The sequence below is a fragment of the Brienomyrus brachyistius genome, chromosome 4 (genome assembly GCF_023856365.1).
Source record: "Brienomyrus brachyistius isolate T26 chromosome 4, BBRACH_0.4, whole genome shotgun sequence".
In the NCBI taxonomy this organism is placed as follows: domain Eukaryota; kingdom Metazoa; phylum Chordata; class Actinopteri; order Osteoglossiformes; family Mormyridae; genus Brienomyrus; species Brienomyrus brachyistius.
In genome coordinates, this window is record NC_064536.1 from 2,845,940 (window position 1) to 2,990,118 (window position 144,179).

Below are 144,179 nucleotides of genomic sequence, written 5' to 3' on the forward strand. Positions count from 1 at the left end.
CTTTGTAGCAAAACTAGGCAGCATAGAACTTTGATATTTCTTTACGAAATCTTTGCCTACATGATAACCAAACTGGATCTCTGGACATACAGTATTATAGCACTCTGAAATGCAAGAAAATTCAGACACCATCCTGAAATATCTGTCGTTTCTGGTTGCAGTACATTTGCTGGCTTCCTTATAGATTCACAATTACAGCTAACTTATTATTCTGAATGAAATTTTAGCCGTGAATGATGTGTAATATCTGGATTTGCAATGGCAAAAATTTGGATGTGTAATCCTCATCACATATTATGTACGCCGGTGAGTCAAAACATTATTCATGAAGTGAATAACCTAGACTATGTCATAAAACATGGTGCCTGTCAAAGTCTGAGGCATAACAAGAAATAAGCCAACATTCTGTACCTGTAGTCGACGTGTTGAATGCAGAAGAAATGGCCCGAATGAGCTTTGACAAGGGCCAAATCTTTATGGCCAACTGACTGGGTCAGAACAGGCTTAGGGGGTGCTCAAGGTCAGCCGTGTCGAATACCTACTGAGAGAAGTGCGAGGAGGATTTACCGCCTAAACCATCAAAGACATTCAGAATATTGCCTTTTATAGAAATGAGTGTCCTTGCTCAAACAATGCATGTATCTACAGCAGTTTAAATCACATCCCTCAGAGAAACAGCGAAGTTAAAGAAATGTATGCCTCCCAGCTACTATATGATCTGTCACATGTCAGGAAATGAAAGGCAAAAACTGCAACAGTTCTAGTTTCATCATACAGAGAGAGCAGGTTTGATCGACGAACGTGAAGATTGCTTAAGATCCTCACATAAATATCTCAACAAGGCAACTTTGCGCAGGGGTGTAACCGGGGGCAACTCCATGTCACGGATAGACTCCAGCGGAAGAGAATCCATGTTCGTCTTTGATTTTTGTTTCAATATTTAGCTTTAAAGCTAGTTAATAAGTTACAACTGATGTGAGTCCCACCGAACAAAGAATCGTGGGAGAGGAATTTCAGCCTTTTAGTTATCAGCGTGAAAGCCAGTGAAAGAGGGCCAAAGAGTTCAATAATAAAGGCGGATTTGAAATTAACTGCACAGGCTTGAGGCAACATCTGACCCATTTTCTAAACAGTGTGATTATGTAAATAAAAGTACATCAGTCAAATGGTGTTTAGCAAGTAGCCAAATCTATAATATTGCTATACCGCAGAATGAAATTGTTGTCCATCTTCTGTTAATTGTGTTGGACCGAAGATTTCTTATAGCTTTCCACTACATAAAATAAAATAAAATTAAATTAAATATTAAAACAAATAGGATAATAATACCAATATACGCAGTAAAGGGTTTTTTCTTTAAATCTTGCACAGTATGTAAAAAGTTCCTTAGGAATTGTTAAATAAACAAGAATATTGTACGATCACTGTCACTCATGCTGGGTAATACAGTCTTATGTTTTAAAGCTTTTTCAGTCACAAAGTGCAGTTTTGAGCGATCCTTCAGTTTTACACATTCTTTGTGACCAGAAGCAACGAGAGAAGAAAACCTGGTAATACTTGGTAGTTACTTAGTGACTGCTGAAGTACAAATGATGAAGAAATTTAGCACCTACTTATGATAAAAGTTGCATCGTGATTAACTGAGTATGAGCACTTGTGTTATTCATTACCTGCTCCTTCAGTAGTTCCTTCAGTATCTCACAAAGGTTTACAGAATTAACAGGTATAGTAACAAATATAGTAACTGTTTGAGATGCATCACGTTTCATTAATGAACTGAGATAGGTATCATCTAAGACTTAGTCTGTGGTTAATTAATACATAAATAATAGCATAATATTACATTATTTGTGCGCCCTCAAGAGCTCTTACCATTAACATCTTCAAATCACCCATAATACCCTGTAATGGACTGACATCACTTCCTCATGCCCTGTGTTTCCTGAGATAGGCTGTAGGCTCACTATGTCCCTGTTCTGAGAAAGGGGCTGGAAGATTGATGGATAGATTTTATGTCAACGGCAATTTCACCCTCAGTATTTCAACCCTTTACTTTGTGGTTACAAGTATGGTTTCCAGTCTCCCATGTCAATAACATGACAGCTAGTGTTACTCTATTCCTGATTATAACCACTGTGACATTTGGCTTTATCTAGTCATCAGACTCCACTCCCGATAATAGACAAGTGTATGGGTCGTAAAACAGGTTTACACACATTTTTGGTACTGTACCTTTTTATATTCCTGGAATTTTGCAAACAGAGTTGATAGTTCATAAAAGCAGGAGTCATATTCAATGAGTTATGTAAGCTGTTTAAAACTAAACAATAGGTTACATAACACAAATGTTTCTTATTGAATATTTAACCCTGCTTATACGAAGAGAGCAAAATGGCACAAAGCGCTCTATAATGAGGAAAGGCTGTGTTCAGAGGGTGATGTTAGATTACCGATGCAGAGAACAAAGCAGGCTGGGAATCCATGGTTTTGCAAACTTTCATAAGCAGGACTTTACATAAGCCAAACAAATATTGTCACTTTTAGACGACATCGTGCAGTAAATTACAAAAATATTCATCTACACTAATACGTAGAAGCCATACCAGCCCACATCTTATCACTGATTTGGCTAACAGTTTATTTTGGAGCCTTAAGGTAATTAATGCTTAAATAACGTTATTGTTACCAGCAAAGTCATGAACATCATAACATTGGGGATATAAAAATAATTAACACCAAGATACAGGACAATCTGAGGGGGCGCTGGGAGAAGGACTGCTGGAATTGCGAGTGTGGAGGATTTTCCGCAGCCTGAAACACGGCTTCAGAAAGATGCCTGATTTGTTGTCTTACACCAAGCGAAGGTGAAACAAGTCCAGGCCCGATCCGGTCCCTAATCCACGGCCTCCCCCTCGTCAGAAACAAAGAGGCTGCAGTGTCACGTTCAGGGGAAATTCGAGAGCGGTCCACAGCTGCATTGGTAGCGTTTGGTACAAAGAGTCTCCGGACCAACATAAAGCAAGACAGTCACAGGTCGTGCTACAAGCTAATTCCAAATCGTGGATGCAGGGAGTCATTTCTCTACTGACAATTCCGCTGTATTTGAAATGAATAACACCAAGAGGGAGTAGTATTGGGCTCTGAGTGATATTACACTATTAGGCAAAGCAGTAGAGGAAGAGAAAAGAAAAAATTCTGACAGGAGATAACTTACTACTAAATTAGCAATGCACCTTTTATATAAGCATGAGACACCCACCAAGGAAATGACAAATATCAGTCTTGGCTTAGCAACTGCTGCGAATAAATCAGTTTAGCACCCAGTAATGAGGCAATAAATAGGCCGTTTAATATATAATAATACCAAGCAGCAAGCAATATCTGGAAGCCGCTGGATTTCCGAGCTTCTCAGTTTCTGGTATTAATATACATATACATCATCTACCAAGGAAAGTAAACCTTAAAGGAAGGGAGTGCTATGCATCTATGGAGATACATCTGTGTCGAAGATAGAACAAAGAAATAGACGCGAATAGATCTATAACCTGGGAGCCCTTCTGGGTCTGAAAAATTTCTGCATATTTCCAGGGTGTGTAGCTGCCTCTCCACAAGGATAGAAGCACCCAAAAAGCAGCTCCTGAGAGGAAATCCCCCCAAAAAGTGTGTTTTTTTCCCAACTATTCCTGGTATCGACTTTCATACGTCTTGCTGATGTGCCGTAACAAGTCTTACTGCTTTAGACTGAGCGTGTTCAGTGTGGAGATGGAACAATGATAGCTAAACAAACGTGTGTGTGTGTGTCTGTGTGTGCATGTTGAGAGATAGTGGAGATCCAACAGATAACCAGTGATTGAAAACACATACATAAAACATCAACAGTCAATGCCTTGATCTGGACAGGCTGACAGGTACTGCTGCAGGACAGATAGAGCGGTATAGCTCACGACAGGTAGAACATTGCTGATATACGACAGTCCTAAGGCGCTCCATGGCAGATATGAGACTCGAAAATTCTGATTGGTATGAGACTAATGTAAGACATGACTGGACAGGCTAAGCTACTTTGAGAGGTGGACTAGTATATGATAGACAAGATGCCTCTGCTAGTAGTTAGCGTATGAGAACATTCTGGAGATGCTGGCCTGAGCAGGGAAATTTCATGCATTACAAGGTCAATTTGAGCAGCCGTGACTGAGACATGGGCACTTTCTATGCTGGCATAGAGGATTCCAAATGGAACAGACTGTTTCTGGCGGTTGCAGTATCTCAGCAGAACTTGCTCTCCAAAACTCCTGGACCCTCGAGACGTTTGTTCACCTTCCACAGTGTGGGCCTGTGTGAAAAGGTCATCAAACTGTGTTTCTTTGCAACTGTCTAGTAGCTAATCTATACTCTGAGCTAGTTTATACCCAGAGTTAGTCTATAGCCTCAGCTACTCTGTATCCTAAACGAGTCTATTCCCTGAGCTCATCTGTATCCTGAGCTAGTTTACACCATGAGCTAGTCTATATTCTAAGCTAATCTATTCCCTGAGATAGTCTTTACCCTGAGCTAGTTTATACCCTGAATTTGTATACACCCTGAGCTAGTCTATACTCTGAGGTTCTGCCTTCATCCGGCAAAAAATTCTAATACATCTGTGTTTCCTCAAACAATATATTTTGTAAGTGGACCTTATCTCTGGAAAACATTTTCACTTCAAAAACTTTTTCCAAGTGGTGTATTTACATATTATTTATGTAACACAAGAATAAATACTGCCCTGCGATGGGCTGCCCCCCCGTCCTGGGTCGTTCCCTGCCTCGTGCCCATTGCTTCCGGGATAGGCTCCGGACCCCCCGCGACCCAGTAGGATAAGCGGTTTGGAAAATGGATGGATGGATGGAAGAATAAATACTACACAGATTCTAAGGTGTGCTTCAGTTCTCAAAGACTATGTAGAGCTGATACCTGGACTTGGCATTCTAATAATTCATTTGAAAATACTACACAGCATGTGCAGCCTCCGGTGGACTGGGGCACCTTCCTAAGCATTCCGTAATACGTGCCCAGTGTCTCCTCAGAAGGCTCCAGCCTCAATAGAACCCTGCATTAAATAAGTGGAAGGATGGGTGAATGGATGGATGGATCGATGGACGAATGCTTGCCAAATGTTTAGCGATTTTTCTTAATACACTTCATATATCTTACATATTTATCTGTCAATCATACTTCTAACTTCTTATCCTGCTCATGGGTTTTAAATATTTCTACAGATAATTATTCCAGAAAAAATCTCCAAAGAACTACTTTGTTGAAGTATATAGCGGCATTCTGCTGTCTGGGGTGAGCTTTTTTCATCCCTTAATTGCCCACAGGGCCCGAAATGCCGTAGGAAAAAGGACACAGTCCAAGCCGAGATTCTGAGGGCAGGCCTCATAATAGGCCGCGTTACTGCGGCAACGTCAGCAGCACTCCGGCCCGATGTTGGCGACGGTGAGATCCTGGTGGACCGCGGCCATGGGTCGGCTCTGGATGAAAAGGCATCACAATCACAGAAAATCAGCCAACAGAACAGGAGATGCATTCTTCAATCACTGAATGCACCAGAAATGTATTTCAATTAAAAAACAAAACAAAACGCAGTGGAGGAACATTGTTGCTGACTGTGGGCAGAAGCTGGCTGTCTCGCAATAAAAGGAGAAGCTAAGGCGTCATTTCATACATGCATGTTTGCAGGGATGCCTGGCAGCTTAATAATATGATTCCCAGATGCAGCAGAGAAAAAAGACTAGTTGTTTATGCTAATATGATGCTGCTGATTCGGACAGTGTGACCTAACCCATGCTCTAATCTGCGATTCCCCATATAAATGACAAAGGAAGGGCCTGGGCTTCTAGAATATTCCAGAGCCTGGTTACCAGACCCATGTGGTTGCGACTGCGGAATTCAAGCGTGGGATGTCACAGTTTGCTTCTCGCCGAGCCGCGAACCCCCACTGAGATGCTGCTCTCATCAGGCATCTTACGCGACGACTGACGCACTGACGACTCCCTCCTGTTCGCTGGAAGCCTCGCAAAGGAAATATTTACATGTCAGGTTTCACTCGCATTCCTCGGGGGGGGGGGGAGGCATGCCAAGGACTGTTTGACGGCCACGTGACCGTCATGTGACATCCTCCATGCGTCCTGTTGTCGTAACTTCCCAGACGTAGGCGGCTGAAGGATAAGTAAAAGCGTGAGGGTGATGACCCCCCCCACCCACCCTGCCCCAAAAACACCCATTTCAACTCCTCGCCATATAACTGCATCTCCTCCCCAACCACAAGAATAACGATCCCTGGGGAGGGGGACTTAAATGTGAATCCCACCTCCATAGCAACGCAATTCCTCTGCCCTTTCATCATTGCAAATTCGCTTGTCGGCCGTGGGAGCGGCCGTGTAATAACAGCGTGCAATAACCCTTTGATACTGCAAAACATGCATGTGGGTGTTTCATTTCAAATAATTATTAAATTGTTTCTATTTAGCGCAAATAATTCCGCGGGAATGCTGCTTCACACTGGCATATAAACAAGCTGTTTATGAGAAACCAACAAGATGTCTTTCTCTCGCCGGTCACCGGCAGCTCAGCATTTCAAGCAGCCGCTAGTGGCTTTCGTACATTACAGATGTCATTATATGATAAAGCGATGGTAATATTGCAAGTTAACCCAATGGGGGAGGCTATTTAATAGCCCACTGCCTGTCACATGAGGAAAATGAGAAAACCAGGTAGTTTCCCATTCAACGTTATTTTTTATTTCTTTTTTATTTGCTAATGTTTCTAGGCAAGGGATATTTTTTTTCCAATGGACTGTACAATATGTCGACATACTTAGAAGGCTGATAAAAGACTTCAATTTAGAGTACACTGTCTATAATGCAAGGATGGAAAGTTGACGAGCAGTTGTCACAGCATAAAGGCAGTAATTTATGTGCCGACACATGCTGCAGTTTGCGCAAACTGCTCCTTTCTTCTTCACCATCAACAGTCAAATTTTACACTATTGTATCCCTGAGCATTTGCCTACCAGGGAACAGGATAAACTCCTCAGCACTCAGAGAACATCCGAGGAATTACATTTTTTTATTTTTTTGCATAGCAAGAGATAATTTCTTTGCCGGAAATTACAAAAAGTCAACACTTTCAAACTCTTGATTGTACTTCCCATCACATCCCAGGGAATTATGGGGTGTAGTAATTTCAGAACTGCTGAGGAACTTGGGAATTACATGGCAGCCTAAAATGAAACAGTTAGCAATCATGCTAATTACTGTAAACACTCTGGGGAGGGAAGCCATGAAACATGAATGTAATTTAAAGAATTGCAAGAATATAGTAACTTTCAGGCAGAGGCAGCCGGTCTATACAGTTAGAGGAGACAGTATGACCCGTAGTTTTAAATTTTGCATTTTTAAATAACTTGGAAAAATCTGCTACTATAATATTGTAACATGTATTACCTTCCCGATATTTTTGCCGCCATCCACCGAAATACATTTTCACTGTATTTCTTCGACAGCCTTGTTTTAACACCAGTTATGAAAGCGAGCAGTTACTGTTGTGTCTAGGAAGACTAGCGCTGAGCGGTAAGGGCCGCTAATGAGGTCGAGGCAGAGAGGCCCTGCGGGCGGAAACACCCGAGGCGACTTTCCAGCTCACGCCTCACCACAGATGCACTTTCATGTGACAGTCGGGCCGCCACGGCACTCCGACGGGCACCGACACTGCCAGAGACACACCTGAAAATTCAGGGGCGTCTACAAAGCCGAAGGGAAGGACTCGGTAGTCAAAACTGCCCCTGAATGACAGCTGGCTCATTAATGTTCAAACGGTTGCTGTCCCACGGTGGATTGGCTTAAATGCTTAAATTGTGTTATTATGGGCTGTGATGGATGGAAACACAGCTATTTTACTATGTAATGTGTTTACTTAACATCATTAATCAATAATAAAGAGACACTGACTGTCTCAGATTTAGAGTATAAATTGTACTGGGAGGAGTGTGCTGTTTGAGCCCATTATGATTATGAGACCATCAAGGCAGAACCAGTGCCAGCTGTAAACAAAGAGGTCAAGCACATGCACTGAAGTGGACAAGAGTGGAACAAGATTACTGCTCTCATTTTATTTTAGTCTATGTACAAGACCAGAATATGAAACAACACAGATTACTGCTGACAAAGAGAAGCTGTACTTGACTGCCAGAGATACCGCAAGGAGGGGGAAACGTCAGGATGATTTCCAGGGCCCCAAAGTGACAGAAACCATAAAAAAATTGTAACATAGACTGGTCTGAGTTGGGGGGCCAATATGATATGTTTTCTTGGGCCACAAAATTTCCAGCGGCGCTCTTGTTGACTGGATAGAAGTCCTTCCCTCAACCCCAGCTAGGGCAGAGGGACATTGAATTCTCTAGAAGTGCTTCTTCAGCGTGATAACAGAACATGGAAATGAGAGTCCCTGTACTTGGTGTCTGCGTTCTCAACACAGCACCTGCATCTTCCTGGTGCAGAGGAGGGCTACAGAAGGGCCACAGGGTGCCGTTTCAAAAGGTATAAATCTATTACACTGCAAATTGGATTTATTCAAAATCACACAAAAAAAACCCCATCCATGAACGTGTTATGTACTTCAATTTCCCCCCTGCATCTATTACTTTTCAAAGACCAGACAGCAATTACAAGGGAGGGGGGGGTGGCATATTTTTTACATGAAATGCTTTTATGAAATTCAGGAGTAAATTCAGGACTCCCAGCCTTTCTAAAATCACAAAGAGTAACAAAGCAATATGAAATATAGGAGGTTTCCTAATCATTTTACTACTTTATGAAGGCTGACGTTTCATACTCTTTTTCAACTGCTATCTTTACTCCACATGTGGCATAAATTTGTATCAATCTTTTCCTCTATCCTACCAACTGGGGCTGGATGAGTGGGAGTGAAGAACAGTTGGGGCAGATCACTGGAGCCAGGTGAAAATATCTCATGGCATCTGTGTTTTGGAGACAACATCTTCTGAATGGTCATCCTGGCCACAGTGGTGGGGCCTGGATCATATCACAGGCAGCACAGGGCACTAAGCAGGGGTACAGCCTGGCCAATCCATCAGAGGGCACATACAGATGGTATGGGGCGAGGGGGGGGGTGCTATGCTAGGGACAGCAGTGCACACATCCGCATGATGATGACACCAGCGTGACACAGGAAGAACATGCGAGCGCCACACACACGTCAGATATAGGATCCAAACCCCAAATCGTGTGAGGCAGCCGTCCTTCCCACTGAGCCTCCCTGCCACCCAGAATTCAGATCAGCAGCAAGTAAATAAATAAACAAATAACCCACGTGTCTCCATTGTTAAAATATCCATTATAGGCAGGGAAATTATTAAATGAATGCATTGTGCGAAATGCTACACAAATGAACGTTTTCATTGCCAGCAAGGCCTTCATTTATTTAGACAATGCCCATTTATACTCCTCTGGGAAGGCCTGATGTGCTTTAATATAAAACAACCATGTACAATAAATATGATGATTTTCACTACAATTGCCGGATTCTGTTATTTACTTGTTTATTTTTGGCGCTCAGCTGCACAATGTGGGAGATGGATTCCCGCTGTTTATGAAAAAAACTGCGAGTTTATTAAATGTTTGTGATTTGCTTGTCATTTACCCACCTGAATAATGAAGTTTTGATAAGTAGTGCACCGTGTTACAGTCCATCAAAATGAATGAAAACCAGGCATGGGTGTTTGAGTTGGGGGGGGGGAGTTACTTTTTTCTTTCTTTATTCCATGCGAAACGTGCATTAGATGAGACCTAAATTGCTCATCATTATTCAGCTTGTTGCGAGGATTTTAAGGGAATTTAAATCAGTTTGCGGTTAATTATGCTATCGGGGAAAAAAAATCATTTCTTTTTTCAGGTGTGTATTTTAACAATGTTGTTAAATGAGAAATACCCACATTTTGTTCAACTGTGCTGCAGTCTGCATCACTTATTGCTGTTCAAAAAATTCCGGCTACCCATCAATTGACGATGCCTCATCAATGTAGCAGGTTTTTCAAATGCCATTTATATGTTTCTTTTATCGTATTCCTAACAGAGCTGAATCGGGATACTGGGATGGCATCATGGCAGGAATACATCCCCCATGAAAAACAATTGGAAACACCCAGCTCGTTTCGCTCAGAGGTGATTGGTCAGTCCCCAACCAGTGGCCTGCTTCGGCCCATCGTCCGTCCCTGATAACCCCGTACAGGACAAGCGACAGCGGGCAGCCCCTTGAGTGCACATCCCTGAAAGCCTGCCTTCCAGTTAATGACGGTTAGTAAGCTGGGTCCTGCGTCACTTATATCCAGAGACCATTTGAATTGCCATTCTGCCACTGCGCTGTTGTCAGATCACAGGGGACGGGGGGGGTCACTGGCAGCTGTCAGGCCAGTAATAGCGGCTCGCACTGCGAATCGCCTGGCTTCGCTTCAGCCACCATGACATGTCATTTGTTCCGTAAACAAAAGAGACTTTACTCTGACCCCAGTGCTGTTAAGGTTTAAAGCTTCTGTAATCTCCCTCTATGCAGGACTCATACAGCAGCCAACGCTGAACCATGCACCCCATATTACTTTAGATGTCTTAAAATTAAGTATTACAATTCCTCTTTAAAGTCATGATATTTTATATGGAAGTTTAATTTAAATTGATTAATATTTATAAACTCATTTATCATAGTAGCTTGACTATTAAATGTGATTTATCAGCATAATAATACCTTATCGAGCTTTATTTTATTTCGTTTAAGAATGATTACTACCCAGGAAGACCCTAACAGCTGTTAGGTGGCTCTGTGGGATAGGGCTAGGTGATTGGAAGGTTGTCGGTTCAAGTCCCGATAATATCGTCATTGGGCACTTGGGTGAGGCCCTGTAGAGTCGACTCCAAAATTGGGACCTATTTGGAATAGAGTATAATTATAATCATATTAACATTACTGTGCTACTATAACAAGGAGAAAGAGCCATATAACCATGTCAGAAAAAAACGCTCAAAATTTGAGTAATGAAAAAGCATTTGTTACATAGGGACATCTGTAATCTGTATTGTGTGCATAAATTATGGCTGTTTTTTTGTTGGGGGTGGAGCTGGGCGCTGTGTCAGTCGGCCGTGTTTTGCTGCCGCTCCTGCCAAGTCCTCCCACTGGAAGGCGACATAACTGCGCAGCGGAAGGGTCGAACGTGGAAGATGCGACATGCTTGGAGACAAGTTGGGTTGCCAAGTGTGGGTTGCTCACCTGCAGCCGCTCTCTGTCAGCTGGCCTTCACTTGGGATATTTATGCTTGTCGTCTTAAAGGCGCCTCCACACTGGCATAATGCAATAAAAAGGACAGACCCCTCAAATTCAAAGTCAACTTTATTGTTATTCTGCACATGGCCGACAAAATGAGGCAGCAGGCTGTCCTGGTGCAAGTATCACACATAGCAATAGTAACTAAATTATTGCAGCAGAATGGAATAAATAAGATTACATTAAAAAAATGTCGTGTATGGTGTAAGACTGAGGAATGTCGAGTGCATTCTGACAGCAATGATAAATTGTATCACAATCATACATATTTCTCATTGTTCTTGAAGAGACATGTAGAGCGAATCATAAAAACGATGAACACAGACAAAGAGTCACAGTTGGCATGGTTTAGCCGTGTTCTGTCCAACTAAATCCAACCCGTCTCGTGCAATCTGGTCGATTCCGCTTACCAATCCTCCAGCCTCAAGCCCAATTTCAGCAACCGAGAAGAATTAGCATGCGGATCGCTGTCAGATGGCTGACGAACAAAAACTACTAATCCAGGAGAGGTTGACACGTTTAGGCTTCTGAAAGCGACTTACAGGATACGGAGAATGTTGTTCCTTTGCCAAGATAGTTTCTTTGTCCTTCTTAAAAGATTTAGGAAGTTTTTGAGAGTTTCTGTTCGGATTCTTTTCTACCTTTTTGTGTGTTTATGGAATGCTACCAGAGGACAGTTTTTGAGACAAGGACAAGGTAAATCTGAGATATCCCATCAGCCACTAGGCTGGCCCAGATTCCACGCCAAGCTGAGGTTTCTGCTATTGAGTGGATGGTTCTAAGCTTGAAAGCTTCATCCCAGCACTCCATCTTTTGAAATCAGCGACCCTCCTGTCAGTTCTTGACTTACTACCCCTTTCTTCCGATTTGTCTCTCCCTTGCTTCCCTCATTTTCTCCCTCCTCTTCATCTCACCAGCCCGCTTCCATTTAACCGCGCTAACGTGCTCGTCTGTTGTTTCTTCTGACAACAGAGGGACAAGAGGGAACGGCGGCAGAAAATTCCTACGGAGATGCTATCGAGGAGGCGGCCTGGCGTGGAGAAGATAACGGCGGACTGAAGAAGAACGACGCTGGAAGCTGATGAGGAACCGGCCACCCCATGAATTCCTCAGTCTGCTATCACTGATTCATTTGCCACCCAAAGGCTAAGCAAGCTAGTTTCAGTGCTGGCAGCATTTCCTTAAAATAACCTCTCTGATGTCCTGGATGTGTTTGTTCGCAAGGGAGTTTGTCTGATTCTTCTGTGCAGTCGGGATGCTAATGTGCGATGAAAGTGCTCTTTATTCTTTCTGGAGGGTTCTCAGCACGCTGCCACTGACACACAGATGAAAGACTTTTCTCTTTAATGGCTACCGTGAGTGCTCACGCAGGGCATGTTTTTCGAATAGACCATCCATGATACGTCTCTGTATTTTCGTCAGGTCTTCTGGATGGTTGACCGGAGCGGTCTGGCATGTGCCCGTCATCTTAAAGAATGATTTATAAAGACGCAGCTGCATATGTAAATATAGTGTAATAGTGTAAACATAGTCCGGCAGTGCCTTAACGAAACATATTATTAATAGTTCAAATGCACTACCTATCACAAGGCCAATAGGCAAAAAACTGACATTAATCCATCTATCCATCCATCCATCCATTATCTTTCGCGGGGACAGCAGTCTAAGCAGGGGAGCCCAGACTTCCCTCTCCCCGGCCACTTCATCCAGCTCCTCCGGGGGAATCTCGAGACGTTCCCAGGCCAGCCAAGAGACATAGTCTCTCCCGAATGACCGAGCTCCTCACCCTATCTCTAAGGGAGAGCCCAGCCACCCTGCGGAGGAAACTCATTTTGGCCACTCGTACTCGCGATCTTATTCTTTCAGTCACTACCCATAGCTCATGACCATAGGTGAGGGTAGGAACGTAGATCGACTGGTAAATCGAGAGCTTTGCCTTTTGGCTCAGCTCCTTCTTCACCATGACAGACCGATGCAGCGCCCGCATCACTGCTGACGCCGCACCGATCCGCCTGTCGATCTCCCGCTCCATCCTTCCCTCACTTCCCCCCTGAAATACTTAAACTTCTCCACTTGGGGAAGGACCCCATCCCCGACCCAGAGAGAGCATTCTACCCTTTTCCGGCTGAGGACCATGGTCTCGGATTTGGAGGTGCTGATTCTCATCCCAGCCGCTTCACATTCAGCTGCAAACTGCTCCAGTGAGAGCCGAAGGTCATGGTCCGATGAGGCCAACAGAAACACATCATCTGCAAAAACCAGAGACCCAATCCTGAGGTCACCAAACCGGACACCCTCAACGCCCTGGCTGCACCTAGAAATTCTGTCCATAAAAGTTGTGAACAGAATCGGTGACAAAGGGCAGCCCTGGCGGAGTCCAACCCTCACTGGAAACGAGTCTGACTTACTGCCGGCAATGCGGACCACCGGACTGACATTAAGAAGTCACATAAAATTGAAATAAACTGAGTTGACATTCAGAAGCCAGTGCACGCACAGAGTTTATAACTTCAGTCAGTTCTACTCATTTCAGAACCAGGAATACAGATTTGCAGAGGAATGCAGAATATCTCGCCCTATCATCGTTCTGTAAGGTTAGAGCTTATCGTGTCTCGTGAAAGCCAGGATCTATAAATCTGTAAATTCTGATATTTACTCTGGCTCCAACATATTGAATCTGTGTCCAGGTAAATGTAAGAATGAGTTAAGGAGAATGAAAAGCACTTTAATCAGACTCTCTCTTACTCAGAACTGGCTCTCTCTCTGTTTTGATGTCTCGGAGGTTTTCGCTTTCTGTCATACAGTGCTCTTCTTCTGATCTTCTCTTATTTGCACCTTCTGATGGTCTATTACCCTCAATCATTGTATACCCATACAGGCCAGCTTAAGAAGTAGGTCCATATCCCAGAACTGTTTTTCTGACGGCTATCTCCCTTGAAAACTCGATGTCAAGGGAAGAAATGAGTGAGTGAGTGAGTGAGTGAGTGAGTGAGGAAAGTAGCGAATAAAAAGTGGTATCGGGACACACCTGCACCCTAAATGACTTACCATGTTTTGTCGGTATGTATGAAGTCATCACAGAAGAAGAAGCTTTTATGCTAAGTCGTATGTGGGTGTCACCAATTTCTCTCTCGCAGAGGGTACTCTCGCTACACTTCCACACGCCCCTGGCGAAGTGATTTGAGCAAAAGTCGGTCCTTGAAGATGCGATCCCTAAGGTATCGAGACAGCACTTTAACATCTGGAATATGGAAACACTTCTGGGGCGAAGAAAAGTCAGCGAGGGAAGATGGCGCCAATAAGGGTTTTGGGATGTAGCCTAGGGCTTTAAGTGTGCCAGAGCTATGAAGAAGAGCATGATATTTTATACTTGGCATTTTATTAAAGACTCGTACTTGCTGTATTAGTGACATATCTGTCTTGTGTTCTCGGGTTTTTTTGGTGATGAGGCTGTTTATGTTGCTAATTTGATCCAATCTGTGGATTTTGGAGCCTCATCTGCCGCCGGTTTCTATGAACTCGAGATCTTCTCTTTAGCCTCCTAAGCCTACATCTCTGTTCGGGGTGCACTTTTGCGGCGGGGCCTCTGAGATATACGTCGCGCCCCAAAGGGGGAATTATTCTGGTGTTACAAGCAAACCCAAGCAAACCAGGGACAGGGACAGAAGCAGCACGAAACATCGCTATATCTCATAATTATAGAGACAGTTGCATTTTTGCATATTTTATAGGTGTGTATAGAATAGGGGGGAAAAAATCACCGTGACTCGAAGTGACAACCCTTGAGAGAGCAAAGTAATTCCTCATGACAGCTGGAGTCAGCATGGGGATGTCAGGTGTCGACTCGTTCTCGGTTTGATGATGCAGCAATCGAAAAAGAGTCGGCATTTTGGGCACCCCTGCCGGGAAAGACAGCTGATCCCTTCTGCTGTCTTTTCCAACGAAGACCCACAATTAATCGGAGTGTGATGCAGAGAAAAAAAATCTATTTATATATCTTCTTACTCTGTCTTACTTGGCATAACATAGAAGTCATGGGTTGAAGCAATAATAGTAAATATGACGAAAACATTCTGTATATTTATTACATCTGTCATGGTAAATTAATAAGATCAGCTTGCCTAACTTCAGTGGGTTTAGTAAGAAAATGCCTGAAGAATGCTATCCTATTCATAACCGGCTAGGTGTAAATGTGGCGGCTGTCCTTACCGACTGACAAAAATACTTCAATTAAAACATTTCATAGAAAATCTGACAGCTCTACAAATAACTCTGACACCTTCAAAATGCCGCATAATCACGGGTCTGGTGCCTGAAAACTGAACTGGGCTGCATGAGTACTTGGAGTATAAAATTAGCAATTATTGGTCAGGTATATTTTTTATTTGGTGGAAAGAACATCCAGTAATAAAGTGACTGCCAGTGTGTTCAGCTTAAAGATCAACAGCGGTTTGTTTCTCTGCGCTCAGCGGGAAGCCACAAGTGTTTAGTGGCTAATATCAGCCACAGTGACAAAAAAAGACAGAAAATCGTGTAGTCTGTAATCCTAGCCCTGCTCAAACTGGACTCATGACTCACTTATGGATCATCCAGCTGAATGCAAACCAAAGGGCAAAGGTCCAAATAGCTTCTAGCGCACCCAAGCTGGCCAGGAACCCTTACAGTAAGGACTACGGAATATCTTGGAATAGGAAATCTCCGGAATACTGCAGGGTTAAAATGTACAAAGAGCCGAAAACCCATATTTACAAATCCTCGTGTTAATTTTCCATGTCATGTGTTGGCTTTTGGTCAGAATATAAACTCCAGAAATCACACTTCACAACATTCTTAATGCATAATGTGTTTGCCTGACATCATACTGAAATCCCCGCAGAAAGGATTTGACAATGATGAAATTCATTCATTTCGCCGCACTTGTTACGGGTCCTGGTTTAGTTGGGCGTGCTAAGAGTCTGGATGCTTCATTATGCCGAAGAGCTTGACGATAATTTGAAATTGTTTTGATGTCTAGCAGATGCTTTTCGTAGACACTTAATTCCAGTCGAAGGTCACGATGCATAACGTCAAGCAGAAAAGATGGTGAAGGATGCACAAATATTCTTTCCGCATTAGCGGAACGTGGCCTATCTGTTGCAAATTCCCAGCAGACCTTCATATTAAAAACAGGATGAACATCTCTGCAAGATGACATTTCCCTCCGTCTGCGTGAGACATGGTCCCTCGGGACCCCAGTCGCGGAAAGATCATTCGTCAGAGATGAAGGAAAGGCAGTGTCCCCTTCTCTTGGGAATACTCTAGATGCAGAGCTACAAAACAAGGGGCTGTTTGCCTTTCCTTGTTTTCCACCGGGCTTGTTCCAGGCTCACGTCGCATAAGCGAGAAACGCGTATGACCATTCGGGGATGCAGTGCTGTTATACGGCAGGTCCTCCCCTGGGTCTCAGGTGCAAGCTAAAGATAAGGGGATGTGAGAGCGACAGACAAGGCAGAAATGTGGCCGCAGTGCTAAAGCCAGTACAAAAAGCCAGACTGCATTGACCCTTCTCGGAATCTTCACAGTGGTTTTCTTTTTTTTAACACACATGTGACCAGGATAGTGAAACTGCGATGTTAATGAGGTCAGAGCAGGGTCATGGTGGTCTGACTATCCTCCTGAGGAAATATCAGCAGACATAATCTGAGATGGGAGACCGTTATGTTCAGTAACTATTATCGAAGAGCTTTTGAAGAGCTGCCTGTCTAATACTGACCTACGACTGTACTGAGAGGCAACATTCATCCAAATCATCTCAGATTGAATCGCACACTTTCAAGCTGGTAACGCAGTGATTAAGGACACTAGCGTGTGAGCGAACTTGAGCTGAACCCAAGGCACTGGTCATTTTTACCCCAAAAACAATCATCTGTCTTCTTTAATGACACTTAACCAGTATCATTGAATGCATGAAGCCAGTCCCGTTGGGGGTGAGCATGCAAAAAGGGGGAGAGCATGCAAACTCCACACACATAGAGTGCGGGTCCAAGAAGCCCACAACTGTCATGTCAAAAGGAAAAGAATCAAAAATGTATTAATTGTGAGCAGGGCACATGGTCCCAGGCCAAAGGGCACAGTGTGAAACACACATGAGGCCAGGTCTTCTGCCTGTCAGGTCTTCTGCCTGCCAGTTCTTTGCTTTCCAGCAGACAAGCCTCTGGGAATTCAGTGATGACAGGGCTTGGGCCGCTGACTGTGAGAACCAAGTTTTCACCAAGCATGGAATCTCAATGGAGGTGCTACCAAGGCTGGGTTAACTGGAACCTAGCAGAGCCAGAATGCGAAACGACTGCGAATTCAGCAGTGATCAAACAATTCCAAATTACCAAACCAAACAAAGCCAGAGATCAGCGAAAAAAATAACAAAACACACAAGTTGCCAGCCCACAAAGACTTATCGATGAGAGAGAATAAGCTCAAACGCATGACTGCAGGTGTGACTGATTGTTCATCAGGATCATTTGGAAGTGGGCGTGGTCGCAGGGAATGGCCACGCCTTTCACAGGTGACAAGTGAACTGGAGTCAGGATACAGTCCCAATCGCAGTGCCACCTTGCAGTCCAAAGCAAAAATAATCGACTAAATAATTGCTGAAAAAAGATAGTACAGAGCTACAGAAATTCAGCTTGACGTCCTACAGTACTGATCCCATTGCTTGTCTCCATGACCCACTGTATGCAGGGTTTTGGAGCAGCTGAGCTCTTAATTAATTCGGCTTGATTAATTTGCTGATTAATGCATTTCACGATTTGAATCGCATAACAGAATATGTTACTTGAGGACATGCAATAAATTCTAATCTTGTTAACCACACAAGAAAAAAACGTTACATGCATTTCTGCTAATAAAATGTTCCTGTTTTTCAATCATTGCTCTAACAAGAAAGTCTTTACTAATTTATTTAATCAGTGCCTTGGTTAATTGTTCAAGGGCTTCAAATATGTAGCCTTTATTTATTTGAAATTTGATTAACAATGAACACTATGAAAACCCAATATATAGAAACATGCCGTGATTTTTTAAAAATATATTTGTCCCACATAATTTCATTTTCCGCAATTAGAAAATTATACCAGAAGAGTCCTCTGTTGATAAATCGAGCCGATCGAGATTAATACAAGGTGGATCGTTAGGGCAAGGGTTGTAAAACAGCATATTAGAGGATGAATGGTGCTCTTCTCATGGAAGTTGGTCTCTCACTACTCACCGCTTATTAAGCACCATAATTAGAGGCAGTCACCCAATTGGAGGGCAACTCTGTGAGTCTGCCTCCTCATCACATGTAAGGGCCTTTCCCAAAGCGTGCCAGACTGCCTCTCTTTTTCTCAGTGGCAACCCACATCTACCAGTGAGCTGAGGAAGCCGATAGCTAAGAAGAACTGCATGCATCTTAGGCTTTTCCAAACATTTTACCTGAAAAATCTGCATACAAACTATGGGCAAGTTTGACACACCAGGCTCACCAGGAGAAAGCCCAAATAAAATAAAAAAATCTGGAGATAAAAAAGGTTGGGCACCCCTGCTCTGAATGAACGTTTTAATGGGAGGATTAATAGCCTAGAGGCACCAGCACTGCACTAGCTGTAGTTGGTGTCACTGGAACTGTTCCTGTTTGCTGGGGAACAATGCCAGTCACTTTTACAGGACTGTGCAAGAGGCAGTCAAGAGAAATGATGTTTAAATGATCTTTATGTGCGTGTAAAACTATGATATTATGTCAGTCAAAGTGTGTTAACTGAAATTGAAAACCTCTTCTAAAGTCACCCCAGTATTAGAGACAAGTATCATGTCCTGTCCTGTCCTGTATTCATCTTAGTCAAGGTGGTCTTCATCTACCTATCCAGCAAGATATCAGTAAAAGCAGCAGAACAGAAGAGATTCTTCATAGTTTTTATTGTATCACTGTTAAGTTACATACAGGTATATCCTAATGTTAAATTGTGTGCTTTATTCTGAGAAAATAAAGACTTAAATACAACTATTGTTTTCTTGGACTTTTGCACAGTACTGTAAATGAATGAAAAGTTAGCTCTGTGTCAGTCTGTTGTATTTAAGTACCTCTTTGGTTTGTCATCCTCACTCTTCTCTTTAACACTGAATGTTCCTGTTGCTTGTGCCATCCCTGGTTCCTGTCCTCCTGTTTCGGTCCCTCACAACCCTGTTGATTTCCAGTCTCTGTTCATTGAGTTCATCCATTCATTTTCCAAACCGTTTATGCCGGAAGCAATGGACACAAGGCAGGGAACAACCCAGGATGGGGGGCCAGCCCATCGCAGGGCACACTCACACACCATTCACTCACACATGCACACCTATGGGCAATTTAGTAACACCAATTAGCCTCAGCATGTTTTTGGACTGTGGGGGGAAACCGGAGTACTCAGAGGAAACCCCACGACGACATGGGGAGAACATGCAAACTCCACACACATGTAACCCAGGCAGAGACTCGAACCCGGGTCCCAGAGGTGTGAGGCAACAGTGCTAACCACTGCACCACCATGCCGCCCCTCATTGAGTTCAATAAACCACCTTTTAATTTCGCCACGACGCCCTCAAGTCCTTCATCTCGTCTGGCATGACAGATCCAACCAGCCAGGATCAGAGTCAGCGGACACTGTGTGTTGAGATAATAACCCTGCAATCTTGTCCGTCTGACCCCAGGCAAGTTTCAGCATCATTATCCGATTGTTAGAGGAGGCAGAGTCGCATCGACTGGGTGCACATAAAGAATGAGCAGGATTATGGCAGCGCCAGGTCTAACACTCAAAGGAAAAAACTCAACCAGCTGGAAATCTTACACTATGATGAGGAACAAGGCTGCCAAAACCAAATATGAGCTTCCAGCATACTAGCGATGGCCAGGTTTTTGGTTGTTTGAAAGGCAACATTGGTGTTTAGTTTGAAGTCTACTTTGTTAGGATCTATCTTCTAAATATCAATGCTTCAAATTGATGTTTTTGTACAGTAAGAACATGCAGAGTTTCTAGGTATTTGGAAAAGGCACAAACTCTTGCACCTTCAGCGTAATTTGCGAAAATGATAATAATAATGATGCAGGTGATTGACATCCTCCCCAGGGTTTCTCCTGCTGTGCTTCCCGAAATACGCTCCAAGCTCGCCATGAACTCGTGAGGAATTTGAAAGATGGATGGATCATGGATAAAACTAATTATGCAAAGCATCTTGACCCGACCGGTAGAAGTAACATCTGTAGTAATTATGCCACACTGAGCAGTGTGAGCGAAGCGAAGGCTGGTAGCTTATTCTCAGGAGCTTGGTGCACTGATGACACTGGAAGTTTAAATCACTGGAAGTGAGCAGACCTCTTTGCAGAAAATTTACTGGATCAAGGACAGTGAGGATGCTGTTTTGGGTTAAAGACTTGCGCATAATAAAAAGCCTTTTTTTTATAGGTTTAAAACAGACATGGAGAGAAGTGCAAAGCCAATCATAATCAATTTTACAGATTTAAACGCAAAATGCATGTGACTGTTGACCCCAACATTTCACATTCGGGTTAAATGGGCCATTTCACTCGTTCTGTTTCTTTTCTGCTTTGAATGTAGCATCAATGAGAATAATCATCCAATGTAAAGTATATATATGTGTGTGTGTCTGTGTGTGTGGTTTTGTGTGGACGTTTTGCGAGCTCTGCTTGGCAGCTCTGTCCAATCAAATCCCCCATGTAGATCCTTCGGTTTCCTTGGTGATCCTTGGGCCTAGTCGCCATGATAAGCTTGCGTTGAGAGCGATGACCAAAGCATCACTAATACTTTAAAATGCACAGTCTGCCAAAGAGATGAGGCCCTTCCGTCTTCAGCTGAGCCAGTCAATATGTGTCAGCCATTTTCACTTCTTTTCCCTCACAGTAACATTTCATAAGCATTCATTTTAAAGAAGTGACACTTTCACTCCATTTATCTGCTGTATTACCCTTGCTTCGCAATAAATCTAAGCCCTTTAAAAAGAAAAGCACCTTTCTGAAACTTAAAATGGAGCTATGATGTCTACATGACTTTTTAAAAGTTATTAGCTATCAATCACTAAAGCAAAGGCGTAGCTATTTACACATGAAATGCATTCAAAACCACTTGAACTTCTTGATGATGTTCATATAATGGCAAGTCTGTGATGTAATTCGGTCATGTGATTCTGAAGCGACCAATTAGAAAGGGTTTTTTCCAGTCTGTCATATTGTTTCACAAGCTGGTTCAAAACAGGTGTTTAACATTCCAGTTGGTGGCTAAGGATCGAAAAAAGCCGTACCCTGACACGTTAATTTTAACCTAACATATAATTTATGCACAGTCCTCACAGTCAGCAGCAACATAATCGGACAGGTTGTATGAACATTACGTTTTACTGAAAGCCATCATTTTTTTTCTGAAATGGAACGTATTTTATGTTGGCAGACTGAGAAATGCTGTAATAAGTGTCCGAGCCAGACATAAATGGGCAGGGTTTGGGGCAGGAGGTGTTGTGGTAATTGTAAAATATTATATTAGCACTGTATTAGCACACTATATGAAAGGGGGTGCATTGTTTTGGGCTGTGCTATAGATGTCAGTAAATTGTGTGACGGATGTCATTGGCGTTTGTAGGAAACGTGTCCTGTGTAAGAAAACATGGCTTTGACCCATAACTCATTATACCTACGCAAATACTGGGATATTGGTATGGGCCCCCTGCTTTCATGGAGATTCCTCTGGGCAAGAGCCAGAGTTTTGGGGTGTCAGGAGGTGGATGGTCAAAGGCAGAGTTATCTATCTCACTGTCCGAGAACAACCCGTCCCTGGCGAGGGAAAACCTGACTGGCCGCCACAGTGCTGGGTTCCACAGTGGATTATGGGAAAAGAAGTGTTTATGATTTTTTTTTTTATTTGAGTAGTACAGCACGAGCATTGTGGCCTGTTATTTGAGGAGCAGGACTTTTTGAGTCGGAACAATGAGGACAGCATTGAAAAGCCTGTGGAAGTGGCCTGGAGACAGTAGATCTTGGAGAAATGTTTGCAGGCTCACCTGCAGTCGGCACGGAGTACGAGGCACGGACTACCAGTCCTCTGCAGATCCTTTCAGACGGTGTCAAAATCACTCTTTTTTCAAACCCAACCATTATACCTGGCTGTACAATGACTGTAACTGTTAATTTGGCTTCTAAGTTTTTTTCTTTTTTTCCTGAAAAGAATAATGTTTTATAACAGCATCGGAACACAGTGTAATGAATGCGAAATAAATCTTTTCATAACGTTCTTCGGTGTGTGTTTGAGTGGAGGCACGGGAGAAACTGACAAAATGCAAAGAAAATAAGGGTCTGGAATAAGACATTGAAGAATATACAACCCGCCCCCCCAATCCACTATGCGTTTTGGAGTGACGGAATTTATGTGTGTTTTGAAAGCTGAGTGATTAATAAGTGTGCTGCTGTGACTGGAATCCACACTTTTGAGTCATTACTGAATATATATGTGAATTATATATATATAACTTTCAAATAGTTTGCTATATTAGGTGCGGAGTACTTATTGCTAATATGACATTGGTGAATATAAAAAATGCAGATAGGTGACATTCTGTATATAAATGTACTGAATAAGGAAGCTGGAAGATTGATGTGTGTGTGTGTGTGTGTGTGTGTGTGTGTAGTGTGCTCATTCAGAAATAACACACATGCACACACATTTTATATATAAATAGCATAGCCTTTAAAAGTGATGATGCAGTCTCTGTAATGCTAGTTGTGTGAGTGATAATCTTGCAGAGTGTGATTCTCGACCTACAGACTGAGCTTTAACTATCAGTGTGGCGAAAAATTTGATATATGAATTCCAAACATTGTTTTCCATTATCCAGGATGCCAAAAATGGACAGGGGTGTTTCATTTGCACTGATGTGAAATACGATTGAACAGCCATATTCAACGGAGGATGGAGTTTAAAGTAAAATGAATAATCAACCCCCAATGTGACATTTTTAGTCCTCATGATAAATCTACATAAAAGAAATGATCTCGCCCCACATTGCACCACGCCCTCCCCCATCATCCGGCGCTGCTCCCCTGGTCCCACCATCTCTCAAGGTGCAAGGAAGACATGCATCCAGGCTCTTATCTGTTTTGGCACTCATGTGGATGTCCGAACAGCTGAGTCACTGGGTGCCTTCAAACAATGACTAAGAATCTACCACTTTCGGAAGTACTTGGATTAGCGCTTCCAGGATTACACTTTTTTAACAATTCTGGATTGACAGTCTTTGACCTGTCTGCTAATTGGACTGCTCTAGTTTTAAATGGCCCAGCCTCTAGACCATGGAAACATAGAAATTTAGAATGCAAACATAATGCAAACCTACTTCTTGTTATTTATCTCTAACTCATCTATATATCTCGCTCTTTCTTTGGCTTGTATTCCAGCCTTGTTGACCTGCTTTGTCGTTTTCTCAGTCATGGCTGATCCTATGTGTCAGAATCGCTGGGTAGAAGGGCAGGCAGGTGGCGGGTTAGGACGAGTCTGGCAGGTAAGGGTGCAGGATATGGGGTTTTATTGAAGGGAACGGGGAAGACAGGGCAGACGGCGACGAACTAACATTAATGACAAGCTGGGGAATGCGGACTGAGATGCGGACTAAATACACAGACAGCTGGGCACAAATGGGGAAGCACACCTGGATGATCAGGGGGCGTGGCTTACACACGAGGACTGGACATGACACTATGACATCACATCCTGTTTATCTGTCTTCCATTAATCGCCGCTTCGTTGTCATCCTGACGATGACGAGGTGTCTGTTCCTTTCCGCGTCTGTCTGTGCCACATGATTCAAGATGCTGGCGAGATGCCGCTGCTCGTCTTCTGTCCGAGAGCAACCGAGCGCTGTCTGTTCCCCGACTCCGGCGCCTCTCAGGCCGTTCCTGAGATTGGGTGGTACTCATGCTGGATTCTTACTTTGACAGAGCTGATAGTGGAAACCGCACAGCATTGGCGACAGGAACCCCACCCCCTCTCCAGCCGCCGTCTCTGTGACTCTGCGACTAAGTGATCTGGAAGTTGGCGTTTTATGAAATAACGCAGCGTCAGCCGATCCGCAGACTGCTGTGACTGATCGTCCCGCCTGCGGTGAAACAGGGACGAGATGTTCCACCGATAAACAAGAAAATCGACCGTGATTTGGGCACTCATTGCCACGGTGCGGCTCCCCTCTGATTCATCGCCGAACAGACAGGGAGCGTTCTCACCATTCAGCAGGCCCGGCGAATTGAAATCAGAGCTGTTTTCCATCTGAGGGAACATCTAACAATGGCTAAGAACTGACCAAACGAGGTCACTTATGGAGCTTATGTGATGTTTGTACCCCTACTGCAATATGAGGTATTTTTCAGGACTGTTCTTGGGCTGAACTCCCTTCCCGTTGCCACGATGGAGCAGAGACCCGGGCAGTCACCTCTCAGTCACGTCCCTCACTGGTGGCTGGAAAGATGTGAGGAGAGGATGCTGATGTCATTGGCAGTGCCTGATTACGGCTTGTACCTCTGCTTCTCGTGTCACCTCCCCCCTCCCACCCCCCAGTACAGACCACTTAGTATTGGCATGCAAATAATAAGCGCAATTGAAGAAACCACGACAGAGTAAATGGAGGGGGGGAGGGTGTCATATCTCACTTTATGATCAGACAGACCTAACAGCCAAAGTGTGTGAGGCAGAGAAATCTATGCTCATTTATAGGATTTTGTCATGTGTCTTCAGTGGAGTGTTATTCTGACAAAAACAAGAGAGAATGTTTCCCACCTGCTCTTACAGATGGCATATACAGTACTGTAATCGGGGGCGTCAAAGGGCATGGATACCAGGCAGAATCGGGGGCAGAGTACGTAAAATTATATGCGAAACTGGGTGGAGAGAGCAAGTCGATTTTTTGGCCTAATCCCAAACTCTAACATCGACACTCTGCCGTCATTCTGAGTTACCATGATTTAATGAGGTGCTATGACTTAAAACTGAGGAAAAGTTCCACTAAAAAGATTTGTGATGGACTCACTCTCGCCTCGCCAGTCATGTCAGTGTTTTATGTTGTGAAGCGACAAAATGGCTCCTTCACAAACCCTGTCGCTGTTTCTTTAATAACGTACGAGTTTTTAAGAAAATCGAAAAGTTTATCCACCACAATGGTGTCATCTCGCTGACTGACCGATTTTAGTTTGAGTTCATTATATATCATACAATCTGGGGTATGCTGAGAGCAGTGTGATGCATCCTTTTCTGATTAAAACTGTACAACTGAATAAAAATAGACAAATATTGCTGTCATGCTTATTCAGCTCATGAAAACGAACTGTCTTCAAAAATGTTCAGTAACGTATGTGTGTGTTTAACCATTTCATTGCATTAAGTTTAGATTAACTCGGGAATGCACAAACTAAGGTGGAGCAGTGAGGTGGAGAGTGCGGGGACCAGTTTGGGATTGGGCCTTTGTCAGGGAGCCTGGAAGTTCTAGCTACATCTGTGATTTTAATAGTTTATAATAGCATTTCCCTCCCAGCATGCCTGAACCAAACAATCAAGAATGAATCAAGCAATGAAGAACCCCGAATACCTGCTACAGGTGTGCTAGTAACTGGGGGGGGGGGGGGGGGGGGGACAGGAACGTGGACTGTCTGTGGGTCGCCAGGGACCAGGCTGGCAGACACTGGCTCATGACAACACTTGAACAATGAACTCTACAAGGTCTACGATAGTTGTAGCTTTCAAAGGGTGGAGCCGCACTGGACACAAAAGGCCAGGCGGAGATAATTGGCTCGACCTGATTACTTTTGAAGGTTCGGAGCAGGCTTATGGCACAGCGGAAACAGGAAGGGGGGGGGGGGTGTGCTTTGAGCTGAAGGTTGCAGCCTTGGAGCATCGGGAGAGTTTCGGGTAACGCGCAGAGAGCTGGGGCGGGAGGCGGGATAATGAGTGCTCTCCGCCAAGAGGAGGGAGGTGTATCATTTCTGTTTATAAATAGCTATTGATTGAGCCATTGATCTGTAACTTGACATGCGGCGAGCTTTAAGCGCGTAACGCTGCTCTGAGCCCGACGCTCTGCACGTGTCACGGAAGACTTATTACTTCCCGGCATCCTCGAAGGCATATGGAAATCCGGGTGCCAACGCGAGCCCACCGCAGACCTGGGTGAAGGTACCGTCTAATTAAAACAGGCGGCGCTGTGCCTTCAGTCTCGATTTGGGGCCTCGTTCCTCTTATTCTACAGCAGCCAGGAGACCTGCCGGGTTCTGAGAGCGAGAGGCTCAGATATGCCTCGTCAGCGGAACCACGCGACCCAACGTGGGAGATCAGGCAAGGAGACGCTGGTGTTTTCTCTGGATTTTCACATTCGGGGGGGATATTTAATTTCGACCTGTATGGGGGCAGGAGGGCGCCAAGAACATCCTTGGCTCATCATTACACCATTAAAAGCCCAGAACGGGACTCAAACAGATCCAGTTAACAGAATTACCTGAATCAAATGATTCAGCGCTCAAGCAGAACAAAAAGGACTTTTGGACCCAGTCCTCACAAACCACAGATTTTTCCTTCCTGTTTTCGTATCACTGAAAGATTATTTACGAAATCAATTATGGCTCTAATTCATGATCATGTCACCAGTTACGATTTTCAGATAGTCACTGTTTCAGTATTAGGCATGCGTTGCCATCACAGTTAATTTTAACATTCACGTATTTCGTATATAGAACAAACAAGACTTATGGAGAGTTACATTAAATATGGCTGTTTAGATGATCAGATATGATGACTCAGTAGCAGCCCAGAGATTCTACTCCACTAGGGATGAGTCTTCAGATCCTACTCCCTGGCTCTGTGTGTGTGGAGTGTGCATGTCCTCCCTGTGTGTGTGAGGGTTTCCTCCACGAGCTCCGGCTCATTGTGTGTGTGACTGACTGTGAGTATGCATCCCCCAGCCTTGAGCCCCAAAAGCCCTGGTTGGCCTGGGATGGATGGATGCAGTTATTTTGGGAGTATTTTAAGGTCCCTTCGATGGTGTGCTGCTTACACAACCCTCCTGGGGTCATCTTTAGTGGAACCAATGCATTCTGAGACGCTTGTACCAAGTACAGTAAAGTGGTGGTAAATGTGACTCTTTGGTTAGCAAACATTCTGCTCGCGGGCAGCGTTGTTTTATTTGATGACTTTAATGGAGAGAGCGGAGCCAGCAGACGGCCTTAATCTGGCGGGTGGACAAGGGATTCGTCTGTGTGTGATTTCTCACGCTCAGTCTAACAAGGTACAGTTACAGCACCAGCCAATATTAACATTTCATGCACCCGGAGCTGGAGAAACGGCTGCTCAGAGCAGAGCGTAAAACTAAATTCCTCGCTAAGACGTCGGTTATCTTTGAAGAGTGACACGGAACGCCGAGGGCTACCTTTGTTTTATCGAGCCGCACCTCAGTGATTTATTGCGAACTTTCCTAAGGATGTTTTATTTCAAAATATATTTATATGAAGATCAGAAGCTCCCACAATTTGAGATGCGACAGATGTAATGAGCCATAGCTAGCAAACAGCGAAGCCTTGTTTGGGAAAAAGCTTATGGAAGGTTCGCTACATTATTGGCTTACTAATGAGGTCTGCGTCACATGCTTACGTCCGAGGAACTCTCGCCAACGCCTGATCATCTCTCTTATAAGGTTTCACCTTCTCTAACGTCTGCCACCTCCATGTTAGTCCCAAATGGGATGCGAGGCAGCCACATGCTAGAAGTGAATAATTCATGCTGGCAGTCTCGGTGGGCCGCGGCGGTCGTGGGGGTCGGGGGGGGTTAAAGACGCGCATTCGATGCAGAGTGCGGTTTCGGTTAGCGTCTTCACTTCTGGCCGCAGTGAGCCCCCAATTAGGGACGGAGCCACCCATCTCTGTCCGACACGGGAGACGGAGCAAGTCAGGTGACCGGTCCCCTGGTAGCCGCTATGATGAAAAAAAAGCGCTTGGTGATGTAAGATGAAGATGCAGAGGCGAGGCGGGAAAAGATCGATGAAGATGGGTCTGTCTGACAGGTCTGGGTCTGAGCCGTTCCTGATGTACGTGCCTGTCTCTGCTCCGCATCCCATATCTACTCGCCCTCCCTCTCCTCTGTGTCCTCCGTCTGTCCTCCTCTGCTGCTCTGTGCCTGCGATCAGAAGGTCGCTGGTTCAAATCCTGCCATTATGTCACTTGGGCGCCTTAGCCAGGTGCTTAACATCTCAAAAATGTTTCCTGGAGTGTCAAATATATATAAAGAGAGCATGATGGGATATGGGGCGGCATGGTGGTGCAGTGGTTAGCACTGTTGCCTCACACCTCTGGGACCCGGGTTCGAGTCTCCACCTGGGTCACATGTGTGTGGGGTTTCCTCCGGGTGCTCCGGTTTCCCCCCACAGTCCAAAGACATGGTGAGGCTAATTGGACTTGCTAAATTGCCCATAGGTGTGCATGTGTGAGTGCATGGTGTGTGAGTGTGCCCTGCGATGGGCTGGCCCCCCATTCTGGGTTGTTCCCTGCCTCGTGCCCATTTCTTCCGGGATAGGCTCCGGATGAGCGGATAGCTCCGGATAGGCTACCCAGTAGGATAAGCGGTTTGGAAAATGGATGATGGGATATGCGACAAGAAGCGTTCCAATGTACCTCTACTCATACTTATGCAAATGTAAAATAAAGCTTCATTTCATTGGCTGACTGCGTTGTCAGTGCCTGGTTCGCAGGCTGGTTCGCAGGCTTGTCTGTACCTCTTTGTAGGCTTGATCCTCCGAACCGTACTTCAGTCCAATGCGAGCGCCATTCTCCATCCCAGCTAGAGGGCCACGGTATGGGCCAGAAGTGAAGCCAAACCAATCTTTTCTAGAAACTACCCTGCCAACAAGTCAATCTCAATCTCCGGCTGCGGAGAAAGATTTGGCACAGTACACCAGACTGGGAGGCAATCAACAGACGCAAGAAAACAGGAAATTATTACACAGGGGACTAGCACAAATAAGCACTACGCACATTACCTATACTGACTTCCGTTTCAGAAATCGGAAGCTTAATCACCTTAATCACTCTTGCCTACGTGGCATTAATAGATCTACTACTCAGATTCTTTACTTTACACTGAATCACACAAGGACCTGAGGAGATTTGACCACCCTGTCGGAAACGACTGCGCAAGTGGTAAATGTTTAAAGACAGCTGCCAGAGCCAGTAAAAAAGAAAACACTTCACAATCTCGTCCTGGGTTCCAAATGGCGAAAGCAACAGGCCAAGTGCAGACAAAGTGCCGCATTTCCGAAACTGGCTCTGTGAGATGGAAAATGCAAATAAGCGAACAGCTGTATTACTGAGAATTAGGGAGAGGTGAAATCTCACTTTTGATTAAAAGCCAAGGGAAGACTCGTATGCACCTCTCACAGAGTTACCTAAGTGCACCTATTCCCGTACGTTCCGCAGGAAGAAATTCAATCTAGATCCAGCCTCACACTTTCAATAAAAATACCCAAGGAAGCTGCTTCTGTTAAATTTAACTTTAATAGCCAAATGGGGGATGTTCCCTCACAGACGGACCTGCCTTGTCAGCTGTCTTTGTTTGCGACTCGACGTGGTGAACAAATCAAAGTGTGAGAAACTTACAGAGCATTAGTGGAGGTTGCTGGGATTCTGCTTTGACCAGTAACTCTCGGCTTAGAAATGCCCTTAACCACGCTGCCTACCTGCTACCTTACTGACAGCCATGGGTATCTTCCCCTCACACCCCCCACCTGAGCCGGAGTAATGGAGTACAGGTTAAGGAGCATTGCTTGTTCATTGCCTCCTCCCTTCATTGTTATCTCCCTTTGTACACCCCTGTCAGGCCCCACCACCTCCCCCTGTACCCCACTGCCTGGGGCTTGCCACCTCCCTCTATACCCCACTGCCTGTGTTCTGTCGCCTCCCTCTGTACCCCACTGCCTGGACCCTGTCGCCTCCCTCTGTACCCCATTGCCTGGGCCCTGCCAACTCCCTCTGTACCCCACTGCTTGAGTCCTGTCGCCTCCCTCTGTACCACACTGCCTGTGTCCTCTTGCCTCCCTCTGTACCCCACTGCTTGAGTCCAGTCGCCTCCCTCTGTACCCCACTGCCTGGGTCCTGTCGCCTCCTTCTGTACCCCACTGCCTGGGCCCTGTCACCTTCCTCTGTACCCCACTGCCTGGGCCCTGTCGCCTCCCTCTGTACCCCACTGCCTGGGTCCTGTGACCTCCCTCTGTACCCCACTGCCTGGGTCCTGTCGCCTCCCTCTGTATCCCACTGCCTGGGCCCTGTCGCCTCCCTCTGTACTCCACTGCCTGGGCCCTGTCGCCTCCCTCTGTACCCCACTGCCTTGGCCCTGTCGCCTCCCTCTGTACCCCACTGCCTTGGCCCTGTTGCCTCCCTCTGTACCCCACTGCCTTGGTCCTGTCGCCTCCCTCTGTACCCCACTGCCTGGGTCCTGTCACCTCCCTCTGTACCCCACTGCCTTGGTCCTGTCGCCTCCCTCTGTACCCCTCTGCCTGGGTCCTGTCGCCTCCCTCTGTACCCCACTGCCTGGGCCCTGTCGCCTCCCTCTGTACCCCACTGCCTTGGTCCTGTTGCCTCCCTCTGTACCCCTCTGCCTGGGTCCTGTCGCCTCCCTCTGTACCCCACTGCCTGGGTCCTGTCGCCTCCCTCTGTACCCCACTGCCTGGGCCCTGTCGCCTCCCTCTGTACCCCACTGCCTGGGTCCTGTCGCCTCCCTCTGTACCCCACTGCCTTGGCCCTGTCGCCTCCCTCTGTACCCCACTGCCTGGGCCCTGTCGCCTCCCTCTGTACCCCACTGCCTGGGTCCTGTCGCCTCCCTCTGTACCCCACTGCCTGGGCCCTGTCGCCTCCCTCTGTACCCCACTGCCTGGGCCCGGTCGCCTCCCTCTGTACCCCACTGCCTGGGCCCGGTCAAATCCCTCTGTACCCCACTGCCTTGGCCCTGTCACCTCCCTCTGTACCCCACTGCCTGGGTCCTGTCGCCTCCCTCTGTACCCCACTGCCTGGGTCCTGTCGCCTCCCTCTGTACCCCACTGCCTGGGCCCTGTCGCCTCCCTCTGTACCCCACTGTCTGGGCCCCGTCACCTCCCACAGTATTTCAGTTTCAAAGTCTAAATTTGTATTTATGTATTTAAAAAACTTAATAAACTGGTGATGCATATTTTTTACATGGTTCTGTTTTTTTGACGTATATCTAAAAAACAGTTTCTTCTTTGACTTTGCACATGTACGCCACCCTACTGTAAGGCAGTATTCACAAATTGTGATAATTAAATTAAGACAGTGTTGCGTGCCTCCTTGTGCATGCTCCGGCACCCCTGTCAGCCACCTCCACAAATTCTGTGGGAAGCACTGAGTATTAATTAAGGGTGCAAGGGTTCTGAAACCACTATACAAATGTTCAAAATCTCATATCACGGTTCTGTGTGAGGTACTGCCTGTCAAGCCTTCATTAAGTTACTAATGTCTCAACAGTTATCTTTAAATTAACAATTAACAGTATATCACACGCATATCACAAAAGTATTATTTGATTTAAAGTTACATCAAGCTGTATATTTTACAAATATTACACATTAGCAGGACTGTAACGTTACATGTATTTGTTACACTTGATGAGCAAGTATGTGCGATTTGTAACAAGGTTTGATGTATCTGTGCTCACCTCCGGCCTCACATAGATCCGCAGTGAATGTTTCAGGTAAATTATGGTAAGTAATGTAGAAGTCGGTGATTTTCACTCTGTGTCCGTCACTCTCCCGCCCGACGCTGGGCTTTGGAGGTGAGACCCTGATCTGCCGGATCGATAAAACATCCAATCAGCTCAAACCAATGCCTTTCACTGATAAGGAATGTAAACGAGTGAATCTAGTTGATAGTAACAGGCCACATTCCCCGCGGGTTATAATTTCCGACGCTTTCAGACTGACGTCAATTAGTGCCGGTGATTAGAGCTCCACCCAAGCCCCCCCAACGCGAGCATCCCAAACCTTCACACCCCCGCCCCAGCCGCACACCCCCATGCCCCCCGCCCTCAACGAGCTCAAAAAAATACCTCTAGATGGTAAACTGATCCTTGCCGTGTGACTTCTCTTTCACGGCGCTGCTGACTGCGTCCAGATCTATTTAAAAAGCGGATTCCGCCTGTCACTCCTACCGGTCACTAAGAAACGAAAGAAAAAAACACAAAACAAGAAGCTTCACTTGGGCCGAACTTGATTTTTAATGCCGCTTCCCATGTTTCCACTTTCCTCTTAAAATCGGCGTCTTTTTTTCTAGTGTGCTTGCAAATTTTGCTTTTGGTCAAACGAAAAAAACTATTCGATGGACGGTGTAATGGGAAGGTGAGATTTAAGATATAATTATCTATTTAATTGTTTTGCTTAGCAGGACATCAGGACATTGCAAAGTATCCCGATTAAGAGCACAGGGGGATCTATTTCCTGAAGTCTTTCAGTCACTGATTCAAATGTATAGATCTGTTAAGGACGTCTTAAAGGCATTTATTTAAAGGGATTTTATTTTCTGACCCTGTCTGAGAAAAAAAAACACACACTGGAGGCATCTCTGCTTCCCGCTGGACGTCTGCCAGGTTCCCACAGGTGTTCGGCGTTCGCAGGCTGCGTGCCGGCCTCCTCTCCCACCAATCTCAGGCTGCTCTGTAACCCATACACCACAGGAGCCGGCCTGATGAAGCGCCAGGCTTTGCGTTCAGTGACACTCTATCATGGCTTTCCTCGTTTTGACCTTTGGATTGCCGGGGGGGGGGGGGGGGGGGTTACATCTCCCTCCCCACTCAACCACCCCCAGCCCCCCAAAACTCCTTGACCTCGGCAAAGCAGACATGCCTTCAGCATTAACAGAGCATTAGCACTCAACATTTCATTCATATATATTTTTCATTTATTATGCTTTGAAGAATCTATTTTCACGTCCACAGATGCTTCCCAGGAACCCAGGAACAATAAACATTTTAATAAACCTTCTTACCACTTCCCCAGTACCTTGCAGAGGCCCTGTCATTCACATGGAGCCAGTAAGCTTAGATAAAAGGCTGGCTGAATTATTTTCATCCATTTAATTTCAGTTTTTGCATTTTATTTATTTATTTACTTTTTTTTTTTAAGAAAGTGGGGGCCAATGGTCTCTGCAGATGGGGTTTAAGGGCCTCGCTTAATGGCCTAATGGTAAAATCTTTGTGCTGATGATGGGATTTGATCCAACAACCTTCTGACCATAACAACCGCATCGTAACCTGCTGAGCCACACACCGCTGTTGCGGTTCCTCACCACAGACTGAGGGTGGACTCCCCCTTACCCCGATCATGAGGCGCATCTTTTCTCCGTCCCGCTTTTGCTCTTGACCTGCACACTGGCCACGTGATGCCTGTCAGCTCACTGTTTGCCGTAATTATTCACGCGTGCTGCTGCCTGCGGCTCAGCTCCCCGGGGAACCTCAACGTGCTCAGATCCAGCTCCATCCTCTCAGGCACATTGGTCATCAGACTCCTCAGCAGCCGCGGTTTCATTCTGGTTGACACTTTGTACATGTGCCAGTCTGGATCGATAAAACAATTGCTGAAGAACTGATCAAAACAACTAATTATCTGACCTAACCTGGCATAAAAGGACCCTAACCCTCTGCGCGCAGTTTTTTTATCGAACAACTGATGCAGGATTTGATAACAAGCTGTACATCAGTGCTGTGATAATTTGGACATTTCAAATCGAAGTTTATGTATCAAATGCACAACAGCACAGCATCCGGCAGAAACACTTTGATTAGAAACATCCAAATTATCACAGCACTGATGTGCTGCTGTGAAACTCGCTGTCACAGAATCAAAGAACTTACATTATGAAAAGCCCTAAACCATTGTTAATATAAGCAAAAAAAAGCACATCTACAGTAGATCCTGGAGTCTCTCAGCTACACTTTCCTTCATCTGAAGATTTCAGGAACATAGTCTCTGACATTCAAACTAACAGTATTTAAATTTCATTTAGAATGACGTTCACATTTTGGCAATGACCCAAATGTAGTCAAATTACACACAGAGTGCTTTAAGCTCACAGAATTCTCACCAGATTCTTTCACGCTTTATTTTTTTCGAAATCTTTTGTCTGCCACTTTTAAAATCTAACACCACGACTCCAGAACAGGAATGGGGAGATAATTAAGTCTGATGGTGGCTTTTTATTGCCTAATTAAAACCAAAAGACTTTTCTTAACACCTAATTCAAGATTAATCCGGTATCTCATTTGCATGTCTATCTTTGGGTTAATTTTAATGTAATGAGGGGGAGGATTAAGCCATTATTGACATTGCTCTCCCTGGTCTGTTTATGGTTGGGTCAAGGTATTTCAGCTGGGATCACCTTCATTTGTGTCCCTTTATTTAAACTGCTGAGTTTCAATCTTTTGGCATATGTCTTCTCAGGTACGGAGGTCGGCCATTTTTATCTGGGACCGGTTCGATCGGGTGAGTGACTCGTCAGTGCTCCAGTGTTGGTGATTCTCAAACGTCGCTCATCCATAGCGCTGGAAGATGGTTGGCTGAGTGATTCAGGCAGCCCCATTTGTGGCCTTCCATGTCAATAAAATCCAAGATTAAAAATTGAGATGAGATGTTTCATTGTATGGGAAATAACATGTTTCAAAATAAAAGTCCCCAAATTGTTCATTAATTGTTATTTTGCAGGGGGATGCTGGTTGTCATTGTTTAACTCAGCTAAGTGGCTTTCCGTGTCACAAAATTAATTATGTATGTACTGACTTAGCTAATGCTTCAGTTAATAAAGTAAAGAGTCCTCAAATCAGAATTACCCTGTAAGCAGCTCCTTACCCCATCTCATCTGGACACTGAAATCTTCCGGGCTCCTCCCAGGGCTTTTAGGTTTTGCCGTTGCCCTGGAAACCACAGAATGGGAGCGTAAATAAGGCATGCATGGCTTTTGGGGGGGGAGGGGGGGGCGGCATGATGAGGAGCGGAATGCGGGAGATCAAGAGTAATGCCTCCTCAAGAGGACGTGAGAGGCCAGCCTTTCCTTTAAGGAGCTCGAAACGGAAACAGTGGAGTACCATCGTCTTGTAAGGCATTTTGGTAATGTGCGATCAATGGCCGGGGAAACCCTATTACCTCGCATGTCATCCACGCATATTCATCAGCGACGCATTTCCGTTACTTGGTCCGCGATGCCACCGGTGGTCCGTGGCTGTAAGTAACCAGATGTTAGATCTGCGGATAAGGGGTCCATTCTACCGATCATAAAGTCAGCAGCCTACCCAAGGCCCGACAAGAAACCTGGGCCTGGTTTCAGACAGATGGATATCGAAAGCCCTGCTTTTAACATGATGGACAGGCCCGCGTGATGCAACGCGATCCCTCCCGAACAGGAAGCCCCGCAACTCGGCGCCAGCAACCTGAGTACAGCCTGTGAAATTGAGTTAAATGGGAGCGTTCAGGTGCGTGATGGACACGCGGTGCGTAAATCAGAAGAACTGAGAGCCTGATACTGTAACACCTTGAAAAGCAGCGTAAATAACATGTGAAGCTCATCTTAAAATAGATTTATTTTTTTCCAATATATTCTGAAAGCTGAGGTACAGCAGCATATTGCTGCCACTACGACAAAAATAAAATAACAACATAACATACCTATTACATTATAATGAGAAACGCTCGTCGTTTTAACGAAATCATTTAGATTCACACTTTAACGAGATATATGAGTATTATGCCGTAACCCGAAACCTTTCTCATTTTAATGAGATAATTTCGTATGTCGTTATAACGTGACACCTTTCTCATTTTAACAAGTCAATTTTGTATTTTTCTATAACGTGAAAATTCTTTAACGTTATAAAGAGAAACTGGGCAAATTAAAAAAAATTTTGTCATGGTAGCAGCAAAACGCTGCCGAACTTAAGAATCAAAGTATAATCAACTTAAAAAAATTTAAGAATATCTAATTGTTGGAAATCATGACCCCAGGTGTCTCTCAACACAATCAACAACAGAGCCTCTTACTGCATTTATAATTTGCCAAGTGGGATCAGGTTTCCATGGCGACCAGGTAGAGTCCCAAGAGCTTTGTCTGTATTTGAATATCACTCATTATTATTATATTATGTATAACTGGGCAGGACTAGGAACAGCTGTGCCCTTTTGACCTACACCCTAGGGTCTGTTAAATCACCATTTTCGAGTGGATGAGACTCATCCCAGGGTTGCCAGCTCTCACGCATCCGGCGTGACACTCACGCTCACGTAAAAACTCTTACGGCAAAAATATGTTTTTCCATTATAAACCTAAACCTAGCTACATAGAAAGCACTGGGGTAGTTTGCGAACCCTACGTACTATTTACAAGGTAATAAAACTGCTACTTACATGTACATGCTTTTGCATGTGTGTGCGGATTTGTCTCGAATTGAAAATCTGGCGCCAGCCAGCTGACCACTGTTAGCAACCCAGTCATCCAGAGCATAGACTGTGCAGTGGTGCACGCTGAACCAGACAGACAGAGATCCGATAAAGTCTCTGACACACACTGATCTTATACGGTGTCTAAGATGTTCCTGTGAGAGATTACTAGGTAACTTTCTATTTGCCTCAATATTTAGAAGAAATTAGTTGTCTCCTGGGGGCGGCATGTGGGTGCAGTGATTAGCACTGTTGTCTCACACCTCTGGGACCCGGGTTCGAGTCTCCGCCTGGGTCACATGTGTGTGGAGTTTGCATGTTCTCCCCGTGTCGTCGTGGGGTTTCCTCCGGGTACTCCGGTTTCCCCCCACAGTCCAAAGACATGCTGAGGCTAATTGGAGTTGCTAAATTGCCCGTAGGAGTGCATGTGTGAGTGAATGGTGTGTGAGTGTGCCCTGCGGTGGGCTGGCCCCCCATCCTGGGTTGTTCCCTGCCTCGTGCCCATTGCTTCCGGGATAGGCTCCGGACCCCCCCGCAACCCAGTATGGATGGATAGTTGTCTCCTCCTTCTAACCGTCCATTACTGGGACTTAGGAGACCAGGGGTGGATTATGGGTTGTGTGGCCCCCTGGGCAAAACGTTCGCGAGGGCCCCCCCCCACCACCACCACCAGCGCCACCACCACAATTCAAGGGCCCTTGGCAGTCAAACGCCCTCCCTATAGGGTCAGGGGCCCTTGTAGGCAGAGGATCAAAGAATGTAGGCCCTCTAAAATAGACAAACGAAAATACATTGTTGATAAGCGTTGCAAATTGTTTTGGGCTAGGGGCCCCACGGGCCCCCTGCACCCCAAGGGCCCCTGGGCAGCGGCCCAGTCCGTAATCCGTCCCTGTAGGAGACCTGTAGTCTGGCCCAAGTGCGCCAGAGGTGAAGGCTGGGGTGTGGAATGGTGGGTCATGGTCCACATACTCAGCTACAAGCACAGACTTTAGGGCCATTTAGAGACGCCAATCATGTACTTTTGGAATAAACTCATGAAACAATCAAACGCAATACAAAGTCCATATAATTTAGCCAGTTTGTGCTAAATGAATGTTGCGCAGAATTTGAGGGGAGATGTTTCGTAGAGATATATTCAGTCTGGCATGCAATTCTAAATGATAAAGTTTTAAAATGGGACAATGTAGCTAAAAATAACAAAACATGGTTTTGTAAGTGTTTTGGGTTATATGTAAATGGGGATAATATGACCCCATTACTGGGATGAATTAAGAGATTTTCAGTTTGCTTTTAAACACCGCGGATCACGCCCACCTCGATGCAGCCAATTAAACGACCCGCGGGCTTTGGCTGTTCTGCATTCTCGAAAGGACATATTTCATGTTAACTTCCCAATAAAAATGAGGGGGAGGTGGGGGGGTAGAGCTGGTCTGAGCTAGGCTTCGAAATTTCCCTCAGAGAGGCTGTTGCTAGGCAACGGCGTAGAGGGAGAGGTTGACAAAAAAAAAATTGGTAGATCAACCAGAAGGTCATTGGCTCCAACCTCAACCACCATCCTGTAGTACCATCCTTACACACTGGCCGGCGTTTAAATCAGATACTGTTTGCATAAATGGTTTGCTTAATTTATTAAGCTTTTGGGTTAAAGTGATTATTTTGGATTTAAAATTTAATGGCAAAAATCCTATTAGAATAACAGGAAAATAGTATTGTTATATGTTTATTACTATTATTATAATCATAAGCTGTATTGGTATTCCTTCTGATTATTGTGGCTATTGTTGTGAAGAGAAGTTTAGCTTCTGTTTTCAATCTTGTTCTGGATGAAGAGATTGCTTTGCCTTAGGGTAAAAAATAAAATTGGGAAAATGTGATGACTATTTATGGTAAGGCTAGTAAGGTCCCCTTTTGCAGTGGTTCTAGAACCTTCTGAGCCATTGGCCACCAATAATAATGAACTCCGATCACCAGCCCTTTGAAAAAAAGCCTCCAGCCTGCAGCTGGGCTGAAATGCAACATTACTGACGTGGGCTTGGTACTGAGTCAGCATTCTCTCTGACACAAAACAATGCAAAACTATATGATAATAAATGTGACAAAAGTAAAAACCTAAATGCCTTCATTCTGTATGATTGTGTAAACATTTGTCTACTGAGTGCTGCCTGCTACAGAATTAGTCTTGGACTTCAGGCTGGTCTGTTTCCCCAATCAGAACGGTTCATACTAAAAATGATAACAATAATAATGCCCCATTCCACCAATCAGAGCGCTCCTTGCTAAAAATCAATAACGTCCATTCAATCAGAGGGGGTGCGTATCACAACTGGAACATCCAGTATTCATTGTTTTATTTTAGAGAGACAGAGAATCGCCAGACTGAAAAAAGAACTGGATGCTGGATCTTAAAATGCAGTTGCAGGTTTTATTCTTCACTTAGGTAAACTCAAGACTACATTCTTGCTCAGAAATGGTTTAATCTCTGTCGTCTGCTGGTCACACATACCCACATATCATCTGCCATGACAGCAATGCGACAAGCCTAATTCCACTATTGCATTGTCTTGTTCATGCATCATTCCACAGGGAATGACGAAAGAAAACAGTCTCACATGACTCAACAAAGGTCTGTTTCTTTATATCTCACAGTATGTATTTCTGTTATAGGATGGAGTTCCAGATCAGCATAGATACGTATGTTGGCTTCTCTTGCAAGAACTAGGCTTTTCACTTTTTTTTGCTGCCGTCAGTGTAAGATATAACCTATTGATCTGAATATTCGGCTTCTGGAAGTAACGCTGGTCTTTATGGCACGCGCACCTCAGTCAAGGAGAGCTCCGTGAGGAGCATAAACGAAAACTGCACATGCAATCAGGGAATTCGCCCAATAAAACCCATTAATGGGCCCGAGCCGAATGGCTAACGCTCTCCTGAACAGAGACGTGGCACCGCAGCCGTGTTTAATGGGCTGCGGGATGCTGGAAGCGATCGGCCCGCATACATAAAACGCACTAATTTACTTAAGTGCACCAAAATGAGCCGGAGGCACGAGCGCTTCGCTGAGAGCGTAGCCACGACGACGGCCGCTCCATTGTCTCTGACTGGCAGGTTGCCTGGCAACTGGGCGTGGCGGCATGGAATGCGTAACTGTGTTCCTATCAGCTCGAAGGCCTACCGAGGGCAATGAATTAGTGACCTACCTTGAAATGTTAGTGTAAGAATGATATGATTATATCTTATTGAGGGGTGGGGAAGATGATGGCGGGGGGAGGAAGCAGCAGGAGTGGGACATTTTACAATCAGGAGAGCAGAGCCAGTGGGACGGTTTCCCTTTGTGGTTTGTAGACCTTCAGAACCTCTGGGTTCTGGACGGACTTTACACAAGCGCAGGTCTGACAGATGTTCCCCAGCTTCATGCCCTATGCTGTCTAACGGGGATGATTCTAGGCTTTGACCGACAGTGGGGGCTCAGTAGGGTCCAGCATGATAAAATTTCTTAAGGTGGGGGGGGGGTTCCTGAGTATCAGATTTGTATGAAATTTTTACAAGAATACGGGACAAATTGCTATATGGATATCTTCAGATAATTTTGTAAGGGGGTTGAGACAAAAAAAAATATGGTGACTAAAGCCCCCCCCCCTTCCTGAATAGGGTCTACAATCACCTATGGGGTCTCGGATAGCCCCCACCCGCCCACGCTGCTAAGGTTAAATTGTTGGAAGATTGATGGCTGGATTAGGTGTTGCCCACTTAAAATTATTGCCTATTTGTTTCTCAGATGTCGTTTCCTTTGTAGAATAATCACAAATATCGGACAATATCAGATAATTTTTATACTCCACGTACATTAATAAATGCACTTTCACAATGCAATAAATTTAACAGCATGCGTCACACTAACACGCTATATTACGGCGCGCGATGCTTCCGGCTGCACAGGTGACAGCTGACCTGACCTTGACCCCTGCCGACTGACATCATCAATCCTTCGCACGCCAGCAGTGGAGCAACAGGAACGTTGATTGAAGCACCCCCCCGCCCCCCCCCCCCCCCCCGCCCCCCCGACTTGGCCACCTGTGCTCCTGCCCTCCAGATCCGGGGACCCTCTGATTTATGGTGTTGAGGGGAGGGGGAATCCAGGAATGCCTCTATACATTACACCCATCCAGCTACTGTGTCTGAAGCCTATGTCCTTTATTTATACAGACATATACATATATATATATAGAGAGAGAGAGGGAGAGAGAGATAGACATACGAGATTCAATGTACACACACAAGACTGAGCCAAATGACCCTTGAATGAACAGTGATTGATGGTATTTTGCAAAGCCGGTTTAGCCACATTTTGTATGTGTAAATGTAAACACTGTGTTTGTATTCCAGCAATATTACTCACAAATCACATTTTATATTTTAAGCTTAACACATCCTCTGCCTGGTTATCATATGTAAAATAACCCTGTGTGTGGTATCCGAGCTGGTGGCTGTTCCGCAGTAATATTCTCTGCCCCTTAAAGACAATGGAGCTAGACAAGGACAGAAATCGAAGCTCAATCTGTGAGGGCGTGTGTTTGCCTGACGGGTTGGGGGGGGGGGGGTATGGGCTCCCCAAGGATTTACCCGTTTTTTAATTGTTCCATCGATTGTCTGAGCCAGCCAGCCAGCCAGCCCAAGGCCTGAAACCAGTTAATCACTTCAGTTGATGCCACACACCCCAAACACTCTTCGCATGCTGGGGGGGGGGGGTCACCTCAGCTGGTGGGGAATTAGATGTAGGGCTCACATCTTTGTTTGCGTCTGTCTCCGGTCTTTTCATTGTTAGCGTTAGCCTCCACCCCCCAGCCTGCCACATTGCCCTCACTCATCTTCACGGCACAGTCTGGTGGTTAGCCTGCTGTGATGCCGTATGCCAGTGGAAGGGACCACCTGTGTTTTGGGGCAGCTGAATGCCTGGGGCCTGGGTCATCACGGCACCTACGGTGGTCCTGCTGAGGGGGGACGAAGGCGTCCAGCAGGGTTTTTGTTCCAGGTAGACCTTGTGCTCTATATCGCCGCCTGAAGGTCCAGGAGAAACCTTATCCCAAGAGTGGCCTTCAAGGAGTCCAGGTGGGGACCGCTTACCACACTGTGGTCATGCATCTAAGCCCCTGGCGTCGGTCTCAGTGTGTCACCTGTATGATGGAAGCAGCCCCTCCTATCTCCCGGAGAGCAAACATAGTGGTCATTCCACTGCTCCGAAGGAGAAACTCACTTTGACAAATCGAGCCGCTCCCTACATGCCTCATACTGTCGGCACCCGTGATCGGCTCTCTGTCTCTGACCGCGGATCCCTGGGGGGGGTTTTACTCAGCAGAAGCGTTACCTTGTGAAGGGAAACTGCCGACTCCTCGTGTAAAAGGGATGTGAACATCCGCAGGGGCAGGACATTAACTGGAGCATAGTTCCTTATACCCACCTTAAACCTGCTTGGAAGGTCTGAACGGGTGCATTTCCTGCTGTTGGTAAAACGTTTTGGGGAACAGAGCATGATGCATGTCATTGCATTAGCCTCATGTTGCTCCAGGTTGCTAACACAGTGGGTGCTTCCTCCACATAAGCAATAAACCTGGAGTAGTGTGCTGCTTTTCCCGCGGTTACCCAATTACCCGCCACTCAGGAATCAGGACTACAACCTTTCGGTCTTTATTCCAGACCCTCACCTAATAACCCACCCGATACTCTTTCGATCTGTAGGTAGATCTACGCAGTTTACTTATAGGTGCTCTTTCGATCTGTAGCTAGATCAGTGCAGTTTACTTATTGGTGCTGTTTCGATCGTTAGCTAGATCTGCGCAGTTTACTTATAGACGCTCTTTCGATCTATACCTAGATCTGCGCAGTTTACGTACAGGTGCTCTATCCATTTGTAGCTCGATCTGCGCAGTTTACTTATAGGTGCTCTTTCAATGACAGCTGTGTTCCTAGACACACCAGGTGTAAATAAATCTGCAGCGCTTTCGATGGTGAAGATGAAATGAGGGGAGAGGGTGATATATCTGTGTTTCCACAACCTGATTCCTGGAAGTAGTAATTGGATGGAAGGGTGCTATATAAAAATAAATGGGACTGAATCAGACCCTGGCAATGGGAAAATGAAGATGGACCGGCTCAGAAGGCCCAGATCCGTCCAATTGCTAAGACTGTCCCGCCACGGACAGAGCGGAGAAACGTGCAATAATAGAGGGTAAATTGTATGGCTCTCCGCCGTTATTTGAGGGAAAATGCAGTCAGCTATTGAGTTAGGACGTCCCACACTACTCCCCAACCATGACTGAGCCAACGCAAAGTCCAGAGCACTGGTTTCTGCCTACCACGGCTGCCATGGCGACGGCTAAGCAAATCAGACAGCCCTGCCGCATCGCAGCTCCTGTCGCGGGGCGAAGATAAACAACATCAAACTCGTGCCAGTCAATGCAGAGACATTATTTTCCTCCTCATTTTGCCCCCAATGCGGGAACAAAATCAATAACCGACTCTCCTCGTCTTCCATGTTACGATCCCACATTCGCTGTTTGCGCTTCTTACTAAATGTTCCCTAGAATAATCCATCCATCCATCCATCCATTTTCCAAACCGCTTATCCTACTGGGTCCCGGGGGGGTCCGGAGCCTATCCCGGAAGCAACCAAGAATATCAAAAGCAGGCGGCCCCCATAATAAGAAACTGAATTCTTAGGCTCAATCTGCAGTGAAAGCGATGAATGTTTGGAGGAGGTAATGAGTTGCGTCCCTGGACTGCTCCGAGGACACGACGCCCTGTGTTTGAGGGCCACCACACCTGCCGGCAAGTTCTTGTTATGCCGCCAGCTAGGCTTTGGTTTACCTGCTGTTTGCACCTCCACGCACTGAGAAATGGGTGCGGGGGGATGAGTGGGGGCTTGCAAAGGGGCTGGGCACACACATTTCTGAGGGGGCTCATTACCACCACGTGTGGCAACCACCTGTGCGGAGGGCTGTGTGGAGATTTTGGTTTTTCACGAGCAGACATGTCTTGAGGTGGGGGTCATTAAGGTAAGACATGCTGTAATAAAATGAATAATGCTGCCTGTAAGCCCCCCCCCCCGAAGATTCCCCTCGCTCGGTATCAAACATCCCCACACACCAGCTAGCTGCCGGCCACACGTGATACTTCCATGTGCCGTATCGCGTGTACGTTTCCTGCAGGTTGCTTATCGGCTTCCTATGCCATTGAGATACACTCATAGCAGCAGGCTGTTGCATGAGAGGTAACCGTCTACCTTTACACACTCTTGGCAGGGAGATATACATGCGTAACAGCTGGTACAGTAAGTCTTTCTAACCGACGGCTATAGGCTAGTTCACTGTCGAGAATGATATGTCCAGCCAGCTCAGAATCCCAATGGAATGCCATGGGAGTTCTAAAGGAATTCATGCTGAGATTCCATGACGGAATACAAGCAGACTCATCTGTGATCCAGTGTCCCAGTCTCAGGTACTGAGCTTCCTGGGATTGGCTCCGGTCTTGCCGCATTCCCGCATTGGATAAATGCTGCCGGAAGCGGATGGATAGATATAGATACAGTGTAAATCTCAGGCTGACATGAAAGTTGTAAAAGATTCAGGCTGCACTCGCAACATGGTTGTAGAGGTGTGCTGTGTGGTGAACAGCTGGCCAACCATATCTGCAACTGAATCAAATCAGTTTATATACCAATAATCAATCTATCAGGCAAGAAATGTAGTATGCTAATTTTATGAATTTTATGGCTGTAGCGGCCACTTAACTAGCAAGAGCCTATTTGGGGGAGGTTCCGCCCATCGTCGTCTCACATCCCCTGAAAAACAACTATTGTAAAATCATTAGCAATCTGTCCAGTAATTTTGTATACATCTCCTCCCCCAGTAAATTTAATTGTGACAAATCTTAGAATCTCCCAGATCAAAGTTTTCCTCGTTTGATATGTAATTAAAAGTAATTACTTCCACTGTTTTTTTTTTTTTTTTTAAAAATCCAAATTAAATATCTGTAATATTTGCTACAGCTGTGAAGGACAGCAGAGAGACATAAAATGGGAAAATGAGAGGAAGGGGGGGGAGAAGGGAGATGGGTGTAGCGTAAGTGACAGGATGAACAAAAACAACAGACTTCTCTTGGTGTAAGCAGTGGAAAAACAGACTAAGACATAAAAAATGAAAGGGCCGGCCGCTGGGTCACGGGGGGGGGCGACTGGTGCGGGCTGGTGTGGACCTCAGGGTCTTGTAGTGTTTACAGTAGAGGGGGCGACAGACAGCACTGAATGCAATAATTAGGAACCGACAAACTTTGCCCTGCTACAGGATGTCAACCATCCTCCTACCCTCATGTCTCAAAATATCATGTCAGATTCCATCCATCCATTCATCTTACAGCCAATTATCTAGTACAGGGGTTCCTATCCCAGGAAGCACACAGCAGAAGGTAGGGTACAGCCTGCATCAGATGGCAGTTAATGTCACTTTCACGACGTCAACGGAAGGTCATTCCAGACGTAACTCTGCAGCGAACATTTGCTATGCTTTGATTTTGAAGACTCAAGTCGCCGCTGCCCCTGTGCATTCATTACTTACATGGTTTACATACAGCAGTATTTCCCATTCCGGTCCTACATGTTTTTGCTCTTTCCCAGCTCCCTGCCAGATCCAGTCCACATTTCTGCTCCCTACCAGGAGCTTGGAGGGAGCAAAAATGTTTCTGTCTTTCGGTCCCCAAAGAGCAAACTAAGAAAACACTGGTGTTCAGTACGTGTTTACAAGGTGGCCAAATTTAGCCGGAATGTTAAAAAAAATAAAATTAGAATAATAAAGGGTTTTTAAAAAGGAGCAGGTACACAGGAGCATAAACAGTATAATTGGGGATAAAATAATCAGCTAAAAGTACAGCTACCTGACTTTACAGGTAGTTATGAAGCATGAGCCTGTCCGTTAATTAGAACATTTCACTAGCGCGCCAGGCCATAAATGATGGGACGCTGCATCCAAAGTGGCAATTACTACATTAAGGAGGTCCTGCACTCCATGAATTAGCGTGTTATAGCCAGCAGAGGAGACCACTTAACAGATAAGTCGCTTATCTCGAGAGTCTCGTCAGCAGAAGTTCGAGTTATGGGGCCTCCAGGTACGGACCGAGGAGGGGGCTAATCATGCGACTTGGGAAGGTGGTGAGAGGCTCCTGTATTTCAGGAAGGGGGGCGGGGCGGTTTGGCTGTGTTTCCATTTGGAGACCAGAGATAGGAGATGCTGTCGGCACTCTGGGGAGAAGCTGGGCTGGAGAAACTTCAGAGGGCTGTGAGATACTGCCTTCCTGGATGAGTTCTGTTTCTTACAGTATTCTATGCTATTTAGCTGCAAGAACTCTGATCCAGAATAGCATGGAGGTTCAGTGTGTAGCTTTCTACTCAAGGTTGGAGGCTTAGATCAAACTGGAATCCCATCTAGGCTTGTTGCAATCCTGTCCTGGAAAACCAGAAGGAATGATGGCTGAATGGTCTTCATCTAATGATATGATAAATTGGTGATAATATAAGACTCAAAGCATTTACAATTCACGTGGATAATTAGTTGAAGAAGTTTGGCTCACACACCTTTTCTGTGTTACGACAGATGAATTAGCGGAACTGGAACATGTGACCATTTGATTACGTCTCCAGCGCATTGGTTCCGAACGTAAACCATAACGATAAACCATGACTGAAGTTTCCAGACGTCATGGCGTAGAGTCGCGTAGAGAGCCAGGCAGAGTGTGAGACACATACAGTACTAGGATCCCAAGGACACCCTAGTGGGCGTGAATTTCAAATGAGCAGATGGATGGGGGAACATTGTCCTCTAAAGTCATCTCAAGTTATCCAAGCAGGAGCGGCAGCGACCAGCCAAAGGAAAGGACGTCCTCGCTCACCCTTTGGGCGTCCATTTTCCGAGGCCCATCTCATTGACATTTGCAAGGTTTATCATATCACCGCCGTTATTCCCCATCCATTAAATTACAGATCCTTAATCATCTGCGCTCCTGACATTTATTGGCCCTGGACAGTGCAATAAGAGGAAAAAGGGCTCGTACTGTTTCTCGTTCGTCTTGCTGTGTACCAAAATACATCACTCGCCATGCGGTAATTACATAAGTGAAAGGGATCCCCCTTCAACTCCAGGCAATATTCAGTGAAATTCATTTTATATAGCCGGTTTGGGTTGTTTGATAAGCCTCCATCCATCTGGCTTGTAACATTTATTCATTAGATCTTATTTTAGCTGCTAAGATATATGTATTACATCATATTTTAACTTGTTGGCTAGATTTAATATATTTTATTTTCTGCTGTAAAATTCATCAAATTCTTTCGTCCACAGCATTTCTGGCACCTTGAGTCACTGGCAGCATCTCGCTAATGCTCACCACCATGAAACAGGGAGCCGTTTGATCTGTCAGCTCAGCCCGAACACAAGCTAAAGTCGAAACAGGAAGACGTCAGGTGAATTTTTTTCCCAGCATCACCTGCATGCGTGATTCCACGGGCGAATCTGCCACTTTGGAGTCGCATTGTACCGGCTTCCCTCTGCCGCTTGGAGTCGGACCATGGAGGGACACCCTGCTCTTGTTAGGCTGATTGCTTGTCACCTTGTCTGGCTTCTGTCTCGGTGCCAGCATCTGATTATCAAACCGCCACGCCTCACCTATCGCCCCAGTAGAAAGAACGATAATGTTTGCCTTGTAAAATATGTTCAACACAACATTTCGTGTACTATCAGTTTGTAGAATTTGCTTTATCTTGCCTAGAACAACATCCATCCATCCCATCCATTTTCCAAACCGCTTATCCAAACTGGGTTCGCGGGGGGTCCGGAGCCTATCCCGGAAGCAATGGGCACGAGGCAGGGAACAACCCAGGATGGGGGGCCAGCCCATCGCAGGGCACACTCACACACCATTCACCCACACATGCACACCTACAGGCAATTTAGCAACTCCAATTAGCCTCAGTATGTTTTTGGACTGTGGGGGGAAACCGGAGTACCCGGAGGAAACCCCACGACGACATGGGGAGAACATGCAAACTCCACACACATGTGACCCAGGCGGAGACCCGAACCCGGGTCCCAGAGGTGTGAGGCAACAGTGCAACCACCATGCCGCCTCCCCTAGAGCAACATGACTCATTTTATTCATTTTACTTGCTAACTATATCATTAACTAAGCTACCTTCCTTACAGACCATCTCACTGTCAATGAGAACCTTTCCACCTTGTATGCGCCAGACACAGTCACTTTTTTGCAGCTGTCTACATAGATTTTGGCCGAACGCAAACCCCAAATACATAAATGTTAAAGTTCTAGGCCAATATCTATGCTAACACGCCATGCCAGCCCAGAGCTCAGCTCACATTATCTGAGGATTGAGGACGAGGCTAACCTTTGAAACGGGCCTTTCAATCACCCTTTGAGCTCCGTTTCGCTGCATAGCTAGAGCCCGTATCGCGAGGCTCCCAGCTGGCCCTTTTGAGGAGACCACTCTAGCATCACCCTGCGCGCATTTCACACATGTGAAAGGAAATTCGGGGACAAGGAGGCGGGAATTGGAGCGCAGGGATGCATTGAGCAACGACAGGGAGCTGTCAGGAAAATTAGAGCGAGGCAGATTGCAGCACGTTGAAGGTCCTTTAAGAGGGCATGAAGGCCAATGGCACGGAACAGCGGTGAAAGCGCCAATCACAGCAGGTCAGACGCTTCACTTCCTCATCTCAAAGGGGCCGTCTTTGAACTCTGCTGGGCAGCAGACCTCAGAAGCATATCAATAATATCAAGGCCCCGGAGAAAAATTCCCAGATGACCCAGCCCTCAGAAGCCTTCCCATCAAAGCGCTGTGACAGCACCCCAGTCGAATGCTTGACAGTGTTCATGGACGCAACCCGATGTTTGAAAACATTAGACTCCCATATTATTCCAGGCCCGGGATGGATTCTCATTAAAGCAAATGTTTTAATTGTGAAATTCTGCTCCACAACAGCTGTGAAGGTTTTTTTGCAAAATCTAATGCTTCGTTCAAAGAGCTTTTTGTGCTTCTTCAACAGAATCTGCAGTCCAACACATCACCGGCAGCCCAGACCTGGAAATATGACGTCAGAGAAACCTCCTGATTGGCAATCAGCTGCAGCCCAATTAGTTGTCTCCGGAGATGTCTATAGATTTATTCAAAGGTTTGTGGTCTGCCATGGGTGATTTAGCTCTGAACAGGGGTGATTCTGAGTTAAATTTTTACGGTGAGAGTTATAAGAGGGGCTATAATTTATACAGAGAGACCCTCCTTATCATTAGCCAATGATACGTTTTGATTTGGTGAGTGACAGGGGAGGGAACATTCCAGGGGCCAATCAACTTTCAGCTTTCAGCTAGGGATGTTGCCTCCTGGGACCCCACCTCTGTATACACCCCTGACTCTGGGTGAATAAAGTGCAGGTCCAATGGTGGGTGCGAGGACCACTGCACAGCCCCAGGACACCCCAGGAGAGATCTGATCACCACAAAACCAATTCACAATGCACCTCCAAATGAACTCCATCACTCTACACAGTGTCACAGCATTGAGTCTGGTTTATTATCAAAGCATTGTATCTGTGTATGTCTATAGTACTATACTTTAAAGGAGCCATGTAGGTGGATTTCAGGCTTTGATGGTTTTAAAAATAAAATCCCAGAGCTGGGATCCGCAGCCAGCCCATTGGTGGAGTTTCATGAGCTCTTGGATAAAGTCTCGCATACAGTCCACAATGACAGGGTGCTAACTGCAGTTATTTTGGTCAATTCCTTTAAAGCTTGCAGTCAATACACAAACTGCAGCAGGCCGTCAGGTCAAACTCTCTCCTTTTCATTCATTTGTCCGTGCCACAAAAAAATCCAGAATTGCATTAATCTTCGTCATGTTTGCAGAAATGTGATATTTAAATTGAGAACACTAAGAGTGATGTACATCTGGTTTACCAGCATTGCCAAATTATGGGTCCAATGCGTCTAAATATAAATGACAAGTTACTTCCTGAATTTAAGTAGATGATTCCCTAATGGATCTATTCTGTGTGCTGTTGGTTCGGTCTGAAGTTCTTCAGTCGCATAATTCCCAAGAAGTCTTCAAGGCAACAGTACTACTAGCCAAGAGGTAGCTCTGTAGCATCTGAGACTGCACACATTTTTTACGATTGGAATCACTCCCCCTGAAGAGGAACTGCTGAAGTTGCTGATTAGTACTCACATCTACTGGACGAAATGCTCCCCTGCCGGAGGTGAACTTCTCCTGAACCGAAGCACTGGGAGCCCAAGTGACGAAACGGATCCCGCGGCGGCCCGAGCGGGACCTTTCCAGGAATGACATCACCGAGGCCCACCAGGGTACTTCCCTGAGGGTCAAGCCGGGACACAGGGAGTACCGACTTCACCTGACAAAACTAGTTAGCGAGGAAGCGGGAGCATGCTGGCAAAGGCAGAAAGGGGTGAGTCTGTGAGGAAAAGTGCTCTTCAAGTAAACGAATCATTTGCATTATGGCGATCTTACTGTCCGGCAAGTCCTTACCGTAGATGCTTTCAAATCAGGTAGGCATGGGTACCTTGAAGATTATCACTTAATCATCCCATCCAGAATGTACCCCAAGGTGTGCTGCCAGAGAGGTTACATGTATCCCACGACCCTGACCAGGATAAGATGCTGGAAGATAGAATGGATGGACAGATGGATAGATGGATGAATGGATGGATGATCGCTCAACAAATATTGATGATCTAAATGATAAATCCTTTTTCGCCATTTGCAGAAGTATGAGTACAGGTACATTGGAAGTCTTCTCTTCGCAGTGTTGGGCATATAGGTCCAGACGCAGACCAAGATTTTGTTGCTACCAACCAGTTGAGCATAAAGAGTCACAGCGACTGAGTACTCAGCTGGATTGGTAGAAAGATTGGCTGGATTTGTAACTTCTGGACCTGAAATGCTCAACACTACTCATCTCGCTCTCCATAGCTTGGGGGTCAGAGTGCAGGGTCAGCCAGCGTGTGACGCCCCTGGAGCTCAGGGTTATGGGCCTCGCTCAAGAGCCCTCAGACATGTGACTGTTCTGCTGAGGCCGGACTCGAACCAGCGATCGTCCAGTATCAGGCACAGGGATTTATCTACTGTAACAGACATCTATTCCCTACTGTAAGCTTGTTGTATTTATTAACAGTATTTATTGCTTTTTATTTTGCCTTAGTAATTCTGTGCAGACCCATGGCCCTCTGTAGAACAAGCAGTACAGAAAATGAATGAATGAAAGAATTCTGTGCAGAATCAATAATGAACAATGAGTAAATATCTAGGTCCATCGCTGGCTGTCGTATAAGGTACAAGACAGTTGGTGTGTATCTGCAGGCTGCTGGTGACGGAGAGCAGCCAATTCGCAAGCAAAATTGCGGGACACTCAAGCGTAGCGATGCAGTGAGGCTCGCATTTGTATCAGGCACTGTCCACAAAGACTTAAGCATTAATAGAACTCCGGAACGATACGGTCCGTTCAACTGAAAAAGCATCCAACTGTTTGTGGTTTTCATTGCCAGCGGCAGAGCAAATCAAATCTGATGGGGGGGGAGGGGCACAAGGGTGGGAGGGGGCAGGGGTAATACTTGTTGTGGGGGGGGGGGGTTGACAGTCTGTCACCACACCCCTAGGAGAGACCAGGCATATTTGTTTTAGGATGTTTAAGTAAAAAGTTAAATAAAAATAAAATAGGGGGGGCATAATGACTCATTTGGTGGGGTATACCCCCCCATGCCATCGACTCTGTGTCTTCTGCCTCATTCCTGTATGAGCAATCTACTTTAAAATAACGAAATAGTCCAGCATTTAAAGAATTAGGGTTCGACATCTTGAAATATTAGCTATACTCATTTCGCGAAGTGGTTTCTCCATTGCTGAGCCGTTCAGAAATGTATCGAGAGAGAAGCTGTTTTTCCACTACCAGCTTTCAGAGCGACGATGAGTGACGTTTTGGCCAGGAGGAAACAAGAGCAGAGATTACTTCTGTCAGTGTCGTTCGCTGATTACTCAAAGTGCGTCTTTTAAAGGAATGTTGGCCGTAGAGTTATTTATAAAGTGCCCTCATCTCACCAGCTAAATGGATATGCAAATAAACAAATCGTCTTTGTTCTGTCTTCCTACCTAGCTTTTAAAGGACTGCTTCACTCCTAATTAATGACGACCGGCTGCCTCTTATCAGAGCTTAATTCTCTTGGATGGCATTTCAGTTAGCTGGACCGTAGAAGGGAGCGAGGCAGCTTCAGGAATCTGGCTTTCTCCAGAGCCTTGCCGTTAAATACTGCAGTAATGATTTGAGTAATACGCATCTCCTGTTTATATTCCTTAATCTGGGGGGGGGTTCTTTTTTCCAGACCTGTTGTTCAGAGTCTTTGTCTTTCCAGCAAGGTGGATGGTGACCCCAGATTCGCCAGAGATCAAGCCTTTGTTTATGGACTCTGATGGCACTTGGAGGCTCAGTGCTGCCCTCGTCACCCGAGATGTTGCCCCCGCTTCATTGCGGGGGCCCCGCTGATGATTGCACACTCTTTTGTCAGCAGAATATAAATAAAGGTCACAGTCAATGTAGGACTGAAAGCACCTGTCATTCGGCAGGCTTGGGGGTCTGCACTCCACCATGATGGCATCCAATGAGAGGAATGTCTACATTTAAACACCAAATTTTAAAAAGTGACAGTTCTCTGTTATTCGGGGGTGTATACAGGGGTGGGGGCCACAGGGCCCACCGGTTTCAGCTGATCTCCCTGTCACTCACCGATTCAAAACATATATCATTGGCTAATGATAAGGTTGACCCCTCTATATGAATTTTGCCCCCTCTTATGCCCCCTATCATCCCATAATGATAAATCTTATGTTCCTATTGGAGCAGGGGATTGTGGGGGGAGGGGCCAGCTGAAACCTAATTTGCCCCAGAATTCCCCTGTGTTAGTCACTAATTCAAAACATATCATTAGCCAATGATGAGATTGGCTCTTCTGTACGAATTTTGACCACTGTTATGAGACCCCCCTCCACCTAAAAAATATTAAATAAAAGCTGTTGCTCCCACCCAACTTCCCATAAAATACAAACTGTCTGTTGGTCCCAAACGGACCGAATTAGGGACGATACTGTTAAGGTTCAATGACCAGCGAGTAGCTACTGAGGGTAAGACCTGGGAAAGTGTTTCAGGATGAACGGCTAGTGTGGCACGTGTTCAATGGCCCACCACAGCGAACATGGCTATCGCATCCGCAAGTGGACATGTCAGTCAGCGTCCCCGTGGACGTCCCTGTATGGTGACGAGTGGCGGAAGTCCAACTTAATCCGCACTGGGACTCGGTGACTTGGTTTGACGCACCCACACAGACTGACAGCACGGTGTCTGAATGGGACGTCGTCCTGTTAAGCTCGACGGTCCCTCTGATGGCAGAAGCACCTGCTGGGTGGCCACCCCCCCCTCCCCCCACCCAGCTGTCACTCCCTAGGCCAGACTGTTTCCTGAAAATGGCAGGCATTTGTGTCAGCCGCCGCCAGCTTCCCGCCTTGTCGGCTCATTCGCGTAATCCGCGGCGGCGTAAACATTTACCGGCGCCACCCGCCGCGACCGCCACACACGTAAACGTCACGCCTCCCACATAAGCGTCTCTACCACACACGGAACCTAAAGTGTAAGAAAATAACAAGCTGTAACGGCTGACGACGCCGCCGTTGGCTTGGTAGTGTGTGGCGGGGAAGCCCAGACGTCAAGTTGGAATGGTGGTAAATTGCTGAGGACTCATCGTATCGCTACCAGGTGCCACACCCATTAAGGACGGCAACCTAATGGGTTACAAGGCTGACTCCCAGCATGCACTGCTGCCACTAGGAGTGAAGTCTGACGTTAAAGCAGGTAGCAGCAAAATTGTCTGACACTGGGTGGACTGCTGTGGCTGTAGCCCCGCCCTATGGGAGGGTCCAGTGTGCTTACCCCTCCCCAGGTCCACCACCACTATGGTCCAGTGGATGACAGACCTCCGCACCTTGTTCTTGCAAGCGGACCTCACCTGGGTCCACCTCCTACTTCTTCATATTGGGATTCATGCTGTCCGGCATCCCGGCTCCAAGATGGTAGGGTTCATGTGCCGTCCCACAATCCCACGGGAGAGTTAGGAATAATGGACTCCAGGTGACACCTTACCCTAGAAGAGCCCGTCTCAGAAAAAAACCCATGAAAAAAATGTCTGGAGAAACACAGAATGGAGCTTAAACGTTTCAGCGGCATCATTAATTCTGTAGGCCTCGATTTGCCAGGACGGGAGCTTTTATTAAAATTTCAAAGGCTATTTCTCTGCTTATGAGATTTCACACCTTCATTCAATCCCCCTTGGAGTTTCCAGTTTTACTTATTAGACTGTAAATATCTCATGGAAAATAGGGGTCCGTAAATCCGTAAATCATGCACATAACATAGACACATGCAGGATTTAATTCAAGTGAAAGCAGACAGTGACTGAAGTTTAATTTTCGCTCTCACTGCCGCAGAGATAAATGCTTCTGTTCCCACAATCAGCAATTCGATTCCGGCAGAAACCAAGACTGGCTGGGCGTTGAGACTTAGGACCAAGTTTGTGCCGCCGTACTATCACAAAACTCAAAGCAATGACAAAGAGCCTTCCTCCGGCATTACCTGTGGATACTGGCTGTATGCCTTCTAGGGAGCAAAATATAGTAGAAATCAGTTTTTCTTTCATACTCAATTCAGGTCTGATTATCTTCAAAGATTAATATACCCCCGTCTTGCTATCTATGAACCGAACACAGTCAAATTTGTAACAGTGAAATCTCCTACCTTTTGAAAATTCTGAATAGTGGAATTTATTAAAATCTTGTTTTTTATCCAGAGAAATAAATCTGTATATGTAATGGCCCTTTGTCTCCATAGAAATGCTTTTATATTTAAAGGAATCAATGCATGTTCCTTAATTGCACTTAAAAGGAGCTGACAGATACTGTTTTTTGACTTCTGCTTTTGTTCTCTTTACCCCACAGGCATCCGGTCACATAGAACATTACTGGATTGAAGACCTCCCTCCGAAATTTGAGAAATTTTCTGCACCCACCCCCAAATTGCTATACATTGCTTCCCCACCCCCCATCCCAGCAGGTTGTGGGTTCAAAGCCTATGGTTGGTAATGATAAGATTGTTGGGCCTTTTATCAAGGCCCTTAATACCTTACCCTAACCCTCACTCGTATTTTCCTTTGGACAAATGCCTAAACATGCTTAATAAACGCGATTAAATATGCATATCGACTGCACTTCCTTTCCCGGGCGAGAAAAAAAATCATCACACCAGTCATGGTTCTGTCGTTTAGTGATTTTATTTGCTAGTATTTCAGTGTCAATGTCATAACACAACACGAGTGAGAGCAGTCGCAAAACCCCTTTACAATTTAACTCCACGTTAATGCTTTTCAATGAACAAAACAAATGTAAAACAGCCCAAAGATATATATCTATATATATATACCTTTAAACATGCCACATACTAATGCTGGTAGGTGAGTTTAATTTTGGGGGACATTTCAATACATATTTTTCCAACCCTGTCCAGGATATGTAGTTGGAAGATGGATCAATTGACAAAATTTACATTTGTTTAGAAAAATGAAACAAAGAAAGCGATAAAATCATGCACAATCTCATTCTGTCTAATGCTAATCTAACCATCATAGATTTTCTGGGAATAACTTGGCAGCTATTATATAACTACAGTACAATACAATTAACATGTCTTAATTCTTCAGAAGACTTTTCAAAGCTTACAGGACGAAGTTGGGCACAGAGCATATCCTGCTTCTCCATGAGCAGAATCATCTTAATGTTTATGTTAAATTTCAGCGTACTCCTCAGAGACCAGCTGAGTAAGTCCATATACCTCCTCCGTTCATATTAGCCAAATTCGTAATAATGACCACTGTCCGCAATACGATTAACTTTCTAGGTTTACCCAAGCCTGTCCATCAGTCAACCTGCTCAGAACAAAGTGCTGTCGCGCACTCCTTTGTTTTACCAGCATTTCACTGAAAAACAACATACTGCACAAGGTGAAAACACAATTTCACACCTGCCATTACTTGAAGACAGAACGCATGCTAATGCGTCACATCAGCAACTCCACCTCAGGCTTACGTAAAAAAATAACTTAAAAAAAAAAAAAAATACTTTGTGCACTTATTTCCACAAAGTTGACCTGTTTCTCAAATAACTATCAACTCTCCGAACCCAACTTGATTATTACTTCAGGAAAGAACTTTGATCACCCCTCTTTTCCCAAACAAAAGTGATATTACACGAGAAATGGGCTGTCTTCATAAACCTACAGAATTATCTTTGTCATTCGCTAACTGGCTAGTTCTTCCACTGTAGCTGTGAAGATGAGCCTCCAAAACCACCAAAGGATTCATCTCCATATTCCCCAAAAGGAAAACAATAATAATATTACCAAACCAGAAAAAAAAACCTTAATGAGGAGTCCATTGAATCATGAATATGCATTAATAAAGGAAATCTCGCTGGCTGATATGCCCCATTCTGAACCTTGCTACTCCTGTATTCCCGGTTCCTGGTTCCACATCACTATCCCACTTCCCAGCCGCTCCTGGGCTTTACTTCACGTTGTACCCGATTCCCACCTCGGGCTTGTCTTCCTCTACTTTCTCCATGGTGAACTGAATCTTCTTCTCCTCCCCGACCCGGGTCGCGGCCACCTCTGACACCGGGCCTTCCCGCCTCGCCTCTGTCCCCACCTCGGTGTAGGTGACGTCGGGGCTGGATTTACGGCCCTTTTCCGGCTCCCCCGCCTCACTGTCCCCCTCGGCGCCCTCCTGACCCTCAGCCACAGTCCTCTCTTTCTTCAGCTTGATCCTGAAGGTCTCCTTGGTGGGCGCCTTTTTGGCGATATTCTCCTTGATGCGGGCGCTGGCCTGGTGCATCTTCTCGCGGCGTTCGGCTGGCACGATGCGCTCACCCAGGTGACTGAACTTGGTGTTCAAGTTGTCTCTGGTCTTGGTCATGTTCTCGCGGGAGAAGGTCGCCTTGATGTTCTCGATGCCCTTCCGGCCCGACTTCTTCAAGCGGGCTGCCCGGGACTCGGCCTCCTCCACCACCATGTACTCCTCATCCGAGGAGAGGTCAGCTGGGGCATCGTAGGTGTCCGGCTCCACTGCCATCCCTGCCAAGCCCTCCCCTTTGGGTGACTTGGTGACAGCAACGGAAGGGACCGTGGTTTCTCCCTGGAGAAAGGAGATCGGTAAGATTTGCCCCTTCATGAAACTACCATTCAGCTAGAATAAATCATATACATGCATCCAATACTATAATCCTATAGAGGAACAGATTGCATTTCCTATATTTCCTATAATTCTTCAAATCAATTTGATACAATTTGATTCAATTCACTTCAATTCAGTTCAATTCAATTCAGTTCAGTTCAATTCAATTCAATTTATTTTTGTACAGCACCTTTCACTGCAGTCACCCCAAGTTGCTTTACATGGAGCTGCTGTGATTCATTCCTGCATCATTCATACAGAAACATGAGTTTCATTCCATTGTGGGCTCTTGAATCGGGAATCGTTCAATTAGTTTATCAGCATGATTTAAAGATGTCATGACCATCTGCAAAACAAAGTTCTCACTAAATCATGAGTCAACCATGATGTAGCTGTTACACCAACAAGGAAGGAGACACGCAATTGAGCAACTGGTTGGCATCCATACTGCCACCAGCCAGCGAGCCGTGATTTATTACTGTTTGCTGCTCCCCCCATCCACACATCTATTTGTGTTAATAAAGTGGTTACATGAGCCCTTGGAACAGTTGTCTTCAATTTCCCCCCCCCATTTGCAATCTTAACTCTTCTTCCTGGGGGGCTGAGTTCTAGGCTGAGGGTGTGGAAGCTCTCTGCATTCGGACACTATGCTAGTAATTGGAGTCTCGTCAGGGGAAATCCTATGTTTGGCATCCAGACCCTGACCGACCCTGATTCTCGATCGTACGTTGCTTTGGACAAAAGCATCTGCTAAATAAATAAATGTAAATGTAGGGTACAAGCCAGGTTCCCCCCATGAAATAAAAGCATATTCCCCTTTGGTCAGTCACCGCTTTCCGCTTTCACTGCCCCATGAAAACTGACCAGAAGAAATATTAATATGACAGTAAACAAAACTAACAGTACAATAATAAAAATGTATCCATCCACCAGCACAAAGACGTGTTGCATGTGAGCCCGTAACATCCCCGAGGTTCATTTACACCATGAATCTGCCAAAACTAGATGCCATGTCAGGTGAGCGTTCTCCTAACCCTAACCCTAACCTTAAGCGGGTTTGTGCTCCAAATGGGGCAGTTTCCTAAATAAGGTAACACCTCACCCCGGCACAAAAAGTTCAGCTCCCGCTGAGCCAGAATCCGTAGATGAAACCTAATTAATCCTAATTAAGAGTCAGGGAGAGTCACGGCCATCAATAATGAACAAAACGCCTTTGCGCTGCCACATTTGGCGAGTGACACCATTATCAGTGTATGTAGGTACGAGTTGAAAGGGGATTCTGTTTGATAAGCTCAGCTGATGTTCACCACAGATGGTCACAGTTAGTCCAAAAGTGTAAACGACAGATAATGTTGTGGGTCCGCAGATCTGACGACCGATGAGGCCATTTCACTCGATCATCACCCAGATCAGGCGAAGAGGAGCCAAACAGCTGCAGAATACCCTGCGACCTTCCATACCTAATCCAGTGAAGCATACTGTATGCAGCTTTCCGCCCCCTTACACATACCTACAAAGACATCAGCCAAAGTGGCCATTCTCTACTAATTCATTTTTGACTCCTGTGAAAAATGTGACCTGCCATGCAAATTTTATGTAACACATGGAAGAACAGATGCAGAAGAGATCGTGTAAATAATAAATGTTTAAAATTTTGATGTCCAGCCAATGATTAAACATTTATTGAACCCTCACTAGATCAATTAAAGTCCTGATATCATGAGTCAGAAGCTATAATAACGGAAGCATTTGCTCCTTCAGGGAAATAATTCCCAACCCTCCTGTCTCCTTGCTCATTCTATTGAGTACCAAGGTTAACTAGGTACCACAAAATTGTACTGAATACCTCCTCAGTATCCTAAAGCAGTGATTGTGAGCCCTGCTCTCCTATCCCATCTTCTGTATTTATCCTCTTCCATCTCCTGCACCTTATCGATGCATAATCAGCAGATATTCCAGGTGTGACTTAATACTTTTTCTTAAAGAATGTCATGAGCTCAGGGTGTAAACCCCTCAGGGGTGGTTGTGTGGATATCCATAAGTCTTAGCGTCTGTCATGAACGGCCACTGGGGTCTCGGAGGCTAAACCCTGGTATTACCACTCCTTCCATCAGCTTTCACAAAAAAAAAAAATAGAAAAGCAATCAATGCCCTATAAAGGTTTTGCCAAGACATGCCATCCTCACTATACTGGGTGATTAGGACCCTCATTTTTGCGAGGAATCGTCAAGACACTAGTCAAGCAGAATGATGAAGCTCAACGCCTGTAACTAAGGTTATTAGGTAATTATCCACTGGGCCTCCTACAGAACTCTTTATTCTGTGTGACTCTAAAACAAATTATGGGACCACGACAAAGAGAAAGTCCCAGGGACCTGGCAGGTCTGTCCCGTCAGATAGGCACAAGCCTGCCGCATATTAGTTTTCGTGCAGGCAGCACATAACCTTTTTCTGGGCGGCAGTTTATCTTGTGTCTTCTTTGGCGGCAGGGCATTCCACTGTCTAAGAATAGCCCGGCTGTCACAGCGCTAGCAGCTGAGAGCACTGGACGCTGCCCGTCGACTCTTTGCCTTCAGAAACTGGGCGTCCTCAGGCTCCCTTGAGGTTCCCTACGCTGTCCGAAAATCTTTGAAACTTGTTTTCCCCGCTCTCAGCGGCCAGCTGAGGACAGCCTTTATGGAATTAGCCATGGACCTCATTAAAGACTATGGCGTGGATTTAGTGCCTTGCGTTCCTGAATCGCAGTTGCTCGCCCTTGGTGATAACTGCGAAGATCTTCAAGATCAGGACCTTCAGTTCTGAGTGTCTCTCTATCGCTTAAGAATTCCAGGTCCAGCTTAAGTGAACTCAGGTGTATGTTCTTCCTGTTCCTGTGGCTATTATTTTACACAAAGCAGGCCATTTCATTTTTGAGATTTGAGAACAGGATTATGTACCTATAGAAGTAAGTACTTTTGCTAAGAGAAATAAAATAGTAAGAGACATATTTAAAGCTACCCAAAGAGTGACTTGTAGCACAAATGGTTTCGAATGTATGGTGGCAATATGGGACTGACCTGATAGATGACGACGCGGAACTTATTCCTGGTCAGAAGCTCATTCTGGGTGGTCTCCACCTTCTTGACTCGCACATTCTGCTTCTCCACACGTGTGCGCACGTCCTTGACGTTGGCGCTGACCTTACGGGTCTTCTGCAGGAGCTTCTCCACCGTGCCGTTGGTGGTGGTGTGGTCCTTCGCTAGCTTGAGCACATCACCCTGGATGTTCTTGATGTTGTTCTCCAGCTCCAGCTGCCGCTCCTCCATGCGCTGCTGGCCCGCCTGCACGTTGTCGATGATGCCCGCGACCCGCTCCAGCAGCGACAGAATGGTGAGGGCGCTGATGGGCTGGCCTGTCTCATCTTCCACGCCAGTCAACTCCAGCTTCTCTGGCACGACTGGCGTGCGGACCTTCTGTTGATCCATGGCTGATGAAAGTTCACGAGGGTTTTCGGGGAAGACAACCTCACAGGTATCACAAATCCAAAGCGCTGTCCTTTGCCTGTCTGAGTCTGATCCCGAGTCTTATATACCTCAGGTCACAGTAGGGTATATCAGGTAGATTCCACTACTACCGGTAATAAGAGGCAGCCTGTGGGGCACTCTTGGAGTGACTCTTGCTATAGACCCCAACTTAGATTGGGTCTGGTGCAGAAGAATGAAGAGACTCCGCCCACTCCGCCCATTGATCAGAAGGGGAGCCATACAGAGTCGGCTAGGATATGTCGGGGAACGACGGCTTGCTGGAGACTCACACTCACTTCATACCTATAAATACATTTTGAAAGCTAACACTAGTACATTTTTGGAAGATGGATCACAGAGATAATGGAAACCACCCCACACCCCCCCATCAGCCCATCTATGTTAGGCTGACTTGGTTCCTCACTTCACTGGCATTTCCCATTACCGCAGGATACATGTGCGAGTATTCACTCTTGGTTGGCCAAATGGTTGACTCACTCCTCGATATTTAATTCTTTCACAGCAACAACTGTGAACATAAGGAATTACCAAATGATTTTGGCCAAGGTTGTGAATTTTACCCGCGTGTTTCATCGCATGAGCCTTCTGATTCACTCTTGTCTCACACTTGATACCCAGAGAATAGCGCATAAAACTCATTAAGGCATATTGGACCAGTTGGTTTAGGGTCTAGACTGACAGAATGAGTAGGATTGATATTCTGAACGGCGTAGTCCAGGGCTTAGAATTATCTTTCTGTTGACCTTGAATGTTTGAGTAGGCTTTTACTGCAATGAACAGCATAAGCCAGCCTAGTCCCGCCATATTTTATACTTCACAAGATTGTGATTTTTTTAAGAAGATATTTCATGTAATGCACTGAGCGCAGTGGCTTGGGGAAGGTGTTTAAGGCCATAGATGCCGCTGACAGATAGACTCATACTGAGGTACTGTAATCCACTGCATGTGTCCTAAGGGGACTTAGCAATGTTATTGACGTAGAAGATAAATACACTGAGAATAGCATTACTACCGCTAAGCCTGTTCTCATAAAACTGCATGAAACCTACATAGGAGACCCCATGGATTTATTTTACCCTTTGCAGGTTTTAAAATATCCAAATGTCGCACCCAGGCTGGGGACGTGTATATAAACTTGATGCGTCGCAGTGATAGACAGATTACACTACATTAGCCGTCGGTCGTTTATCTGCGAGCGCCGATGGCCCGGAGAAAACGGCCACATTTTACTTTTATTCATCCCAAAGATGCACGGCCCCCAATTCACCCTGGCAGCTGGCGAGAATCCGTATGTTCGGGATGGTGGCCTTTCTGAAGTGATTCGAGAGAATCGCATTTTTATGTGCGCGCGAGCTCACGAACCTGGAAGCGAAAGTAGGGGCACCGTACAGATTGTGAATGGGAGCATATCATCAAGTAGGGCAGCCCTTGTCATGCCCCGAGGTGTCTTATCCCGCTATATAATGTGATATATTCAGGTGAGCATGCCCGTACGCCTGCTTTAGTGTGCATGTCCTCGACTTTACTGGCAAAGGCTACATTTTTCGCGAATGTGAAAAAGTTGTCCCTGATGAGATAAAGGTTGCCTTCTCTCGAGTCAGTTCCTGTTTTAGAGAACGATGTCTTTTCCACCCCCAAAGAAGTGCGGCATGTTGGACAGTGATCCACAATCCACAGTGAGCCACAATCCACAATTAATCCTCAGAGAAGGAGCAGGGGCTACACAGGTTATAGCAACCTGCTTTTTGCCTGGAAGTGAAAAACGTATCTATCCGATACATTTAAAATACATGCTATTTAGGAACTAGTCAGGAACAGCTGTTTTTTTTCAGCTTATTCCATTGCAAGGAAGCAATGTATAATTAATGTTTGTCGCTAAATTTTATACCTTTTCATACCTTCCCTAATAAATGTTAGGGAACTGGGAGTATTAGCTGGGCGGGAGTTGGTCAGTTGGTCACATGACCCTGTGTTGTCATCCCGTCTATTGTGTATTTTTTAACGTTACTTTTTAGCAGAATATGAGGTCAGGGTGCTTGGTTCCCATGTCACATCGTGGAACATGCAAGCCGACGCCGGCTAGAAAAGCAGGTAGTTGCTTTCTCGGAGGGGGGAGGTGAAGCATGTCAATTGAAGCCAGCAGCTGCAGCAGCCCCCCCACACAGCTCTGTCTATAATTACACAGCGGAGGGCAATCTCTCCTCATTTACATATCAGCCCCCCCCCACCCCCCACGCTCCCTGGCTACCACCACCCGACACAGGAGTCTGCTCTCCAGTTTATTTTCACATAGCACCCCCCATCCCCTGCTGAAATTCTACTTATGGAACTAACACTTTTCAGTGGGATGCGCACTCCCGTGGGTGGATACCTGTGCTCTGATTCACACGAGGGAAGAAAACAAATTTGAGAAGCCTCATCCGGGGTGTGTGCGTACATGAGGATGGCCCGGAGACCGCTCTGTGGCGTTCGCACGCAGCTCACGCGCAGATCCGCACCCGTGCAGCTGGCAGGGGGTCATACACACAGGCCGGTGAGCATGCTCAGTCCGTGCCTGGAAGTGAGGGTCTCCCATGGTGATGCACACAGTGGTGGCTGATGGCGGCCTCATTAATCCCCGTCACCGGAGACCTTGTGGGTTTGAGCCGTATAAATTAACGGAATAAATACCCAACGTCAGTCCGGGGACGTTTTCGCGGCACTACCCTTTTTGTCGAGAAGTTAAACTGTCGCCAAGGTTCGATGATTTTCTTCGCCCTTCACATTCCAAACAAGGTTTTGCTTTAATGGGGCATTAAAGCTTTTAGCAATTTCCGGAGACTTTAAAGGCAACACTTCAGTAAAGAAATCCATCAAAACAGGAGGGAAAATCCAACTTAAAAATGGAAAAATGGAAGGAACACTAAAAAAATATCGTAAATCATACACATTTAACAAATGTATGCATTAGTAACTAAGATAATTAGAATCCGATATTAAATTATATATATTAAACATCCTACAAATGGTCTCAAATTAGAGCAGTCCGGCCTTTACTTGCTAAAAAATGAGCCGTTTGTATTTATGCAAATATAAATATGGCATGTAATGGAAGACTGGGCTGCAGCAATGAGGAATTAATGACATTAAAAGACATTCTCAGAGCTTTCTGTATGTAAACAAGCCATTTTCTTGATATAAACAACCCAGCAGAATGCATAAGGACGTTAAAAAAAAGTTATTTTTTTTATTCTTTTCATTGTTTGAGACAGAAATGGTCGACCATAAATTCCTACATGCAGAATATCAATAACGTCAAACAAACACATTCTACTCACATTTTAAGTCACCGCTTGATGGTTAACAACAAGTAGATTCGCTACTTTCGACAAACTATTACCAGATGTAACCAGAGAGACCCTCCTCAGCAGACCCTCGTTAGTTTATACAATCAGGTTTTAAATTTATTACATATTGATGAATCTTTTTTTTACCAGTTTCTTTGTTCTACCTTTGGAGACTATCATTATATTCAAATTGTCAGACGTATTAAGACGTATTTTTGTCCATAAAATTATACGAAAGACGTTCTAAAGATCTTAAAACATACAAGCTCTTACAGTCTGATGTCCCGTTTCAAAACCCATTTTGTTTTTTTCTCCTAAAATAATTTAAATATTAAATGGCCTGTGTTGGATTTTGATTCCGATTATTTTGTTCATTTTAAGGTACTGCTTTTCAAAACAAACTCCTCTTTGACACCCATTTCTGTGACAGCTAAAAGATTAATGGGTCAAGACAAGAAACGAAAAAGGATCCAATCAAAAGATCAATTTCCATCCTCTGAGTCTCAATATACTATAACACGGGGAACTGGAACGTGATAATGTTATAACCCTCTCCCCAGGAATAATTCACAGAACTCTCCAGGTGTGGTTCTGGGAAAAAAAAAATGTCTCTCAATAGACACAATCAGTTTTTTCATACCTCCCTCACACATGCTGACATCACTCGTCACGCGGTCCAGGATCCTGATAAATCATACATCAAGACCCATTGAAACATTCAAACCAGGCTGGAGAAATCAGAATGATAGCGTCCATGTGGAAAGTACAGGTCTGTCCGGAACATACAGTACAGCGTTTAATTTAAGTTAAAACTACGTCACGGAACACATTTTCACAAGTCATGCGATATGCAGTTTCTACAAATCATACTCATAATAACATTAAAACAAAATAGCAACAAAAAATAAAAACGATTAAAAATGTTAACTAGTCAAACACAGTGTGTTCTATTCATTGGATTACATATTAAAGAATAAATGTAAATAATTAAACCGCGCTGGCTAACATTTTATCCATTTAAAACTGCATTTGGTGTTCAGCTGCACATCAATTGCAAAAAAAATTCAAATAAAATAGTAAAAAAAAATGTAAAAAAAAGCAAAGCAAAAGAAATATGGAGAAGTCAAGAATTATCGTTCCCAATAAATAGTACATTCCATGATGCAGAAGTCTGTTAAATTACCATACAAATCACGGGATACCATCATAATCGCCGATAAAAGCGACCACCCTCAACGAGGCTCCATAAAGAAATTTTTTTTTAAAAACCAAAACGGAAAAAAAGCCGCTTCATTGTCGGTTTCTTCTGAACAGTCTGTAGCTACAGTGTGCTCCCGGAGCAAGCACCCCTATGTCCGGGGAAGGGAAGCAACTAAACTGAACGATAAGGCCCCTGAAATAAATATCTTCATTCTTCTGTTTTGTTCTCAAGAAAGGAATGCAAAACAAAACAAAATAAAAAAAACCATTAAAAATGTATTCCACGTGGTAAGAAAATGTATCAAAAGCTATACCATCCGGGAGGAACCGTCGGAGGTAAAGTGTCCGAGATTTTGCTTTTGCCGACGTCCCCTGTTGTTTTTGGGACATTTCCTGAAAGGAGAGAGAGAAAGAACACAAACTCAGGCATCATCTCATCCTAATCTCCTCATTTGTCGTTATAACGAAACCAACCTTTCAATAACTAGCTAAACAAACTTGTTCTATAGCAAACTGAATTAAGCGAACGCACCAGGGACCATCTGCCCCCGCTTTCTCAAAAATGTACGTCGCTTTGGATAAAAATGTTTGCTAAATAAATAACTTATAAATGTAATGCTTTGCAGGAGTCCGAGTCACCCTGGAATCTGAATGATGTCACTTTGCTGAGGTCATACTGTTTCCATGATGACTACGCTATTTATTTGATTGCTGCTCAGATCATCAAGGACCCTGCACACTGACATGTTTTATTCCAGGCCAGGGTGGCTCCCTCTTTTTAAGCACCAATTTCCGAGTGGATATCGCTCAGTGATACTTCTATTAAGCTTTATGTCACAAAGAGCAGGGTTTACTTCCGTGCCGCTCAGCATTCAGAAAGGTGGGCTGCCTGGCCTTTGTTTCCTCACTGCCACGGTAATGAAATGGTCAGGAGTGTCTGATCAGATCCTTTTGCGCAGCGTCTTCAAAGTTGCTCCCTGGACTCTATTGGCAAATGCGTGGCTTCGAAAATTTTATTTGAAACTGAAATAATTTTTCCCCCCTTCTCATCAAAATAGTTTTAGATGTTTTACTTTTCCCCGCAGTAAAGGACTAAGTCATGAATAGGTGGGCATTTAGAAAATGGTGTCTCTTAGCTGCTTTATATCCTTAGAGGAAAAATAAAGCGAACCATAGGGGAGAACAGGCAGAGTTCACTGCGAGGTCTAGGAGGAATCTGACCAACGATTATGTTCAGATGAGTCTAAGGTCCCAGCAAGACCTTTGGGAAGAAGGAGATGTGAAAGTTCCACCTTTTTGTCGAGATGTCCGGCCCTTTGTATTAAGTGAATGCTGCCATGGTGAATGAGTAATTACGATAAAATACAATAAAATAAGTTATGAGAGCCAACCTGAATCAGAGGCCCAAATTGGACATCACCGTTCATGCATCTGTAATTGCGGCAATTATGATTATTTATTTGATAAGAATGGACTAGTAGGTTAGTGTTTTTTTTCCTTTAGCCCTGCATACAAGGAAAAATAAGACGTCAAGCAAGCCTTAAAAATCGGCTCTAGATGTGTTTAATGGAGGCTAAAGGGATATGATTAAATTTGAGACCACGAGAGACAACAGATGACCAATTAAAGGCAGTTTAACGAGGTAATTATCCTCAGGTGGAATATTCCTCCAGCTCTGTCTGTCCTCACCCCGATCCAGCCCCCGTCAGACTTAGCAAAATAGACCAATCAGCAGCAGGCTGAGCTTTATTTATAAAAACCCCTTGATTTTGGCTGAACGACCTTGAAGTATTTTACCGAAAATAACCCACTCTTGTCAACAGTAATGCGTAAATGGGAATGTGATGCACAAGATGTACACAGAAATAAAAGAAAGACTAAAATGACACACAACAACTGAAACGTACTTGTGCCCAGTCTGTATGGTAATGCAGTTTCAGTTAAAGTCGTTTCAAATCCGGCATTTTTGATTAAAATGAAATGGTTCATAAGAACAGTCGTGTTACTGTGCAAATGTTTTTTTTTTCCCGAAAGTTGTGATGTGGCTCAGTCCCCCCCCCCCCCCCCCTCCACTCCAGCCTACCTCGTGATGCACATCACCACGGCGACGATGATGGCGATCTGCACAGCGCCGATGATGGCCGCGATCAGCACGTAGTGCAGCTTCTGTCCGCTCGGCACCACGTACAGGATGTTGAAGTCCTGCGTCTCGTCGCACTGCGGCCCCTTGTACCCCGAGTCGCATCTGACGGAGGAGACAAAAACATTCCCTTAAGCACCACTGCCTCACCCTCCCTCCAGCCTTGCTTTAAACCACCAAGGATCAGAGGCCTTGGAAGAACCAGAGAAAATAGTTGACGTTTCTGCAAAAAAAAAAAAAATAAATAAAGATTACATTTGCACACTACTAAGGGCTGGAAGGTTACGTGGATATTAAGAATGCTGGGTTTGTTTCAGAAAAAAAAATCCACCAAATTATCCAACTCTGGTAGAATTAGCTGAGATTTCACGGCCCTTGCTCTGGGAGACTGTTTACGCTGTAATATCAGCGCAGGATGGCCTGTCTTTTTCAGGTGCCTTTCGGCAGCAGAAGCAAAGAAGAAAACACAACAGCAGGCATTTAAGGATGCAGTTCTTTCACGTTTTATGGCGCCAGGTCATACCTGCCTCTTAGGGTTTTACAAAGAGGCTAAGAGATGAATGAGAGAGCGTGCAGATGAGGGAGTTCGCCGCCGAGCTGAAAGCCGCAGTGTTCCCTGGACAGCCGGCTTGCTGGAAAGGCACCCAGCCGGACTGATAATGCACGTTATCAGTAACATTCATGCATTATAGCCGCCATTATGCGCTGACCATATGTACTCAGTCTATAATGTGTAACAATGCTGCGTATCTGGGAAATACCTTCCTATATCCACACTGTACGGACATTCCTCACGGCTGAGCCTGCGCAAGGACATTCACCCAGCCCAGTTCCTCTTTCTTTCTTTCTTTCTTTCTTTCTTTCTTTCTTTCTTTCTTTCTAATCTACCTTCAGCATAGCTGCTTCATGTTTTCTAGTGAAAGTGCTCCTATTGCTGAGGGAAAAAAAAATTAAGGTTTGATTTTTTTGCACTTTTCACACGGACCGGAAAGGTGCCCCTGTGATTCCTGGGGAAGATCCCTGCCTCATTCTGACCCTGTACTGGATATGTGGCTGTGGAGGTAGGATGGATGGATGGATGGATGGATGGATGGATGGATGGATGGATGATTCAAGTGAACTTCTCTGGAGATTATACAGCAGAGTAACCGGTAACTGAGGGGAACACAGAGTAAATAGCGACGTGTAATTTGATCTGGACTTAACAGTCAATGCTGCTCATATGATCTAATCCCAAGAATTATTAAAACAAGGCCACCGTTGCCTGGCGTTTAATCTCAAGCTTTGCTCCAATCCCTTTGATGATAATGCATCATATATCAGCTAGGAGAATAACCAAGGGACTTTCTAAAGTCGAAAAGCCTCAGTAGATATACAATGTTATTTGTTGCATCAGAAATGTTTGAATTGCAGATGGAGTTCAGTTTAACATCTGGCAAACATGTTAACGCCAAAGGCAAATGTGTTGAAATCACATTCTTCTTTAGCAGTTTATAATAATTATGATTTATGGCTTTGAAATCATACTGACGATAATGATACATTTGTTTTGTAAAATTATCCATTACGTTACGTAATTCTGGGCTCTTGATACAAAGCTGCTAGATGTAAAAGGGAAAGGTTTCCCGTCTAAAACAAGGCAGACAACCGCAAATAAAGGTAGGAGGAAGGGCATCCCAGCTGGGCAAATTATTTTGGCATTTAATGGATATTAACGAGGGGAGTTTAGTGATCTACGGAAAGCAGGCTGGCAGCTGTCAAGCAAAGGGTATCGGAGATAATTCAGCCGCTCTAGTACTGTTTCTGCCGCATGCTATTGGCCATGAGAGTGGCGGGAAACCCCTCGGCTCTGTCGCTCACAACGTCTGCCAGGTGACGGAAAGGCATTTAACAGAAAGACTTCCCCCCCCCCCCCCCCCCCCCCGGCGCCAAGACGAACACTCACCGACAGGTGGCGATGTTGTACTTGATCTCGCACTTGCCGTGCACGCAGAAGCCGGCGTAACTGTCGGAGCAGGGCGCTGGGTTGCCGGGGTACCCGTCATCCTGTTCTGTAGTGTCTGCGGGTACAAACACCAAGGTCTCATCACAGACATTCACTGACTCAGAGGCTGTGCCCTTTACAGAGCTACTGGTACTGATGCTGGGTAACCATAGCAACTTCGCCCAACTGCACCTCCTTTCCAACTGCATAAACTTCAATTTCAATTATTTCAATTATAATTGCCATTAAAACAAACATAGCAGCATATTAAATATAGTGGAGCATTTAGAATAATACAATTATGAATAAGTAGGGAAAAATCTTTTGCCATTTCTTAATAATCCCATTTTTAAATGCTGCGGGATACTTAGAGCAGAATCGAGACTTCGACGTGTTATCGATTTTGAGGTCCAGCCGAGTTTTAGGTGGAACATGATCCAGAAATGTTCCCGAGATCGGAATTGTAGGACTAGGAAACGTCGTAGGATCATGAGACATCTTTGCTTTTGAAAAAGGGCAGATGTGAGTCCGCCGGCAATTTCACACGGGCCGCTCGCACGTACGCCAAACGATCGTGAATGTCATTTATGAAAGTCCGACAGGCCAAAATGCGCAGAACGTAGTAAGAGCTAAATGACCAACTTGGCACAAGAGCGGGCAAAGGGAGATAAAGGAGGTGAATGGCGTCCTGTTCCCAGGACGTGCAGCGCCTCCCACTGGTCATGCTGCTGTACCTCGGGGTCACTGTGACCCCGACCTCCGGCCCATAGCCACACCAAAACATCCATGTCACCAAGCGTAATTCCACTCCTAGAAAACCTATAAAATAAATGCCCTTTCTAACAGCCCCGTAGCCAGAAATATATTTCTCCCCTCTCTAGATTTTGCCAGCTGGGAAGGGAGGGGTGGGGGGGTGTTCGAACTGATTATTTCACCACGTGGCTAAGTGTCTGCTTTTTATACACCTAAAAAGAGCAAAAAAATTAATGACCAAGCATGTGCCCTGATTTTGGAGGGGGGGTCATTAACATAGATGCTTTTTGATGGCATCAGTCTGCAAGTCTGGCATATTTCTATAGCTGCTTCCTCTTACATCTACCTCAGCAGTAGCTGTAATTATCAAATAATAATATTAACGAGCAGGTTTGATATTGATTTTTAATGACTCCTTCTGGACTTGTCAATTCAAATATAATTTGTTGGTAATTTGGTGACTGTCCAGCAGGGGATACCTGGCGTGTTTTCCTTGTGCTTTAAACAGGAAGTAAACGAGAGCAACAGGAAGTATTATAATAGCCGCATAGAGGCGCCGCGAGTAACAGGCACTCCTCTGCTGTTTCCTCGTGAACCCACAGATCGGAAAACAGGCTAGTGAACTTCCTAAAAGGTGCTGGGTGGGGTGGTGCGGAGCATGTGCTGCTCATGTCTACCTCCATAATGAGCCCGTTTGCCAAATTATGTAATTCAATCATCGCTAGCGTTTTTTTTTTTTTTTTTTTTTTTTTTTAGTGTTAATTAACTGGGAGCGCGTAAAACACGCCCTGCTTATCAGGAGCAAGGCAGATGGACACAAACATTCTCCTGGATCACTGTCAGGGTTCTAGGTGTGTCTGGAACTCTGTGTCAGGATCATAGTGGGTGAGTAATTGACACATGCTCTGATACACCCATGAGTCACCGCTGTCGCCTGCAAGGCAGTGGATGCCAGGGCACTGCCCTGTTTTACGAGGGCCGGGACCCCGGAGCTGGCTCAGAACATGGTCACCATGCCGGCTTGAAGCCCCACCCCCTGGAGCAGGTTAGATTGCCTTGTAAAGGCAGGAAATTCTGACCCCTCCCATCCCCGCGGGGTGCGTTAGCGGGCTCTTGCCACAACGCACCTATGAGGGCATGCTAAAAAGTAACGACGCAGCGAGCCCAGAGCAGCGGAAAAACACACACCAGAGCGCCTAAATTCAGATTCAGCATTCAGACGTGCCTTTGCGTGCAGGCAGTGAAGGGACAGTTGTGTGGTGTGAGTGTTTCGAGATGTCTTACCCATGATATCGGGCTTCGAGAGATCGCCATCTTTCTTCCCGAACTTGTCTGAAAGCAGGATGAAAGACAGTCAAGACCAGGCACTTCACTTCACATTTGTGCAAATCGGTCACAGTCGTTTGAGAACATGGGAATCACGCCACCCCCTACTGGCCATTCGTAAAAGTGCAGGGAGTTTATTTTCACAGAAGCTGGGCTGTTATGCAATAGGATGATGAAAGCATCACACTGGACATGGGGGAGGGATGAGTTTATTTTCCTCAAAGCGGCACACATGACCACGGACTCGGTTTCCCTGGCGATGCCGATCTCACGGACTAGAGGAGCCTCCTCTGTTTACGACTCGTCACAAATATGGATGGCGGGACAAAGGATCGCCAGGGGAAGGAGCCGCTTATGGGATTTCAGAGGGACAGACGAGGTTGGCGCTAATGACCATGCGGGCACCAACCGCCCTGGGCGTGCAGACTGCCCGTATTTAATGGCATAGACTCACTGCAGATTTCCCAGATTAAATGCCATTTCAAAGTTCAGACAAAACCAGACTGACGCCGGCCGTGCGTAAAAAAACAAAGAATTATTTATCTCACATGAATAAAACATTAAATGAAGGACATAATCGCAAATGCTACCGAGTTATCTCCATATAAACCATCAACCAAGTGGGTACTAAGTGTGTCTTTCTCTGTGTCATATGGACTCACACTCACACACAATTCCTTTATCGTTGCATTGTGGGGGGTTTCATCAATCTCAATGGAATTAATGACTCCATATCCAAAACAATAAAACACACAAAAAATTGTTAAAAAACAGAAAACTTTGGCAAAGAAGGTATTTCTTTTGTAGGGACATCCCACAGGGTCTGCTTCTCAGGAGTTACACCCACATATCGGCACAGTGTGTTCACACAAGAGGGATGTAAAAACATGTGTTTGGGGTAAGAATCACCTCCCTGGGGGGCTGATTATACTATAGCTTAAAGCCAGGAAGGCAGGAGAGGCTGAACAACATAAACAGAACGCAGGTTAGAGTATGATACCATAATTCACTAGCTACTGTTGTAAAACAGAGCCCGGTTTGATACACTCCATCTCAGGTCCCTGTAAGAAAGGCATGGGGTCTGTAACCCTCGAGTGAACTGTCAGGGGTGCCCGGAGCACGTCGTCCTCCCAGAAATCACTCCACCAAGAAATCGATGGGAAAAACGACGGCAAATCAAGCGAGCGGGTGGGAAAGCATTCAGAACGATCGTGGGGTTTTCTGATGACAACACAGATGCACTTTTGGAGTTAGGTGGAAGAAGAGGAGGAGCCGTTGGTTAGAAAATTTATCACCGTCTGTCACATTAATTGGCACAGAGTATTTACAAACCTGTAAGTCATGGTTCTGATAAAAAGCCAGAGACAGCGGTCCGGCGGCTAAGCCGGCGTTTGCTTTAGGATAGTCTGCACAAAAAAAAAAAAAAAGCGCAAACAATTGACCCCTGCAGAGGGACTGGAAGGGAGAATCATAAGCGACTAAGAGGTGGAAGGATGAGGACGAACAGCCGACTTCGGGGCCCGATGATGCCATGTACTGGCAGCCGAGACTGGAAAAGGGAGGGGGGGGTGTGGACTGGTGCCCAGACAGGAAACAGAAGCGAAATTCGCACAGACGCATCTCTCCATACTAGTAAGAGACATCCCGGCTTGATGTGCCCCACAGTTGTCCTCATAGGCTGGGAAGACAAGTGGCATCGCTCTACATGCAAATGAGTAGCGACGCCATGAGCAAACCAGCCAAGGGCGAGAAGACGTCAACAAAAAACTGCAGAAACCACCTCCTACTCGCCTCTTTGCAAAGCTTAAGCTCTCCAGGAGCGCCTGCCGGTTCTTCTTTTCCATTACGCTCTGACGCTTTATTTGTGCTGGAAGTCGCTCTGTACAATACGCATTGTTTGGAGAGAGTCCCCGCTCATCGGGTGGCTCGGAAGTCGGGCGGACGGTACATCAGATAAAAAGATCACGGAGCTCCGGAAAAGCAGGCATGCACGGGAGCGCAGACCAGGAAGGGGGGGGGGAGGGATGAAATGTTAAGGTAGCGCTTTGATTGCTCGGGGAAGACGACGCTATCATAAAATGGGGGGTTATCATGCGGAGACCCTCCACGTCTAGTTGGTCACGCAGTGTACCCAGTCGACGTGGGTACAGGGAGCCACACATGCCAAGGGGGCAGAGAGAATCCTCTGGTGATGTGAAATAACTGGAGATGCCTCCGTTGTTATTTAACCGGCATTGTGTGCACCAAAGGGGAACTCTTTCCACCAGACCGTAATCGCCAGAAGCACGGAGGAATACTTTTGTTCAAAGATACAAAGCGCGCTGCCAGTGGGCCTGGTGTTTCTCTTGGCAATGAGAGCGGCCTGGCAGGTGGGATCATGTTAGGGGGATAAGAGCCTGGCATTACTGCCAGCCTGGGGCCCCAATACTCACGGTGACACTCGTAACAACGGCAGCAATGCTGCTCTCTTCTGCCCTCTACAGGAAACAATGGGAATAGCCGATCTGCTCATATAGCTCTTTCCCTGTAGTCTGAAGCAATTGAGCTTCTCCCCCAAGCATGCCACATAACATCCATGTGACACTTGCATGTATAATGACATGGTGGAAAATGCTTTCTTGGCTAAGGGGATGTAGCTCCCAATGCTAGCTATAAGACACAACACTGCAACAAGAGCGGCACTGCATCCGAGTGGTAAATTATAACCAATGAAAAAAAACAGGCCCAGCCAAAAGTATATTTATGAGTTTTTAATTCAGGTTGATAACTGAACTGTCAAGAATTGGTTGGTTAGGGGTAAAGGTCTGACACACTTGTGTATACAGAGCCTCTCGTTATTAATTTCTGCTCTGTGGAACAAAGGCTTCGCTTGTGCCGCAGTTTCACAATGAAAATGCTCTCTGACGTCCGTTTGCTTGTGATTTATAGGTTAAATTATTCAGGACGGTCTTTTGAAAATAAAATATATGCAAGGTCACACTTGGCTCGGCCTGAATGCAATACCGATGCCAACAAGAGCGCGACTCAAGTTTGTCGGAAAGGTATTTTTTTTACCAAGGTATTTTTGGTTTTTTTATTTGGCCTGATGTAGATTAAAAAGTACCATTTTTTAAACTTCACTTTTATCCTCCACCTGTTTGAGCGTTTAATATTTAATCTGATACTTGAAAGGCGTGAAAAAAGACTAGATCAAACCCTGTCAAAAAAACCAACAGCCAGATCAACCTGGAGCAAAATGCAGAGCTTTGACATATCAAAGTGAATATGTACTCAAAGAAAATCGGACATGGTTGAGGGATTCAAACTGCAGCAACAGCAGGCAAATGCGTCACCCATTCATTAAAACCCAGCTGTTATTAATGCTAATCCTTCTCCTATACTGAAGTAAAAGGCCTTGTTGCATAGTGAATTGTTGTTGGGTTTGAGCTACGTTCTGCTAATGCTAAGCTAATGCTAACAACGCCAGCTTGTCAGTCTCCAAAACCCCAGCTAACAATCTCATCATAACTCCCTCCATAACTCGGCCTGTTTCTGTCTCCTCTCCACTCTTAATGAGTCAAGCTTTCACTTTATCCTTACATATTTCCTTTCACGGCAGTGGAGCTTAATAGGAGTGAGTGGCAATCCTTCACTACATCATCTATACAAAAAAAAAAACCAAAACTGTGTGTGAAAGAGGGAATGAAAGAATGTCAGGAAACAACAGAGGAGAGGAACTAAACACTCTTGAGTAAGACAAACCTCTTGGGGTTCAAGGTCGTCTTACTGCCCAACCACCTCAAGCATGCTAACATTACAGAAAACAGAGAAAATGAGCCTGGTAAAATAAAAGCGAGGTGTAAGCGGTGGTCAGCTTGGTTATTACTTATGAAGCCCGCAGCCCGTTTGGTCAACATCCCCAACCCCCAGGGAAATGGCAGATAGACGCTTACTTTTACTCATTGGGTGGTAATCACAGCACTTCATAATCACAGAAAGACGGAAAGGTTTCCTATTAACGTCCACGAACCGCACTGCTTTTCTGCGTGTTCGGGAACAAGCCGCGAGCGGAGCGCTCGGCACTCACAGCAATCAAAGCTCACTTTAAAAAGGTCTTTCACTGGCTGTGGAAAAAAAGCCTTTCGCTTTTTTTTTTCTCCCTCTTTTCCATTTATTATGATCATAATGCATTATTTAACACGCACTTTCGTTAGGCTCTGCTGGGGGAAAAAGGCACAAATAAACAAACAGGATTAAGAGGCTTCACAGTCATGTGACCAACCAGGCCGCATTCTAAATCCCGACATTGCTCTGCGAGAGACGTTCTTGGTTTGGGCGTCACGTGGCGTCACGTGGCCCGGTGACCCGATGGTAGCTTCCGTGTGAAAAACACGAGGCGATGTTCATGTTCTTGTTTTCCTCCACCGTCATGCTTCAAATCTGCCGCAGGGGACCAGCAAACGTTACCTCAGCTAGCTGCTCTACCCCTTCATAGCCGACAGGAAGTTCCATCTCTGAATGCTCAGACCTTCCATTGATTAAAAACAGGGTTATGGCCTAAAGCCGGATTGGGGGGGGGGGGGTTAATAAAACTGGAACGAGGATGAAAGAGGAGTAATGGAGATGGACGAAGAAGCCTGGGATGAATGGGTCCAGCAGGTTTCCAGGTCTGTGATGAGGGTCACAATGAATTTTACATATTAAACTTGCTGGATGTCCATAACCAGGGGCTTCCATAACTTTTGTGATGTAACTAATATTTGTGTTGAACCCCTGTGGGTCCGTTTGAGTTTCCTTGGCCCATTGTTCAGGGCAGCCATTTAGGTTCCTGGCCCAGTAATATTTCACTCTTCATCCTGTTTGAGGGACAAATGTTCCTGAACATTCTCAGCAATCCGTTTCTGCGTGAAAGAAGGTGAGGTTTTTTTGTTTTTCGGTCGACAATGGAGATGAAGCAATTCATTTAGTTGCTACTGCGACGTCTCTGTGTTCTCCACTGCCCCCCAGCCAGCATTTTTGGCCAATTATTTTTGGCCGTCCACTGTTGAAAGTCTGATAAAGGTGGTCTTATTAATGTTTGCTTGTGCTTTGTTCTTTGAGGTGCTCCAGCCGTTTGTTGGCTTACCTAACCGCCCCCACCCCCCAAATGCCATTAACAGACTTACCTAGACACCTTCCAAGGTGTTTGACATCAATCTGCTCTTGCTTCAGGCAAGACGCCTCACGGACGAGGCAGGGGTTGTTGTAGGAGTTGCCGTCAGTGGCACAGACAGGATTCTCGTTGTGCCCGCTACAGTCGATGTTACAGATGCACCTGGAACACAGAGACATTCCCCAGTCATGCGCAAAAACAGTGGAACCCACCCAGAACAAAACAAAGCCGTTCTGTGTTCAGGCCATTGGCGAGTTATTACTGTTTGGTTTTTAGTGTTACAGGATCTGTTTGCCATTTATGTGAGTAAACAAAGTGTTTTGAAATATAAATGGAGTGAATGGAAAGGTCATCTCTAGTAATAAACTTGAAAAAATACTTTCAGTGACCACTCTTCCCCACAAATAAAATATGAATATTTTCCATACAGAGCAGTAGCTCAAACTAGGCAAGCAATTCCACACCCAGACTGCACAGCCTCTGCAGACACCCATCATGAGCATTTCATTAAGATTTTCACAAGATCAGATTTATAAACATTTCAGCTCTGTATGAAAATATGCATTTTAATCCTATTTCAACCGCTATGCAGTAAACTGCAGGACAATATGGCCATAGTGAAAGAAAGGGGGGAAAAGTGTAATTCAGTTACAGAGGAACAACTGTGTTATGCGCTGTTTTAAGAAAAATTGAGCTGGGCCTCTGTGGGTCCTGGAAGCTGTTCAGGACTCAGCAAAAACCCCAAATCAATACCCATGGGGGGTGCAGCAGGCACTCGGTACCCTCAAACACACAATCTTTGGCCTGCTTTGGGACGTTACCATGCTGGGTTGGGAATATTCTGCAAGTAGAGCAGTAATACATCAATGGCACTCATGAAGAGATATATATGAATTAATGATGACCCATCTGAGATTCCCAGCTCCAAGGCAGAGCATGGCGGCACTAACCAGATGTCCTCTGAGTCTTCGTCGCACTCCGCCCCGTACTTGCAGGTGCCGCATTTGGTGAACTTCTTCCCCGTTTCCAGGCCCGATGCGTCGTACTCTGCCGGAAGACAGGGGGAATTGGAGAGCGGGAATTACGATTATGACTATTGGGTTTTTGGCTGTCGTTTTTCCCAATGGGGAGGGGCTTGTAAGCTCTGGGGGTGGAGCAAAGTGATATGAAGGGTGCATTTGCTGTACCGGCACCTCGTTACCAGTCATCGTTTCGGACCGATTTCTGTTCCCTGTGACCCTGGGAAAAACGCTCTCAGACCCAACACCCATGTAATTCTCTCATTCAGGTTTCTTTCGTTTCTGGCCCTCTGTCCTTTCTATCAATCCCATCTCCACTCTTCCCCTCCAATGACACCCCCACTCCCATCATCCCCATGTAACCTTGTTCATCTTATCACTAGTTCTCACCAGTATTCTGAGAAGCCCGCTAACAATTTCCCTGCTGACAGTCGTACTTTGGGGAGGGCGCCCACACTTCTCGCCAGTCATGACAGTTGAAAAGGGTCTTCAAATGTCTTTTTTGATCCATAAATCGCATTACCGAGACAGAATGAAATGAAGGAGTACCAGTCGATATGGAGGCTTCGGTTTTTTTTCCCCTTCCTTTACTTGTTGACTTCAGAAATGAAGACAGCTCTAGAAAGATGCGGAATCTAGAAAATATGTCGTGAACCAGAAGCTAAAGATCATGATTGAGGAAGTTTTCCTCGTGCAGAAGCTGCGACCCACAGCATCCGTCCTGCACACCAACCAACGGCCAACTTTGACTCTAGAGTAAAAGGTCTACACCTTTAAGATCCGGTTCCTTTGAAGTCACGTGATCACTTAGATCATGGTGTTGGAGGACAGCAGGAGCCTTTAATTCCTCAGAGAACCTTATGAACCTGGTGCACGTGACTTTTTGGCATCATAACGCAGACGAGTGTGGTGCCAGGATGCAATTTTATGCGGCATAACCCAAAGACTGCCTGAGGTTAGGAAGAGCTAATGAGTCAGTTGGGATTCAACCTTGCGAGACATGTTACAGTCATGCCACCATGGAGTAACTGATGGGCTCCCTGATAACAGGTACTCAAGAACGAGCCTCAGATCAAGCACCTAAAATCACCCAGGATCTGGGCTTCTAAACAGCATGGGGGAATAAGAGTGTTGCTGATCATCTGCTGAAAATGCCACCACTGAATTAATCATTCTTCACAAGCAAAAAAAAAGGGGAAGTCTTCTGTAGGTCACTGCATAGTTGAAATTACTTTTCATCCAAGAAGGGCAATCACTGCATGTCCAAAACGGGCTTTTTTTGTTTCCCTTACATATCGGTAATACTCACTTGGCCTGTCAGATCTGGTAAGATGCACACGCTGAAGCCGGCTGTCTTCAGCGACAGAGAGTCTTATTCAAACAGAGCCTTATTTACACAGAAAGCAAAGTAGCGATTTCATTATCTTACTGCCCCGCCCAGGTCGAATGCTGAAGTGAGCAGCCAGTTTATCTTTCGTGTCTTCTGATTGGTAACTCTAGCGTCTGTCGATCATGGAGGGGAGATTGTGCCGGAACGTGCCGACGACCCCGTGGGGCAGAAGGGGGTGAACGGACTGCATTCCTGCATGAAACCTGAGTCGGGACAGACGGGGGCCGTAAAATCTGCACGAGGCCAGACAGGCCCCCGCAGCAGGGGCGAAGACACGAGCCTCAGCGGTAATTAGGTTAAACGTGAGCCGTAAACACCTCGTCCATTAATGAGCAGGAGTCTGCAAGGCGTCCTGTCCATAATGAGATGCAGATTAGCGCGAGGGATGTGATGTCACGCGGCAAGCGAACCACGTGCGGTGTGGCTAAACAGGCCTCGGAGTAGGGGGTGCAGTAAGGGCGTTGTTATCCTAGCAGAAAAAGGGGCCCAAGGTGACATTCTGAAAAGGGGGCCTAGACTTTCTAGCTACGCCCCCTGCCAGGGACATCTAGACAGAATGAGGAACAGGCAGATACTTCGATCTCTGATCACCAGTTTGTATCTGAAAGATTTATCCTTCAGTAACCAACTTTAATCACCGCTTCACTTGAGGTGAGGCAGGCTTATTGTGGTTTCAGACTCTTTGCCGGTCAGACGGTTATATATTCAGATGCCGATCGTTTGCTGTTTGGAGGTTACGACACTGATGACTGCAAACCCTGTGAATTTAAGCCAGAACAGTCTCCGTGTAACAGCAGTCCAAGTGTTTGATGGGTAAGCTTTTGACACCGTACGTCATGTTCGATGTTTAAAGAAAGAAACAAGAAACAAAACCAGTTGTAATGGTCACAGCTTGCTGTACAGCGTGCAGTCAGTGGAATTGTAATGAGACATTCACGGTGGAGGCGCATGGATTGGCTGTCAATTTCACACATTGGCCTTTAAATCACTGTTGCCTCTGTCGATGGATGGCGGAAAGAAAGGCATTCGATTGGCCGGTCGTGACTGTTCCTGTGTCCGACGCTGCTCTCTGTGTACGTGCCGTACATGAAGAATGACAGGCGAGCAAGAAGCTGGAGACTGACAATGCGTGCAGCTACCCATAACCCATCAAGGCATCTTCCACTGCCGCTTATCCAGTCCAGGTGACCTGGGGGCGGATCCCAGGAAGAATGGGACAGGAGGCGAGTGACACCCCAGACAGGAAGTCAGACACCCAAACGTTGGTCTCCAATCACATGCTACTGCTGAACTATCACCCTTCTTTCCCGCCAAACCACCCGATCGGAAGTGTTGACTGTTTCGCTTGAATTTTCGGTACCTTTCTCATTCATACCCCGAATCCTTCACGTTACGGAGCCTGAACCTTTTTGAGACACAGACTGGGATCAGCAGGGATACGAACAGAGAGCCTCATACTTTCAGGCCTGGTGAACCCGCTAACATGCTAATCCATCATAAAAATGTCCAAATTGTGCAGTTTGCTCGGTCGCCACCGCCGCCCCTCACGACTCCCTTGCCTCAGGGCTCCGCCCCATTTGTTGCGCTGCTTTCCACTGTTACCGCTGACAGGGACTCACAGCTGGTGCCGCCCCTGTCCTCGCAGCTCAATCAAGCATCATGGCAGCTACGTACTGCTTACGCGGCTCACAATAGCAGACGTATCCATTTAAAATCCTACCGGAATGACTCAGGACTGCACCTAAACACAGATTTCACACAGGAGCACAGACCAGGCATACACACACCGTCACCCACTGCACAGCTCTGCTCATCAGCCACTCGCAGTGTGTGCCCATCTGATGAAAATCTGCATGTAGCGAGCTGGCTCATCCCCTAAGCCAGCACGGCAGTCTTCCACCCGCCACCTGCACTCCCACAATGCACCTGGGCTCCCCTGATGCCTACAAACCCCAAAGCAAACCGGGCCACACCGGGCAGAAGGCACCTGGGCTGCCAACCTGTTGCCAAGCGATCTGAAATCAGTCACGTTCAATGCAGAAACAACAGGACATCTGTTGGGTCTAAACCGCACTACAAGCAAACTAACCGGCTTTAATGGGTATTTACTGAATGAAATTAATCAGTTCCCTGCAGAAGGAACAGGATACAATCCTCACACGCATGTCAACAAACTACAACTAGCAGCCGTTAATCAGCAGTATGAATATCATCACCAGCCCAGTTCCCAAAAACCCAATTACTTGAAACCCAGAACTTGGACGTTCATCCTCAAGGAGATGCAATGCAATCTAAAGATCCAGTTGGTTCGTTTGGAAAGTGCAGGATGAACACATTCTAATATAGAACCGGAACCGATGACCACTCAGACTAGAGGGGTGTGTAGCATGGACGCTGTGGATCGCAGCTCCGGCCTGAGGAAAACTGCCTCCGTAATGACAGTGTGCTTGTCTATTTCATGTATGCTAGATTTAAACGCAGATCTATCAAGAATTAATATAGAAAAGTGCACATGCTGGCCTGCAGTTTAGAAGACGTCTGCACCGGACCAAAGTGAAAATATATGGATGTAAATTCAACATTTTACATTTATTACAGACTCAAGTCAGATCCATCAAAGCCAAATAGCAGCCAAATCATTTGATGTCTCCTCTGATGGCTGACAGAATTCGGGGGGGGGGGGGGGGGGGGGTCTTCATTAAGGATAACCTAACCTTGCAGCCGCAGTAAACACTGGCCAGAGGGGGAGGGTTGCCAGTGTTGTTTTTGAATAGGCCTTCTGATAAGCAAGCCTTGTGCCATGGAGGCTGGTATTTCAGGAAATGGCCTACTAAAAGCCTATTATTACTCATGGCAGAGTAATCAAATTCCAGCTAGAGGGAGTTTTTGTCATGCAGGTGGTGGGACGGGAATTAGATTATTCTAATATCTGCTTTCCCCTTAACGGAACTTATAAGCGAGCATTAACAGGAGACTCTGTATGTCTGCAGTCCTTTCCTTATTCTGGTGATTGCCGGCAAACAGTGTGTTCCAGGTCCATTGTATTGCGGGGATGTTATCATTCAGGCATGGCCCGTTAATACTGAAGCTGTCACAATTGATAGCCGTGAAAGCAAACACGAGCACCTAGGCACAGCTAACGGGCCAGTAAAGCTGAACACGCTAACCGGCACGCGCCTGCGTCCAACCTCTAGACGGCCCTTCTGTTTATCGACGTGGTCGTGTTAAGAGAGGACGGCGACGAAGACAGGGCAACCTACCTCCTTCTCCCGAGCCGGATCCGTTATCTGCAAGAGGGATCGAGAGAAAGTCAGTCGATGGCTCTGGCTAAGCCCAGCCACACACGGTATGCAGATCTCAGAGTCCCCAGAGGTTTCCATAATGCCTCAAATGGGCAATGGACCAGGTGTGACCATCTCCCAGACGTCCTCTGAGGTGGGCTGAGGCGTGAGGAAGCAACGTGCTTGTTTTGGCTCACACGAAGTCCCATAAATATTAGCGTTAGGCCCTTTTTACCCCACCGCACAGAGCTTTTATCTTTTTTTAATGGTTGGATGTGTCTCCAGCCAGTGGTGGGACCGATGCTCGGTGTTGCATTCCTTTAGTTTAATGGGAAATTAAATCCAAAGCTTCCTCAAACGAGTGAGAAGCAGATAGGGACCTTCCTTGTGCCCAGGCTATTCTCATAAGTGTGTGGCACTGACTCCTGACTTACAATCACATTTTAACAGCGACACCATAGGGAATTTACTGCCTTACAGAACAAATGTATGATATTTCCAGGAATAGACAGTGTTGCCCCAAGAAGACTTCTGACCAAATTCCCTCAAGACTTGTGTCATTTTTTATAATTATTACCTGCGCCACTGACAATGTTGTCCAGAATGATGAACAGATTTCTCGGGACCGTCCATGACATTACTTTCGAGTATTTGGGTTTTATAGCCCATTGCTATGGATACCTGGACCTTCCGAATGACCGAATAGTAATCAAAACCTAATAATTACTTCACAAATAACAAGAAGTTCAATATATTAATTAACTTGAATCACATAAGAGGAGTTCTGGAGAAACCTGATAACATAGAAAATGGGATATTATGGGCTTGTTTATGACAGATTAATTGATTCTTACGAATAACCTTCTTTATCACATTTTTACAGGGCAATTAAGTAGTGAAAACTCAATGAAATCAGTAGATAATGCTAATTTATCTTGCTGTGACAACCCCGTTAACCGAAAAATCATGGGGTTATTATTATTATTTTTTTGGGGGGACAGGGGGGTGGGGGGGGGGGTAGATGATATTTGACGTGCTAAGCGTAGGAAGACGGTGGCCTCACCGGGGAAGCAGGGTCCGTCTGACACCACCGAGATGTGTCCCTGCTGCTTGCACGCGGCTTGCCGCAGATAGCACTCGTTCTGGTACGTGTCTCCGTTGGAGCCGCACACAGGGATGTAGCTCTTGTGGCACTGGGGGGGGGGGGGGGGACAAAGAAACCAGCATGGCGTTACCGGTCGTCTTGGCCGAAAAAAACCTGCCCAGCTCCGTTTTATGAGAGCTTCTTGTGAAGAGAAGCTCTGTTCGACCTCCTGGTTAGTCGCTCATTTAAAAAGTCCACATAAAACCGGAATTATAACAACCCTGCAGTCTATACATGCTCATCCTCTGAGGGAATCATACTCTCATTTTTGCGAGAAAACTTGACAGGCACAAAATGCTTAAATAAATTACTATAGCATTTTGTGGATAACAGCTAACACTACTACACTACGCAACGTAAATCTTTTCGACCTTTTTCCTAATCGACACCTAGCAATAGCGATGCTAACAGACACTCAGTGTTAACCTATGACCTGCGCAAGCTACGCTAAACAACACCCTATGCTAGCGAAACTAACAGACATCCAGCACTGGTAATGATACTCCTTGTGCTAGCAATATTAACTGTACCCCGTACGAATGATGCTAACCAGCATTTTGCGCTAGTGATGCTAACAACAGTGCTACTGACATGGTAACTGCCCCTGAACTAAGTGTTTTCACTAGATGTGACCCCTCACACATTACACTTGCTTAGCTGTTGCTTCTATCAAAAGAAAATTACAAAAAGGTCTCTATTTTTACCTTACATACAGCAATGCACCATTAAGGGCTTTGAGCAGAAATCTTTGGTTGCATCCTTAACCACAATGATACCTGCTGCCCCTAGTGTTGCACTGCAGGCAGAGACATCCACTGGGCACTCAGTCTGGCGTGAACCTTTGATCACATCTTAGTGTACCTGGTTGCATCATACAAGACGCGTGACTGACACGGGATGTGCTCTGTGTAAAATTCCCTCCTGCCTGCCAACAGACCTGTCATATGAGACCAAAACCTAAAACTAGCTTTATAGCTTGCAAAAGGAGGTCATTTTCTTTGTCAGTTTTCAATGAGCTTAGTTCCGAGTCCCTTAGAACTTAGAATTGGGAAATCGGCTGCAGAAAGGCAGAGATATTTTCACACAGTGGTAGAGAATGATATTCTAAGACGGGTAATTATGCACACATGAAAAAATGCCATTTGCAACTGAAGTGAGGAGCACTGATGAGTGACATGCAGCTCAGATTGGGGGAAATGGTGGGTTAATTCCTCCAAACCAGCATTTCTTAAAGCGATGCGGTGTCCCTCGGCAAATTTAAATGTGTATTAGAGATATATCTGCATTATGAGCTGATTGTAAATAATCCTGCATAGCTAAACAGGTAATATTCTTAGCATGGAAAATCCTGAATGCCATTCAGTCCCCATTAATTATCCCCTTGGAGTTCTGTTGCTGCTGCCATTACAGCTAGGAATAATAATAATAATAATAATAATAATAATAATAATAATAATAATAATAATAATAATAATAATAATAATAATAATAATAATAGGGGCGGCATGGTGGTGCAGTGGTTAGCACTGTTGCCTCACACCTCTGGGACCCGGGTTCGAGTCTCCGCCTGGGTCACATGTGTGTGGAGTTTCCCCCCACAGTCCAAAAACATGCTGAGGCTAATTGGAGTTACTAAATTGCATGTGTGTGTGAATGTGCCCTGCGATGGGCTGGCCCCCCATCCTGGGTCGTTCCCTGCCTCGTGCCCATTGCTTCCGGTATAGGCTCCGAACCCCCCGCGACCCAGTAGGATAAGCGGTTTGGAAAATGGATGGATGGATGGATGGATGGATAATAATAATAATAACAATAAGGTTCCATAACACTTCGTGCTTTGGACCCTTAATAATATCACAAAAAGCAGGACTGGATAAATGGAAATGCAGGAAGGCATCATTTTAAAATGTCTTCTATATTTGGCTATACTGCATCAAGCATTCAGTTGGCTTTACCAATCTGATGCGACTCTTCTGAAATAAAGGCTGCACGGGTCACCAGCCTGTCACTCCGGCAACGAGTATCAGAAAACTCACAACTGACGGGCGCGGAATGTTCCAGATCAAGGCCCCTCTACAAATGCAAGCCCAGCACCGAACTCTTATTCTGTTCTGAAATACTTCAAAATCCACATACAGGCGATATACTTTCATGCACGCAAAGTCACTTCAGACGACAAGTGAATTCAGTTTAATAAAAATACATGTATATTGAAAAACCAGGAATGAAACTGTGGCCATATTTTCAAATTACGGAATTTACTACAATGGACTAACATTCCGAATTCATTTAGGAAGCGGGGACATCAGAGGTCTGCTCGAGGTCAGGAGGCTCCTTCAAACTAGCACTTATGATACTGTTGTATTCCTGTCCTCGAAAGCCAAGATGATCACTCTAGCTTACATGCTCCTCACTACGCAAGCAAATCCCCATTACAAACCCAGCCTTCCTGCAGAAAAAGAGACAGAAGTCTTCTTCACCTCCTGCTACCACAACAGCAAAATAACGACATAAGGAGAATTGTCCGTACATCGACGGTTCGCAGGAAGCCGGACTGGCTCCTCATTTCCTGATACTGCCATGATAGAATAACCACAAGCATGCTATCATCTCCAAATCTATGGCTTTCAGTGAACGTCGTAATATGACCTTGCGAGATCACCGAGCTTCTCGTCACACGGCATAATGAGACCATTAACACCAAACATGACTAACTTTCCAGGTGCCTATGAAGGATTTTAAATACATACCCCTGTCTGGAAATAATTACCAAAATGCCTGTTTTTAATTCATCTTTATAAACTCTTATAAATGTAAAACCGTGACATTATCATTATATTTTACCTATTCGGGCTACATAGAATGAATTTACTAAATTTACAGAATTTACTAAAGCCGACTGAACACTTAAACCGCAAGCAATTACCGTTAATTACGGAAGGTGCTTGTGGTGTTAGTCACAGCATGGTAGTATTATAATAATTCAGATCAGCTGTATTCATTATTGGCCATTTAATGTGAAATGATATAGCAGAGAACATTCTGTGTGAATGTTAATTTTGGAGATTATATTTTAAATGCAGACAGATCCTAGAGACAACAGTCTGCTTTTAAAAATATTTGCGGAGCATGGGAATATATAAAACAATATATGATTAAACCACTAATTCCTGCAGAAATGCTGTGTAAATTTTGTCTATGTACTGGTGTGTTTCTGCCTAATTTTCCTGGGCAGGGCAAACAAATATTTTTCCATCTTATATGGCTGTCAGGTTATGTTTTGTAAAAGCAGCCACAATTGAATTCCTCTGTTTTCCTGGCATATATCAAGCTGTCTAGAAGCCAGGAATGAAAGGGCCTCTGTGATTCACATAGAGACCTCTACTTCAGAAGAGCCGTGCGACCAAATGTAGCATGCTAGCTTACAACGCAGTGCAGTCTGGGAGCTCATCTCAGCCTGACAGGCAAAGCAAACAAAAAGGATTTGTGTGTAGGATGCCCTCATGCCAAGTTAGGAATGCCTTAGCCATAACACCCCCCCAGAGCGGTGTACATACCTGAAAATGACAAACACACTTCAGGTCAGCCCCATCGTCCCGGCAGCTGCCCCCGTACCGACATGTGGAGTCATCACACACGCGCAGGTCGCTCTTCTTCTCAGAGAGGTCTGTGGAGACGCGGGGAAGGGAAAGCGGCAGTTCAGAGGGAGGCCGTTCGGTCTCTCAAGACGCTCCTGTGCAGCGGACGCCGTTTTTTCTTGGGAGTCCAAGATCAAAATGCTCTCGACACAATTTCATAAAGGATAAATTGAAAATATACCACATCAAATAGAAGAAGGAGTTACAAAGCAGACAGAAAGAACTAACATATACATTTTGATTAGATATTCTACCCAGGCAGGCTTTATATCCCAATCCCTGTCAGGAACACAGTGCCCCAGGCCCGAGTGTGACACATGCCGATTGCCCTTCAGCCATCCATACTCACAATGCACCAGGAGCAAAACCACCGGTCAGACTGAGCTCATGCAAAATAGGAGTTTGAGGGGAGAGGAAACCAATTACCACCCTCCGGCTATGGAACTGAAACCCTCCGCAACCTACTGTTATATTGTATGTTATTCTCAGCGTCACTGTCAGCAAATTCTCAGTGTATTCTAATAGGATAGTGGGACTCATTTTCCAGGTCTGTTCACAATATTACACCTAGCGGCAAAATTCATTCTGGCCTACTCATAGCTCTGGACTGTAGCAAAGGTAAAAGTATATATTGTTGCTGTCCAATCAAAAGCACGTATCTCTGAAAAATACATTGTCTCAGAAACTACTTTACAAAACATAACGTAAACACCTTAGCACTGTCAAGAAACCTATCCATTAAATCGCCGTATGTTGATTGTTGTCAGTGAGGCAAATATGTCCAGGTCAACAAGAAATAAACTAATCCGGTTTCATATTCCAAATTAGTAATGATGTTAGCTAGCGACCTATCTAGCTATCAAGTAAAATTAGCGATACAAAATAATCCATACAAACGACCATCATGAATACGAATGTTAACTAGTAAAAAGAAATGCTAGTTGAATAGACAATTTCATCTAACATCTTTTAATTAGTTAATTAGATGCCAAACGCCATCAGTAGACAGAGAAGAATGTCTATACTAAAAAGTTGGAATCTTTCATTAGACAGTGTGGATATGCGTATAAATTTACTAAAAACATTTTGAAGAGGGGTACTAAGGCTAACTGGAGCCGACCATCTTTCTCCATCCATCCATGTTCCATATGTGTTTACCCAGTATAGTAGGGTCACTGTAACCCTGGAGTCTTCACACAGCCTGCAGGGGGTGCTGCTTCCTCGCGAGGCACGTACACTATGGGCAGTTTCTGGTACTCCAGTTCAATCAACACCAAGGCAGTCTCTCCTTCAAAGTGGTAAACTGTATTTTATTCCAGCCACTCTTAAACACAAATCAATGTTTTCGAGGTCCAAATATACTGTGGTCAGGTTGTTAGGAAGCATAATAAAACCTTGGTAACACAGTGTGACCTTTGATTGTCATAAGGGATTAAAGGTTTTCATATTTTTTTCCCAAAGGCAGTCCTGCATTTAGCATGGGTAAAACATGGGTAAAATAAGCAGATTTTACGACAAGACAAGTGATCCATCCACGGAAGCTTTGTTTGATGTGTGGATACATGCAGCCAGATCAATCTTCTTAAAACTACATCAACTACTTTAATACTTCCACAGAGCCGTACATAAATCCCGAAAACTGTAAACACCTGCGGGGGGGGAGTCAGGCACAGAGCAGCATCCGTCAAAAGTGCATCGTCTCTGGGAGGCAGCCAAATCCCATCACCAAAGCCGCTTCTGCCGCCGTCATACATCTCAGACCCTGACACGCGGGGTGTCCTGGACGGGAGTTAATTTCCGCATTGACCGCGCAGTTCACGCCGAGGTCATGGAAGGCAGATAGCTACCAAACCATGACTAACAAAACAAGTGTTATCTGCACAAAAACACACGTTTTACCCAGTTTTATTAATACATTTCTGAGATTGCTATGTTTCACTCATAAACCAGACACTGGACATGGACAGAAGGGGTAAGGACAGAAAATAAGATTCTCTTCAGCCACCAGTCCCTTTTACCCATAATCCTGTGCGTACAGCCAAATGGGCTGTATTCTGGTCCTGGCAGGTCAAGCCAGACATGCTACATGGTGATACGAGTATTTACAGAGTATTTACATTTATTCAGATGCACTGTTTGCCACAAGATCAACCAACACAAATCATATTTCCAACATTCTGAATGAAGGAGACAACTATGGAATATGTATTAAAGAATGACCGATTACTGATTTGGTATCGCCACGGAGACAAGACCCTGGTAAATGTGCCCGGAGAATGCCTCCGCAGCCTGTGCCGTGACATCCCAAAATCGTGTTCAGTTACAAAAAGCTTTTCATTAATGGCGCTGCCTGTCCACAGCATAAATTGCTATTTCTGAGGACGCTGATGACAGGGATGTTGACAGTAAGCTTCTTCCTTTGTGATTATCAGGAACCTTTGGGCTGGACTAAGGTGCTCTCACACGAAAGGAGGAGGAGAGAAAAGAATAAAAAACCCAAAAGCCCCCCGAAGGCAGTGGGAGTGTGGTAATATTAAGTCCGGCCCTTGGTAATTGCCGTAGAAAGCAGAGCTTTTTTAGGAGACAGCCAGGCTTAATAGCCTTTGAGGAGACCGTGTGCTCCGTAATTATCACCTTGCGAGTAGCCTGAACTTCAAGCTGCATTCATCCGCAGCTTGTCCCCAAAGACCAAACGGCAATAAGAAGCAGGTCACCGGCCAGTCGGTGGCCAGGACTGCGTTAAGAAGAGCTCAGTAATGAAGATCTTTACAGCTGTATACTTTCCACTACAGCTATATTTAAACATATCACAACACTCCACAGGTTCAGCTGAAGGGCTATTTAACGCTATTACGCAAATTCATGGTTGGTCGTCATTGCGACAGGTTAACAACCATTCACAGAAGCTATGGAGGAGATATTTATGTTCTAGAAGCACAGGCAGCCGATTCTGAGCTAGCAAATCGGCAAAGCCTTCAGATCAACAACCAATCAGATCCTGCCCTTGGGGAAATGCCAATATTCCAATAGCAGTGACTGATGACATGAATGTCTTGAGTTGTTACTATGCAGATAATGACCCTGCACTTAAAGGAAAGATCTTATCTTCAGGTTTGGAACTTCAAAGCACTTTGGAATGAATTGAGAACTTGTTATGGGGGCAATTGGCAGAGTCACACTATGGAGGAGGTGGCTTGTGGTACTTGAGGACACCCTACTTCCTGTGAGAGGAGCGTCATGAGAGCTTTATCTGATGCACCTAGACCATTGGATGTTATGTCAAGTACAAGCTATACATCCTACATGTCAATATATTGGGATCTATAATCAGGTTGGCAAGTATCTTTAGAGATACTTTAGATAAAGACAGTATTCCTTCCCAAAGTTCTGAAACCAAGTTTTCAGGTGTGAATGCAGATTAGTAGTAGCGAGAATGACAGCCATGATCGACTCGTGCACCTTTCCCCACCCACTTGACCCCAAACTCGACACCAAACTCAACCCCAAACTAGTAAGTCTTGTCAAACGCCTCCTAAACCCCTGGTCTGGTCATGCTGGTGCAGTGATTCTTCCCGACCGAAGAAGCCTCATTTCCACCGTGTATTTAAATTGATCCGAGGCATGGAGGGTGGTCCACACCAAAAGAGTGGCAATTTGCTCCGATTAACCTTCTCGGCAAAAGAAGATGGGAGGCTGCCCAGTCACCCAAGTACACAATACACCCTTGTGTTTTTACACAGATTAGCTGAGCATTGCCGTTTATTTAATGAGAAAAATCTGTTCGTATTCCAGCATTTTGAAAAAATAAAATAAATGAAACATCACTGGTTACCGGTTGCACTTGTGATGGAACGAGACAGGGTGGCATTAACCTGGAGCACGCACCGCCTTAGCGTTCCTGAGGGGCGGCGACACTGCTCAAGACTCTAGACAGCACAAACAACTGCCTGTCTACACACACCGGGACCCCGGACCATCCATGGCCTGTCATTTACTCTGGGGGCCCCCAGCAATCACGGTTTACAGCAACTGTCACCCTGTGCCTGCTTGCTATCTTTCATTGTTTCCTTCCTTCCGTGGGGTTCTGTGTCTTTCATGGCTAATTAAGTCTGCCCGTCCCTCTATCCATCAGAGGAGGATTGCAGTTGGCAGGGCACAGCGGAAGGTGTCTAACATTTGCCCGCTGGAACTTTCTGGTCAGGCACGGGAAAGAATTCAATCTGCCCCTCACCAGCAAGGGCTATTTCATCACAGCTGCCAGATGCATTGTGGGTAGTCCTGTACTACCCCCCCCCCCCATAACACTGCTGAGATTCTTCATCAAATTAGTTTTTAAAAATGGGGGGAAAATACAGTTGAATACCAGTTAAATTTAAGGATTTCAAAAGAGATGGAGACTTTATTTTTGGGTGATCAGTCAGTGAATACTGTTCACTGTATTTTTTAACTGTATTCAAAACAACATTGCATCCATTTTCTAACCACTTATCCTGGGGAGGAACAAGGGTTGGGGTCTGGAGCCAATCCCAGTCAGCTCAAGGCCAGGGTGCACATGGGATTGTAACAATATTTTCAAGCGATGTTTAAGCTCAAAGATAGAGCGCATTGAAGTACTGGTTCATGCTCTAGAATTATGGAATTATGTGCTGTTGTAAATTAGATTGTGGTTTTTAATATCCAGGAAATGGTAAGATGGCTTATGACTTTGTAATTTGATAGCGCTTGGCCCAATATGACATGCGTGAATATTCCTGATGCAACGCCAGTGCAATTATAATTAAATTGCTCCATTTACATAATGTGTTTAGGGGTTATTGTATTCCGCTATGCTAATAACCTTCATGGGAACATCTCTGGTTCGATGCGACCGTGCGCTAAATGCCACCTGCCCGGTCCTGTCCCCATACAACATGTCACAAAGGCCACCTTTCCACACCGTAGATGAAGTCCATCAAGCAGAGATCACGCCCCATATGTGTTATGGGTTATCTTGAAGACAGAATAGCTGGCTGACGGCCATTCAGCGTCCACGAGCGGGATGCAGACCAAAAGTTTCATGTGGGGGAGGGTGTGCGATGACCGAGTGTTACTCTGAACCAAGCTGAAAACAGTGCAACTTTATCACTTTGAAGCATTGCAGCCGATGGGCCGGGGGCCCACTTTATCAACGTGCCCCCTTGCCGTACGCCAAGGAAACCCTGTCTAATCGAGGAGTGGCACTGAAATGACCATTTATCAGAGGCGGGCACTTGGCGGTCCGGCAAGGGAGCAGGGGCCAAGGTAGAAATCACTCTTTGGGGGGGCAGGGTGACGTATTTGGGGAGTGATTTATGCTGATAGAGTGTCATGGAGAGGGGGGAGGGGCACCATGCCACAAGGTGGGTATGGGTGCGGGCTGAGGTGTCTGAGAAAACATTATTAAAGGTGTGAGGATGGGGGGCTCTTCACAACGCTTTATATTATTATTATTATTTTGATCCATCCCCTGTCCCAGAGAAGCTAAGTTTGGTCACACTTGGCCAGCACATCACGGTACCCCCCCCCCCCCCCCAAGTAGCTGTGACATGCGGAGAGCGCAGCCAACACGAGCCTGGGGACCGCCATCCTCACACCGAAAGGGTGTGTAGTAAACAACTCCATCGGATAACTGGAGAAAAAGATCACCATAAAATCCTGCCGACTTACGGAACAGCCCTATACAGTCCTGCTGACGTGAGCGCGCGTGTCCCGCTAGCCAAATCCTCCAGGAGAGGATTACGGTAATGAGATTTAAATTATGTCTTTATAAGGATTTGATGACCTGCTGCAAGACTTCAGTACAATCCACCTAAGTTTGGAGGGTATTAGCACCTGCTAACAGATACAGTTTTTAAAATTGATCGGAAAGTACATACAGGTAATAGTTTGTCAATCCAAAACTGCATCATTTTACATCCCGAGAAAGACTCCACTGCCAGTTCTGCATTTGCTTCTATTAACCAGTGAAGGCAGGCATATTTCTGAATCAAACAAAGTCTGGAAAATTATAGCTCTCAAAAAGCAATGTTGCAAAACAGACACGCCTTACGCTGACATGTGTTCAGGGGCCTGTGCGATGAGCCGCCTCTGAGATAGAGGATGACTCTGCTCTGGATCTCTGACACTTTCTGAAAGCCTTGTACAATGGAGCCGGTCTCAGGAAACAGACAGAGGGAAGATGCAAACACATTTCTCTCTATCCGGTTAGGCGCTCGGCACGCCCACGTGCATTGCAGCAGCCTTGGAGTGTGTAGCTGTTAAAGAGGAACGTCTGTCTGAATTATCAGGTTACACCCAAGGTTTCTGATCAGCTTCCTTAATTACTTGCAATAATATGGATGTATGCCTTCTCTTTAGGAAAAACATCCAACATCTAAACCACATGCCCCCTTTCTTAAGAGTAATATGAAAGCACATTCTAGACGTGAATATCCTTCCATCTACCATACCCAGTAATTATTTATAATGGCTGAACTGGATTCCATGTAAGACAAGGATGACAGGTCTAGGAAGGAGAATGACCATGTACCTAAGGCAGAAGGAGTCAAAGACCATATAGCTAAGGAGGAAGGAGTCAAGGATTAGGCAGCTAATGAGAAATGAGTCAAGGATCAGGCATCTACAGAGAAAGGAATCAAAGACTTTATAATAAGGAGGTTGGAGTCTAAGACCATGCAGATAAAGACGTTGGAGTCAAAGATCATGCAGGAAGGAGTCAAGGCCTATTTGTGCTCAACCATCCACCTTGCCTGGAGCCATCAAAAATCTCATCTCCAGCCTGAGTCGATGGCTGCTTGTGCTAACAGAAGTCTCGAGCTAATTACATAAATGCATTTGTCCTCACGGACAGACGGTAACATTGGGTGGTGTTGGACCGCATAAAAGAGGGAATAGCTCTTTAGTTCCAGATCGGACCCTCAACCACTCGAGGCACCTCCTCCTCCAGGCACGTCCACCAAGACAACAGAGAACGCGACCGCGAGCCTATGCCAAGTCACAAAAAGTGAAGGAGGCATCTTCCGACAGGAAATTCACAATCAACAATCAATTTTCTGGCACACAAAATCTTCGCACTCTCCAGGAGGCTACTTTACATCTTAATTGCACAAAATGTATATTTTGCAAATAGCACAGCATCACCATGGTACATGCACCCTGCGTTGACACCGTCATTGGCACCGCCTCACCATTCAACCCCCTTCAGTCCCATGTGGGTGGTGGAAATTGCCGAAGGTTCCCAAGACCAGACTGGCAGTTAACAACCGCCATATGGGTTGCCATTATTTCAGGGCAGTTGATCTCATTTCAAAGTGTCTCTTTTTAAATATCCCCATTTCTTCCACAGCGCTAGTTTTAACATCAACTGTCCATTTCTCTGGGCGTTTTTGTGGTTTCACTTTATGTTCAAAATCTGCCACAAAAGGACCAGCATAGTCTGGCTCTCTACCACCTACTTTTGAAATGTTTTTGCAACTTTGAAAGGTAGAGGAACGCACATGCCCAGAAAGATCAGAAAGAGGGTTGCCACTTCAGACGCACGGATCCTTCAAATGACAAGGTGACAGGATCATTTTGAAAAGGGGGGGGATTGGAGCTTGGAGTTACGCCGTGGCAGCCATGCTGTGTACTGGACAAACGGCTGCTCTTCCAGATCAAACGGCGGGGGGAGACAGGCTGCAAGTGGCAACAGAAGCTAACGCCCGCCATAACTTCGGGCTTAAGAAAGCCCAGCTAACTGAGAAATCCTGCTCTGTGGAACCACCCCCCAGGTCCAACAACCCTCTCCTTGACTTCTCAACTGAAAAGGCTAGCTTTTGGTTTTGACAGGCAGTGTGATATCCTACATCATATCTATCTGTCACGCCCGGCTCGTACGATCCTCGTGTGTGCCACGCCCTCCTGATTATCCACGTGTGCTTCCCTGATCGTACCCAGCTGTGTCTAGTTATTTTACTCCGTCCTGTCTATCTCAGTCCGTGTCTTACCTCAGTTCCTCGTCTGTCATTGATGTTAGTCGATGTTCGTGCTTCGTTCCCCGAATAAACCCCTAGCTCTGCCCTGTATCCTGCCTGTTTGCTTGATCCTTGCCTGCCTGCCTGCCTGTCCGTGCACCTTACCCGCAATCCACGATCGTCACACTATCAGTGGAAAAATGAAAATAATACAGAACGGCTATCAAATCGCTGATAACAAAGAAATTAGCATTATCAGGCATGGTACTTAATAGGGGACCTCAGACAGAGGCCTCTTCTCAGCATAAAATATCTGCTCAGTTAGTAGGAAGAAGAAAAATGAAGGGAAGAAAAGCACATGGCCGAACTGCGCTAAATTCCCAGAGCAAACCCAACAAAGTTAAACCGCCTCTGACAGTGAAAAGACAGATTGCTGTTTACCACTCGCGCGTTATTGTTCCTTAATCCCACCTAAACCTTGTGAAACACAAAATTGCTGGCCAGCAGCCTAATTTTCCAATTTGCATAATTGGCTGGGCTCTGGTGATGAAGTCCCGCCCACCTGCACAGCTGAAGGATTGTTTTAGCCTTTTCAAGCTCCTGTCAAGATTTATTGGGAGATCTGATTCCTCTATTCCCCTAAGCCCCGCCTCCACCTCCCCTGCTATTCATCGCCCGGGTGACTTCCTGGGGTGCCCCTCCTCCACCCTTTCAGCCTTATTCTGAAAGCTTAGCCACGCCCCTGGACCCCATAATGCATCTTTGCTGAGTGTATCACGGCCCACTCTTGTAAAGAGCTGCTGGTTAGTAATTAAACCCTTTTAGGGTCTAAAGCAGGGCCTCTTTTTAGGACTTTTGCCCAAGCGTCTGACTTCTTTGTTGACAAGAAATGGACATCAAAGGACGGCTCCAGCTCGTGGAGCTGATGTAGGGGAAGGATTTTAAAGTCTTTCCTGTTAAAAGGGGTACAAATAAAACAAAGATTTTACATTAATCAAGTGGCAAACAGGCTGACTGAAACAATTCAAGCGCCGTTTCACAAATGCTGGCCACGTCTTCCGCGTTGTCGATTTTTCATACACACAGAGATAAGGACCAAAGCTGTCATCTGTGATACCTTCAGAAAAAAAAACACATGCAAAATAAAACACACAGAAACCCGGAGGGTCTAGACGGCCCATTCCTTACTTTGGCTAGTCTTCATTCTTTGCCTCAGCTTCAAACAGATTCAGACGCAATATAATTTACTATCTCATCCCCGAACCACAAACAGCAGCTCTGTGATGTGGGAAAGTGAGCCCTAGGGCCAGACCCAGGAAGCCGATGAGGAACACAGGAGCGTATATGAGGTGTGCTACACAAAGAAAAATCAAAAATGACATCATCCTAAATGGCTTAGAACCAAAAAAATTATATCAATTACATAAATAACAGTATAGTAAATCATCTTTGGATGAAGACTGTCCTTTTGTTAGTATGTTGCTGGCACAATCCTTTAAAAAACCATTAGAACATGTCTACAGTCATTTTGATATCCAGCTACAGTTTCCATTAATACCCGATTCCAAATGGTAGTCACATTTACAGATACATGAGAAGGTGCCGGTCTTCCCCTATAGTGTTTCTGTTTGGGTTTTAAGGTGCTTCTGAAAAGATCTGTAGAGGAAGAGCTGAAGCTTTGTCTGTTGAGGGTATAAATTCTTGCGTTCAAAAGGGCTGGTTGGCAGAGATTCCTGACAAAGAACCTCGACAGACTGCAGGGCACATTCGGTTGGAGTCGATTAAAATCCCCACTGGGTCAACGGTGTTATCTTGCAGTCTGTGCTGGGCGCTAACGCTAAGCGTTTTGCGTTCGTCTGCTGGGATATGGGTAAGGATTCAGCTGGCGTGGTGCATTCTGGGGTAGGAATTACTGCTGATTCACAGACACTGCCGCCCACTCGCGCACGGACGGTTTGAAAACGGATTTGCAAAGAAGGGCCCGGCACTGGCGGAGCGGATGTCCTCCGGCTGCTGATTTGTGCTCCTTCCGGCCGGAAGCACAATCCCTTCACGGAAAGTCGTTTGGTGTCCTTTGGTGCTTTTGTCCACTATGGGAATCCCTATGGTGCACCAGCCTTAGCATAGACACCAGTATGAAGCGCAAGACAATGGCTGTTTTCATCCCATTGAAAACACATCAAGAACTATACAGTCACACATTGTCACTGGAGGTCCACCACAGACAAACATATTTCAGCAGTAATTATTTGTGCGTTGGACCCAGTTGTATTACATCCCATGGTTACCATTACAGTGCCATTTTGCGAAAATCACACAGTTTGAAAGCAATGCGAAAAGCTGCTGGTTTTCTCCCCGCGAAAATAGCATAATGATGACTCCAGCAAACGTACGTGCCAGAAAGCAGCCAGCATTTGTAGGAACGGGGAGGAATGAATCGCACAAAAACAGACGACCAATTATTTTTGTCCTTTACTGATATATTCAGGATCTCAAGCTGAGTTTAAACACATTTCGCAGTATTTAAATGACACAGCTTCTAATTGCTTTCCAAAAGAGTAAGAAACCACCATTTCATGTGTATTTTAAGCTCCAAGCAGTACAGCGCCTTCTGTTAGACCGAGCTGCCTAACATGAACCCAGAGCGATGACAGAATGATCAGAGGTGGCTGCACGGCCGCAGAAACTCGCAGTCCGCGTCTCACTCAGTTTGGTCATGATGAAGCAGCTTTGAAGTACACATAAAAAGTCCAGCCTGTCCGAATGTAATTTAATCATGTTTTAGGAAGCTACTTTTCCTGTTCACAGGACAGACAACTCGGCCAAGACAAAATCAGCTGTTATCAGCAGGTCACGCAGGATGTGTTTAAGCGTTCCGGGGCCAAGCTGGGAGTGGCTACCATCAGTGCTTATTCCCACAATGTCAGAAAGCCGGAGGTTTAAATGAGTGACATCGGTCATGCGGAAAGGGAACTGAACGTCCCTCTAAGATACCATCTAATGTATTTCTTTAACATGCCCCCCCCCCCCCCCCCGCAAAAAAAAAAAAAAAGCCTACAAAAGGGCCAGGAGCAACCCAGTGTTAGTAATCACGCCTCGGCTAGATCCTGAACACCCAAGGAATTGTCTATGGAAGAAGGAAATTCTGCATGGCTTATTTACGCCGCAGTTACTTCTGGGAGAACAGTGGAGCTTATTGTTGGGGGCTTCAGCCGACGAAAAACCACGGAGCCACATAACCGACCCGGAGACTCACATTAAACCACCCATCGGGATCCACGGACACTGGAAACGGCAGCCTTTGGCCATATGATGATTAAAACTGAACAGGCTGATTAAAAAGGCCAGCTCTGTCTTAGGATGTTCCCCTTGACTCAGTGGAGGTGGTGAGCGTCAGGAGAACGTTGGCTAAGCTGCATTCCCTACATCTCCCACCCGTTACAGGACCCACTGTCAGCACTGAGCAGCTCCATCAGCGACAGACTGCTGCATCCAAGGTGTGCGACAGAGATACCGCAGGTCTTTTCTTCCATCTGCCATCAGACTTCACAACAAACAATAAGAACATACCATTTGTATTGTATTATATATATTTTATTTTATTTATATTTCTTATTTTCTATTGCTTGATACTACTCTTATTGCTTTCTCTTATTTCTGTTATTTACTGTAATTTTTTTTTCTGCATTCTGCTTATTTCTGCTGCACTGTCCACTTTGCTGCTGTATAACGCAAATTTCCCACCCGTGGGACTAATAAAGGGTGAAATAAATAAAATATAAGATAAATCTTATCTTATCCTATCTTATCTTATCTTATCTTTTATCTTATCTTATCGTATTACTCCCCACAAACCTTTACCCGAGTAAACCTGGTAAAATGAATGAATCCTATTTATATCACATTACAGAAACTCTCAATAGCAGGGGTGTATTAAACAGAGCTTTACTTAACCAAGTATGAATGTCTTTCTCAAATGAAAAGTCTCTGTCAGTACTGCTGCCACCTTCTAATAAAAACACAAAAATTTTATTAAAATTAAATCAAAATAAATATTCTCTCACGTAAAAAAAAATCTAAATAAATATCCATTAAGATGCACATCTAGAAAATTAGCTGCACCTGACCTGTACTGTATTCACATCAGCAGCTTTCAGTTTCACACTAGAGCTGTGCATCACAAATGTCGTCTCAAAAGACACAAAGCGTAACAAAATAAATATCCAGTTTTGGTGCAGCATTTAAAAATACTTGTGCCGTACTTGCATTCACATTAAGAACGTCCAGCCTCACATGCGGAAGTACGCGCGCATGTATAGTTGCGCGACCTCATCCGCCCCTTTCCGAATGTACACAAAGGATCCGCATTTGCTGCATTCGTTCGGAACATGTGCGCACCGAAACGAAAGACTCATACTGAAAATGTTCGGTATGAATGCGTGTACTGTTACACTCCTGCTCAATAGCTAATCAAGTTAGTTTACAGGGAGAATGATCTTCAGATTAGACAAAAAATATTTTTTCATTGCTTGCCAATGACTCTCTAACACATCTGCTAAGTATCTCAACTTTATCAAGGATAATCCATCCATCCATCCATCTATTTTCTGAAACCGCTTGTCCTATTCAGGGTCGTAGGAGGTCCGGAGTCTATCCTGGAGGCTACAGGTACAAGGCAGGGAACAACCCATGACGAGGCACCAACCCATCGCAGTCGTGGATAATCCATCAGGGATAATTTATCATGGATTATCCATCCATCCATCCATCCATCCATCCAGCCATCCATAACTACTTATCCAGTACAAAGTCACAGTGAGCCTAGAATTCTCAGGAAGTAGGAATGTGGCAGGGATTTTAGTCCATGACAGGTCACACACAGAACCACAATTTAATAACTGGACACCGGAGAACCTGGAGGAACATCGCGGTACCTTACACAACACGTCTAGAACATGGACACGCACTGAGCTGGGGGCAGGAATCTGCAACCCTGGAATTATGACGGCACCTAGCTACCTTAACATGGATTATATTAAATAAAAAATAATCAAAGAACTAAGTTTCTCATTGTGGTATTTATGAACAGAGGCAGGGCTAACTGTGAAATCAGTCCCACTGTCTCATTTAGTAGGCTTTCTCACATTTTTTAACATAAAATTGAGTAGCTAAAGGCAAGTCTCCTTATTAACCTAAAATGTAATACGTATTGATTGGGCAACCTTTGTACTCTCCTAATTAATGCTAGAAGAGCCAGGCGTCCTAGGGGCGCCCTAATTAAAACCCAGAGTGACCTTTGCCTCCTTGCTAATTCAGGAAAGCTGTGGCGAGTGGATTTTCCGGAGGGGGGGGAGGGGGGACTCCAGGCTGAACCTGGACCCCCCCGAGACGCGGGAAGCTCACTTCGATCATCCATGGATCAAGGACTGTCTTTACCTGGAAACGCAAAGAATAACAGAGGGGGCGGCGTGATGTATAATTCATGGGGGCTCACAGCAGGGCAGCTGTATTGGAACAATATTAGCCTGTGATATATTGAGTCGCTGGGGCGGTGGGGGCATCAAAGTCTCACATTAGTGCTGAGCTCATGGACTGTCCCGAGGCTCTCAGACTTGCCTGGTTTGTTCTTTTTGGGTTTCCAGGCTGAGGGACAAAAACAGCCAGTTCAGCTCCTCTGAAAATGGGGTGATATTGTAGCATCTGCTAAAGGGTGTGGATGTACAGAGCATGAGATGCTCTTACATTAACATCGAGCCGGTATCCTCAGCTTCCTTAGGGCACATAAACAACGACCGCTGGTGTGAAATAAAGACTTAATGCTTTATGTTTAGGGATAAACCAGGCCGTACGTGGCTTCATCTTCTTGGCTTGAGATTTGCGCCTCATGCCGCAAGATCGACAGGCCGAAATGAGTCTCGTTGTACTGCGGGGGTGGGATTTGGAGGAATGGATGCGTCTGACCGCTGAGGCAATAAACACGTCTCTGGCAGCCAATGGAAAGCGTGCCAGCCTTGCGGTGCATAGCGGTGAAGGCGGCAGGGGGTGCCGTCCTTGAGTCGCTCATGCCGAATGGCCAATGCGGGCGAGCCGTTACCCGTAGTCATTATGGAATGTGCCCACCATGGCCCGGGGGTGGCGGCGTCTGCCGGCGCAGGTCTGTCCGTTTGCAGAGGAAGCAGATGGACCGGATGAAGCCAACTGTGACGGGCCGGTGCGGTCCGCGAGGGCGAGGCGTGTGACAGGGAGCCGCTCGACGGAATTGGACAAGTTCCCTCCCTCCGCCGTGCCTCGGGCTGTCCGCTGACCACACCCAGGTCCTGCGACTTGCGCAGCGGATTGAAATGTACAATTCACACGCGCATCAAAGTGGCATCGGCACGGGGCCGAACGCAGTGCCGGTTTCTGAAAAAAGGCCATCCATGAGCCTCAGGGCTCCGGCCGATTCGCTAAAGCCTGGCGTAGATGATGTAGCTAGCATAGACCTTAGCTAAACTCACGAGAGGGTTAGGGTTGACCCACCCCAAATACTGAGGAGCACTGACCATTCGAGGAGCTGTTCTGGGGAGCTGTATTGTGACACTTGCCGTGGACGTCAACAGTGGTTCCAGTCGTGCCTTTGTTTTGCCAATTCACTGATGATACCGATGCTATCAGGTATCAACTAATGTCTAGACAGAAAATGACTCACTCTGACGGCCGTTTCGGATCCGATTCAAATCTTTAGGTTGAGTTTTAAACTTGGACACAGGCTAACGAAGCGAACTTCGCACCACGCAGCACAAACTGCGACAAGAGAACAGTTAGCTTGTTAGCTGCTGCAGCTAGTGTATACTTAGTTGACTGCCCACGGTCTCTAAGCAAGTTCGTTTCTTCCCGGTTTTCATCGGTGTGATTCACTCTGCCGTGACCATATTGCCATGGCTTCCAGCTTCGTTGAGCTTTCCAGCTCAAGAAACACTTTCCAGAATCTTCTTATAAAAAGATAAAGGCCTGAACTCTTTCTGTCAAACAGGGAGCACTTTTACAGAAGAGAAAACATTGTATAAGTTATAGTATTTATCTGTACATTTAACTCTTGGCTTGTTTCACTGCAGTTTGTAACAGACAGCTTTGATATACGTTTAACTTTTTCAGTTGTCGTGTGGATGTCCTTTGATAGATCGCCATCCCATCCAGGGTGTTCCCTAATCCCGCGACCTGTGTTTCCTCTCAGCCCCTCCATTGACTCGCCAGTTATTGGAAGAAAGGGGGGGGGGATGTTTTATGACTTGTGACAACTGCATCTTATTTTCATTTTTAAATCTGAGTATTTAACACAAAGCAGATCAGACAAGCTCATTTATAAATATTTTTATATAGCTGCGAGCATCTAAGTTTTAAATCGATACCACTCTTGCGTTAGCATTTCAACATTAAAATATTGGATGTTTGATTAATAACGGTTAAAAACAAAAAATAAAAGTCACAGACAGGCCGGGGCCACCCTGGGGCACTGCGTTAAGCATTTGTTACACTGGATATCATTAATTATAAAGGAAGAGAATGTGTCATTATCTTTGAGGCTTCCTGCAACCTATCACTGGGGCAAAGAACGCAACAGGCCCGTCACGCCAGTCGAACAGCTGAAAGGGCGAGAACAGCAGCACTACGGGAAGCCACGGGTCAAATCCGGTCTTTTCCATCTCCATCCTCTGCTGATTTTTTTGGGGGTTGTTATCTGCGGTCTTCAGAACAGAAGACAAACCACAGCACCTGCTCGAGCCTGGCTGTCAGACTGACGGCCGGATAGCTCCGAGGGAAAACCACTGTGTTTTTCTAACGTGTGTCTAAGCACGACTTGCGTGATTGTTTTGTGGGAGAATGTAATGTTAGCAAGCGTGTTTTCTGGCTCTTTACACGGCTTGACCGAAAAAGCAGAAATCAGCCACATGGGAAAGGAAGCTCATACTCCAGTCGTAATCCGGAACGTTCTACCATCATAGATTTTCATGTTTACCTTCAGTTCCTTCAACGGCAGAGGCGTAGCACGAATTATTATTTTTTTAAAATCAGACGAACGCACAAGGCCTTGTACTTCTATGCCGCGTTTGTTCGATGACCTCAAACAGATAAATATCAGCTCAGTGGTACTTTTGAGCAGCTACACACCAAACTTCCAGCCACTTACCCTACAAATCAGTGAGGGAGTGGTTAGGCAGCCCCCCCCCCCTTAAGAATGTTATTTCAAAGCAGGCCTCCACCGCTAACATTCAGCTTTTGTCAACTGGTGATTACAGTGCAAAAATAGCATTTAGAAATTCATCTTTTTGTACTGAAACACCTTTCCATTTAGTTGTAGTTACGGCCTCTCCCTGATAAGTAATGCTTCTTAAAATGTTTCATATCTGTAACATAAACGTTTATGTGAGACTCGGGCTCCTGGCCCCATGCACTGAGCAAGAGGTACACAACATGACCCAGACCCAGGAATTGCCGGGAAGGGCGTGCCCTCCTTCAGGGACCATCCTGGAGGAGGAGAAGGGGACTCCTCTGTGCCCGACTGTTCCTTATCTCGAGTTTGATACCACCATTTATAAAATATCGATGGTAACTGGCGTGTTTGCTGAGGCTAGCTGTCAGTGCCAGTTATCAGAGATGGGGGGGGGGTAAAATAAACAGAAATACAGGCAGAATGTGTCTAGTCTGAAGTGTGTACTATTGTCCTCTTTATCACGCTGCACACGTTCCGTGTGTTACAGGGAAAAGAAAATATCGTTTTGTGTCGCGAATAAGAGACAGAAGAAGCGAATGCGATCCATCTCTGTGAACTTCAGACGGGAACAGGGACGTGAAAGCAGCCCAAAGTGAAGACGGGGCCAAATAACGACTCGCACTGGGCTGAACGCAGGCATCACCGCCGCTGACGGAACCCTGTCGAGATCCTCGAAATGCCTCCCCCGTGTTTCAAAGGCACGGATCTCAATCACGACAGCTGACCGCAAAAGACAGGGAGGGCACAGGGGGGGAGGACAACGGGGTCTTGAAAGGGAGGGTGGGGGAATCACAGGCAGGGGACCGGCTGAGGAGAAGGAGGCCCGACACAGCAAAAGATTTAAGCGCTACTGGAATTCAAAGGCTGTCTGAGCGACGGAGAACTTCAGAGACTGCAGGCACAGAGTGTTCATCATCAGAAGGGAGGAAGGGAAAGCGATTGGAGGTGGGGACAGAGGGAGAGGAGGAGAGGAGGAAAAAGACAGGGGGAAAGAAGGAGAGAAGAGGGAAGGAGAGAGATAGAACGAGGGAAAGAGGGTGAGAAAGAGAGAAGGGTGAGAGACAGAGAGAAAGAAGGAGGGAGAGAAAGATACAGAGAGATAGAGGCAGAGAAGGAGAGAGATGGAGGAAAAGAAAGAGGAAAAGAACAATTGTGGGAAAGAGGGAGAGAGGGAAGGAGAGATAGAGATGAAAAGGAAGGGAGAAGGGGAAGAAAAATTAGATAGATTTCCATGGCTCCAGCAACACTTTTTGTTAGCAGAGTGTCACTGTAATTTCCTTAAGTTAAAGCTTTATAGGAGAGTCTGAGCAAGAGGGACAGAACACGACCCGGACCCAGGAAACACCGAGAAGGGCGGGCCCTCCTTCCGGGTCCGTCCCAGAGGAGGAGGAGGGCTTCCCTCTGCGCCCCATTGTTCCTTATCTCCACAACGGAGCGTGTTTGATCCTTGGCCACCACCCCCCCCCATAGGAAGCCTCGAGGCCGGGAAGGGGAGGGCGCATCTGATGGTCACTTTTAGGAGTCTGTTTGTTTGTTCGTTTTCTTTGTGGTTGGGTTGTTATCGGCCCACAGAGGCTGTACGATGTGGAACAAAGTACCTTGCGGCAGCGGGGGGGCACCACTCTGGTACCGACTTCCAGGGTCTCTCCCCTCGTCCTCGGACTCATAACCGCTCGCTTTTTTTCTTGACCGGTTAAACCTGCTCATTCCAAAAACAACATTTCATCTCCCGCTTTTATCGTTTCTTGGCCAAAATTTCATTCACATTTTTTACATATTCTATCCAAACAACTGGGTCCTTTTTCCCCGATGCCATAGAAATGCTTCACTAATACAATATTTCTGTGTGGAATGCCTCCCCCTAAAGTCTGCCTAAACTTTGCGGTTGGCGGCCCCTCTCTCACACACAATCTCCAGGTTCTGGAATTTTTCGTTGCACGGCCTGCTGGCCCGACCCCCACGGCTCATTCTGGGGCCCCGATGGGCCTGCTCATGTGCACCAGCTCCCGTCTTCAGTCATGCATTTGGAGGCCATGCATTGACAGCTGCCAGAAATGAACAGGGCGTACCCATCCGTAACTGGCCCGAAATTCTTCAGAACGGGCCCCGGCATCCCCAACGGACCCCCTTTGACCCTTTCCCATCACAATACACGAAGATACAAAGACGTAATGCATATAAAAACAGATACAAATGAATAAGCGCATTTGACAGACAGACTAGGTAAGCTAATAGAGGTTTGGTTTGTGGGGGCGTTGGGGGGATTCCGTTCCCCCAGCTGGCCAGGTCTGCCGGCACCCAGCAGCTGGGGACCATAAACCAGCTAAACGACCCTGTCACAAACTGGATCTCGACCAGCTTGGCTTCCCAGCCCGAGCCACTATCCGTTTTCAACATGGCGCCAGTGCTCACGTCCCGAAACCCCCGACACCACAGGACTCGGCTCTCTGCAGTGGACCAGCACAGTTTTCACATGCCACCTCAATAAAGGCCCGTTTACAGGCTCCTCACAATGCTCCGTTCATCGCGAACACTTTCGACATCAGAGTGGGTCACGTGCCTCGGCATCTTCCTACCCATAATGCCTCAGCGCTTGATGACTAACTGCAGCCGTGAGTTAGCCGTACCAAACTACCCAAGGTTTGAAACATGTGAGCTGTACAGGGGAACAGGAAGACCTCCTTTCTATTCCAGTGATCCCGCATTACAGCAGATCCTGAGAGTCGTCCAGGTCTATTCTGGTGCTTTTTTATCCCTCGGCTTTCGGCAGACAGCTGACGCTCCGCAGAGCAGATGTCCAGCAGTGCACCAAAGCTGAACCAAACTCCAGCCACGATCCTCGCTGCCCTCCACCAGTGGAGGGATCAATTCAAGAGGTCTACCTAGATCACTGTTTTCCAACTCGAGGGTCCCAACCGAAACATTGGTCGCGGGACAATTTTTATCAAAGTGTGTGATTTTTAAATTATAGTAACCCAGGTTTTGCCACTGGCTGTGCCCTGGTTGGCAAATTTTACAGGCTGCGTCAATGTGCACTCAATGCAAATGACAATTAAGAACAGGGCCTGACAATGCCATGGGGACCGGGACCAACCCTGGAGCTAAAGGTAACCAAGGAGATGGGGCGCAGGGGGGCGCCAAGTTTTTGAGACGCAGTCATTTATCGGATATGTGACCCAGAGCTAAACGAGATGTGGAGGGTGGACACGGGCACCCCAGGGGGGTGACGGGGGGGGGCGGGGGGCATGTTATGTAGTGGTATTGTGTTTAAAAATGGGCGAGAAAACTTGAGAAAAGAACGTCTACACAGCCCAGTGGTCTCTCCCCTTCAGTCTAGACCCTTTGGTGAAGTCTGCAATGTCACCCTTGGTTTTGGGGGGGGGGGGTCATTCCTCCTGCCAAAAATCTGCCAGAGAACAAAACTCACTTCATTCAAGCACCAGCCTCTGTGGCTCTTCTTGATGGGATTGCATTTTAATATGCTGATATTTGTCGCCGATTGGTCACTTCTAACTTTTAATAACAAAAGATAAGGGGCTTTGTTTGTACAATAATTAGCAGGTTTTTATATACACTGGCATATAAAGCACTGTTTTTGTAAAACGCTTGGTTTGGCAGTTGGTACAATCTATTAAAATTCCTCCCAGTATATTATGTATAAAACGTGTCCTTTTCGAAAAAAAGGAACACTCAGTCAACCGGTTGAATATAATGCACATAATTAATGGTAGCGAGGCTCACAGAATGATATTCTTTTGTAATATTTATCTGTGTGTCACTGAAGGTTACATTTATCTATGCTGTACAGTTAGGTGTCAGAATAAAACAAATGGGTCAGTTCCAGTATAGTACGGAAATGAGTTTTGACGATCATACAGTGTTCTAAGTAATATGCTACATGTTTCTGTAATGATTATGGTCACTTCATATATTTCGGACTCCTAACTGCACCAGCACAGGACGTCTTGGGTCTCCGTACTCCGTGTGACCTTGGAACCACCCCACGAGGCATCCTCCCCCGTTTCACTATTTGTTCCCGAGCCTTCTCCACGGGGGTAGCCCTAGGGGGGTTGTCAACAGCCAGAGCCAGGCCAAAGAAGTCACAGCGTCACAGAAATGGGATTTCCGCTTTTCTGCACACGTTTAAGATGCTGGCCTCATCCTCATGGATACGGTAGCTTAGGTAACATTCTGCAAATTTAATATCCTTTATCACTAAAGGCCCAAGTGGACATTTCTAAACCAGAACATCTGGAAATGTACTTAGCTTCTGATTAACGGTGATGCTGGAGTCCAACACAAAACCTGTGAAGGTTTTTAATCCCATAGATAAAGTGTGCAATACTCTGAAGCAGATTCCTTGAAAATCCTTTTTTTTTTCTGGATGGTCATTCCTGATGGACGTGGAAGTGCTCGGCTTTGGATTATTTTTTACTTATGAGGGAGGGCGGACATTTTCTGTGAGTCTGCATGAATCCCACCACACACAGAGGCAACCATAATTCATAAATCGGGCCCAACCTTAATTAGCCAATTATATGATATGAAATCGATGAGTGACAGAGGAGGGGGCCAATCAGCATTCAGATTGGGCTAATGCCCTGTAGCCCCACTGCTGTATACACTCCTGAATGAGCATTGGGACTTTATGTGATAAAGACGTGTTGGGCATTATAAGAGCCATGCTCAGGTGCCGTTGAAATTGCCTTAATGGGCCCCCTGAAGAGAAAACAATGCGTCTTTAATCTCCGGTTTTCCGGACATCCGAAGCCTGCAGAAGCGATGGACTTGTTTTGTCTTTGATACATCCCATCCACCCCCCCCCCCTCCCCCATCCACCCCAACCCTGACCCCACTCACCTCACCCCAACCTCAGAATGAAAACAAATGAGGTTGACTTTCAAAGAGAATCTATTAGCAACTGAGACAAGGTGTTGGGGCCCCAGACCCCCCCCACCAACCCCCCCATCTCACAGCTTACAGAGGGGTGGTGGCCGACAGAACGTCGAGCAAAGACTTAGCACTGGCATGGCCTCTCTGCCCACCATGGGGGGGGTCACCGCTACCTTAGGTTCTTAGGGCTATGGCTGCCATGATTTACAGCAGGTATTACTCAAAAATCCCAGGCTAGTTCACTGCAGACAGGCTGAAGCCTTTCACATCGGACTAACCACCACAAAAACCTCTCAACAGCCCACGCGCTCAACGCTGTAGTGTTATGCAATTCCTTGGCTTTGTGAAGACTGTCGAGTAAAACAATCCTCCCCAGGCCGCTATCCAAGAGGGCCAGCATGGAGCAAAGAATATTCCCCCAATAAATCTTGTCCTGTCCACCTCTTAGCCCCCACCTGTGCCTGGCGCGCATCTAGAATTAGCGAGTATTTGCTATATTTAGGTATTTTTTTCCCCCAAAGTCAACCGGTACGACTCCAAAGATATTCCGCTACAGTGAAAAGGGACCTTGTAAAGAGTTGTAAATGAGTTCTAAGAGCAAAAACAAATATTCATTAGATGAGATTCCAGGGGCTTCTGCCGAGGTCTCGTCGGGCCCGTTTGGTCCAAAACAAGGATAAATTATTCTTAAAAGATCCTTTGCATTGCCAGCTGCTATTTCCTACAATATTATTTAATCACACATTCTGGAAACGTAGAAACACCAGTCTAAATAATTTTTGCAAAGCATTTCTTCTAAGGCTTCAAACGAGAACTATCATACAAAGACGAAAATGGACGGATGGCTCAGTGTCAGCGGCTCCCCATTAAAGCCTGTTATCTCGTCTGTTTCCTTCACTGATGAAAGCCAGACCTTAATTTTATAACTTCCAAGGAAGTCCAGCAAAGGACGGGACCCCATTACGACCCCAAGCAAACTGCTGCCTTGTAAACATTGGCTCCCTCGCCGCCCCGTCTGTCAGACACTGTTTGTAAACCGGCTTGAGTGAATCCGTGTGCCGCTATTTGGCAAAACGGTGCCTTTGTTTCATTGAAAAGGGCCGGCGGATGCACTTAAGTGAGGCAATTACCGCCAGCGTTGCCCTTCCCCCCCCCACCCAGCTGGCCCGCAGGAGCTTACTTCAGAAACTGCACCCTGAGATAGGGGCCTCTAGTGGTGGGGGGACAAAAAATGCTTTGCGTTCCACAGAGCATAATTCAAATTTGGCAGACTTCAGCATCAGCAGAATAACCCCACCCCCACCTTTGAAAAATTCAATTCAAGCCCTTTAGCCACCCAGGAAAACCGTAATGGAACAGTAGTAGTGATTAGATGGATTCTATCTTGGTGTATTTTGATCTAAGTAACACTTTGGTTTATACTTTGTGATGCTCCACTCTGTTCCGCTTGGCAAGAACACGACCTTAACCGTATAAACCAAGCCCTACAATATGGTCGAACATCCCTCTCTGCAATGTCCCACAACTCATCCCCGTTAGTGCGCAGTCCGGCTGTCCCCAGGGAGTGGGTCTGTTATCTGCCGATGGACGAGAGAGGAATTAATTAGCAACGAGATCCGTACCATTAACCGGACTTTCGTTTAATTTGCTTCTAACTCTCCTTCCGGTCACATAAGGGGCGCTGGAATGGATTTAATTACCCAGATTATGTTTGCGGCTCTAAAAACAGGTCAAGTTCAACTCCAAACTGATCTTACACCTGCTTAAAGACGCTCCGGACTCCCCAAATTCCCGCTGCCAGTCTGAGTTGTCGAGTCTTTTTCGGGATACCGCATTATGTCAAGCACAGAACCTGACGACGTTCATACTTCGACATCGATCATGTGAGAGGAAATGCCTTTTTAATGTCTCCCCATCGTTTCTGGCATGTCTGCCATTACAACACGGAAACGGGATCCGTTTCGGGCACCGGAGGCCGAGGAAGGCAGAGGGAGGGGGGACGTAGTGAACACCTGGGCACCTGTTGTCCAAAACGGAAAAACGCTGACTTTGCCGCTAAGATCTGCATTCTTGCTGATTTGATGAATCACGCATCCTTGCAACCCTACAGTGGAGTACAAAGTAGCACACATGCAGATCCACAATTGCAACTTTCCCTCACTCTACCTTACGCAGGCCTATGAACCAACCAACAGAAAGTAGTTGCGTTTTTCCATTGCCACCAAGAACGGAGCCACACCCAAGCCGTACCGCAAACCGGCGGTTTTCCATTGTGAAGTCAATAAGCTGTTCCTGAGCCACAACTGCACTGACATGGCATTGCTTACTAGCAGAGACGAAAGCCATCATCGGTAGTAGCATCTCACATCACCAAACGCAAGTTGATGCAAGCTAATGCTAATTCTGCTAGCGTTAGTTGCTAGAATTAACAGGGCAATTCTCACAGATTTGCTAGCTGGAATTAGCACGTAGTAAATCATGACGTACACCGTGTGAACAGTGAAGGAGCTCCCCTTCGGTTTTACAGCGCCGTCGGTCTCCAAACCTGGCCACGCTTTTACGGAGCCGACCCTTCTGCAGTGCAAAACCAAAGTGAGCTGGAACCGTGCCGTAATGGTCCATTTATGCCAGTGGAAAAGAGCCACAACGCTGAGCCGCGCAGAAATGCACACCAACCTTTTTACACACAGCACGAATGCAATGCTAAGGTGGGGAGGGGGGCTGCTTAGGACCCCCCCCGCCGCGTTTGCCGAATGCCTCAAAGCCTGAGAGACTCTCATAACATTAACACGACACCAAACATGACCTATTGAACATCACTTCTGTCACACCAAAGGCCATGAGATAGAGTGTTCACACACACTTCCGAAGCTGGAGTCAAAATGTCACCATGGCATTATAAGACTGAGACGTCCACTTCGCCGTAAAGTGAGACATCATCCATAGTTCCCAAATCGGAGGGCCAATATTTTCGGCTGGTAATGGTACCCCTTCGACGTGTCATTTTCTCTTCGTGGTCATTTTATGGGGAATTTCAGACGCCTCGAAGATCAGAGGAGCTGAAACTGTGCAGCACATGGTAGCATAATTGGCTTGTTGGGCGACCGGAGTTTGAGTTTCAGCAGAAACCAGCCAACGGGTCAGTTAAATGAGTGAAATTACAGTAATGACCTCCCACTAATGTACTGCCACATATCGGGCATGACACACGTGGATTGAAAAGGGCTCAAGTAAATGAGAATGACATCTACACATAATACGCAAGCAAGTGAACTTCCAAATAAATTTGAAAAATGCTGCAAGTGATTGTCGACTTATGAAATCTGTTTGAAAGATTAATATGGTTTGTGAAAGACACACTGAAAAGTGAAATATCTGACCTCGGAGGGACATTTTGACAACATGAAGGTCAGGGGCACAGAAGGGGTATGGATACCCCAGCAGCTTCTGGGGGCCCAACACTTTCCAGGGGCCCTCGAACATTTAAAATTATTACATCTGTTGGGTGGGGGGAGCCATGGTGACCCCAGAATTTCTAGCTACGCCCGTGACGAAGGCCAATCAGTGAGGAACTTCACCCGAGCTCCATCCAATCCCCATCCTCTGAGGTAGCATTCAGTCGAGCTACTGAATCATGCTCCCCACCTCTTTAGAACCACACACACACACACACACACACACACACACACATGGTCACCAATGCATAGCGCTGTCCCGAGTCAGTGGGATCGATACACTGTCTGATACACAAACCATACTTTCTCTGCATGAAAGAGAAAAGACTGCAACACTCAGCAGGAAAGGCAGATCTGGGCTTCTTTAAAAAGTTTAATTAAATTCCCGAGATTAAGCCATTTATGATATCTCCGTCTGTCAATCAGGGTTCGCCCTCCCCCATGCTGGCCCGCTCGTAAATTTTATATGAAACTGACGAAGTAAAGACTCAAATTATGTTGACTGCTTCGTGCCGGTGGCCAGCTACCTACAAGCGCATATTGAAATATTCAATATTAGGAGAAACATTTAATGTGATAACTGCCACATAATCAGCTAATAAATGCCTGGGGGAGGGGTTCACAGGTGACTGAGGCCTGCTTGAAGCATTTCGTAAAACTAGTTCAGCCTAGTTTTAAAAAGAAAGCAACGTGAAACTAAAAAGTGCAGGCGAAGCAGCCAAACATCTAAACGCTTTTGATGGTCTAGTGGTGACATAAAGAACTGAACCTTGGATATCTAACTACATGCTTTGTTACAGGTATGTCCCTGCAGAGGATACACATAAAGGTAACACCTGAAAAGCCTTTAACCTCTTACCCCTGGCTTTCTTGCTGAGGCATGGTAACTGCATGGTTCATTCAGCCCGTCTCCAGCCAATGCTGGCTTAGGGTGGATGCTGGCACAGCAGGACGCGATGCTCGAAAACAGCTAAGGTTTCACAGGCGGATACTACAGTCTACCCAGCCCCTCTTGTGATCAGCCCGGTCCATTCAGATATCAGTCCGCAGGGGTTGCATCTGCGGGGTGGGGCGGGCGGAGGGTGGCTTTTAAGGACAAGACAGAATAAAAATAGAATGTTCCGGTGTCAGAGGTGGATGCAAAAGCCAAGGCCCAGTCTCACGCCATTTTCCTTTTTCGTTAAAAAACGAAGCCGAAGGCAGAGTGAAGTTTGATAAAATATCCACGACCGGCCGTCAGCTCTGAGTATAATCTGCCGTCCCCTGATGTTTGCTCCGTCCTGTCATTTTCGATATGTCATTCATGCGAGACGTGTTGTGGTTATGAGCGGCCCAGAATATCCTGACAACCAGTTCGTACTTTTGTCTGTCGTACTTCACCCCCCCCCCCACAACCGCCGCCGGGATTGATCGGTCTTGGGGCAGGACCGGGGTGAACGTGATCGGCGGCCTCATCGACAAACATCCCTGAATGCGAGAGCCCTAATGAACAGGGTAGATCGAAGCCATGAGATGAGACTCAGTGACTCTCTCTCTCTTGCAGAGATCCTGATGTCAGTGATAGAGTAAAGCAAGCGGAGAAGAAGCAGTTTGGGCAGACCGGAGAAGAGCCAGGCAGGACGGTACGAGAGAAAAGCAAGGGGAAGCAAAGACGAGTATGATATTGCAGAGCCGAGCAGGAGGGAACAGAATGGAGCCAGGAAGGACAAATCAGGGCAAAGCTACGGTAAGGCGGAGCAAAGACATGTAGGGCGGAGCAAAGACGGGCAGGGCGGAGCAAAGACATGTAGGGCGGAGCAAAGACAGGCAGGGCAGAGCAGGGCAGAGCCACACCTAGTGGACATGAGCCAAGTAGGGCACAGAATAGCCAGGCAAGGCAGGACATGGCAAAGCAAAGTCAAGAAGGGCTGAGGAGTGCCATGCATATTTGGGCAGAACATGCGGAGTAGAACAAAAGTTAGTAAAGCAGACGAGAATAAAACAGAGCAGAATGGAAAAGAGCAAGATTCAAGAGCAAGGGCAGGGCAGAGTCAGGGAAGGCAGGGCAGAGTCAGGGAAGGCAGGGCAGAGTCAGCAAGGGCAGGGCAGAGTCAGGGAAGGCAGGGCAGAGTCAGCGAGGGCAGGGCAAAGTCAGGGAAGGCAGGGCAGAGTCAGAGAGGTCAGGGCAGAGTCAGGGAAGGCAGGGCAGAGTCAGCTATGGCAGGGCAGAGTCAGCGAAGGCAGGGCAGAGTCAGGGAAGGCAGGGCAGAGTCAGGGAAGGCAGGGCAGAGTCAGCGAGGGCAGGGCAGAGTCAGTGAGGGCAGGGCAGAGTCAGGGAAGGCAGGGCAGAGTCAGCGAGGGCAGGGCAAAGTCAGGGAAGGCAGGGCAGAGTCAGCAAGGGCAGGGCAGAGTCAGGGAAGGCAGGGCAGAGTCAGCGAGGGCAGGGCAAAGTCAGGGAAGGCAGGGCAGAGTCAGCAAGGGCAGGGCAGAGTCAGGGAAGGCAGGGCAGAGTCAGCTAGGGCAGGGCAGAGTCAGCGAGGGCAGGGCAGAGTCAGCGAGGGCAGGGCAAAGTCGGGGAAGGCAGGGCAGAGTCAGCGAGGGCAGGGCAGAATCAGGGAAGGCAGGGCAGAGTCAGCGAGGGCAGGGCAGAGTCAGGGAAGGCAGGGCAGAGTCAGCGAGGGCAGGGCAGAGTCAGGGAAGTCAGGGCAGAGTCAGCGAGGGCAGGGCAAAGTCAGGGAAGGCAGGGCAGAGTCAGCGAGGGCAGGGCAGAGTCAGGGAAGTCAGGGCAGAGTCAGCGAGGGCAGGGCAAAGTCAGCGAGGGCAGGGCAGAGTCAGCGAGGGCAGGGCAGAGTCAGCGAGGGCAGGGCAGAGTCAGGGAAGACAGGGCATAGTCAGCGAGGGCAGGGCAGAGTCAGCGAAGGCAGGGCAGAGTCAGGGAAGGCAGGGCAGAGCTAGGCTGGGTAAAAAAGTGCAGAGTCAGACAAGGACTGGCTAACTCTACTTGGCCATGTAAACAAGAGCAGTGAAAAAGAGCTGAGCAGGGCAGAGGAGGGCAACACACAGATCAGAGTCAAACAGAGCCCAGCTCCATCAGATAAAGCAGCACAAATAAGCTGAAAAGAGCAGAGGAGAGCAGAGCCTGGTAGCACAAAGCTAACATGCAGAGGAGAGTGGAGTCAAGTAGGAGTCAAACTAGTGCAGAGCTAAGCAGAGCCAGGTGAACAGGGGAAGGGAAAGAGAAAAGGGGAGAGAAAAGAGAACAAGGGAAGGGAGAGAGAACAGGGGAAAGAAAAGAGAACAAGGGAAGGGAGGGAGAACAGGGGAAAGAAAAGAGAACAAGGGAAGGGAAAGAGAACAGGGGAAAGAAAAGAGAACAAGGGAAGGGAGAGAGAACAGGGGAAAGAAAAGAGAACAAGGGAAGGGAGAGAGAACAGGGGAAAGAAAAGAGAACAAGGGAAGGGAAAGAGAACAGGGGAAAGAAGAAAGAACAGGGGAAGGGAGAGAGAACAGGGGAAAGAAGAAAGAACAGGGGAAGGGAGAGAGAACAGGGGAAAGAAAAGAGAACAAGGGAAGGGAGAGAGAACAGGGGAAAGAAAAGAGAACAAGGGAAGGGAGAGAGAACAGGGGAAAGAAAAGAGAACAAGGGAAGGGAAAGAGAACAGGGGAAAGAAGAAAGAACAGGGGAAGGGAGAGAGAACAGGGGAAAGAAGAAAGAACAGGGGAAGGGAGAGAGAACAGGGGAAAGAAAAGAGAACAGGGGAAAGAAGAAAGAACAGGGGAAGGGAGAGAGAACAGGGGAAAGAAAAGAGAACAAGGGAAGGGAGAGAGAACAGGGGAAAGAAAAGAGAACAAGGGAAGGGAAAGAGAACAGGGGAAAGAAAAGAGAACAGGGGAAGGGAGAGAGAACAGGGGAAAGAAGAAAGAACAGGGGAAGGGAGAGAGAACAGGGGAAAGAAAAGAGAACAGGGGAAAGAAGAAAGAACAGGGGAAGGGAGAGAGAACAGGGGAAAGAAAAGAGAACAAGGGAAGGGAGAGAGAACAGGGGAAAGAAAAGAGAACAAGGGAAGGGAGAGAGAACGGGGGAAAGAAGAAAGAACAGGGGAAGGGAGAGAGAACAGGGGAAAGAAGAAAGAACAGGGGAAGGGAGAGAGAACAGGGGAAAGAAAAGAGAACAGGGGAAAGAAGAAAGAACAGGGGAAGGGAGAGAGAACAGGGGAAAGAAAAGAGAACAAGGGAAGGGAGAGAGAACAGGGGAAAGAAAAGAGAACAAGGGAAGGGAAAGAGAACAGGGGAAAGAAAAGAGAACAGGGGAAGGGAGAGAGAACAGGGGAAAGAAGAAAGAACAGGGGAAGGGAGAGAGAACAGGGGAAAGAAAAGAGAACAGGGGAAAGAAGAAAGAACAGGGGAAGGGAGAGAGAACAGGGGAAAGAAAAGAGAACAAGGGAAGGGAGAGAGAACAGGGGAAAGAAAAGAGAACAAGGGAAGGGAGAGAGAACGGGGGAAAGAAGAAAGAACAGGGGAAGGGAGAGAGAACAGGGGAAAGAAGAAAGAACAGGGGAAGGGAGAGAGAACAGGGGAAAGAAAAGAGAACAAGGGAAGGGAAAGAGAACAGGGGAAAGAAGAAAGAACAGGGGAAGGGAGAGAGAACAGGGGAAAGAAGAAAGAACAGGGGAAGGGAGAGAGAACAGGGGAAAGAAAAGAGAACAGGGGAAAGAAGAAAGAACAGGGGAAGGGAGAGAGAACAGGGGAAAGAAAAGAGAACAAGGGAAGGGAGAGAGAACAGGGGAAAGAAAAGAGAACAAGGGAAGGGAGAGAGAACGGGGGAAAGAAGAAAGAACAGGGGAAGGGAGAGAGAACAGGGGAAAGAAGAAAGAACAGGGGAAGGGAGAGAGAACAGGGGAAGGGAGAGAGAACAGGGGAAAGAAAAGAGAACAAGGGAAGGGAGAGAGAACAGGGGAAAGAAAAGAGAACAAGGGAAGGGAGAGAGAACAGGGGAAAGAAAAGAGAACAAGGGAAGGGAGAGAGAACAGGGGAAAGAAAAGAGAACAAGGGAAGGGAGAGAGAACAGGGGAAAGAAAAGAGAACAAGGGAAGGGAGAGAGAACAGGGGAAGGCAGGGCAGGAAGTACAGGTGATTAGCAGATGTCCATGTCTGAACAAAGGTTCTTTAATCAGACAAATCTACAGTTATACTCAAATGAGGTCATTTTGTTTCAGAACGGCCAAGGTTTACAGAACAGCCCCCCAGCATCCTCAGATGGCTTCGATCCCTGGACCTGAAGCAGGGTCAGTCAGTCAGGGTGACAGAAATCCAGCATTTGCCCACAATGCATTGCAGCCTCGATTCCCATTGTGACAGTATTTCTCACTTGAGCTGAATTTCCCGTTCCCTTCTAATAAAGGTGATTTATAAACACATATCAAGTGAGTGATAAACCATCAGGCATTAATGTGTCAGACATAATTATCACAAAGTGTGGGCATCAGTACCTTGTTGGGGGGGGGGGGGGCAGTGTGCATTGGAATGATGGGGGAGGCACAGGGTCTCTGCGTGTAGCTATAGCCCCTTGGCCACCCCCCTCCCACCATGGCAACCCTACATGCTTCAGAAAGTCCACTGACGGCCAGCTTTTCTGGTGCCTTTGGCTCAGTCACATCGAGGGGTCTTCACCATCGGTGCGGCCTTTGTGGAGTCCCTCTTTAGAAAGGCGGGGCTGCGTTCTTGGAAAGCGCCAAGGGCTTTGGCATGGCAGCGTCACCATCGCGCGGTCAGGCCTCCAAATTCGCTCCCCGCCCCACCCCGCCTCGCCCCGCCACCAACCACAATGGCCCCCTGTCGTCCGTGACCGCCCCGCTTTATCTGGCCACGCCACCGAGGGCAGGGTTAATCCTATGCCCCCGGGCCCCTCCCACTAATTGCAGGATGCAAACTGAGCACGCTCAACTGGTCGAGCTTGGGCCAGACCCAAAACGCCCGCCGGGACGCAAAGATGCCGCGGCAGTGCCAGCTATGCACCCGTCGGGTCCCGATTGTGACTCCGACTCCATCTGGATCTGCCCACTTTATGGGGAAAAGGCGGTTCCACCGCGCGGAGCAGTGCCGTCTTCCTCTGCATCCAGCTATCGAATTTTCCCGCTCGGCGGATGCGCCGGGCCAGCGGGAAGAGGAATCACTAGGGGGGACCTCCATCATGCACCACTGCATGCTGGGAATTTTCTGCCCCAGAAACCAAAAAATAAATAAAACGGGCACGTGCTTCTGCTGAGCGGGCAACCGAATAGACGTAACTGCTGTGTCACACACACAAACACACAAAGGTCTTCAGCTGTGGTCGCCATGTGTTCATGGTCTCAGGCGCCGTCATGCTCTTGTCGCCTCTCCCCAATCACATTGGGCTGTGCTCAGCTGGTCCCCGCTAGGTTCTGATGTCAGGCAACACAGAAGGTCACCAGATGCTCTAGCTTTATCGCGAAAGGCCTCTAGGGACCTTCTGCTTTAAATGGCGCAGAACCAACAATTATGAAGGAGAGCAGGATCTTTGCTGGGAGTTTCCTGTCTATTCCAGACGCATATGCCACTAATGACAAGCTTCAGAAACAGTGCGAGGCTTTACGAAATACTCGCAGCCTGGAAACTGGAATCCGAAGGACAGCGTGCCTATCAAAACAACTGCCGGTCCTTTGATGGTGAGAAATTTCAGATTTGAATCACGTCTCGATGATCCGAGTGACAATATGATCTTTCTTGGCTCACAGTAAAAGGTCGTTTTTTTCTTCTTTACGCTGAAATTTCACTTGGGCTCTAACTTCTCTGCTTGTCTCATTAGAGATACAAATGAGGCTTTTCTGAAGGGAACAGACCCATCTTTGCTAATAAACACACTGTTGGTTTTTGATTCAGCCTCACCTGTACCCATGATGAGCAGAGGTAGCAAGCGGGGAGACAGTCCTGCTTTAAGAGCCCACGTGTTGCGTCAAGGCGAGTGGCTTTGAGAAGGTAGGGGCTTCACATCACAGCCTCCCTAACCATGTGTCTCCACCATTCAGCTCTGAAAGTTTCTGAATGAAACACAAACCAGTCTGGACCCAGTTATCATTGAGTGCTCAAGATACAATTTTTCCCCAGCTGAGCACACGATGAATCGACATTGAGGGAGAGAGAAAATTCTTCTGGAATTTGGGTATTAATTCTGAAATGCATGGGCAACCTGCCTGGCCACAGTATTCTGTAAGAAAATTATACTAAAACCACCAGGAAAAAATGTATATAGGATTGAAACTTTTGCATGAAAATAATGTCATGGAATCTTTTTGTCGTTAACAGGCTCCATTAAGGCTATTGTGTGGATGCTGTAAGCAAAAAAATCTCATCTTCCTGACTGTAATTAAGTCATTTCATCACATATATGGTTCCGGTTTGCATGTGCAGAACTGTTCAGACCCAGTGCTGAGCCGTGACGGCAATCTCTGATCTGTCCTGCTTCGGGTTGGGGGAGAATTACCGGGGAGTGGCTTAAAGAGTGGGGGGGAGAGTGAATGGGGTGACCCTAGCAGGCCAAGGGCCGATGTGGTCCTCATGCAGACTGATTGCTGAGAGGCAAATACTGCTCAGCACTCCCCCATAGACAGGAAAACAGACAGACAGATAGATAGATAGATAGATAGATAGATAGATAGATAGATAGATAGATCTAATTGCCACATTTTTGCACTTATTTTATCATATTTCTTTCTTAATTATTTTCGTTGTTTATACTTGCTCAGAATTGCATTATTTTCCAGAAACACGTAGCCTATTTCAAATGCATTCTGTTTCCAGGGTTATTTTTTAACAGATATTTGCACTGACCGACAAAAGCGCGTGGCTGAGCACAAGAAAGCCGCGACACCTTGTGCATTCGGGGTCTAAACTGCAAACCACAAAGTCAAACTTGGCTATTTCGGCACACGTGAGGAACCTCCTTATTTACATCCATCGGCACATTCATTTTCTCGTATTGATTCCTAAGGATGCCTTTCTCTCCCATTGTCCAAGCGCTTCTAATAAGGACTCTCTGTCTTCTCCATCAGGCATAAGGGGAATTGATCATCTCTAACCCGCTCTTCAGCAATCGACTGGGAAGCTTTCCGGCTCAACGGGACCAATAGTGGCTTTTAAAATATGCATACAACTTATTTATATATAATGACATATCTGCAGATAGCGTCATTCCAAATTCATTTTTTAATTCAACATGCCTGGAGGGAAAAAGTTCCATTGTTTTATTTTTCAAGTTATAAAACACCGATAATAAGCCGTCGATATCAATAAAGCGGAGTTACATGAATTAATCGACTATTTGATAAGTAGCCAATTTCATCCCATCACTGTGTCCGTGTGTATATTTATTTTAATTTAGTTATAAGGATACAGTAAAGGAAAATACAATCGAGTGCTTCGTAAATAAATAACACACCGGTCCGGGGTTAAATCGGCATCCGGCACCGTTTCCCGCTGCCTCCGGAAAGTACCGATCCGCTTTCCGAAGGAGCCCGTCTAATGTAGGTAAATGCATGCAACCCGATCGGAACATTTCGTGTAGGAATGAAAAGAGCAGGTGAGGTGAGATGGAATTAATCGTGGAAAACGGGACGGTCAAAGGGTGCGGTTCTGTTCGCGTTGAGGTTTTTTTTTACACCGCACCTGCTTAATTCGCTTCTGCTCCCTATCTATACAAATATATTAGGATCAGTGTCTTTGTGCTGACATAACCCAGAACACGCGGCAGACCTGTCGGTACCGTCACTGCCTTGGGAAATAACAATGGGCTGAATGACCGCAGATCCAGGGCAATACCTTCCGCACGAGGGTTTTCTTCTTTGTCCTGCCGGGATGCTGGTAAATCAAGAGATTTTCACAACCGAAGCGGAAAAACGGAGTCGGGGCTGGCAGCCCGAACAGCTTCCTAACATTCATTGCTGACCCGTGCTGAAATGCACAACTCGGTCTTTATTTTAAGCGCTTACCTGTGCAAGCTTTCCCTTTGCCAGAAATGCAGTCGCTGCTCTGAGGATAGGATGCTCGGACACCGAGCGGCGGAGCCACGGCCAGGAAGCATAAGAGTAAAAAGTAATAGCCAGTCAAAGGTCCGGTCCAGCTATCGGGGTGCAAGCCTCCCAGCATGGTGAAGCAGACGATGGTACCGACAGCTGATACAGGCCGCCGTCCGTCCGGAGCAGCAGTTATCTGATCCTTTGTTTAAACGTCAAATGTGCACAAAATAAATGAATGAATGGCGATACTCGGCACGGGCGCATATAGGAGTCGGCTGCCCGATTGCTGACGAGCTGGGATCAAATGGTGCAAAATAAATAATAAAAAAAAACAGCCGGTTATTCTAAGGATAGTAATCCTGTGCTCCTTCCACTCCGAAATCTTAAAAGGTGGCAACGTTGACTCTGCTTCTTTTCATGCGATACTGGCAGGCATTTCTCTCCAGCAGCATCCCCCCCAGTCTCTGAACACAGCAGCTTCCTACACGCACGCCGGATTTTTTATTTTTTTTCCCCCTTTTCTTAAATCACTTTTTCTCCAACATCCCCGGAACTGACACGCTTCCCCGTCTTTTCCTCTCCCCTCCCACTCTCTGTCACCCGTTCCTCTCTGGTACTCCTTGTGTCCGAACCGGGTGGCGGTGCCGCGTGGTCCCGTGTCCGATCCCTTCCTCGTCCTGAAAGCGGACCGACGGCACACGGACGGCGAGGAAAAAGGGCAGCCGAGCCGGACAGCAGCGGCAAGCAGCTGCGGCGACAACAACAAAGGGACCCGGGTGGGTGGGTGGTGGTGTTGAGGGGTCACGTGACACCCCCCCTCCCCATGCACATATAAATACGGGACACACATGCATGCACCCGACCTCTGGTGCGATTTCTTTTTAATATAACTAAGGCGACTATGAATGTACCATTAAACTGCGATCACCGTTAGCTCTGTTTCTATTCGAAATTCGCTTCATTTCACAACGGATTTTGCTTTTAATCGAGATGTGCGTTTTATAACCCTTTTAGAAATGATTAATTTTCTTTGCAATTTTCACAACAAAACAAAAGACAGTGTGGTAGTTAAAATAATCACAGAAGGGAAAAAAGTCAGTTAAATATACCCCTATCAGCATTAATAGTACTTTTGAAAAACGTGTGTTTACGGAATACATTTAATTATTTTTTTATGTCATTCGGAAATTTAGAGGCCGTTCATATCGGTACTTAAAGTAAAATATTATCATTCGAACATCCGAAATCATACCAGTTCGTTTTAAAAAGGGTTTAAATATAGAAGATATACAACATAACTGGCTCGCGGAAATGTACAAATCTACAAGAATGTGTTTAGAAAGCGGAGTATTCGAAGTAAGAGCAGTCTTCACAGTGACAGATCAAAGGGAGTTGGAGAGAACATTACCATTTTTGGCTTTCAGGAATTAATGCACTACTGCATTTTAAAGTGTGTGTGTGTGTGTGTGTGTGTGTGTGGTTGGGGGGGGGGAAGAGTGGCGTTTGAAACAGATGAACTGCTTGGTTGCCATTTGGGAGTGTTGGGCGATTGCTTTAAGTGGACATTATTGTTGTTGTTACTGTCGTTCTTGACACACTATTGTTTAATCCAAAGTGATGACTCCAAAGTGGGGATATTCAACTCGGTTGTAAGAAAGCATGAGATAACCAGCACAGAGATTGAGCTGGGAAGCAGAAGAATATGAATCAAGTTACTGCAAACGAAGGACAGCATAAGAACGCAGCGGGCACATGATGCGAGCCAATACAGGCGGAGATGAATCTCAGAACGAAACCTCTTAAGAAGACCAGTATAGGGTTGAGGCGCGAGGGCTTGGGCGGGCGTGCGTGTTGCCGCGTCACAACGAATTAACTAAATTCAGATGCGCATATGCACTGGGAATAAACAAAAGTGGGTGAGTTTGGCGGACCCGGAGGAGGCTTCTGTGAGGTGCATGCTCGGTGCCATCCTCCGTGCTGTCTCTGGCACCGCCCCGTCGTTTAACCACATGCTCACGAGACTGACAGATATGAGATTAGACTGATCCTTTGACAGGCTTAGCGGGCAGATCGCCTGTCGCCGTGGTCGTCGTGTGCCCACCCCCATCCAGCTCCGGCCCCTCTCTCGCTCGTCCCGGGGCCCGGTGGCTCGAGATGAGCCGCAGAACCTTGGAAACTCCGGAGTCCTTCTGCTCCAGGAATAGCGGATTATACCGCAGGCATTCGCCTGATCACAGAGTGCTCGCATGCGGCAGGACCATTTGTTAAACGGCCCCCGTACCCTCAGAATCAAACCGCAGCCCGGTGACGAAAACGTTGCCAAGAAAACAGAAGCGAGGCCACAAGCGCTGAACTTAATGAGAAGTTCCTGGGAAAAGTACAGAAAAACAGAGACACTGCCTTTTCCCCTCACTAAAATGATTCACAAACCAGGCAGAAAAGACATTTTGAGTGGCTATTCACGTTAAACTTTAGAAACCATACTTCCCGTTGCTATAGTAAACATCTTTAAAGCACATATTTTCTGGCTGAGCCCCTAATTACTCTGTAATCCTCTTTATTTGATTAAATGGATCCATCTAACCTCTTACCTTTATACCCAGTAAACAGTTTATGCTGTCTTTACCTGCTATTTCAGATGCTGACAGATGTAAGCCTGATACACTCCAGTATAAAGTTGAATGCTTTTTCCTCGATTTCATAGCAATCAGATAATATCCTGCTACGGATTATGAATGGTTTGTTTGGGAAAAACACGGTGGCTGGTCCAGATATACGCTTCCCAGTTACGGATTCACACTGCGAGTCCTGTTGCCAGATTCCTGGCTCTGTAGCAGGTTAATTGTCTGGGTCACAGCACTATTTTGATCAGCGCCATAATAGATTAGCATATAAAGGGAGGATAAGCTTTAAGTACAGCCGCTTGTGTCTGTCGCGTACCTCCCAGTATTCCGGGTCCGATTCCAAAGTACCTTGCCATCTGTATCAGCGGGTGCCCCCCACCACTCAAAGCTGTTCCCCATTGGGGCCAAGCTAATCTCGCCCCCCCTCATTCATACGGTAACAAATTTAACCCCTTGTAAATCGCCCAAGAGCCCGGCCTGCTCTGTCTCACGGCCTTCAGTCGGACCTCCCTCGGGGATTAACATAGAAGTAGCAAAGGGGGCGGGACAATTGGTAACCAGTCAAGTCCTTAATTTGCGTACTTCCCGCCGTGTGGAAAAATAAAGGCAGAAAACAAGGCCACTGCCTCAGGAAAAAAGACCTCTCCTTCTTAAGCAGAAATCGGATCAAATAATTTCTAGTATTTAAGATTCATGGCCAGTACTAGGGAAATATCTGTTTACGTTTTGGTTTAATTGCATATTTTATATAAGACACTGAGACATCTTCTGGTGGCATCTTCCCAAATCTAGAGAAATCTCATGCATCTTTAGCCGAATCAAAGGTACTGTTCTATACCATCAAACACCATATAAATTCAATAAAATGAGTCAATATGACAAATAAAATGAATCTGCTTTTTGTAATCATTAACATGCAATCTATCAGTGGCTCAGACCTCACAAATCTCGCCGAATAAAGGCACATTGAATAATACTTTCACAATTTATCCCACATACTGGGTTTCGAAATGGATCATCAGACGATTTATTTAATCGCAAAATAAAGATCATTTTGTAGAACAAATGATATGGCAGATGAAGCTAAATTAAATTTATATCACTGCTGACCATATGGTTTTACATTTTGCCATGATTAGTTTATTAGGTATCACATAATTTTGCTCTCTTTTTTTGCCTTTTCTATTTAATTCACAATTCAGCAAATTTCCACAATGCTCTCTGGTGCCTGAGGTATTGTGGGTAATCTCACCAACCAGAGAACAGGTTCTAAGCTACTAAATGTCACCTAATATCGGTGAGTGCTGTACTAACACCAAAACAGTTTTTTGAACCTAATAATTTAGGGAACATTTCAGTCACGCTCAACAAAATGCTCCGGTTTCCCCCCACAGTCCAAAAACATGCTGAAGCTAATTGGAGTTATTAATTGCCCGTAGGTGTGTATGTGTGAGTGAATGGGCTGCGATGGGCTGGCCCCCCATCCTGGGCTGACCCCCCTGCCTCATGCCCATTGCTTCCGGGATAGGCTCCGGACCCCCCGCGACCCAGTAGGATAAGCGGTTTGGAAAATGGATGGATGGGTGGATTAACAGCACTATATCCATCCATCTTATACTCGGTTATCCTAGACAGAGTTGTGTGTGGGTGGGTGGCTGGGGGGGGTGTCTGGAGCCTATCCCACACAGCACAGGGCACAAGGCTGTACAGGAACCATTTTTAATGAATAATTTTAATGAATAAAATTAAATAGAAGACGTCTATGGTTTGTCTTTAACATAGGGAATAGTACTGGTCAAACGTCATTTTAAGGGGTTATTATTGAAGACCACCCACAGTTCTTCATTCTTCTGGATGGAAGGCTGCGACTCAGCCAGAAGTCCGCAAGGCGGGGTGACCATGTGAGACGCGCACGTATCCTGGCGTGCTGGAGTTAGCGCCGCTGCGCAAAGGAAAATGCATCTATGTCATCCTTTCTGTGGTGATCGTATTTCAAAATTCCGCTTCTTCCTCACAAAATCGCCAGGTCTCGCCTCTGATAGTTTGCTTCAGTTCATGAAATGATTGTTGTATCATAGTTTTCTTCTTTTTTCCCTCTTTTCAGGGGATTCATTAAGATGGTAGAATCCCAGTGTAATAGTTTCGGCTTCACATGAAGGTAAACAGTGGATGGTCGCTGCTGAATCTGGATTCTCTGCATGTTTGCACAGCGCTGCGGCGGAACGAACAATTAACCTTTGTTTGCCTCGTATGTGTCCTTTTCAAACGATATCTAATAGGGATCGCAGCAGCATTGTGCTTTTGTCACATGTGACCTTTTTAATTGCTCAGTAGAAAGGCATATATGCCAAATGAAAGTTTGTTGTCATCTATTGATGTTTGCAAGGATAGTTTTCATTGTGAAGTTTCACATTACTCAAGGACCTTTTAAAACTAGGTTTTGCCTTAAAACTGGCAGAGATGTTAGAAGTCATAGAGAAGTATATACACACACACTATATATATATGTTAGAGAAATATGTACTTTTTTATTGTCATTTTGCTAGATGCCATTCTTGGAAACAACACCCTGCAGCAGCTTGATCTTAATTTAGCAATAACACTTCTTAAGAACTGTCGCTTGAATATCACCCCATACATGGTGATAAAACAATGTTGAAAGTTATTTGCATGTCCTGTTTGTGTACCTCAATAAAAGATACTGCAAGGGGAGTTCCTCTTTCGAAGTTGGCTGAGTTCGACTGAGAGGCTGACACCTCGGAGTCAGGACCGGACTTCCCTTGCAGCAAGTAAAAAGTCATCACAGCTGTCTGTGTTGTTCTGTGTTCAGAGACTGGTTGGTTTCCAGCGTATCTTTAGAAGAAGAAAACCCTAACAATATATATATAAAGGAATTACATTTTTAGGAATTACAAATAATCCTCATAATTAGTTGGTAGGGTTTTCATTCTCTTCTCAAAATGACAAGGAGATACAGCCGGTTGTCATCAGTCTGATATTTCCTCTCTTTCAATGAGCCCCACGCACATTTTCTCCAGTGAAACCCAGACACTAGATTCTTAAAATATTATGCGAACAGGCATTATTATTTTTATTTCTCCTGCAGAAATCTGAAAAGTGAACAACAGACCCCAAAGATTTCACACTATTATATACTAAACCCTATTAAGGGCTCGCGCTCGTTTCTGTGGAAACGAGAAGCACTGCTTTTCGCAGTGATACATATTCCAGTGGGAAAATGCAGTGATCCGAGAGGCACAGGGCAGGACAAAAGGCGCAGGGCGGCGGGGTTTATCCGAACAAAAAGGATTCGTCACACAAAAACACACGAAATGGGAGACGGGGTCACTTTAAGAAAAGCTGGCCGGGAGAATGCAATGGAGGACATACAATCCCGTCAAACACAAAGAAAGGAAGCTAAACGGAACCTACACATGTGGAACCCATGGAAGGACCTTAAACTGAGCTCTATCGCTCCTCCAACACTGCCATCCCATCCTCCCTGCTGACTGTCTAAACAGCCCTAACGAGACATGCTAGCTAATGAGGACCAGCTGGATCTCACCGAGAGGGTTACCTCTAAGGCAGGGGCTGCCGTTCGCTCACCATGGCAACAGCGGAGGTCACGCGAATCCCGCCCTGGGCTGCCGCTCTGTCCTCACGCAGCCTCCTTAGGACGTCCCCTCCATTAGCAATAGCTGTGTGATAATCGCCTAGATGTAGGGAGTCGGTAGGGTACTCTGGAGGAAATGATCATCTGCATGTGGATTCACTGGTTCACCCCGCTAGAGCTTTAGCCTTCCGCATTGCCCCGTAAACCAATCAAAACAACCTGTACGTGACCGCCGCAGTATGGCGGCAGTGTGAGGCTCAGTGCGTTAAGGCACTGTGATCAGGAGATCGCTGGTCCCAATCTAAGGGTCTGCAGAGTGATTTCACTAATGGGCCCTTAACGGCTGTATGGGTTGTCTGACTCTGCATTCTCATAAATGTATATCGCCTCAGATAAAAGTGTCTAAAATAAACAAGGCGTTTAAATAAGTGTCTATAAACAAATAAGGCGTTTACTGAGGGCAGTATCATGCATAGGGAGCTAAGAATCGTGTATGGTTTGTACACAGTGTTTCAACACATACTTCTGCTTAAGGCATCTCTAAGTTTATAATATTTGTAGCATAAATATAAGTTATATAAGCGGGTGTCGTGCAGGGTTGCACACTGAGCTCCTTCCTGTCTAAAAGGAACCTTTGACTGAGGAGGGGGTCACAGGTCAAAGTTCACTACATATGGCACTCGGTGAATCCTCGGGGGTAGGAGCCGTCGTGTGTCGTTTTTAGCGGCTAACCGCTAACGGCAACTCAGCTCTCGCCACGTGGCTCATCCAGGTGAGTCAACCTCTTCACAGTGGCCCATTTGTCTGTTTCCAATGACCTGGTCTCTGACAATGCGGCTACATATGCAGCACATTACAAAAATGATGCACTTTGGAGACTCCGGACATATTTACATTTCAAGCTGATAAATATGACATACAAAGTGGGATTTTACAGCCAGTGTTGTATTTTATGACTTAATGAGGTTACATGCATGCTGGGAAAGAATTATTTATAATTTACATCTCTGCTGGTCATATCAGGAAGCTTTTACGTTTTTTTTAGCTTGTTGCTTTGGAATTATGTAAATTGCACTTTGATTTCCTCCCCTGAAATGACAGTGTAGTGCAGAGGGGCAGGCACAGCGCACTCGGGGGAAAAACAGCCCCACACTCCCTATCGCTGCAGGCCTCTTAGCAGAAGTGACTCTAGCAGATTATTTACGGGGCTCTCTGCCAGGTTATTCAGCCACGACCTTGGCGAAGATCCGCCGTGTCGAGGTTTCAGGAGATGCCGCCGGATGTAAGGCTGAGACACACGGACGCAGCTCGACTCCACGTCGGGAAGGGCGGGGAATCGCACTCGGACCTGCAGCCATTTCAAGTTATGTTTGGGGGGATTGCAGTTGATTTTGCTTAGTGGGAGAGGCTCATTAGGGCCCCTGTTAAGTGCTGGGGGCCCTCTAGGGGCATCCAGGTAGAGTTTACCAGTGGGAGGAGAGGCCCAGCAGTTGATTTCGAGGCCCCTGTTTAATGCTGGGGCCCTCTAGGGGCCTCCAGGTAGAGTTTACCAGTGGGAGGAGAGGCCCAACAGTTGGTTTTGAGGCCCCTGTTTAATGCTGGGGCCCTCTAGGGGCCTCCAGGTAGATTTTCCCTTAGTAAAGTGCTGGGCACCTTGAATCTGCCAGGCTCTTCATACCACTCCGAATCCCCTGAATAAGAGACAAGATCATAGAATGAGTGAACCAAGAGTAAGGTGATGCAATGGGGGTAGAGATATATAACTGGAAAAATAGTAAAGTACTGATAAAGGGCTTTGTGGTTAAACATTTTTTGCTGTTAATGAGAGATTCCAGCAATTCTGGCAGCGCTGTGGAGCTCAAACCTGTACGAATGTGAACAGTCTACAGCCATAGCACTGAAAAAATCCACTGTATTACAAGCCGCTGACAGACTACTGACAGATTGGTGGCGGCACGAGGGAACAAAACACTCTTTCTCTCTTTCTCTGGGATGGTGGATTTTATTTCTGCAGTTGCTGAGAAAAGGTTTATGCGGTTCATTGTTATTTTTTGATATCCTTGTTAAAAAAAATTGCAATTAGACAATTCTGAAGTCGTACACATCAAAAAGCGCAGTATTTCCGAGACCGTGCTGCCTTTTCTCACGGGACCCGAGTGACATGTGCTCATATGTGCTGAAAAACGTGCATTTAATCACAGGCTACCGCTGTCTGCAAACATTCTGGGGGGAGATGTGGGCTCAGTGTGTTAGGCCGCGGTGCCCCTGATCGGAAAGTTGCCTTTCAAGTCCTGTGCCACATCTTTGGGCCCTCGAGGAAGGTCTTTAACCTCTCGAAAGATACTCTGGGGAATTGAATGGAGGACAGACCTCACACTCAGATCCCAAGTGTCACACTCACCTCTATATGTGTGTATGTCTTGAAAAAGGAGAGCCTGTTTTAATGTAGCTGCACTCCTACAAATGGCCTTAATTCATTTAAAGATTGACAGGAGAGGGAGGCAACTGACGAAACGATAAAGTAATGAGACAGACTTCTTCATCTGTATAGTAAACAAATGCGTGCACATTCTCCTACTGCTTCCCAGAAATTTCTAGAAGCTGGTATTCCAGGATGTTTGGATGCAAGACCTGGCAAGCAGCCCTGTGCTGGCCAGATATGACCAAAGCCAGCCTCCTGGGTCTGGTAGTCATTAAGGTCTTAACACAAACAGACTGCGGTACTAATTATACCCTTACAAACGTCCACATGTCTGTTAGATCCCGTTCCAAGCGGAGTAGGAAGCTAGAAGAGAAGAATGTTTTCCGGAGACAGCCTGGCCTTCACAGCACATCATACACAATGAGTAGAAGATGTGTTTTTGACTGGAGTTATGGCTTGTTGTTAAATCACATACCTCTACTTAACATATTGCTGTGTAGTACATACTACTGTCATACAGCAGCGTGCTAAATGAAAATTTATATCTGTAGAGTTCATTTAAATATCACACCGAGATTGCACAATTACAACTTTTTATTTTCTTATAATACGACCACATTAATGCGTTATTCGTATATGGAAATATTGTTACGGTACATTATTATTCTGTTTTAAAAATCAGGAATCCCCTTAATAATCTTTAAAATGCTTAAAACTGTTTAGGATTAAGTCTGCCCCAACCCATAAACTCCCTGTTGTGGGGCCTCTGTAAACAGGCTGTTCTTTGACAGATTTATTGGATTTTATGGGATTAACGAAATTCAAGCAACCCTAAAACCCATTTTTCCAGTATGTATTTTGTTTCTATTCTTCTGAAACTGTAGATTGTATCATTCACAATAAAATATCTCCTTAAGTAGTTATTACACAGGGTTGTTATCTGCCTGCTGATTATGTGAATACCCGCATTTTGTAAACTCATATTTCAGTCATATTACACCATAAATGCAAATTTCTATCTATCAACAAAAAAAATAACTATTTCTAGAAAAAAATATAATACCACTTAATGCTTGATATATGGAACTGTTAAAAATATAGTTATATCAAACCATAGGGGTTAAAATATGGAGCAGTTTAATATATGGATTGTTTATAAACACTTTTTTTGTTGAAATCCTAACCAGGATGTGACGATCATTATCAAATGAAGGGTGAAGCAAGTAAAGATACAGAGTTTGCTTTATTTCAAGACTTTAAGCAGTAAAAAAGTGCTACAATCACTAGCTAAATTAAGTAATACATAACAAGCAATGGCCTTACACCCAGCTGTCATTCCGATTAATGGGTATTAAACTGAGTTGTAAAGAACTTAAGCAAAATCTATAATTTCTTAAATTGAATCATATCTATTGACCGCTTACAACCAAGAGGCTCGCTACAAAGACCTTTGATGAAGCCAGTTCGCCTTCCCATAAGTCACCTCTTCCTTCATTGTATTGTCAATACCATCCCGCGACTGGACAATTTGCACCGTTGCATCTGTCATCAGTGAGTCAGTTTGTCATCACACCACGATTCCCGGTGTCCGTCCTATACCTCTTTCAGCGGGTGTCGCCTCACGGTCTCTCGCCGACGACCCCGTTCGAAGTCTGAACAAGGACTCAAACCTGAAAGCAAGGCTGCGCGAGCCCCATTTCAGCTTTTCACCCCAGCGCACATCCAACGCAATCATGTTGATTAACGCAGCAAGTGAATGCAGGAGACAGCTTGAATCGCATGAGCGAGGCCCTTAACCTGCAGGTCATCCGACCTTCGGGGAAAATTCGGGGGTTGGTGATAGGATTGACACTCCAGCCACCAGGAAAAACCTCACACTGTTCCACTCCACTCAAACTATGGCTGTGTTGAGGTATCACCTGCCACACGGCTGCTCTCAGGTTAATGTCACTGACATGGTTCGTCGTGTGGTGGGTGGGGCAACTGTGCAGCGCATCTCCTTACCTCTCTCTCTTAATGCAGGGGTCTCCAGCTCTGGTCCTGGACTCCAGCTCTGGCTACTGTCCAGTAGGTTTTCTATCCCAACTGGCTTCTGATGAGCCACACCTGGTTCCTGATATTTACCTGTGAACAGGTGTAGCTCATCAGAAAACAGGTTCTTATTTACTTATTCATTCATGTAAGTGAATAAAGATAAAAGGAAACAAGCAGTCAGAAATATATAACGGGTAAAAAAAGTTCAAAGAACCAACCTAATAGGTAGCTATCAGGACAGCGTGATCAACACCCAGTGATGGACATTAGAGTTTGACAGTGCCAGTAAGGATCAAATAATTGTCTTGGTGCTGAGGGATTCACTCGGAAAACATGGGAGTTCTGTCTTTGGTAGAAAATTGGGGGGGGGGGGGGGGGGGTACAGAAGCAGTTCATCCTGGCGGTGTGAGAGCGCAGATCATGGTGGAGGAGGAAGAGGGAGGACAGAGGAGGTGCTGCAGAACACAAACCCACTAGCGGCAATTGAGCGTGACGATGCGAGATTTGATGGTGCGGTGGTGATGCTGCATTACTGAAAAGCTGAGAACCTGGGGGCCGGGGGGGGGGGGGTGTTCTACCAAGCAGGATTTCTTACTTAGCCAGATAACTTGTCAGATTTAAGGTAGTCTGAAATGAATGAACATAAAGTCAATTAAGCTCCGACAAGTTATCTGGCTAAGCAAGAAGTTCTGCTTTGCGGAACACCCCGCAGATCCTATGGGGGAAGAGGAGACCCTAGTCTGCTTGTTCGGGGGGCGCGTCAGTGGCAATGGGGAACATGAGGAGGATCTGTGTAGGAACGGCTCCGGGAGGTGATGTTGATGTGTGGAAAAAGCTTCCTATTCATTTAATACTCAGCTTGCGGTCTTACTGAACTAAATTACATACGTCAGGTGAACTGCTGAGACATGCTGTCATTTTACAATGGAAAAACTCGCAAACACGTCTAATTCTGTTGGACTCTTGGAGGTGCTGGAAATTCCCAGGTATTTTAGTGGTTGGAAGGATGCTAGTTATCTGTGTCACGGCGTATTTAATGTACTGTAATACAGTCAGTTTAGCTCAAATTAGTTGACGTGCAAATCAGTTTCACTCAGATTTAACAAGCCTCTACCGCAATGAATAACACAAGCTGTTGAGCGGAATGATTGAGGGATTATGGGATTCTGAGAAAGCCGGCATCTTGCAGCACAATTTACATTTGTGATGCCAAACACCTTAAAACAAAACAATTTTGTCTATATTTGAACAATGAGTGACTTTAAATGTGCTTGAAAGAAAATGCATGTTTACAGGCATCCCCAGGTTACAAACAAGACCTATTCCCTAAGTCTGTCTTTAAGTCGAATTTCTGGGTAAGACAAACAAACAAGCAAACAACCAAATGTTATTACTATTCAGTAGTCATGAACGTAACTAAATGCAGTACTGTTTTGTACCTCGAACCAACTAAAAGCTGAAGCTATGTAATGTTTTTATGAGCGTCACAAAGTGTGTGCAATCATTATCACGAATGAACCATTGTATTTAACCCAGATTTTTTATATAATAGGCTTTATGGCAGTCCGCTCGTAAATACAAGTTGTTCGTAAGTCTGGCTTTCTTGACCCAGGGACTACCTGTATGTCATATACTGTGATCATCCAGAAAGTACCATGCTCCAGTTCAATGCATTAAGTAGTGAATGATATGTGTTTGTGTCAAAATTAAATTATGAGGCAATTTCAGTATGAAAAATGTTTGTTTAACTAGGATAAATAAATATACGATGTCCTCCTGTGTTTATGAAACAAGAGTTCTTATCAGTCTCTGCATCTTTATGTAGTCTGTTCTCCTGGGAGTGAGACGCATAATTCATGTGAAGCGAACACAAAATGTCCAATTGTTTGGAAGGTCGCACCTCAGCACTGGGCAGCTGAATTTCCTGGGACGTCACACGGGGGGAGTTCGCTGAGCCTTCGTGAAAATGTTTTGTCTATATTATCTCTATATTATCTTATCTCAGGATAAACACAGAGTGTACACAGCTTTATACATTAGGGGCATGGGGGACGGTTTCGCAGTTAGCAGCGAATATCTGGAAGAAAAAGAAGCTTTTTTCGGAAGGGTGTAGAGTCGGACGTAAAGGACACAATCAGGGACCTCAGGGATGTAAGAGGGGCCATGACACATACAGAGGGGCCAACTTTAACATTAGCCAGTGATATGTTTCGAATCGGTGAATGACAGGGGATGTGGCCAATCAGCTTTCAGCTGAACTTAGTATTGCTGTGGCCACACCCCTGTATATATCCCTGGACACAATGAGAATTCGTTTCAGCTCCCGGCATTGCTTATCAAGCTTTAGGAAATGCTGAACAGCTCCATACCTGATTTTGTCCAGGCAACAATGGCCCATTAGCATAGTTTTAATCCAGTTGAACTTTCCAGTCAAGCTGTGGCTCCTGCTAATGGACATGCCCCTCCCATAAGAGGCAGCACCCTGCGGCCCAAAGGGCACATCTGCTCCGAATTACCCATAATCCTCCCCACAGACAGAGCTGCAAGCGCTGGAAAATCCCCAGCTTGGGGAAAATAAGGGGAAACATGTCCAAACAGCTGGAACAGGGGCAGCTAATCAGGACACCTGAACTCCAAGCTCCGCCCACTTTGTATTATACAAAATGATCTGCCCCTACAACTCATCTTAAGACATTTGTTTTCGTTAGCTTCGATTTATGTTTCAATTAATTTTGCAGTGTTTATTACTGAGTTTTACTATACACACTTTCCTATATTATTTTTTTAATCGATTGTGTTAGTGCAGCACTTTCCTCAGCTTTAGTTGTGTTGTGGTCTATAACTTAACTAATACGTGTTATTATTAGCATCAGCTTTTGTTGTTATTCACAAGGAGATTGGCACCTGGGAACAGTTGCAGCTACCAAAAGACAACCTGCTGCATATAATTTTCTTCCAGGAAGAGATGAGATGATTTCAGGGCCAATGCCCAAACGTGTTACAGTTTCAACTTGCTAAGAACCAATGGAAATGACTGATGAAACTGCTTAATGAAGAGCTGTGGAAAAACCGACGCCAGTTGACCTTGAAGACAAGGCTGTTCCTTCCCAATCAGACCATGGGTAATTAAAATGATAAATTGTACCGGTTTGTTGCCTTTTAGGCGACAATTTTGAATTTCGGTAGAAATCTAGGGTCTTGTACAAAGTGATTGAAACAAAATCATGTTTAGGGCTTCAGCACTTAACAAGGCAACTTTATCCCGCTTCTCCCTAAGGGGCTGTTGGCCAGTGATTCTTATCAAACTTCCAATGAGACAGAAATTAGATGTTGATAATAATATTTGACAGTCATATTTGGTGATTTGGTCATACATTCAAGAGTAGACGGAGCTTAAATATGATAGTTATCATACCTAAAATTAAGATATGCTATTAAAACCATTGGGTAATAGCTGCTGAAACAATTTGGCAGTTGTTGTTAAAATCGCTACATTTCGGGTACTTAAATGGGCGAAATTCTATGCACTTGATTGGCGTAATCAGCATGTCTAAATGAAGTGTTAACAGCAACTAAGAAAGATCCAAGAAAAGTATAATGAATGTATAATTAGCGTAGGCTAATTGTCATTGTATATTAAACCTTCAATTTCCACAATCAGTGGAAATAATTAACAATATTTATTTCTTTCGGTTGGCGACAGCGTTTTTAATTTGCTCCCAGATAAAATACGTACGATCATTTCTTTTTCGTAGGTTCCCCACATGCAGGCCTCTCCATGTCTACCGATACTCGGTAGCAACATTAAGGGGTGAGCAATCTGTAGGGTGGGTCACGCTGACTCACTAACACACCAACGGCTTTCAAGGGGCCTCTTGATGGTCTTTGTGTATCAGGGGATGACGCCAATACAAAAGCGGAGGATCAGACCCAGGCTTCACTACAGGATCTCCGAATGACTAATTATGCCAGGAAGGTCGTCGAGACTGCGGAGCTAAGAATTACTCTCAGCTCTGGAAGCAGGCTTTGAAATCGAGTCACCTCTTCCGGCAGTAAATGAGCCCACCAACCGCTCGCATGTGAAGGAGAGCATAGATCACCTCAGCCGCAGCCGAGGCTGGAAGGCCGCATAGCCACATAACCACAATAAAGTTCCATACATAAATTCCAAATTGCTTTGTGTTATTTGCGGTGATGCAGGTTACAGCTTTTTTGCAGGTATTCATCACAGGTCATGCCTTCACAAATGTGGTACGTAACACATTTCGTGAAAGGCTGAGACCAAATGGAAACTAATGTTCATGACTGATTGTGAATCAACAATGTCATAATGAACTATCACTGGCACGGGAAACACAAAATTCTCAGTGAAATGCCAGGCCTAGAACTAAATGTTTCACAGAGAGGCATTGCGGTTGAAATTGTAAATCACAGTACAATTTTCAATCTATTCAATACTGAGCGGCCCATTAAGCAGAGCTTGGTTCGTACGAAGGGGAGGAGTTGTAAGACGATCCCTTGTTGGCATGAAAATGGAAGTTACAGCCTATTAATCCAAGCTTGATGTGTATGAAAGAGAGGAGTTTTGAGATGGTTCCTTGTTGGCATGAAAATGGAAGTTACAGTCCATTAATCAGAGCTTGGTGTGTATGAAAGAGAGGAGTTTTGAAGCAGCCTCTTGTTGGCTTGAACATGGAAGTTACAAACTATTAATCAGAGCTTGGTGCGTATGAAGGGGTGGAGTTTTAAGACGGTCCCTTGTTGGCATAAATGTGGAAGTCTCAGCCCTTTTATTGGAGCCTGATGTGTATGGGGGAGAGTTTTGAGATGGTCCCTCTTTGGCATGAACATGGAAGTTATAGATATCTCAGGTTGTTCTTACCTGCTTTCAACGATATGTGAGGTCACTGCTGCATTCTGATGTCTCCACTTCCATTCAATGTGAAGTTTTTCATATCACCACATAACCTGAACCAACCCCCCTCCTCCCGCTCATATTTGGCTGGGTGCCTATGAACCATCACCACCCACATAACCTGAATCGTGAAACAGGTGTTGGAACCAGCTGTGAGGATTTGGAGGTCTGGTCCAATCGATGTGACAGCACTCCATATCTGTGTTGGCCTGTTGTCACAGCATTTAATGAATTTAACTGAAAGCCTGTGCAATTAAAAACGAGATGAGCAGCTACTGGAAAATGGCATATATCGTCGACATTCAAATTCAAGGTCAAACAGAAGTACTGTAACTAGTGAACGCTACCTGATGGACCTTCTCGTAGCCGGAGGCTTCGTGATCTCACGCCGTCGCAGAGGAGAAGCCTGTCACTGCCTTCGGAAAATGCCAGCATGTTTTCGTCCAAGCTGTCGCTCCCGGTGGAACAGTGCAAAGTCAGCGCTGGGTTCGGGTGTCAAGCTGCAAGAGCAATGCCAGATGATTTCTCCTACGCGCCGCTCGTGCTACGTCAAATCACCGGCCTGGTCGTTAGCCTTTAGCTCACATGGACGGCCCACTAGCGAGCAAGCAGATCTGACAAGCAAATGGACTCAAAACGGACACGACGTATCAAGATCTTTTGAAAGAAAGGTTACTTTCTTGGTTCAGCCAGAAACATTAATTTTTATTTAGTTGATGATTTTGTCCAACGCAACATACAAGCGATGCAAATAGCACATTACAAACATGCATGCTGTCAAGGAGTCGACTAAACGTAAGTGCGGCTATGCTGAGCTTCCACTGAAAGCCCAGGTACAGGCGTAAGCAGGATCACAGCAGAAGCTACACAAAAATTCTAAAAAAAAGCAATAACCTAATAATAGATAACTATTCAAACCAACAGACAAAGTGCAACATTAAGAGCATTCAGAGAACATGAAGATACATCAGTCTAGTAGAGGTGTTCCTGGAACAGATGGGTCTTGTGGCATTTCTTCAGGGTGGAGAGAGTCTGATGACCAGATGTGGTTCGGCAGTTCATCATCGCTATTTCTGTTTTTTTTGTAATTTATATTACCTTCTAATGAGTCGACATCTGCATTCGGTACGTGGGGGCATCGTTTAAAATCAGCAAACCGACAAAGAGCGGTCGGGTTCGCGGAAGCCCTCGTAACAGCCGAAGCTTCCTCACGGCGCGCCGGAATGAAGTAGAACAGAAAGCGCCGTGAGCGTGAGTGCGACACCTGCCAGCGGCCGCATGAGCCAGATATACCTCCAGCTCGGGAGAAAGTAATTAGCGCTAATTAGCAGCGCGGTGCGGTCTACGCCGTCGGCAGACACGGAGAGGGATGGTGGGGAGGGTGCCAGGAGTTACAGTCACCTCTCGGAAGGCTCCGGAGCACCTTCAGGCAAAGGCACGTCATAATACTGTACGCCGGCCCCAGAAGAAATGTCGGCTGGCTAAAGGCTAAACAAGGAAATGAAAATGCATTATGGGAAATACTTCCCACAGAAGCATGTGGCGCATGATTAATTTCCCATGCAGCCGTCCATCTTCCAGCTGCTTATTCATTATAGTTTAGTAGGGGGAAGACTATGCCAGAAAGGAAAGGGGATTCCAGTCCATCACTGGACACACACACACACACACAGTCGTGTAATCATATCTTTTTGGGGGCCGCTCATTCATTTCTATGGGGAAAATGCTAATGCTAACTATGACAACCAATTAACCCTGACCCAGCCCTGACCATAACCACAAGTAACCAAACAAAATACAAGAGTTTTTGCATTTTTCAGGAAATGGGTCCCCATAAGGTAAAAAAAAAATGGGTATTCATCACGTTGTGGGGACATTTGGCCCCCACAAGGTAAGGTATACATGGGTCACAAACTAGCCTGTACTCATATTTTTGTGGGGACCATCCATTTATTTCTATGGACAGAACCCTAATCCCAACAATGACAACCTACCCAGCCCCAACCTTACCCATAAGTAACCAAACCAAGTAGAAGACTTTAGACATTTTTAGCTTTTTGATTGCATTCACAGATTTTTATTAAATGGAATTTCCCCGTGTGCAGACCGAAAAAATGGTCCTCACTAAATATTTTTGTCACCAATGAATCACATCCCCTGGTAGTAAAATTACCAGTTTGAACCCCCACCCCTGAAAACAATACATCTGGAAGGTTGGTGGGCCCCTCCCCTATCTGGCCACAGGCCTGTCACGTACACGTACCTTACGTTTACTCACCTCTCTTGTATTTACTCTCTACTTGCGTAACGTTGTCTACTGTCATGGAGTCTCTTACAGTAGCAAGCCGTGCCAACAAAAATTTACACTGGCCTTGGCTGTGAGGCAATAAAGATTGGGGTTTGGAATCCAGAGTGCCTGGAGTAAACCTGCATAAGGCTGGGAAAACCAGGACATGGATCAGTGGTGGGACAGCAGCCACAAAACCGTGGAGCCACATAGTGACTTAGCCACTCTTATACAAGTCCCACAGATAACTATTAATATGAAACCAGTCCATTACAAATAATGAGCCTGTTGTTGGTTTTACTTGGTGATTTAATGAATTGCTAAGCCAGGCACAGCTGCACTCTGCTGCGTTTAAATAAAATATAAAACGAGGTTTCTGTGTGTTGTCCTCTGAGAGATCAGATTCAGCTTAGCGTATAAAGTGAAATCGGCATGGCTTTGTTGCGCTGGCCTTCACTGTATGTCTGGAAGCACAAAGGGCGAGCAGTAAATCAGCCCTCCGCTTGTAAATCCTCCCCCTCACTATTGTTGCATCTCACCCCCCCTCCGCTTTGAGCCTGAGAGCCGGAAGCACACATACTGTTTGGATCTCAAGGTAAGGTCTTCCCACACGTAAGACTGTTAGCATATAGTTCTGCCAGCATTTCTTATTAAGCTACGAAGTGTGTTTTAGATCTGAAAATCATAGCTACTCGAGTTTGTTTCGTTTTTTTCGTTAATCTGTCAGCTTGATGCTCACCCTCGTTTGTCTGTTAGTTTTGTTTGAGTTTTGTTTGACGGATTGTTTGTTCATTAATTTGTAGCTTGATGCTCACCTTCGTTTGTCTGTTAGTTAGTTTGTTTTATGGACTCTCATCATCTCCTGGTCGTTTCGTTGTTCATGGTAGCTTGTCTGTTTGTTCACTCCTCATTCGCTTCTTTTTCAGTTTTGTTTTTATTTGCTTATTTTCGCACTGTTCGCCCGCTTCTTTTTGCTGAGATTCCTGTTTGTGTTCATACCTCTGGGGATCTCCTGTCAGTGGGCCAGACCCCTTTAGCACGTTACCCTGATCCTCCATTGGAGAAAGGTGTCTGCTTTGGGCAGAAGATCTGACTTAGCATTCTCAGCAGACATCGAGCTGACTGGGGAATATTTGTTTGTTTGCCCTTGTTCATTCGGGTTATCCTTCCTGTTTGGTATTTGCTTTATTTAATAAAGTGCTGTGGTTCTCCTGATCCAGCTGACCTCTTGATACCTTTTTGTCAGACCAGGAGTAACTGACCTTGGCCCACAAAATGCCAATCTGAGATTCCCTTTCGGTTAAAAGACGACAAGGAAATTGGGGGAAAAGGGCAAAACTATAAGAACCTTCTTTCATTCTAACATAACCCTTACCTTATTGCACTCATTATTTATAACAATAAACATAGCTGAATGCCTAGCTATGTACTAATATAAATAGAATTTTTGATGCTTTATTGCTTGAAATTATTTTCTGAAAAAAAAAGAAACATAAATAATAATACTTTTTTTGTTCCAGGACATGCAATTTGTTGGAGTATAGCTATGACGTTTTCTTATAACTTTTTTCTTTTTGTCGTACGGATAGAAAACATATACTTGATGATCACATTTCATGTTTTTCATTTTCCTGTGAGGAAATAGCCGTCGTTCACAGTAGCAGAACATGTGTGGGAAGTGTGATACAGTTCCTCAGCAAAAAGGACATGGTGACATTTCAGAAACGTGCCTGGCGGAGAACTCGCTGGAGGCCTTTCCAGCTTCCCTCCTAATGAAGCGTACACGTCGGTGCAGGACGGTAACGACGGCAGCTGGCTACACGTGCGGAACACGTGTTGGGGGCCGCACCACAAAATCAGTTTCAGAAGTTAATTTGACAGGGGTCACGGGACCCTAAAAATAGACATTAAAAGGTCCGTCCATTAAAGTGGGAAAGACTGTTTAATGTGCGTTCCTTGCTACAAAGCACAGGATTTTTCAATATTACCAACAGATTTTTAAACCTTTTCTTAAATGAAGGGGAAAAAAAACCCTGTTTATGGAGGTGAGATCAGGACCCAGATGGGGAGATCTGTGCTTCTAAAGCACATGGAAACTAGACAAAGATGTGGAACATTTATCTTTTAGTTATATATTTATTATCCTGTCTAATTGTTACAGAAGCAAAGCGGAAATGTCCCCAATTATAATTACTGTTTACAATTACTTAGTTTTGAGAATATTTACAATGCTAACATTTTCAAATTAAGGCAGCGTCCTTAAGCAGTATTCATACCGATAATATCCATTTCCATAAGATGTGATTTGTAACACTTCACAGAAGCAGGTCCAATTACAGCCTCGCGGAAATGAAAAGGTCGACGCTGAATTACAAACAGACAGACGCTATTCCAGTTCAGCCGTCCTTAGAAAACGTTCCGCTGACGGTCGTCTCTGACAGGGCCCTGTGTCACGTGACTCGCTTCTCCAGGTGCAACGTCTGAAACCGGATCGAGAAAAACCCAGCTGAGTCGCGTGAAAGCAAAACCACTGAAGCATGCTGTATGCCAAACTTACTAAATGAAACATCCTCTCCCATTCTAGTCAGTCTCGCACTAGTAGTCCAGGAAGGTCTGTGTGGGTGCTGGGTACATGTTTACTGGCTTTCCCCAAGTAAAGTGTTTTATTTTACTTTTATTTTACTTTTGTTTTTTAAAAGCACTTGAAATCCCTCTGCGTACTCCGCTCTGCCGTGCGTGGGTGTACCACCTCCTCCAAACCACGAGGTGGCAGTGTTAAATTCTCAGGTATTAATGAATTAAAAACAGATTCCTTATGTTAGAGTTTGGAAATGATCTTCATGAGGATTTCAGTGCAGGAGACAAGCGTTTTAAACCCAACAGAGAACCTCATTATGACAAACAGTTAGACGTGACCATGGTAACGACAAGCTGTCACAGGCTTTTTACTGTAACGTAAATGTAAAAGTGTATCTGCTCCAACTGATAGAACGCATCATGGCACCTTTGCTGTACCAAACGGGTAAATGGGGAGCGATCTTATTTCATTGAGTAATGTATCCCCGTTTTTAATTTATTTCTGCTCATGTAAGCCATAACCTCAGACTGGTTCTGGGAGGATGTTTATGGAGAAAGATTACAGTTCAGTGACTACCTGATATACACACACACAAAGCAGGGGGTAATAACCCAGTAAGATAATGAGGGTAAGACCCTTCACAGCATTAATTAGCAGACTTCACCTGCCCTCTCTACTTCTCAGGCAGTCATTAATGATGCGTGGTATGAGAGTGTCTGATATGCTTTGTTATTATGGATTAACTGTATTTACTATGTCCAATAAAAACAATATAATATTGAATTCATTACCTGGAGGTTTTGAGTTCAAGTCTCATGAATAAAGTATATAGTGATGTAGGGATGCCAGAGAGGCTTGGGAACAAACCCAAATGGTTCAGTGGATTCCCAAATGATTACATCTGTAAATTATTGAGGGATGAAGGAGGCAGGGGGGGCTAACGGCAATGAGTTTTAGATAAAGCAGTATTAAATGATCGAATGATTCTGAATTAAAACACTGAGGCACCAACACTAAGGGGTCCAAACCCACTGGTCGTATCACCTGAGGAAAAGACGCTTTTCAATACATGTCAGGGTCGGTGCCTGGCTGGCCCTGTCCCGTGTGTCTTCCCCCTGTTTGGTCTTGCTCTAGTGTTTCCTTGTTCCCTCAGCTGCTGTGTAGCTCAATGGCTCAATATCCCCTCTGTCATGAGTTTGAGGCTAGCCTGAGGTCAGTCTCACCTTTATTTAATATTTTGGATTTATTTTTTATTTTATCCCCAAGTTTCTGATATGGCTAATTTTCGTCTTGGCTTTTGTGTCCTTTGTACATGGTTACCCTGCCCATGCCTCATTTAGATATATTTTATTTTATTTGTGTTTCTAGTCTTTCTTTATGTAGCCAACCCTGAGAGTTTGTTAATGTTTCCTGTTAATTGTAATATACCGCACCTGTTCCTTGTTGTCCCAAGTCCTTAGTGATTGGTTGACTAGTTATGGCGTTTACCTGTCCTTCATCTTGTCTTATTGGTAGTGTATTTACGTGCCTGTTTTTTGTTCTCTTCCTCAGCTGGTCGTTGAGGTTGTTGTCCTGTGTTAGCTGTCTCATCGCTAAGCGTAGTCAGTATAGTTATCCCACGTTTGTTATTGTAGTTCCTTGTGTTTTTCCCTGCCTTAGTTCCTGTTTTGTTTTGACCCCTCGTCGTCCCTTTGTTTTATGATTCTCCCTTTGCCTTCAGCTGCGTTAATAAAACCCTGTTTTACCGGCGCTGCTACTTGGATCATTTCTCGTCCATCATACCTCACTATTACAATAGAGAGTCGACAAAATTCCTCAGTAACACTGCATGGGTATGAACTGTGGTCCATGTCTATCTGAGTAAAGGTGTCTCCTACTAAGTAGCGATAATCCTTCTAATTTTGGGGAGATGATGGCCATCCAAATGATCTCATGACCCTAAAGCATCTCCAAGGAGTTTGTGCTAGTCAGAGTCTATGAAGCTGGGGAGCCAGACAAGCGGATATTGGTTGTAGTGGTACTGACTCTTGTAGACGCAGGCGAGCACGCACTCGTTACAGAAACGAATCCCAAAGCTAATGAATGCATGCATAATTTCCACCACACCATCAATGTGTCGTTAAAGTGTGGTACAGCAATTATGATCACTGATTGCAAATAAAAATCAAACTTTTTCCAAGAATTTCAGTCTTCCGTTTAAAACAAATGAACATCCTTTTGAGTTCTCAGCAGAAAACAAATGTAACAATAGTATGAATCGCATACAAAAAGGGGAATTGTTTTCAGACAACATTCATGACTTCTTGTCCTTCAAAATTAATTGAAACCAAATATATCAGATTAATGTTGTGCACGCATATCTGGGTCAGAGAGATCAGGATGTCGAATTTAATACATTATCATTGCTGAAATTATTAATATAATAGATATTAGAACACTGCTGAATTATGTAAGATTTTATTTGACATCCTATAAATAGGAAACACATGCAGTATATAACTATGTATTTATAAAAATAATATATATAAAAATATATTAAAATCTGTTGCCACTGTAATAAAAATGTGTCTTCTGAAGATACTTAAAGCGCAGGCAGAATAATTAAATATGCTAAGCCTTTTATGTTATTCAAAGGTTTGCAGGAACTTCATGTTTTTTCTGTGATATTTATAGCATATAATAAATAAATGGGATGATTAGTCAGCTTTATGCTGAATTAAACCCATATACATTATTCTGAAACATCTCCTCTTCGTATCTCTCATTTTTATGAATCCTGTATGTGATTCTCATCTTTGGGGATAAACTAATCTAATACCATGTGAGACGCACCACTGATTAAGATGCATTTATTAAATGAAATTTCTGTTAGCATGCAGAAACATGCACCATGTATCGATTAACGTTTAAAATCATAGCTTTTATTTTAAAGGAAAATGAAATGATATTTCGCTTTTTGTGATCTGAAATGATTTTTTTTTTAATCTTGCGACTCCCGGAGAACAGCATGACTAACAG

The 144,179-nt window shown here is 45.6% G+C and overlaps 2 protein-coding genes across 2 annotated transcripts; both read right to left on the bottom strand.

The window, feature by feature from the left end:
- Positions 1–55,283: 55,283 nt before the first annotated feature.
- On the bottom strand, positions 55,284–60,970 carry cavin4a (caveolae associated protein 4a). Its single transcript, XM_049012073.1, has 2 exons — positions 60,312–60,970; positions 55,284–57,216 (listed from the first exon to the last, which is right to left on the bottom strand). Exons 1-2 carry the CDS (start codon positions 60,717–60,719, stop codon positions 56,590–56,592), a joined length of 1,035 nt encoding a protein of 344 aa, XP_048868030.1. The 5' UTR covers positions 60,720–60,970; the 3' UTR covers positions 55,284–56,589.
- Positions 60,971–63,981: 3,011 nt separating this feature from the next.
- tmeff1a (transmembrane protein with EGF-like and two follistatin-like domains 1a) lies at positions 63,982–121,441 on the bottom strand. The gene is made up of 11 exons (XM_049011853.1): positions 121,378–121,441; positions 120,662–121,241; positions 87,028–87,137; positions 83,393–83,522; positions 82,309–82,335; positions 77,590–77,686; positions 76,653–76,801; positions 71,467–71,514; positions 69,391–69,505; positions 67,389–67,550; positions 63,982–65,698 (listed from the first exon to the last, which is right to left on the bottom strand). Exons 2-11 carry the CDS (start codon positions 120,816–120,818, stop codon positions 65,614–65,616), a joined length of 1,080 nt encoding a protein of 359 aa, XP_048867810.1. The 5' UTR covers positions 120,819–121,241; positions 121,378–121,441; the 3' UTR covers positions 63,982–65,613.
- Positions 121,442–144,179: the final 22,738 nt, after the last annotated feature.

Bases quoted from the DNA above. Each gene is read 5' to 3' on its own strand.
- cavin4a (XM_049012073.1), bottom strand. From the start codon at position 60,719: ATGGATCAACAGAAGGTCCGCACGCCAGTCGTGCCAGAGAAGCTGGAG. The intron at 57,217-60,311 runs GTCAGTCCCATA...TCCTTTCTCCAG, and splicing joins TCCGCGTCGTCATCTATCAG to GGAGAAACCACGGTCCCTTC.
- tmeff1a (XM_049011853.1), bottom strand. From the start codon at position 120,818: ATGCTGGGAGGCTTGCACCCCGATAGCTGGACCGGACCTTTGACTGGC. The intron at 82,336-83,392 runs GTGAGGCCACCG...TCCCTCTTGCAG, and splicing joins AGACGGACCCTGCTTCCCCG to ATAACGGATCCGGCTCGGGA. The intron at 77,687-82,308 runs GTAGGTTGCCCT...GTCTTCCGGCAG, and splicing joins ATCCGGCTCGGGAGAAGGAG to AGTACGACGCATCGGGCCTG.